Source organism: Lynx canadensis, chromosome A2 (genome assembly GCF_007474595.2).
Source record: "Lynx canadensis isolate LIC74 chromosome A2, mLynCan4.pri.v2, whole genome shotgun sequence".
Classification (NCBI taxonomy): Eukaryota; Metazoa; Chordata; class Mammalia; order Carnivora; family Felidae; genus Lynx; species Lynx canadensis.
The window spans coordinates 132,931,143-133,075,321 of NC_044304.2; the positions used below are offsets into that span (position 1 = coordinate 132,931,143).

At 38.5% G+C, this 144,179-nt stretch overlaps 1 protein-coding gene across 2 annotated transcripts; it reads left to right on the plus strand.

The window, feature by feature from the left end:
- The first annotated feature begins 9,005 nt into the window (after positions 1-9,005).
- Positions 9,006-96,842, plus strand: MDFIC (MyoD family inhibitor domain containing). 2 transcript variants are annotated; one of them, XM_030308269.2, is made up of 5 exons: positions 9,006-9,249; positions 9,627-9,812; positions 27,721-27,843; positions 62,034-62,312; positions 94,032-96,842. In XM_030308269.2, exons 2-5 carry the CDS (start codon positions 9,728-9,730, stop codon positions 94,277-94,279), a joined length of 735 nt encoding a protein of 244 aa, XP_030164129.1. In that variant the 5' UTR covers positions 9,006-9,249; positions 9,627-9,727; the 3' UTR covers positions 94,280-96,842. The 2 variants fall into 2 exon arrangements, with proteins under 2 accessions (XP_030164129.1, XP_030164128.1); XM_030308268.2 differs by having other exon boundaries at positions 9,106-9,344.
- Positions 96,843-144,179: the final 47,337 nt, after the last annotated feature.

A 144,179-nucleotide genomic window follows, 5' to 3' on the forward strand; every position in this document is an offset into this window, starting at 1 on the left:
TGAGGTCTTGTTTTGGATTAGACATATGTGTCATAAGAAATACAAAAAAAACAAAACGAAAAAAAAAAAAAAAAACAGGTGCAGGGTTTGGAATTCTCTAAATGTGCCCGCTTTACCTTCCTTCCCCTCTTCCTATGGTTGAATTCTTCTCATTCAGGCTCTTCTCCAAACCAGTATCATTCTTGAAATTCTTATCCCTCCAGACAGGCTTTGGTGCTGCCTCTTAGGCTCTGTCACAGGAGCCAGTTGCTACTTCCTAGTATGAATCCCATGTTTCATCTTTATTGATTCTTTCCCTGTTGTTAGGTTCTTTTAGAGCAAAGACTTCATTTCTAATTCCAGGACCCTTTACCCACTCTCACAGCACCCATTGTTTTCCTCACTAACCACTATCAGTCCTTCCATATTTATAGGTGTGCTTGTGTGATGAATGTCTACCTGCCCCAGGGCTCTACAGCTCTGTGAAGGCTTTACTTTCCTTTGCATCCCAGCAGGTAGCAGAGTACCTGACATCTTGCAGTTGAGAAAATAATTCTGTACTACCAGGATATAACTGGTACTCACATGTTCTTTATTTAACCTCTCTAAAGCTTTGTTTTCTTACAGAGGGGGAATTGTTAACAGGGCTGAACTTCCTCTGGAGGCTCAGGGATGGAATCTGTGCCATGCCTCTTTTGGTTTCTGGTAACTGCCAGCTTTCTTGGCTTGTGGCCACTTAACTCTAATCTCTGCATCCACCTTTATAGTGCCTTCTCTGCATACATACACACACATACATACACATACATATACATACATATATGTCTATATATAAAAATATTTATATGTTTATAATATATTTATAAGGAGGTTTGTTACAAAGTATTGGATGCAGGCTGAGAAGTCCCAGGGTTTGCTATCTGTAAGCTGGAGACCCTGGAAAGCCTGTGGTGTAGTTTGAAAGCCTGAGAGCCAGAAAGCCAATGACACAGATTCCGGTTGGAGTCTGAATGCTTGAGGACCAGGAGTGCTGAATACAGGAAAAGATCAGTGTTCTAGCTCAAACAGCAGTCAGCTAATTCAACGTTTCTCTGCCTTTCTCTTCGAGTTAGTGCCTCAGTGGATTGGGTTATGCCCACCTACATTGAAGAGGTTCACCTGTTTGACTCAGTCTACCAATTCAAATACTTACATTTCCCAAAAACTCGCTCACAGACACACCCAGAAATCATGTTTAATCAGCTGTCTGGGCACACCATGGCTCAGTCAAGTTGACGCTTAAAAATAACCATCATACTTGGCATTGAAATGAAGGCCTACCTGGATAATCTCCTCATTTCAAATACTTATTTATGTCTGCAAAGACCATTTAAACCAAACAATGAAACATTCACACGTTTGAGGATTCAGATGTAGAACTATCTTTTTAGAGGCCACCAATCAGCCGGCGACAACACTCCTTAGGGGAGTGAGAAAAGAAAACATGCCGTTGTATAGGTTGGCTGAAGTAGCCAAAGTATTGCGGTATTGCTGACCTTTAACACAGATAAATTAGGTAATTGTAATTGTAGTGATTTTAAGGATAATTTTAAGATACCCCTCCCCCAATATATATGCCACAACACCTTTGTTTCTTCTGGTCATTTTATTGCACTGATAATCCACCAAATACAAATTCAGGTAAGTCTATTATTATTAATACTATTAGTGGTAGTAGTTGTCATTGTTGTGAACCTCTGAACGAAGTGAGTTAATCAGTACCTTGATACATGGCACTTTATCATCACTGGTCTGCAAGTTCCTTTTCTTGTACATAACGCTTGTTTGGGAATATATGTTCTCTTTGATCCTTGTTCACTATTTTCCTCCCCACCCTCCATAGATTACCATTGTAAGGTGTTTTCCTAAGTCCCCTTGCTTATGTGTATGCTGTTTTGTGTGTGCATATTTTTAATTATTAGTTGGTGCTGTGCGAAAATTACATTCTGTTTCTTACTATTTTCACTACACAATGTTTGAAAGATTGATTTTTTCGCTAACTTGTGCATATAATCTGTTTCTTCTAAGGGTTACACAATCTCCCAGGCTCCACATCTACCCCATTAACTTCCTGCTTTCCCAGGGATGGCGGTAACAGGCAGACTCCCAACTCCCCGCCACCAAAATAATGTGGCAATAAGTAACCTGTCTCTGTCCCCTTATGGGCCTGGATACATTTTTGGGGTACTATTAACATAGGAACAGGACTGTTGGTCCTCATTCTATGAGTTATTTATATTTTTGTGTTTAATACATCAACTTGAATTCATTCCTTTAAATTTTGGCATGTTCTTTGTACAGAGTCTAAAGCTGGGAAACTGGGGTAGCAAGAAAATAGTTTGGGGCTCCAAGTGCTTGGGTGCCAGGGGCAGTAGGAGAGAGGAGAATAAGGGAGAGTGGGAGGATATTCAGGAAAACCTTGCCTTTTACCCACAGTTGATTGGAGGTCCCAGGATTGACTATCTTTTCATTGTCTTTGTCATAATCATCTTGCAATTATAGTTTCAGCGGATCAGTTATCATTTGCAAGGGCCTCTTGTGTTCATTACTTTTCCATAATACCTGGTATAGCCAGGTTTACTTTCTGTCTACCAAGAAAAAGTCTCCTTATTGTGTCCTGCGTACAATATGCCCATTTTCATTTCTGTCTTCACTCACACTGTTCTCATCTGACATGTGCCACTGTGTGGCTTAATATCTCCCTCCCTTCCTTCAAAACACAAGCAGAGAAGTACAGTGACAGCAAGGAAATACCCTGAAGGCCAGTGCCCCAGGCCAGAGCAGTCAACCAACTGAAAGGGACACTGAGGGCTTGGAGGGAAGGACAAGTCAAACTAATTCAGCAATAGGAGATCCTGTGCCCAGCTCTTTGGTCACATATTGACAACAGAAAATTTTTGGAATTCCTAAATATAAGATCAGGCATGCCCTTTCTTCACCATCCCTTAGAAATGATGAATTCATTTACATGACTTATCTAGATAACGGGAACAAGCCTGGATGTCAAGAAATGTAAGTTTTTAGTCCTAGCTCTGTCATGAACCCACTAAATGACCTTTGCCAAGTCAGTTAACTTCTGTGGGGCTTTCCCACTAGTGTGCCTTTGCATACATTACCCCTTTTATCTGGAATTACCTTAGCATTGGGACAGGGAAACTCTTACTCATCAGCAGTACTTAGCTTGGTGTCAGCTTTACTCTGAAACATCCCCTGAGTCTCCCCACCTACACCTCAGCAGTTAGGTGCCACTTTCTTCTTGACCCTGTACTACACTTCTTATTTATGTGACTGTCCCTTTCCTACTCTGCTCCCTACCCCTAGAGTTCCACTATGAGCTACTACTATTGCCTCTGTTGTTTTTTGTTTTTTGTTTTTTTTAAAGTTTAAGTATTTTGAGAGAGAGAGAGAGTACAAGTCCAAGCAGTCTCCACACTAACAGTACAGAGCTGGATGTGAGGCTTGAACTCAGGAACTATGAGATCACAACCTGAGCTGAAGTCGGACACTTCTGACTGAGCCATCCATGTGCCCATCCTCTGTTTTTGAATAGAGGAAGTGCCCAGCCTATGGTTTGACATATAGTGAATACTCAGTATGTGCTTGTTGAGCTTGATGAACTTTGTCTTTATATTTCTTTGCATGCTAAATGAAGGAGTTGGACAAGAGGGTGGTTTTCAAATGTTTAAAAACTAGAAGGACCGGTTTTCTCATTTAAAAAATTTTAAGGGGAGGACCAATGAGAATGTCATGGAGAAAAAGAGGAAAGTGCTCTATTTGAAGTAAGAATGGGATTCCAGAAACCTGTCCACTTGACCTCTCCTCTTCAAGAAAGCACTAGGAGGTGGAGAAACACAGTTAAAACAAATCGGCCTGGAATCGGGGTTGCTCATTTCCCTTGCAGCTATAAAAGTGTAATTCTGTGAAAGATACTCTTTCAAGTAGCAACATTTTCTCTTTCTTATGTGAACATTTTTTGGTGAAATTTTTCCTGAAATGTAAAAATACTGAACTGCTTCCCTAAGACAGAATGCAATACTAATGTAACTGAATCTTTTCTTAATGACCTAGGTACCTCATTAGGAACATTCACTGTTTCACTGGGCTGAATTCACAAAGGCACTGTTATGACGTGTTTATTTTCCTGTATCTTCCCTACCTGTCATCTGCCATTTCTTCTGCTGTCACTTTCTCTGACCTAATAGCTCCCTTAGCTAATGTCTTTTTCTCAAAGCCCCTGCGCCCTAAATTTTTTTGTGAGCTAACACAATAGAAAATAAAGTTTGTTTAGGAAGTCTATGTTCACACACACAAAGAGTCGGGTTTGAGAAAGTCGATGGCCATTGTGTTGGCCCTATGTGAACATCATGAAGGTTATTTTTGCTATTTAGAGGCTTAGGGGTATTTTTGCATCCCTGGGTTTGGGGATTGCTAGAGTCCCACATTGACATAAATTAGGTAGGTATATATGTTTTTTAGAAAAACTAACCTTGGAATAATCTGGGAATGACTGAATGAACGTACCTTGAATGATGTAAAGCATTTAAACCATTTTTTTTTTACAAAGCAAATGATAGAATATTTTTTAGTATGGACCCCTAATGTATGTTTATAAATGATACACAAGTGCTTTTGTACTAATGTGTTTTATACATTGTAAAACATACTCGAAAATCAAATTTACAAATAATAAAACAAAAATATAAATGTTCATATTAGAATATTTTCTCATATTCTCACACTCCAGAGAATCGTCTTGGGCACCCCCTGGGATGCATGCACAATTACATACCCCATTTGTGTGACTGTGTTTTAGATAACTGCATAAGGATATTGACTTTGACTTGAGCTATGCCACTATTCCTCTGCCCAAGTGAAAACTAATTTAGGTGCTTTTCAAGACCTCAAATAAAAATATTTAGCTCCCGAACTTGTGACACAGTACATAGCACAATAAATGTTTGATGAATGTTGAACGAATGATGGACATTGAGTAGTTCATAATGATGCTTTATAAACTCATTTAATTAGTTCATTTTATCGGTTTAGCTCGTGTCAGACTTTTTTCACAATGCGTTCACATTAGATCATCACTAGTGCATATCACTAGGCAGAAATGGGTATAAAACACATTGGGATTTTTAAAATATCTTTTTTAAAAGTTTTAATTATTTATTTTAAGAGAGAGTGAGAGAGCAAGAGCAGGGCAGGGGCAGATAGGGAGAGAAAGAGAATCCCAAGCAGGCTCTACACTGTCAGCACAGAGCCAGATGCAGGGATTGAACTCCTGAACCACAAGATTGTGACCTGATCTGAAATCAAGAGTCGGACTCTTAATCAACTGAGCCACGCAAGCATCCCACACATTGAGATTTAATGGTAGAGGGCTTTGAGCCAGAGCATTTACTTGCCCAGGGAAAGTTTCGACCCATCCAGATTACTATAGTAGGAGACATGGCAAAATCTGGCTTAACAAAGGCCATCATGTGATACCCATGGGCATCTGGGGTTGTGGGTCAGTGGTGGTAGTAGTGACTAAATAGTGGTGGTCTCAAGCCAGGGAGATAACAGTATTATGATGACATTGGGAAGGGTGTGGAGAAAGGGAGTGGGGCCAGTGAGGACACCTTTGTATTGAGTTTCAGCGCATAGCTGTGTCTTAAGCCTTTTGTTTTTACGCTACATATTCCTCTTGGGCACTCAGAGCTCCTAGTCAGTGGAGAACCATCTATGTGCTTACGTTCCAAATCCCTATCCAGCAACCTTCTGGATGATTCCAGTTAGGTGTGTTGCAGGCACCTCAGAGGCTATATCATCTACGTGATCAGTTCAGCAGCTTTCCCCAAACCTGCTTCTCCTAAATGTTTCCATCTTTGTGGGTGGTATTACCAGCCTCCACCCAGATGCAGAAACCTGGAAGTCACCTTGGATTCCTCTCCTCCCCGCCTCTTGCCTCTATTTGGCTTCATTCCCCTGCCATCTTAGTGGACTCCCTAGCTCCAATCTCGGTGCCTCCAAGTTGTTTCATACATTATTCCAGAGTGATTTTTATAAATGGAAATTTGGATAATATAGCCTCCTTGTTCAAGACTGTTAAGGCCCCTGATTTTCTCTTCAGCTCCATCTTTCTTACTGCCTCCCTTGTATTAGTTATCCCCTTACACTGAACTTCTTCAGTTCTTCAAGGATGCTTGGCTCCCTTCCATCCTCCAGGCCTCTTCCCACATGGCTCCTTCTACCTAGAGCAGTCTGTTCCTTTCCTTTTCACTTTCTTCTTCTGGTCTCAGCAGAGACATAATTTTTTCCAGGACCTTTCCCTTGATTCCTAGACCAGACTACATCTCCCTGTTAGCTTATTTATTATCCTAGCATCCCAGAACTTGTCTTGCCTTGCCACTCAGCAACTGTTGTTGTAAGTGGTTGTGTATCTCTATTTACTCCTCGGCTGTGAATCCATAAGGGCAGTGGCCACGTTGATCATCTTCACTGCTGCGTCCCCAGCACCCGCAACAGTGCCTTCCACCTCCAAACGTATTTGTTACATGAAAGAAGAGGGCATGGAGTGCCACTCGTCAGGAACCAAGCTAAGCGATTAATCAGACTGAACAAATACAGCAAGGGATAGGGTAAGTGGGCAGCTTGGGGAACACTTACGAGCCCACACTTAATTTCTGGCCTATCAGATGCCACCCTTACACCTTCCAGAGAGAAGACCTGAGTTTACCTAAAGAAGCAAGATAGCCTTGAAGACGGATAGATCTGAGTTCTAAATCCTAGCAGTGCAATCCTGGCAAGTTATTGGTAGGGCTGATCTAAGAACACAGAAAATTTATAAAGTGTATGTATGATGACTGATCTATATATTTTTAAAATGTTTATTTTAGAGCCAGAGAGGCAGAAAGAGGGAGACAGAATCCGAAGCAGGCCCCAGACTCCGAGCTATCAGCACAGAGCCCGATGCAGGGCTGGAACTCAAGAACCGTGAGATCTTGATCTGAGCCGAAGAGTGCTTAACCAACTGAGCCACCCACGAGCCCTGACACCTGGTATTTTGATGTGGCCCTTGTGATCTAGTCATCATGCCATGCTCAGTGTAATCCATCCAAATGCTTTCTGCTGTATAATGCTCAGGTATTGACCCCCTGTCCTCATACCTGACATTATTCCAAATGCTATAGGAGACTTATGTTTTTCACTTATATTTTTATTTTATAATTATTTTTTTATAGTAAGCTTATTATCCCTCATGGGGCCCTGTGAAGAGTTTCTCTTATCATCTTTATGAGGCAACAAAGGGATAGAGAGTTTGACTAAGTTGCCCAAAGTCACACAGCTGAGCAAGATACAACATTTGACCATCCTGGTGATTCTATAACACAGGCTCTCATTTATTCCTAATATTTTTATTTGAATTTTATTCCTTCCTCATTAAAAAGTAAAATGTTTAAATTCAAGAAGTATTTATTGAATCCCTTACCATGTGTGCAACATTAAGCACTCCGTGTGAAATTAATAAATATTTATTGTGCCTATGACTTTGTAGAAGAGTTGTAGAACGTCTTGATATTCATGGACTGTAACCTCTTTGTGAGGGGATTAGAAAAAAAAAGAAGTCAAGGAAATGTGCAAAAAAGGGATAACACAATCTTTCCGAGTGGCTACTTCCTACCCTGTTCCTTTGATTGCAGATAATGTTGTAGTAGACAGTGATGTTTCCTAAACGTTTGTTCTCTAAAGGAACTGCAGTCATCCTCAGAATTGATCTGCTTCTATCAAGCAGATTCTAGAGTCCAGGCCCCTGTACAAGTTTTCAGCAAAGTGAAGGCACTTTTATGCACACTGTTTCTGAAATGTCTAAACTAAAGACAGAAGAAAAAAAATTAGGCATAGGTCATTAGGGAAAATGTCATTTGTCTTTTGGGATGTAGAGTTTGACCTCACTGTCATCAGCAACTTCAAAGTCTGTGTTCTTCAGGTTTAACTGAAAGTAGGTTGGGTTGCACTGGCACTTTCAAGTTAAGAAATGGATTTTTTTTCAATCAGTTGAAATCAATTCCAGTGGGTTTTTTAAAGAAAGGAAATTCCTGGGATGTTATTGATACACCTAGAAAGCTGCATCCAGTGTACATTTTCTTCAAGGTTGACAACATGACTGATTTCCTCTCTTGGCCTAGAGATTTAAAGCATGAGTTGGTTCTACCTTTCTAGAAATGAATTCTGCATTTTGCTTGCAATGAAAGAACAAAAGTTACCTGAACATATTATTAAAGTACTTTGTACCTGCAAATTGCTTCGTACAAGTTATTCTAGGCTCATCAGGTTATGCTACAATCAGAACGCCTGATACTTAGTTGGCTTTTTACTTCCGACCACAGGTTTATCTTGCCACCAAAGCCATTCACTGTGCAAGGCCTGGCTTGGGGCCCTGGGCCAGGGCGTCCTCTGGGATGTCAACCTTGTCTGCCTGGATGCCTCCAGTTGATTTAAGCAAGTGCAACTGGTTTTACTGATCCACATTCCTGTTGGACCAGAATAAAGACCTGAAAAAGAGAATAAAGGTAACATCAGAGGCATAGAGTTTAAACACTGAGCTAAGGGTCAGGGTTTCAAAACCACACTTTTACTATCCTATCAGGAAAGTTCGATAAATATTTATATTTTTTGTTTTGCATTGTCCCCCCTAAAGGTTTCTCCTTCACTCAGGGAGTTCCCAGATCTTCAGTGGGTCTGGGACAGAATTGGGAAGAAAGGCTGGGAGAAGAGGGAATGGGGTAAGTCTGGGCAGGAAAACGCCTAGGCAGCCAAGGACCAGCCAACTCCCTCCTTTCTCTCGGCCCCTAGAGAAACCCCTTACCCGGAGCCAGCCCGTTCCGGCTTTGGCCTCCTGACCCAGACAGTGCAGGGCGAGGGAGCCCACGTTGCACCGCCCCCAGCCTTGGGCGGCCCGCCAAGAGTTCGAGGCCTCCTGATCCGGATGTGATGAAAAAGAGCAACAGACGGAGAAGTGTTTCAGGAGCGGAGGAGTGGTGGCAGGGGGACAGAGAGCCAGAAGGGGAACAGGCCCCCTTCCTGGGGAGCTGGCCGGACTGAGCTGGCTGGAAAGAGAGGGCGGAGAGCACGGAGTCAGAAGAGCGGCCACTGGCGCAGTTGCAGCCACTGCAGTGTCTGGGCTGAGCCTGAGGGAGGCGGGGAAGGACGCGCAGGGGCGGCCGCCACTGCTGCCAGGCCACTGGGGTGAGATGCCGAAGCTGCTGGATCCTCGCTAACTTTGCCGGGCGGAAGAGGAGAAGGAGGAAGGGGCTTTGAGAGAGTTGGGGGGGGATGCCGAGGTAGGTGGTGGTCTCCCCGGCCAGAAGGAGGAGGGCTTTGGTCCCCTTCCCCGCGCTTCCAAATCCAGTCTCCCTTCCCTGCCCCCTTTCAGTGCCTCCCTCCCACTGCCCTCCCCCGCCCCCCAACTCCACCACTGTCAACGTGCGGGATAGCAGTTTTCCTCCCGGGTTTCAAATCAAAACTTCTCTGGGGTGGGGTTTGGGGGAGGGAGGTGGAGGGGCAGGGAATGTCCTGCAGGGGTGGCGTGCTGGTCTCTGAAAACACTTTTTCCCCCCCACCAGAAGCAGTCAGTTCTCTGCACCCACCACCTAACAGCCCTTCGCGTCCGCCCCGGGGGCGGCGAGCTAGGCGGCAGCGCGGCGCGGGCTCGGTGGAGCGGCCCATGTCCGGCGCGGGCGAAGCCCTGGCTCCCGGGCCCCAGCGCGGGGCCGAGGCGGGCGGCGGCCGGCTGGGCGCCCCAGCCCAGGGTGAGTGCCTGCTCGCAAGTTGCGAGTCGCTTTGTCGTTGTTGCATTTTAAAATTTGTCCACACATTTACTGATTGAGGGCGGGGGGTGGAGGTCGGTGTGCAATGAGGACGGAGTCTCACCCCGTAGTTGTGAACTTTTGCACAGTTAGTGCTACTCAAGAAAGTTCTCCAGGACTCCAGCCCTAGATCAACAACCGGATAAGAGGGCGGGATCCGCTGGTCCTTCCACTCCCCCTTCCTTTGACTGCAGGGAAACTGGATGACATGATTGCTTCTTTCTTAAGCATATGCATTTTGGGGCCTAAGACTCCAATATGTGGGATCTGAAGCACTCTCGCCTCCTTCACTTCAGTTCTTGTGTCTTCCTCAGATCCAGGTCTGTTGCTGCTCTCTGAACAAGCTAAGCACTCTGGGCTCATCTTTGTTTCTTGTGAGCCACTCTGCAGCTCAGTTGATGATCTGGGGTTCTGTGACCAGTTCCTTTGGAATGGCTCACGCATACGTTTCAATAACTGTTTTGTTTTGAAATCAGCATGCTTTAAAAAGGAACACTTGGCAAGAATGAATTAGCTCCTTTGTGTTTTTCCAAAGTGTAAACACAGGCAGCCTATAAAGAATATGATCTTGTTTCTGGGAGACTTCCCTAACAAGCTTATAAACAAGTCAGGCAATATCTTTGCTCTCTTGAAGGTAACATCCTTGAGGTTTTCAGGGAGCAAGGGCCTTACTCTTCTGATGCAGTTTCCTCTAACGGTGGCTTTGATTTAGAAAGTTCTGATATTGATTTGGGCTAAATAATTTTCCAGGTCTTCAAAACCTACTTTATAGTCTTGATTTTAAGCATATCTGATAGCTTTTGTATTTCTTTGACGATAATGTAGTGAGCTTCTTGGGATTGGTGTGGTTTTTTTTTTTTGTTTGTTTGTGTTTTGTTCCTTTGTGTTTTTTTTTTTCTTTTTCCCCAAGCTGCAAAAATGGAAAGGAAGAAGTTAATGTTGAACTCAAAAGAGGTGAAAGCAGAAAACATCCATGGCTAAATTAAAATGTTCTGGCATTCAGGGCTGTTAAATTGAATTATGTTTATCATTGCTTTTTGCTTCTAAACAGTGAGTCATTTTTTTCTAAACAGAAAATAGAGCAAATCAGAGAAGTAGAATGATAAACATGTTTTCCCAGAAGCAGCCCATGCTCTGCACATTGTATTGCCAACAGTCATTTTCCCGTTGTTAGGCATGCCCTTCATAGTCTTATCGACTCATTGATGTTTCACACTTGAGCTGTTAATCACTATTGTTAAACAATGCTTATGTCAAAATCCACATCAAACACACTACAAAAACAATTGATTTGGACATAGTGATATCTACAGTGTCCAACTTACTTTAATAATACGCATCGTTAGAGTCAGCTAGAACTTGCAGTGGTGTGTAATGTAATGCAATGCAATGCTGTAAAATATCACATGATTCTGATTTTAGGAAGTGAGCATCTAGAATGGTCTGAAGTGCAGTTGACTGCATACAGGATTACCAGTGTGGAAACTCTTGGGGTTATATTGTACCTGAAAATCAGCTTACCCTCAGCAACATAGTTATATACCGCCTTTTTATTAGTTTATCTTCGACTCACATCCTTTAAGCATCAATTTAATTGCATGTGTAATATAAGGTAATGATTGTAATGATTTTTTAGGAAGAAAATCTTCAGATTCTTGCTAAAATATTATGCCTCATATAAGCAGATTTCATAAGGTATATTGAAAGAAAACAAATTTTGGAGTGAGTGGGTAGGGTACAAGTTTGCAGATGCAGCCTTCCATAGGTAGTTTGGTCCTCTTGGTAAAGGTGTTAGTGAAGAAAGAAGCTTTGCTCACAGAGTGCCCTACTCTCCAGCTCTTGAGTTCTTTCCTCTGTCCTTGGATTCTTTATCATCTTTTCAGAAGAATAGTTTAATAATTCTCTGGTCAGATGTGGCTGCTTAGTTAATTGAAACTTAATTAAAAATTTTTATATATTAAAATCTGTGAGAAAAATGGAGTGTTTTATGGCAATTAGCAGAAAATATCTTTTCATGAAGAGGAAATATAAGGTCAAGTCTTACCTTGTAGGCAAAGATAGATAGATGTCAAGATAAAACCTATGCATATATTACTATATCATGATGAGATTTCCACACTCCTAACTAAGGGCATGCAATGTTAAAGTTAAAAGAAATTATAGGGGGGTCTCTAGTGAACTCCCCATCAAATCTAAAATCCCTTTCTCCGTTCTTCCAGATGGTTAGTTAGAAAGCTACAGTGTAGCTGTAACGGCATTCAGGGTTAGGAAGGTTTCCTTATTAAGAGCATTGTTCTACCTCTTTAAAATTTCTGCTCTTTTCCTGTGATTCTGCAAGGAAAACTCTATTGGTTTGAAAGCATTAAAAACATTTTCTGTGTATTTTGAAAATTGTTGCAGAGCAAGGACATAAGCTCTTATGCTCCAGGCTGTAAGAGGGAACCAGGATGGGTGTGAGAAGCTTGTAGCAGCAGGGATCGTGGGCCCTAGGACAGCCCATGGGCCAGGAGGTGGTGATGCTCAGCTCCAGCTCATTGTTGCCATTTGGGCTAATATCTTCCAGTATTTCAAGAGACACTGGAAATACAGATTTTTATGTATCATCTCTCCCTTTTTAAAAGTTGGCAATTGATTAAATACAATTTTGCCCCGGCCAACAAAACAACCACACTTTCAGGCTGGATATGGCCTCTAGGCAGCTGATCTGTTATCTCTGTTCTAGAAATCAGAATGTAAACATGTGTTTATAACTGTTTCCCTATTTATGACTAACTTCTGAAAGATTGGTTTGATTTGCTGTCCCATGCAAAGTCCCTGTATGAAGGTCTTGATAGATGAAGGATAATTTGGGCCAAACTTAATTTTGTTTTAAGAGAGAATGGATCTTGTATACGTGATTCATCTAATTGTCATTTTTTTTTTCATTCTTGGATTAAACATCTTAAAATTCATTGTGTTATCACTGAAAATGTAGGTACTTACTTTTTTGCGCAAAAGTTACTAGAATCCATGTACTCGGAAGAGCTTTTTAATTAAGTACTTCATTCATACATTTGCAACCTGGGACTATGAGGATTTATAAAAATAACTTAGTCCAAATGGATCACTTTAAAAAAATTTTTTTAACATTTATTCATTTTTTGAGAGACAGAGGCAGTGCAAGTGGGGGAAGGACCAAGGGAGAGGGAGACAGAATCTGAAGCAGGCTCAAGGCTCTGAGCTGTCAGCACAGAGCCTGGTGTGGAGCTCGAACCTAGGAACAATGAGATCGTGACCTGAGCCAAAGTCAGATGCTTAACCGACGGAGCCACCCAGGTGCCCCCAACTGGCTCTCTTTTTAGAAAGGTTGTCCAAAGTGTTCAGGTGACTTGGCCAAGGTCTCATGCAGTCCATAGAAATCAGGGTAGAACCACAAACTGGGGAATATATGTCATTGTGATGAATGCGGTTGAAGTAAAGAATGAATATAAATCTTTCCTACGGATGGATGAATCGAAGATAATAGGCTTTGGATACTGTGAATCACTTGAGCCTGTTCCAGTCCCTGCATCTTCCCCCTCCCCCCGTCACTCCCTGCATTTGCCAAGACTTCGATTGTTGGACTGTGAGTGCTGGAATATACTTTAATGTGATAATGTGTGATTTAATGCACTCTTCTCTCTTGGGAGAGTCCTCTGAGACTATTAGGCAGACTTTTCATAGCAGGATGCAAAATGCCAGTGAAGTTAATTAAAAATAATTTAAAATAGAAGCTAGGGAGAAAATCTTCGAGTTGAAATTACATAAGAAGAGCTTTGACTTAGAAGCTTAGCTAAGTTGTCAGGAGTTTATAGTGGCTAATCAGATTTCCTTTATGGGAAGCCTGTTTATTTCAATTTATAGAATGTATGCTTGTAACACCCATATTCTTAGACACGTATCATATTGTTTTATCCTTCTGATTAAGGATGGAATTTCTCAAAGTGGATCCTCTTTGGATAGCTTCTCTCTCTGGTTCCAGTCCGGGGAGATTGTGCCCTCCAGGAGACATTTGGCAACATCTGGAGACATGTTTGGTAGACATACAGGGAGTGGAGTGGGTCCTCCTAGGATCTAGTGGGTAGAAGCCAGGGGTAATGCTAAATATCTTACAATGCATAGGACCAAACAGCCCCTCACAACACAGAATTATCTGGCCGAGAAGGTAAGATGCATTGAGATACTACCCTAATATTTCAAGGCTACTGGCATTTTTGGTCCCACTCTGGACTTTTAGAATCAGAATCTCTGGATATGGAAGGGTCAAGAAGCTGTATTGTTAACAGTCTCCAGGTGCTCTTTATCTCTAGTTGAAAATAATTGTTATATAGGCTTTTGTCTGCAGAAAGATATATTGATAGGTTTCTAGTAAGTCTCTCATTTTTAGTTAGAAAGGCCTCAGAAAGCTTTAAAAACAGTCTCTCTTTCAAGTTTCAAATTTTAAATCCTATCACTCTGTGTATCTTCTACATTACTACTCGTCAGCATGTTTATCACATACCCCAATTAATAAAAATAATCCTGAGTGTATTCTTCCTCAAAGAACTTTCTAACATTTTGTGGACTGTAACACAAATGTATTGTGAACTTTAAAAAGGAAATACAGAGATGAAAATTGTAAGTGGATGTAAGTACATGAAAATGTAAGTGAAATAGGTATTTTAGTACTTTCTTCTACCAGCTCAGTAGATATTCGTGTCCTGCCACCGTACACTTCTCTTTGGAGATCCCAGCATTATGGAATAATAAGGAAAAGAGTGCATAATTTGCACATGGGTTGTGTTCATTTGTAAGTTGGAGTTTTGGAACCTAAGTTACCCTTTCTCATAGAAACAGTGATAAATTATATTTAGTTCCCTAATCTCAAAAAATTAGAATCAACTTATATTAAATATTTATTACTAATTTTCATTTCTACCATAGCCTTTTTTTTTCCTCTTTGCATTATTTCTGCTTTATTCAAATGCTTCATAAATATTCAATCCCCCCCCCACACACACACGAATATATATATATACACATATATATGTATATATATATATGTATCTTGAACCTTGCTGTGTGACAAGTACAGAGAGGAATACACTGAATGAAATTCGGGTCTTGCTGAATGATGGGAAAACACCTACATTCACCCATAACTGTAATACAAAGTAGACTGATAGGTGCTATGATAGACGTAAAAAGAATGTGTGATGGCAGAACATGGGAGACAGAAAGTATCTCTAGCTGGGGCATTTGGAAGAACCGCAAGGAAAACTTTTGATTTGAGCTGGACAAAGAAGCACGATCATAGAACTCAGCTCTGTGAAGATGGATAATGGAGAGCAAAACTTAGAGGTGATTATTACAAAATGTTGAATGCTTCACTAAGCCCTTTGTATGGGCCGTATCAAAGAACAAAGAGTGAGGTAAAGTTGTAAAGATAAACTGAAGTAATTTTGAGGATGGCTCTAATTCTCCACTAAGGCGTTTGTATATCCTTTTTGTAGGCAGTGGTGAGCCATTGAAAGTTCTTGAGAAGGGGAAGGACAGGACCAAATTGGTGTTTTTTAGGAGAATAAATCTGGTGGCAGTGCAAAGGATGATGTTAGTACGAGGGGCAAGAGTGAAGGCAGTGATTATCCGGGAAGCTATGACAGGCACTTGACAAAAAGGACATAGGGCAGCCCCACTAGGAATTTGATCGAGGAAATGGGTTTAAGAACAATAGCAAAAGTAGGATAGAGTTCTGCCTAGCTGTGAGAGCCCCTTGAGGGCCTTAAGTTTTACTTACTCAGCTGTGAATCTCCTAAACCATAGTGTCCAAATTTTGTTGTATCTGATTGATATGGTTGAGCGATGTATTTTATACGGGAGGTAGTGTGAAGGTAGAAATTCAAGGTAATCCAGGGGTTTGATTTTTTAGCCTGAGTGGAAACATGGGAGGAGCTGTTGAGTCTTCTTTGGATCATCTTCATTCCTGGAGCTTATCCCTTGCCATGATAAGCCAGTAAGCCACCAAGAACTAGAACTTGTACCTAGGAGAGTGGTGAGGGTCAAGCTCACAGGGTCAGAGTTCACCACCAGATAGTTGATGGCTGGACACAAGAGTGAGGGAAAGGACTGAGGAGAAGCTTTGGGGGCATGGCCACACTTGAGGAAGGAGAAGGAAAAGAATACAGAAAGAGAGTCCATAAGGATTGGTCACAGAAGCCTTAGAGGTTTAGTGGTCATGGAAGATGAAAAAAAGTTGTGATTTGTTAAGGGAGAAACCAGGTGTAGAGAGGATTTCAGTTGGGTGGATTTTGAGCTTGCTCACCACGTACTAATGAAAAGAAATCCAGGGGAGAGAGGGAGATGGAAGTTGAAAGGGTATGGGGTACAGTGGTGGTGTGGTGGGTGTGTGTAATTGAAAGTAAAATTCCGGGACAGAATTGGACAGAGACCAGTCATAGGAAAATAGACCACGTTCCCTTTACAGATGGGCATGGGAGAAAATAATAAATGATAATCTAGACACAGTTTGATGAGAAAGAGAGATCTTGGAAGGCCTAGATCTTCTTAGCAAAGTAGATGGTAACATTTGCTGAGAGCAAGAGTGGGGGGCGGTTAGGATGAGTCAAGAAATTTGAGATGTGTGGAAAAGATTTCAAAGAATGAAGTATTCAAGAGGGATTCAATCTGGGGCAAACAAAAGGGCTGCTCTGTAGCACTGAGGGCTTAACTGAGAATGAATGGCATGAATTTTTAGTGGACACGGTCAGCATGGTTGATTGCCTTTCTCAGCAAGGAGCATGTGGGAGCTTGGGAATAGAGCTGATAGAATGAGTTTTTGGAATTAGCATAGGGTTGGAGGTTGGCAGGGTAGAAGCAGTGGGGGACAAAGGAGGAGGATTACCCATGTGTGAGAAGAGTGTATTTGTTCTAATGAATCTTGTGTTCTAGGGTGTATGGGGAGCCAGAGAGCCCAGCAGTGTAATTGGCAGGCTAAGGTTTCTGGCCAGCAAGAACCATGCCTGTTGGCCTTGTTTGGTCAGTTAACATGTAAGGATTTATACGTTTATACATTTATATATATATATATATATATATATATATATATATATATGTATTTGAGTGACCTTTATAGGGCTAGTTGGGGGGGAAACTGGAATTTTTGGGTGTGTAAGAGCCTTTCCTGTTTCTTTGAACCTTATTTCCTGGATCTTGTTGAGGTGATATCATGGAAAATTCTAATAGCTGTGTGCAATTATTTTAGTATCATTATATTTTTATAATAATAAAAGATTTGGGGAAAATAAGGAAACCTAAATTGACATAATCTGAAGTTAAGCCATTTGCAAATGGGAAATTAGAATGATACAATAACCAACAAAGGAGAGAAATGATTCAACCAAATAAATGGTCTTTCTGAGGTAACATGATTATTCTACCCTATATAAAGTTAGGGGATGTGATTTTCATGTTTCTTTTTCTAAAAGTCTTTCTTCAGTTTTTACTAAGGAAAGATTGATCCTGCACTGTCTAGATAGTAGATGTTTGGATAGTTGGATGTTGGTGATTGGAGCAGATGAAGGACGCCGTGGTTTCTCCCATTGTCTTAATCATACATGTGTTTGTGCACCAGTGTTTTGGATGCTTCTCTCTCTTTTCCTTATCTCTGTGTCTGTGTCTCTTTTTCCCTTTCCTCCTCTCCTTTTGCCATTGACACTTTCCTGAAGTTACTTAAACTTTTCGTATCTGCTTTCACATTCGCATACATCTTCTCCAGAAGGAAAGCTTTTAACCTTGAGTTTGAAAGCCAGTTATGTTTTAAAAAGATTCTAATTTAATCAGTTAGGGTTCACTAAGTAGGAGCTATGAACAGAGTTATTTTAACATTAATTTCGTTTGTGGTTTCTACTTGCAGTCCACTTCTGTTTTCAGATTCACACCCACATGATCTGAAGTAAGATGATTCATATGCATGTGCTTTTATGCCTGATTTTTTTTTTTTTACTAGTTTCAGGAGTAAAATCTGAAGTTAATTTTCCTGCCAGCACATAGCTTTCATTATTGATACGTTTGAAGAGAAACCGTGTCAAGAAATCGTTTTTGTGTGCCTACTGCGTGCGAAGTCTTGTGCAGATTAAGAATCTGTAATGCGTAGTTTGCCCACAAGGAATTTGTAAAGTTAATTCCTTGTCTAAATATCAATTCAAGATTACAACAAGAAGCAGGTGACAGATTAGTTTATGGCCAGTTGCCAGCTGACTGGTGCAGTTCTGGAGCATACAAATTCAGAGGTTGAATGAGAAACCCAGAGTGGCAAGAAGTCTGTTCCTTCTGGGTTGGGCTGCTAGTGATCCCATCTGAAGAAGACATAGTTTGCAAGTCTTTTGGTTTGAATTATGCAGAATTGAGCACCAAAAATAAAGCAATTTGTGGTTGAGTAGGTGACAGACTCTCTGAAGGCAGCTGGAACACACAAAGGAACCAGCCTCTTCTCTAGGATCAGGTCCTCCTACTCTTTTCCCTGGATCAGCCCTTGATCTCCTGGGCTCTATGAACGTGGACCTACTCTGTTGTTTGTTTTTCCATCGCTCATGCAGCTTGCATTTTCTGAGGGGTATTACTCTATTTCTCACTGAAATACAAGATGAAATTTTGGAGCATGGGAAAGGTGTAGGAGCTTCCATTAAAATATGTACAACATGACAATATACCGATTTGTCATCACTATGCAAAATGAATTATTACTTGAGCTAAGGAGTAACATATTCAGTCTTTGTGTTGAAATAATTTCAAGAAAAAGGTGGCATTGGTAGTGGGCATAGGAAAATATACATTTGAGAGAGATTGGGAAGTTATAATTAGCTGGATCTCATAGTTGACTCTGTTAGGGCGGAGAAAAATAGAGAATTGAAAGATGATTCTGTGAACACCGCTGACCAAGATATAGACTATAGTTGGAGAAACAGGGCCAGAAGAGAAGTGGTGATGAATTCCTAAAATTTTAGGAAATGTTGAGTTTGAGTTGCCAAAGATATATTCATGTAGAGGTGAGACTTCAAATCTGTAGGTCAGGACAGGGAGCAAGTCTAGAGGAATGGATTTACAAGTTCTCCTCCTGGAGGCCATCAGCCATTTGTGAGATTACAAAGATTGTGGGGCCAGAATGGGTTTGTTGTCTTAGAGGAGAATCCAAAGAAAGCAATGTCTCAAAGAAATGATCCTGAAGGCAAGAAGCCACGTCAGTTTTGGACTGAAGTCCAAAAAATAAATGGCAATATGGTTCTGCTTCTCTTATCATTATCTTATTTGTGTTTTCACTACTATGTGAAATGCTCTTCTCCATCCTCTCTCACTTATATCAGGAGTGGACTCAAATCATAGCTTTGAAAAAGGCTTTACAGATGAAACAACCCCCTTTGGTTCACTTTTGATTTCCATTGGCCTTCATTCTTGTAACAGTGCCAAATTAAGGTTCATCCCCACCCGATATAACTGAGAAGTAACAGAAAACTTTTCGAATTGTGGCACTTACAGCAGTGATCATGACAAAAGACTGAAGATGGGTGTGTGACATCATTTTAAAAAAAGAGGAAGATGTCAGAGTCCTCAATTCCTTTTTGTAATGGGCTTAGTCAATTGCTAAGTAAGAAAACTGCTGCAGATATGGCCTCTCTGGATTTCCACAGTAAGACAAACTGTTTGATGATGGCTTTCTAGACAAGATGAAGAAGACTATCCTGTCTATAAGGGTGAACAGAATGTTAAAAAAGGTCCCGAAAAATGATTGAAGGAATTGAGGGTGTTTAGCACGGAGAAAATAGACACAAGGGCGTGAGATATTTTCTAATATGAGACGGTCACAGAGGGAACATTAGACTTTGATTGCAAAGAGCAAAATATGATGAATCAGCGAAAAATGTAAGGAAGTAGATTTTAACCAATTGTGAGGAAAGCCTGTGAATGATTAAAACAGTCCCAAACTGGAGTCAATGGTGTGCTGAGGCTATTTCCCTGCCCCAGAAGTAGTCATGCCTATACTCCTTGGCTTGTTCTTGGGGATATTGGATGGTGAAGGTATTCATCTGAATTCAAGTTAGCAGGTTGGGCTGAGACCTCTAAAAGCTCATCTAACTCCAAATTCCATTAGCCTGTGAGTGTTTGGTTTTAGCATGAGTATACTTGGTTGAAAGAACACAAATGAGCATATATTTGAAGTGGAAGGAGTTTACTATGCCTCAGGGTAGGTCATCCTGAAAATATATTTTTAGGAGAAAGAACTGTAGGTTTGGATGTCAAAGGGCAGGAGATAAAGATGACAGAGGTAATGTGCCCTGGTTGCCAGTATCAGCTTTCTGTCATCTAACCTCTCCCTACTCCTTCTGCCATTTATTTAGAACCCAGATTTATTGAGACATTATTATATTTTGTACCTATTCATTTGCATGGTTCTATTTAATTGTATATTTATCTAACTTTGGAATTGTTTTCCGCTTTGCTGTGTGTATAACCCACTCTACCTACCCCCAAATTTTAAACCAGTGGAGTCAATGTCATTTTTATCACTCTTGAATATAAATGCACCCTAAGCTTTTAAATGCATATGGAGCCCTTTGAATGAATGCACACTAGATTTTGCTCAGTCTTATTTTTTAAAATATTGATAACAGTGAATTGATTAAATTAAATTGATTCAGGCATTTAGTTAGTTCTATAAACACTTATAATGATTTGTGCTTATATAATAATTCTTGTATTTACAAAATTATGAAATTTTATGCATATGCTCATTCATGTGTTAAAATACTTTGGTTATCTTAACTTTTTTTGGACAATGAGATTTTAATCCAATTTATTTTTTGTTCTTTAACATTTTTGAGAGAGCACACGTGTGTGTGTGTGTGTGTGTGTGTGTGTGTGTGTGTGCAAGCAAGGGAGGGACAGAGGGAGAGAGAGAATCCTAAACATGCTCTGTGCTGTCAATGCAGAGCCCACTGTGGGGCTCAATCTCATGACTGTGAGATGATGACCTGAGCTGAGATCAGGAGTTCAACTGACTGACATTCAACTGACTGAGCCACCCAGGTGCCCCGATTTTAACCCATTTTAGAGCATTAGGCAAAGCAGGTTGGTTTTGCAATGTTTCTTGAAGGTCATTAGGCTTGAGGGTTTTGTTTGTTTGTGTTATTTTGATGAGTGAAGAAGTAAAATTCCAGAACCTTAGGTCTTCCTGGAAACTGCTTTATCTTTGATTTTTAAAGGTTACATATGGGAAGCATTTGTAGATTTCCACATTGTTCTGAGCCTCTGGGAAAACCAGACCCAGATTTTTTACTTTGCCCAGAGATTTTAGTCTTGGATTACTTGAGATTTCATAAACCAGAACACACATAGACCATCTGAAACGATGCTGATATTTTAAAGGAAGAGTAAGAATTGTTTAAAACAATTGCTTTGTTTTCAGAAAAAGGAGGTATGAATATAGATTGCACAGCAGTAAGAATATCCATAATATATAGATTGTAAATAATCTGACATAGATTATTATCAAATATTAAATTGAATTGGATGAGATCTAACATGCAAAAGTCCCCAAATTTAAGTACAAAGAATGGTACTTGTATTCCTTTTATATATGAATATATGTGTGTTTTACACTAAGTTTTTGAGGTTTTGTAAAGATTTCTGCCAAGCACCATCATTTATATTAGCCTTCCATGAAGTAAGCAAATAAAGTATGGTTAACGAGTAGAAAATATATTTGATGGTTGGTTTGTACATTTACATATACCTCTGCCTAGTTCAGTAGAATATTTTGAGGTGGCTTATAAGAGTACATTTTAAAAGAATATTAAAACCTAATAATGGAAAGTACAGGTACCTAGGAGATCCAAACATGAGGGAAAATCAAAATGTATATAGAGACCGTAGGGTCAGACTCACTCAATTTTGTTTGTAAATTTGGGTCAAAAAGAAAACTTTTTCTTAAATACGATGTTCCTTGTGCATCAGGAAAAATGTATAGCTTCTCAGAGAAAGCAATAGTTTTCCTCATACTAAGTCTGGAAATAGATTTCTTGCCTGCTTTTTCACAAAGGGATTACTGACTAGATAGTTCCTTCAACATCTTCCATATGATAGCTTTATATCAGGGTTTTAAAAGATACTTATTGTAATAACAGTTAATGAAATAATAATAGCAAATGTGGATGAGCCCTTACTATATAACAGAAACTCTGCTTTCCAGGCATGATTCCGTTTATTTCCACAGCCAGTTTATGAGATAGATACTATTGCTATTCCTATTTTAAAGATTAAACATGTGACAGTTAATTTGCTCAGGATCCATAGCATTCGTGGTTGACCCAGGCACCCTGATTTGAGATCCTGTGCCGTTAACCACTTCCAGCGCAAAGTACAATTTAGAGATGGTCTTTCTGTCCCAGAGAACCAAAGAGAGTCTTTGTTCATCAGGAAAGATTCAGATATCTGCACTTGTACATGACAGGATTATCTCCATTTCTTGGAAAACCCTGGCACATACAGAACTCTGTGTTTAAAAGCTCATTAGTAATTTTCACAAACTAATCATCCTCATGCAGCATGGCTAGATTCTTTTACTATTGTGTGCTAAAAGCATTTAACTCTTGAGATGGTATATTTGCTTGATTACAAACTGATGGAAAGACTATCCCTTTTCAGTGGTTGACACTGTTACCTTTTAGAAAGGCTTAAGTTTACTATGTCTACCTTCAATGGGCAGAACTGAGACTAGTTATAAATTACCTGATAGCAAATTTGTGTTCAAAAAAAGAACAACTTACTAATAGACCTAACTGACCAGGAATAGGGTTGTTTCCTTGTGTGAGGGATCATTCCTTGGAGGTTTGAAGGGCTGAGGGGTGTGGTGGGTCTTTCTACACTTGGTACAGTATCAAATGAGCTGCAAGATGCTTTCCACTTCTGGCTTTTCTCCTATTTTTGCCTGAATGTCTGTCTCTGACTCTCATTCTGCATTCTCATCAGTAAAATGAAGCCAACGTGTTCTTACGATATCATTGATGGTTCCGAAGATCAAATAAATATTAAAGCCCTTTGAAAATTGCTAATACTGTAATTGCAAAAGTTAATTAATTTACTCTTTCAACGAAAGGAAGTGTTTTATTTTTAAAAACTTGTTTAACAACCATATACCAGCTAAGTGGGTGTTCTGTGGCATAGAACGTAATATAATGTTGTACGTATATTATTATCCAGTTTACTTATATGTAATGCTTTTAGATTTTTCTCTTGTTAATCACCATTCAACTGGGTTATTCCCTAACTCTCAGAGGTCAGTAAACTTCTCATTCTCAAGGTTTCAAATTTGGACAATGTCAACTAGGTAAAATATTATGGAATTTTAAATGAAATGGAAATTCTGTTTACCTGAATCTCATTCTTCTTCAGCAGGAACGATTGAGATTGGAGAGAGATTACTTTTCACCACTCATACCCTTGTTTAGAAAAATAACAAAAAATAAAGAGTATTGATCCTGTGAGAGAGTCATTTCTGAGTAGGACATATTGTATTTAAATCGATCATTTAGAATTCTTACTATTTTCTTTTGATTCTTTTGAATCAGCCACATAGCTGGTCAGTTTTTGAGTCAGAATTACAACCCAGTGCAGTTTCCATTACCTTCTGTTTGGTAATTGCTTGATTGTTTTGTGTGTATGTTTGGTCTCTCAAGCTAGAGGATTTTTTTTGTCAGAGACCAAGGTGACTTTATTTTCCTCCCTCAGCCAAAGATTTCTTCCGTACTTCTGTGATTCCTGGGAGGCTAGCCTTATGGAAGCAGATGCCAGTAGTATGCAGCTGTCCTCTGGTCTAGTGCTGTTTTTAAAGTGTCTTCAAGTGTATTTTAATTTCTAAAACAATGCTTATGTATTCGTCTATTAGTAGAGCTTGTTAATGTCCTATATAACTCATGATTTGTATTTTCATAGTTGTCCTGACCTGGAGACCAAACTGAATACCTCTGTATTAGTGATTAGGTAAAATTGTATTTTCTGATTACTTGGAATACGGTGACGAGGTGATGTGAAGTGAGGTCTGTATTGCAGTATTGAATAGGCTTTTCTAAGTGTTCTCGAAATTGTGTAGTACAGAAGAGCTTGCTTAGAACAGTGTCTCTCAAACCTGGCCATATATGATGATGACATCCCTCCCCCCATCCTACCCCATACCACCTGAATTGGAACCTATGCCTCTTTATGTTTAAGGGGCTCAACAGTGAAGACCCACTAGCATAGAAGAACAGCATTATTGAGATGACCACGGTCCCCTTTTAAGAGAAAACTGTTAAGTTAGAGAGCAGTGCTGCTTGGTTGTATACGCAGAATTCTTACAGAAATGTATGGGCTGAGCTCATGCATCACGAAGTTACTTGATTGCCTATGGGATGTGCCTTTTGGGACCATATACTAGTTTAACAGCATCTACAAACCTTCATAAACCCAGGAAGGAATTGATTAAACCAGGACTGTCGCCCTGCTTCTGCAGTTCAGAAGTGACACACACACAGTAAACCTCCATTGATAACAGAAATGTATTAGAAATGGCCTGTTTGTCATCTTACCTAGTAGTGGCTGACCCAAAGTACTGAAAGTTGTAGTAAGGTTGGTTCTGCGGCTGGGCATCATGATTCCCGCCTTACCATTGTCTATCAATTAAGTCTTAGTCTGCCTCCATGCGTTTCTTCAGTGTTAGATGTAACGGCGCCCCATTTATGAGACTGTTATATAGGTATTCCATTAAATATTACAAACATGCCAATAAAATAATATACACATGTTAAAAAGTTATAGAACATTCAAATGGTCACAGAAATTTAATTTTTAAAAGTGGAGAATTGGCAAAAGTCAACTGAATTTTTATGCTTAGAACCTTTTCTGAGCCTTGTTTTGGGCTGGGTGCTGTGTGGGTCATAGCAAAAAGCTGAGGCCAACTTTTGGGCTAAGACATTTACTTTTCAAATGAGGCAAAGTTGGATTGACTGATGATTATGATTTGATAGTAATTACATTTTGTTTCTTATTTCTTGAATATAAAGGGACAAAGAATGATAATTTTTCTTTTTTAACTTGAGAAGGACTCTAACTCTAGAATTTCACAGATAAGGAAACTTAAAAAAAAATAAGTGATAAACTGTTCCTTAATAAATACTTAAAGCAGAAGAACTTTATTTTCCTCTTAGTGGTGGGTCACTAGTAAATCAGCGTGTATGTGGACCACATGACATTTTCATTTATTCAGTGGAGAGTTTAGAGGGCCTGTGTTGAGCACTTGAATATTGGACATGATTCAAATGTGAGTCAAGTGTGTCTAGAGGCTTTATTCATACCTATTTTCTTTTAGTCAGCAATGCTTCATAATGCCCTGGTTTCATGAATTAATTTTAATGGAATTAAACTTGAACAGCTCAAAATTATATAATTAATTTCATTCAGCTTCAATTAAAGTTGCTAATTGAATCAAGCCTACTAGCATGACACCTGGCGGCAGTTAGCTTCATAACAGTAGCGGCAAGTGTGTGGGACTCTGCTGATGAGCTAGTTTGTGTATACTAGTGACTTTTTATAAAAAGCTCTTCTGTTGATAATCTCAGAAAGGCCTTGAGTTGACTGTAACAGTGGAAAGATTTCTGGAGTTGTTTAAAAAAGTAAAGATTTTAATTGAAACGAACACCTCTCAGGAAGATTACATTTTCTCTAGGATAATGCTGAGTAAATGTTACATAAATCTTCTAGAACATATTGGTTTAGCATGCTTCTGATTTATATTTTACTGCTATCTGAATATGGTTTTGCTTTCTGAAAATACTTAGCATTGAAGACCTTGCTTTTTTTCAGAGATTTTTAGCCTCTGGACTTAGTCCTAAGCGGTGTCCATCTATTTTCATGTGTTGAAATGTGTTTCATGGCAGAACTTTTCAATTGTTGTGAAATCCCCATGGTACATGAGAAACTTTTGCATGTGCAGAAAATTTTTCCTTCCACTGGAAATGTTAACAGAGTTGACTAACAACTTCTGTTTGAATCTCTTTCCTTTCCTTGCTTCCATGGCTTGACATCATCCAGTTTCTCGTCCTTCTCTGACTCCTAATTGTACAGACCCCTCTTGGTACTCTTATTTTAATGTGCTCACTCTTTTGATGGGCCCATTCATTTAAATGGCTTTAGCAGTCAAGTTTAGGAAGATCACTTTTCCCAGCTATAACTTTATTTATGATTTGCACTTTCAAATGGGCAACCTAAAGTCCTCCTCTACTAAACTGTAAAGTTCATGAAGGCCTGAGCTGTGTCTCAGAATTCATTGAGCCTTCATTGCCTGACATGATGCCTAAAACATCTATGTACAAATAGATATTTTTAACTAATAAATTGTTCTCCTCCTCTCCAGGTTTTCCCCTTCAAATCCTTGATCAAGAGAGCTCCATCATCTCCAATCCCATCTTCCCTGATCATCTGTGCAAATCTCTAGTTATGTTCTCACATCTACCCCCTTTCCCATCTTGTTGTTCAGTTGATTAAGCTCTGATTAAACTGGACTATTCTAAGCCTCTCTTATACTCTGTTCTCCCTCTTAGATACATCCATACTCCAGTGATTGTCAAGGATGTGAGTGCAGTAAAATTACCTAAGTGCCCCATCCCTAAATTGAAATAGAATCTTTAGTGGTGGAGTCCAGGAATCTGCTTTTTAAAAAGCCCCCCCAAGTGAGTTAAAATGCAGACGGGATTGAGACACTGCTGTGCACAAATGAATTAATCTTCCTAATGCACAGCTCTGATAAAGCAATTCATAAAGCTTCAATGGCTACTTTGACTTACTTATCTTGCCTTGAAATTCTGTCTAGATTTCTCACCTTCACATTCAGATACCCATGCTGTGTCCCTAATCAAACCTTTATAGTCTTATCTCCTAATGTCCCCCTTAAAGTATTTCACACTCCAGAGAGTTGGAACCTTTGCTGGAGTTTATGCTTGTGGAGTTTGGCCAGGCCATGCTTCCACCTGGAATGACCTTTCTCCCATCTCTGTTTGCAGAATTCCTGCTAGTGTTTTGAAGACTATCCAACACGCACCTTTCTCTGGGGTGCTTTTCTTGAGGTCTGAATCTGGATGACTTTGTTTTTCTTCCTTTGAACCTCTTTATTGCTCTGGACCTCTTCTAACATGGATTTTACCTTGTGTTGTAGTTAGCTTTTTGTTTGAGTTGTTATGTTCCTGATCAGATGTTACTTTTCCTTACTGGCTTTCCCCCTAAGAGCCCATAAACCCCTGTATAAATCTCCCATCCTAAACATCTCCCTTTGTGAGAATACATAACACAGCCCTTGCCTCTTTCCCAAGTTTCTGCAGAGAGAACTCTGCTTGTTTCTGTACTTTCTCACTTCTCGGTTGCTCCCACTGAGCTTCAGCCTGATTTTTAATCCCCACCGTTCATTGGGATCTCTTCTCCTTTGTTGCTTTCTCTGCTGCACCTGCCCTCTGCATGTATGGACTCACTTTCATCTTTTATGTGACCTTTCCACATTTCTCTGTCATGGCACACCACTTGTGTTATGATGACTTATTTACGGTAACAGGTTAGTTTTACTGTAAACACGTTTGTTTCTTCGATGCTTGTCACATAGTAGGTGCTCAGTAAATCTGTTACTGCTTCAATACCTATGCGACAGTCAATAGAGGTACTGCTCCCATTTCCTTAAATTATGGCAGACTTGGAAGCATTTGGAAAAAAAAACACCATAAACTGAAAAAAATAGAGAACAATATGTAACATTTAATGGTAATAGATCTTTTGTTTTATTTAGAAAAATGTGATAAAGAAAATACTGAGAGAAATATAACTCAAGCTGCCGATAGCTGCTTCGCACATGGAATGATGCAAGACCAGTCCATTTGGGGAAATTGTTCAGATGACGAACTCATCCGAAGTAAGTATTTTTAGAGAAAATCAGAGTGATTTGGGTATATGCCTATGATAATAGGCTTTTAGTTAATTGTCCCATATAATTTTCCTGGAAATCTATAAACCAACAGAGTTTATCTGAAAGTATGTTCATGAGTATTTTAAAAAACAGAGCTAAAACTAGAATATAGGTAATCCTGTTTGTCCATTTTCATCCTTTGTTTTTTTTTCTTAGAAAAGGAAGAATTGACCTGTAAACGTTGGATTTTATTCTCATAGAGCTAGAGATAAAACTTAATTCCTTCTTGAGCAGTGACTGAGAAGTAGTCAGACAATTCTAAATGGACTGTGAAACTAAAAAGATAATGAAAGAACAAAAGGGCAATGAACAGTATTTTGGTAATGCCATTCTGGTCTCTGTTCTTGTAGCCAAATGACTCCAAATGTTTTTTTTTTTTTTACAATTCCCATCATTGGCATTACTTGGCTTTTCTTTTTCTTCTCTTCCTCTCCCTGAACTTGCTCTGTAGACTGTATACAAAAGCTGTGGTTTATTTCCATTTCATGGTGGGAATCCCCGGAAACACCAGTATCTTTTGGGTACTATGTAGAATACTCATGATGTGTCAGGTTCTCCTAAGACCTGAGGCTTTCCCCCCACCCCCACCCCCACCCCGGTAGGTTCAAAATGAATTTGCTATATAATGAAATATTCTTTGTAGCAAACAGGTAAGTATAAAGAATATTGTTATGCTATTTGGTGATAGAAAAAAATACTGTCAATTGCATGAAATAGTTTCTTTGTTGAGATAATGATGATTCAGCCTGTATGATGGGACGCTGGCACTCTGGGAGCAACTCTCTAGTTGTTTTACTAATATGCCCTGAAGAAATGCAGAGACAGGGCGCTTTGTGCACCGCCCCCAACCCTGGGAAAATGGACAGATGAATGCATACACAAAAGATAAAGTCCGAGGACAGCAACGCCACTCCTGCCTGAAAAATAGCTGGTGAGAATTTCCAAATATTTGCGGGTGACCTTGGACTCTGAATTCTGATTTACAAATTTCAGAAACTGTATTTTCGTTCTCGTCCTGGTCACGCTTTTCTAACTAAGGCAAAGGCGACTTTGTTGGGTCCAGAGAAAAATCTGATGTCTGGATTTGCCAAAACGGAATGTTTTATGTCATATTTAAACTCAACTCAAGCCTGGATAGCACTTCAAAGTTTGCTATTGTGATAGCTTCTGCTGTTCCAACTCCCTGACACTGAACTCTACAAAGCTGCCTGGATTTCCTTCTTTGGCCCCATAGGGTAGTTGGCCATCTCTGAATAATTTAATGTCTGTCTCTCTTAACCCCACAGCTAGGGAGATGTGTGTTTTCCTCTCAGCATCCAGCACATTTTGGGGGGCCCAGTGAAATCTTTTGTAATAACAGTAAGCCCTGGAAAGAAGGCCCTGGCTCAGAGTTGCACGGGGGAGGAGGGGAACATCTGTGGTGAGTCAGGACCGGGCTGGCTCCCGTTCCAGGAGTCCTGTGTGGCTCCCTGAGCACTGTGGAAGAGGAGGACAGCTGGCTCTCATGGAACTGATTTTAGTGTTCCCACTGTAGTGTGAGCTTGGCTGGATGCAGGGATCATCAGAAAAATGAGGCCGGCTGGGGTGTGGGAACGTTTTCAAATGCACAACCCACTCTTTTTCCAAGCTTCCATGGGATAGCTCAGCTGCATAAGCAAGAAGTAGAGGAGAGTGAGTCTGTTTAATACGACTTCTTTTTCTCTATCTGTTCTTGAGAGTGTTTAGAAGGGCTGGCAGCTAACATCTACGTTGTCCGGATGCCTGCTGCTTTCTTTGTTGGACATTTAAGGCGTAATTTATAGGGGACTGTTAGCTGTCAGTGTGATGAGGCTGTTTTTACTTTTCTGAGAATAACTGAGCTCTGGAAAGTCAAGGGAGTGGTTGCTTTGGAAATTGTATTCTAATTAAAGGGTGTATTCTCAGGCCTCATAAACGAGATCCAAGCTGAGAATAATTTCCAAATTATTCTCTGAACTTTAACCCTGACCTCAGTGGACCACCCACTTGTGGCTCACACTTGGTTCATACTCCACACAGAAGTTCATGAGCTTTGTGTGTCTTCCCTGGTCCTTCTAGAAAACATTGCAGGTGACAGACCTCAGGTACAGTGCTCTCAGGGCCTGGATTTCACATTGGTTGCCCTTGAGTTGCTAACTTATTACTGAGAATCCTTTCTGGAAGTTATAAATAAAAGAGAAGAAATCCATATGGAATCAAACATTTCGAATAAATAGGCCACACGCAATCTGGTCAGGGAATGTGCATTGTGATTCTCTTTCTTATGAAATTTAAATTAAAAAGACAATTCTAACGACTCAAGTTTTTTTTTTTTTTTAACCTAAATCAAATCAGTAAAGAATTAAAAATGTAAGGAAGGTAATTTGAGGAAATTTTATGTTTGGAAAGTTTTATTTTTTCACCTTATGAGTTTCCTTTTTACAGTTTACAATGGGTTCATGTTATGAGAAAATATTTTTGGTTTATAATTGCTGGAAAAGGGCTTAAGTCTAAAGTTTAGAGTTTATAAGAGTATATTTTTATGACAACACCAGTAAAGACTTTGGCTTTCCCCCTCAGTTTAGCGTATATGATTCAGTATATAATTTGGAGCTATGCCTTGTTTTTATAATCACTATTCCTCTGAATTGGTAAAATAAATGTGGCAGGGAAGTGACACCCTCAATTAATATTAATTTTTCTATTTAACCCATAATGCACATAAACTGGTAACAGGCAATAGGCAACATTTCATGTTTTAATTAGACTAGAAAAGGAACAGAAGTAACATTTTGATCTTAGTCTTTGGGGGAATTTCTAAGGTAGGAAGGAGTGTGTGTGTGTGTGTATGTGTGTGTGTGTGTGTGTGTGTTCCTGTGTTACTGTGCTTACATTCAGATACATGTAGTATTTTCCTTTAATTTAGGTCAAATTCTATTTTAATTATTTCTTATAGAGAGCTCACATTTTTCTTTGTTCTTCTTTCTAAAGTGCCTTAGGTCTCTATCTCTGATTTTCTAGGTCTTTCTGAAAAATTCTTATCACTTAACTTTATCCTTGGCCATTGCTTTTACATACATGTCTCCTAATTCTAAATGCCATTACTTAACTCCAGAAATTTTCCTTAGCTCCTCTTCTGAAATAAATGTCCCATTAAATTAAACTATTTTGTTCAGCTAATTCTCTCCTTTGTGATTTTGTAGAATTCCCATGATCTGAAGCAAAGTTCGAATGCTCTACTTAAATGGCAATCCTCATTCTATTTAACCCATTTATTCATTCTGAAGAGTTTCTCGCTCTCGTAATAGTAAGCACTCAATTGGCAGTAGGTTGCAAGCCTGTTGCCCAAGTCACTCTTGCCTCCTCTTCATGGAGCTAATGCATCAGGCTTTTTCACTCGGCTTGCTGCTTGACATCTTCCTCTTGGTGTCCTCTGAGCTTCCTCTCAACATCAGCGGGCTCGGTTATGAGGATCTCTATTCTTTCTTTCCCAAGACTTGGCCAATGTATCTCTGATCGCTCCTTAGTGAATATTATTTTATCACTTTAGGGGCCTCCTCTATGTCTAATACTGAAAATGGCAGATACTCAGGTGTACTGTTTATATACAGAGAACATTTGTTACTTGGTGATAAGGAAAGATCAGGAGAGATTGGGATTTAAATTTCTTTTGCAGGTCTCATGTTTGAATGCACATTATAGTAGTAGTATTAATATTCTCCGAGAATTCATATAAAAGAGGATGTAAACAAACCCCTGAAATAAATACCACCCAATAAGACTGGGAGAGGCAGCTTTCGTGTTACGGTTCTCAGTGGACCTGGAATTCTTTCCTAATACTGCATGCTCATTCATTGTGGGATCCCATATCGGGAGCAAGTCATTGTGACTTCATTTTGCTCAATATCTTTGCCTCCATTTGTCTCTCAGAAAAATTCTCTTTAAAAAAAAAAAAAATACACTGACCAAATGGTTATGTGGCTGCAGTTAAAATGCTTTGGTCTGAAGAGAAGAATCTTCAAAAAAAATTTTTTTTAACGTTTTTTTATTTTTGAGACAGAGAGAGACAAAGCACGAACGGGGGAGGGGCAGAGAGAGAGGGAGACACAGAACCGGAAGCAGGCTCCAGGCTCTGAGCCATCAGCCCAGAGCCCGACCCGGGGCTCGAACTCACGGACCGCGAGATCGTGACCTGAGCTGAAGTCGGACGCTTAACCGACTGAGCCACCCAGGCACCCCATGAAGAGAAGAATCTTTAACCATTTGTTATTCCAAAATCGAACTCCTGGTTTAGTTTAGGGTTGGGTGGACAAATCATAAGCTGTTTTTTATTTTATTTTTTTTAACATTTATTCACCTTTGAGAGACAGAGCACGAGGGTGAGCAGAGGAGGGGTAGAGAGAGAAGGAGACACAGAATCTGAAGAAGGCTCCAGGCTCTGAGCCGTCAGCACAGAGCCCGACACGGGGCTCAAACCCACGAACCATGAGATCATGGCCTGAGCCGAAGTTGGACGCTTAACTGATTAAGCCACCCAGGTGCCCGAACATAAGCTGTTTTTGATGGTTACTTATAATGATCTCATTGTTCAATGACCATCACTAGGCTGCATTCTAGAATGGAACTCAAGTTTACTGACACACTTCTCCATTAGGGTGCATTATTCCAAGCTCATCTAGGTTTTGACCAAGAAGTTAGGGAGAACCATTGCCGTCTTTTGCTTTGGGCATCTTAAGTTCAGTTCCTGGAGGCCAGTGGGAATTGATGGTCAGGTTCAGATCCTGGATACATGATTCCTGCTGGTGTTGGGCAAGTTATTTAAACTCTATGATCAAAATTCTCATTTTGTAAATGGAGGTCCTGGGGTGCCTGGGTGGCTCAGTCAGTTAAGCATCCAACTCTTGGTTTTGTCTCAGGTCATGATCTCCTGGTGTGTGGCATTGATCCTTGTGTTAGGCTTCACATTCTAAACGTGGAGCCTGCTTTGGATTCTTTCTTCCTCTCTCTCTCTGCCCCTCCCCTGCTCTCTCTCTCTCAAAATAAATAAACTGTAAAAACAAAATAAAATGGGGGTACTAATTCTGTATACCTTATTGTGTTATTTTAAGGATTATAGGAGAAAAATATTTTTTTATGCCTAATTATCACAGAAATATGTGTCTAAACATTGAATCGATTTATTGATTTTCATTATCTTTGGACACAAGTATCAGTTTCAAAGCTTTGTTTTTTGCTTTTGTTCTTGCTCGGTTTCGTTCTTTCATTGTTTCTTTCGTTCTTTCTGGATCCATGGTTCGAATGGGTTACGTGTCCAGACACCTGATATGCTGGGTATTAGACCATGTCTTCCTGAGAACATTGGTAATTATGTCATAATAGAGCATTGGATATTACATGGTTTGTGCTTAATAAATCCTTAAGAAGTACATGGAATTAATGAGATTCTTAAAAATACATCTTGCTTGTATTATTTCATACTTGAAGTTCCTAATATGAGCATTCTAAATCAATACATTCTTTCTTTTTTGCCTTCTAACCCCCTTCTTACTCTCAAGCCATACCTGATTCATTCACGTCGAGTTCCAAATATTCATAGATGACTCCTAAAGATATTAAAACAGTCAAGGCATAGGTTTGACTGCTCTTCACTTTGAAGCTAGTCTGAAGAGTTCTCAGTGAACGGTGGCAGTGCTCTGAATAATGTTCATTGTCTGTGGAGGTGGGTAGGAATGGCACTTTATGTAAGACCTATTTTCGTTCCCTAGTTCATATTTTTCTTGCCTTGCTAGAAGAGTCTGAGACTCCTTTAGTTCCGTTGTTCATTGCTCTTTCCCTTGCTTACTGCCTATCTCCCCAGCTTCCTTCCTTTCTTCTTCCTTCTCCTATCTTTCTCAACCTTTTTAAATTAGTTTTAAAATGCTTCGCGTTCTATAAAGTATACAATGTATATAGCTGATGTTGTTGTCCTTACTATTCCTATTAATATTCTAATTTATTACTTACCCTTCACCCTTATCTTATACCATGACTCATTTCATTTCCAGTCTATCTCTTGCTGCCCTTTTGTCAAAGATTTTCAGGCTCTTTCTGATATCCCTAAAATCTCTTGGTCTTTATTGGGAGAGATGAGATGATATTGAAATACAGGTGGCAGGTGGGGCTCAGTGAGGGAACCAGATATATTCCTTTCCCATCTGGGAGTTTCTTCAAGTCTCAGGGAGGAGCTGAGGCCTGGAAATTACCACAGAGATTACCCTGAAAATGCTAACCACTGAAGAAATAACATGTAATGATCAAGACCATAAATGCTGTGGTCTAGATAATTTTAGTTCTCAAACCTCCAACTTCCTGGAGTTGAATACTGTGTGAATTTACACGTAAATTATTTTTTGTAGAATATGTTATTCATGGGTACCTTTCAGGATTAGGAGTCAAAATATAACTTTTAAAGCTGAATAAAAAATCAGTTCTTTTAAGATGGAGTGTTACAGTGTGCTGACCCTGTGTTATGTTTGTGATGCAGTGATGAACACTACAGGTGTGGCCTCTGTGTTCAGAGTTTATAGTCTTGAAATAATGTGTGTTATGAAAGCTTTGATGGGAAGGAGCAGGCTGTTACATTTTCACATTTGAGAAACACAAATTCTCATGTTAGGGAGAGGTCAAAATGGGCTTTCCAGAGGGAGCGATGTATTTGGTAAAGCCAAAAGGAGCTAGCCAACTCTGGCAGAGCATGGGAGTGGGTGGAGCCAGTGTTCCAAGCCAATAGGATGGTTTACAGGTCTAGAGGTAAGAGGTCAGCTTGAAGAGAGTTGGAGAAGTTTTGCCTAAGCTGAGATGGAAAATATTGGATGAGAGCTGGAGGGAGGTGGGAGGCAAAGAATCTGTGAACAAAGGGTTAAGGGAAGATGGAAGGTATTGAAGAGAGTAGTGACTTAAGCAGGTTTAGTATTTTGTTTGCCTATATTTTAGGGCATTAACTGTTGGGGTAGCTGGAAAATATAAGTAAGAATGAGAAACGGAAAATATTAGGATACCGACTGGGAGATTGTTGTATTAATCCAACTGAGAAAGATCGGTCTTGGATGGGGTAATGGCAGGTGGGATTCAGCTTTTTGGGGTGTACAATCAGTAAGACATATGGGGTAGGGGAATGGCAGGTGCTGGGGATGAGGCCAGGGTTTTTAGTTTGGACAAATGATAGTTATGATGAAAAGACAGTGGGGCAAAGGACTTAAGGACGTTGTCCAAAGAGAGTTTATAGCACTGGGCTGAGGATATCAGATGGGTTGAGAAGGAAGTAAAAACAGGAAAGATCTAACAAATAAGAAAACTAGCCAGAGAGGCTGACAGTCCCTAAAGGTTTCTATTCCTGAAGAAACAAAACAAGTATCAATGCAGTAAATGAACAGGAGAAGTAGAAAGAGTAGATGAATTATGAGATTGGGAAATAAGAATTTAGGATTTCTGAGGTAGGACAACACCCAAGGTGTAGTTGTGAGGCTGGATATCTGAAAGAGTGTCTTCCAAATCCAGAGTGCTAGATTTGGAAGAAATTTTGGAGGCTTCATAAAAATTGCCCTGTTTAGTAGATGGGGAAACAAATCCAGAGGTTCATTTCAATCAGCATGGCCAGTAAGAGGCAGAGCTGGGGCTTATCTATGTTTTTTGTTTGTTTTGAGTCTCAATCATCTGAATTCTTCATCAAAACATAATAGTTGAGAAGAAGGCAGCCAGTTGGTTATCTCTGGTTCTTTCTGCTTTGCCCTAAGATTAGTCACCTGTTGGGGAAGAATGGAAAAGTAGTTTGATATTCTTTAAGCTGAAGACCCTGAAATGAATGAAAAATAATGCACACTGTGTGGAGCTGCTGGTTTGCTTCATTGAAAGATTCAAAGGGGTCTTCTCCATCTAGTTCAGTAACATACAAAATTGGGATTTTTAAAAAAAGATATATATATATATATATATCCATCTATATGTATATATCTATATGTATGTGGGGGGTTATATATATAATTGTGTGTGTATGTATATGATTTTTATCAAATTAGATGTGTATTTTTCTTTTTTTTCGTAATGAAAGCTATCTCTTTGCAATAGTTACTTTCAGGGAATTATGTCAAATTAAGTGTGGGGGGGTGCATTTGTGAAGAAGACTTCAACTTAATATTGTGTATACCTTCCTCTGAATCATTGATTTTTCCCCACAGGGTAAATTCTCTTATTATATTAAAAGCAATAATATTTTAAAAAGAAAATTCTCCCAGATAGCAAAAAATACCAGGGCAAGGGGCCAGCTTCCCAAAGCTACATTAGAGCCCCAGTCACTTGTAAGAAATGCTTCTCAAGTGACAGATAAGCCAGGAGATTCAGATTCCTTCAGGTTCTGTGGAAGACAGGACCAGCTAAGTAAATTGGTGGGTGTGTGTGTGGAGAATAGTGCGAAACGAGAATTCAGGTCCCCTTATTCAAAAATTGTGAATTTTAAGATGGCAGCAGCTGAGCTTTGCACAGGTCACAGGTCCATGAAGCTGGGCCTGGCTGGAGGCTTCAAGAGAGTGGCCATTCAGTTCTGGTAAGCAAAAGAGAATATACCCGTTTTATAATTTGGTTTTTCAGTAAGGCACTAAAGTTCTAGAATGAGGAAGTTTTTCTTTGCTTGGCAGATCCTGCGTTTGTCACAAGCACAAATGACTTGTACGGGTACTTGGGAGCTGCCATGCAGCAGACTCTGGAAGACAGTGGTTCCGAGCTTTTCTCCAGCCACAGGAGTGAGACCTGCTTCCAGCTTTATCCATGGCTCAGTAGTAGAGAATGAGGTGTGTTAGAATGAGGAGGCTTGGTAGAAATTCCTCTCCATTCCTTCCAGGAAGTCCATTTCCCCTCTGCCTTAGCATAGCTGAGAGTCAATACAGTGACTTGCCTGTGTTTCTTTCAGTGAGTCTTTCAGGACTCAGTGGTAAATCCATGCTCCACAGTTTTCCACTGGAAGCTGGATTCTTCCCAAGTCCTTGGGTTCTGCAGTAAAACACATAAAAGGGAAATTTCTTTTAAAACCCTCTGATGCTGGTCTTAGAGGGTGAAATTGTATTATGTGAGCTAGAGAAGGAGTGGGTGGAGAAATTTGTTCTGCATTGGAATATAATCTAATTCAATACGTTTCCCATGGTTCTTGAGAACTTGGATTGGGAAATTTTAGAAAAAGCAAAAGATTTCCACCATCTCAAATTGTCATAAATAATTGATTCATGCCTGTGATCTAATAAGACCATTCATGTCCTCTTTGGATGCTGCCCATCATTGCTCCTCGTAATGGAAAAGGTACTAATGTATCATCCACAAAGAGGCCCGTCTCTGCAGGTGGTCTTCTGCATATTTGTTCAGCACTGCAAAGGTGCTGTAGTCATCACAAAGGTGAGTGAAATGTAGGCAGCAGCAGTGAGAACATCGCGTCCAGAGGATGATGTGATCATGCGCAATTAGCATTTTTCTCCTCTTCCTTATGAGTTAGTTTCTTCTTTTTGCACTTCTCCCGTATCCAGTAAATTTTTGAAAGTCCTATCAAATAGCTCTGAATATGAATAATTACTGGAAATGTCAAATGAAACCCATATTCTTACATATTTAGGTTTCTAATATTTTTCATTTTAGCAAGTTTCAGGTGGTTGATTTTTGGTCTGGCTTTACCTGTTGAAACAAACAGAACAAATGCCTTTTAGTACTTCTTAGGTAGATAGGTATAATTTGCCTTTTTTTTTTTTAATAAGAGGAATCCCTTTTGATTTCTATAGATTATACCCCAGTGGAATATATGTGTGTAATATAAAATGTGTGTGTGTGTGTGTGTATTAATTTGAGAGAGGGAGGGAGGGAGGGAGGGAGGGAGGGAGGGAGAGAGAGAGAGAGAGAGAGAGAGAGAGAGAGAGAGAAAATCTTAAGCAGTCTCCACGCTCAGCATGGAGCCCGACATGAGGCTTGATGTCACAACCCAGGGTTCATGATGTGAGCTGAAATCAAGAGTTGGGTGGTCAATCAACTGAGCCACCCAGGCACCCCCCTTTTTAATATATCATTTTAAATGTATATCATAAGATCTTTCTTATAGGAGGTTGAATAAAACTGACTTTTTCTATAAAGTCCAAATTTGTTTGGACTGATCCAAATCAGGGTAAAATATTTCAGGCTACAAGATCTTCTGATAATTTAAACATTAAATTTGAGAGGCGCCTGGGTGGCTCAGTCAGTTGAGCCTCCGACTTAGGTTCGGGTCATGATCTCACAGTTTGTGAGTTCGAGCCCCGCGTTAGGCTCTGTGCTGACAGCTTGGAGCCTCGAGCCTGCTTTGGATTCTGTGTCTCCCTCTCTTTCTGACCCTCCCCCGTTCATGCTCTGTCTGTCTCTGTCTCAAAAATAAATAAACATTAAAAAATAATAATACTAAAATAAAGATTAAATTGGAGCCTAGCTGCTAGTCTGATACGTGGAAAGTTGATGTGAAGGGGGTGTTGGTAGTAGCTGACACTGGAAGTCAAATGGCAGAGTCTTAAATTACTCATTGTGTGGAGGAGTATTGAGTGTGTTGTTGCTCTGATTATTCTCACATTCTCTTCCACCTTCTAGCCTAAACTATTTGATCCCTAACTAGTATCCAATTTGTTCTCGAACTCAAAGCTTCTTTTAGTTTCTTTATAAAGCTTCTTTTAATTTCTTTGAAATCACACTGATTCTTGACGACTTTAGCTCAAAGGCCCTAATGTCTATTTCACTTCAGCCACCTTACAAATATAGACCCACCTTGGACCTTGTTACTGCAAAATCTCTAAGATTTCGAAATCAGAAATTGACTTTCTCATTTCTGCCTGTTTTTGACTTTAATTAGGCCTAATCTGTGAACTATGTTCTTTTGCCTCATGGTAACTCATCTGCTTCTTCACTTCATGTGCCTTTGTTTTCATGGCCTGCTAGCACCTGCAAATGATCTGTCATTATCCCCCTCAATTCTATGACCTTGTATCCTATTTGCCGTGATAATAAAGTAAAAGACAACATCATCAGTATTCTCAGTTCAGATTCCAGGGGCTGGGGATCATAGATAAAAGATGTTATATCGCAGTAAGATTAGCTGTGGTATAAATACATATTCTCTAATCTCAATTGAGACCTCTCTGATACTCAGCTATACTTTAATTTCTAGTTGGTTTTCACTTATGATCTATTTTTGCCTTTTGATTTTATGACACTTCTGTTTGCTGAAGACTCACATTGTATTCTGATACATCTGTCTCCATCACTGAGATATTCTAGGCTCTATTTTAATACTAGCTCCTGGTATTCAAACCCAGTTTGGTCCACATGGCTGATACTTAGTCTCCTGGAAGGTTAAATACAACTAAAATAGTCTTTTTTTTTTTTTTTTTACCATTTATTTATTTTTGAGAGAGGGAGAGAGAGACAGAGTGTGACTGGGGGAGGGGCAGAGAGAGAGAAGGAGACACAGAATCCGAAGCAGTCTCCAGGCTCCAAGCTGTCAGCACAGAGCCCAACGTGGGGCTCGAACCCACGGGCTGTGAGATCATGACCTGAGCCGAAGTCGGACGCTCAACCGACTGAGCCACCCCGGCGCCCCTGAAATAGTCTTTTAATACTGATAGGTCAGTTATCGCAGTGGTCTCTTCTCAGACTTCTGTGTGTCGTGTTTGACGTGACGTGTTTCCTGCTGGAAATTCCTGCCCCTGCCTGTGTAGCTATAAGGGGTTCCTTTTCGGATCCTCCAGATGCTCTGAGTTCCTTTCTGTCTCTGAGCTTTTGCACTCTGGGTCTGCCCACCAGACTTAATTGTCAGTTCCCAAGAGAGGCTTCCCAGACTTCTCAGTCTAAACTGGGCTTTCCTATTTCTCCAGGCATCCTTGCTTTCTGTCGTTGTCACAATTTGTAACTTGTTTCTGCTGTTACATGTCTACAGGTCTCCTGGCTTTAGGTTGCACCCCCAGCAATTAGCATTGATCCAGGAGTACATTGGACCTTCCCTAAGCTATTAGGAATGACTGTGGGAATAAAAGAAATTTTGGTTTTTTTCCTCCACTACTTCCTTTCATGAAGTTTTGCCGTAGCCCAAATGCATTCCTTTTTCTTCCCTCTCCGGGTCCAGTATTTTCCTTCTCCCATGCTTCACTCATGTTACCTGTCTCCCCACATCTCCAGCTGTACAGGCGAGCCATGCTGTGATTTCTGCAAGCAGAGTGGCTTTATCTTCATCTCTCCTAAAGGGCTCGTTAATTTTGAAATCGTCCTGTGTGGATGGCCCTCTTCCTCATCACTGAACTGAAGGCTCCTTAAAGGCAGAATTGGCGGCTCATTCAGCTTTGTAGCCCTCACAGCATATAGCCCAGGGCCATGCACAGAGTTTGTTCCCAATACTGTCATGTTAATTGTTGAATAAATGAAAATCTGTACCTTTTGACTACATTTAGCTTCTCTGTAGGAGACTGACAGCTTTGAATTGGTTAAGCTGTAGTAATTTGTCTTAAAATGTGGATTGACTATCTTTGCCTCTCTTAAGGAGCTAATTTTCTCAGTCTACAGTTCATGCATATCAAAGGATGCTTTTTATTAGTAATATTAACAATGTTATTACTTAGAGCTTTTTACAGTTAATGAAATTTTTCATATTGATGATCTCACTTGGCCTATCAGCAACTTTATCAGGCAGGTGGAATAAGTATTATTATCTGTAGATGGGACTGAGCTCAGAAAAGTCAAGCAGTTTACCTAGGGCCACACAGCTAATCTCCCAGTGATGTAGCCCTGACTCTCAGATGGGGAAAGAGTAGGGAAAGAGTCAGGACTCTGTGGTGTTCATGGTCCCCTAAAGATTACATTAAAATCATAGGGGAGATGATAGTTTTCTTAAATTAATAGTTTATTCCAAGCTGAAAATTCTAATCCATTTCCCTGGTTGGAAATTATTGCCCTTGTTCACTATTAATGATGTGACCGTATCCTGCCTTTGTGTTGGGCCATAAAAAAAAGTTAGGAAAATTTTAATATACTATATTCTTTTGGAATTTTATCTTTGTTGTGATAAATTCAAGTCTATTCCTGGGCTTACAATATACTTGACGTTTTCGAAAAAGGGCTTCTTTGTTTTCAGAACTATTGTCTCATTGCCTCTATGAGAACTTACTTGGTCTCATTCAGAGAGATAGGCAGAGAATCTTGACATCTGCTGTTCTTTTTTTTGTGGTCTGAAGATAGGCATTTTCTTTTGGCACCAAGAAGAAATCAGAAACTGAAGCTGAAGATACAGGGGCCAGAATATGCTGCTGTAGTCCTATGCCATTGTTGAAAGCAAGGGTTCTCCACTCTTTGCATTAGCTTCAATACATATTGATGTCCAGACCAGTCCACACCAGTGAACGTAGATCATATGTGGGCATGGTCTGGACAAGCTTAATTTTTCAGAGCTTCTTAGTTAATTCTGAGGTATAGCTCAGACTTAGAACTAATACGGTTTTCAATTGAATATATTGCCCAAACAGAGTTTTTTCTTTGAACATTTAGAGACTGTTTGTTTGTTTTTTAGAAAGTGGTTTCTTAACAGTTGTGTTTAATGACCCCTAGGGACTGATAGCCATGGCTGCCTTTTTGGGAGAACCCAGGTACTGGCTCCTTGATTGAGACTAAGCTTGTTTTGAAGTTTTCTAGAGAGATGTTTACATCGTTCGCAAAGTGTTTCTTACTTTTAGTTTCACTGTGCAGCACTTTGTGTTCTATAATACTGGAAAAGAACTATTACAGTTGGTACTTGTGGCCTCGTTAAATGGCATGATGGGGTTGGATAGCGCAATGAAAAGACTTTAAAATCGAAAACTTGATGTCGCCATAAGGGATTATTTGATTATCTTAGGAATCTTGATTTATTAACCCAAGATCAAGGTTTATGTTCCAGAAGAGTCAGATTTCTTAAGGTTGAAAACTCTTTTGCCTGTTTTTCTGAGGAATTACAAATGCCTGCTTTCATCTTCTCTTGACACTCTGTCCCGAATGGGAATAAGCTATCTCTTTCAGTTAAAAATGTCTGCAATAAGCAGCCTTCCAATCAAGTGTGTGTAGATATAGTGGAAAGAATATCTCCTTACCTATTACAGCAAGAGTTTGTTCTCGAAGTAAAGCAAAGTCCCTTATAATAGAGATACAGTTTACCTAAGAGTCAGATTAATAAGTAAAAAAAGATCAGCTTTTTGAATAATATATGAATTCATATGATATCAGTGGTATCTAGGCATTTGGGACAATACATAATTAGTTTCAGTGCCTTTAGAGAGGGAGATGTGGATGTTAAAATAAATTGCTGATGAAGCACATACTTTGGAGAACAGTGTATTTCAAAACTTTGTGCAGTATCAGCTATTTCTTTCAATGGTATGGAAATATAGCATAAGACGGAGAAGATTTATTAGGGGCAGTTGTACACCATTCTTACTGTATAAAAGTTCATAGTTTGCTCATTTGGAACTAGCTACTAAAAGAAGAATAATGGCAAATATTTACAGGGCTGCTGGGAAAACATTAGTTCTGTACAACTTCTGGCACCATTTTTTGTCGCCAGTAAACCAGGAATAAGCATTTGCTTCCATAAGAATCATCACTATCGCAATATTTAAGCATTTAAAAGAGCTTGGTCATTTAGTTATTAAGAGTGACTGTTTTTACAAAACTCTGTAGAATGGACCTACCCCAGAAGATTCAGTACTCGTGGAGTAAGAAGACCTAGAATTGCGGAATAAATATATTCTGAGAGAAGAAGGGAGGAACAGAGTTTGGAATAAATTGATTTTATTAATTTGTTAATTAGTTAAAAAGTGAAACTGACTCTATGGAAGGAACTGTTTTGCCATGAGGAATGAATATTCCAAACTCAACTGTTCTTGGGCAGTAGCCTGTCTCCTCATTCTTACCTTGAGGGAGTTCTTCAAAGGTTTCAGTTTTACCAGGAAAACTAATTAGGCTCCAACCTACACACTAGATGTAGTTGAACGTTCTCTGCGAGCACAATTTACCATCGGCTCCTGAGTGTGTGAGACTCATAAACGAAATACTGTATCTTTTGCACAACTCTTTGAAGTTTGTGCTCTGATGTTGGTGCATTGACACTATCATTATCTTAAATGGTTTCACAAGTTTTTTCCTGCGAAGTGGGGCCCTTTACCTAGCCAAGGATTCAACGCCCTGCTCATCACTTTTCTCAGGGTCGCTTATTTTGATAAACATGACGTTGATGAGCAATTCCTTGTCTCCATTAAGCCTAAAGAAAATGAGGGGTTTGTTAGAACACTCACTGGGAAGAAGTCTTTAATTGAGTTTGTTTTTCTGGTGACATCTACGGCGTTAAAGTAAAAATATTTAAATGGAACAGTTCACCGAGTACGTACTTAATGTGTAAAAAGAATGAATGTGTGGGAGTGGTCATTTTCTGCATTTAATTTTTTTTCTTTTTTACTAAAAACAAACAAAAGCCCAACCACTACTTCTTCGACCTAAAAACAAAACAGGGTAACTAAGCTCGCAGAGTCAGAGTCTACAGCGCTGGCAGGCTGAAGAAGGGCGATTATAGCTTGGTCAGTAATAATGACAGATTTTAGTGTCCATTTTAGTGTATGAAACACTAAATTACAATGAAGTGAAAAGATGGGTAGTTTATAAACCTAGAATAGCATATCTTGGGGGATAAGGATGACGTTAAATCGTTTGAGGATGGTTTTGGTCTTTTCTCTCAATTGTAGGTACAGTGTTATTTTCACGTCTTTGCATATTAATACAAATGTGGAATTATTTGTGGATAGCCTTTTTTGGAGAGAGGCTCATTATTATGCGTCTCCCACCCTTTAACGTATCCCTATTTTTTGTTTTGTTTTTGGCACAAATATTAGAACTCAGTCCCTTGAAAAATGTCATGTAGAAGTTTCATTATTCAGATAACTTAATTTTTATGAGTCTGCATGAGTGCTGTTTCAACTTAGTTTCCAGGCAGTAGGGCCTGATGCAATCCACTCTAGTATGCCTTGCGAACTAAGCGCTGAAATCTCTCCTACTGTTACTGATGATGTATGAAGACCTGGGAAGAACTGGAGGTGTCACCGACGACAGGTACAAACATAGCATGGTGCTTTTTTTTAAATTTTTTTTAACGTTTATTTATTATTGAGAAACAGAGAGAGACAGAATATGAGCAGGGAGGGGCAGAGAGAGGGGGAGACACAGAATGAGAAGCAGGCTCCAGGCTCTGAGCTGTCAGCACAGAGCCCGATGCAGGCTGGAACTCACGAACCGTCAGATCATGACCTGAGCCGAAGTCAGACGTTCAACCGACTGAGCCAGCCAGGCTCCCCACATGGTGCTTTTTTAAAGCAGAGGAAGGTGCACATGTGGCAAGCCAATTAGATTGACTCCCATATTCTTAATAGACAAAGGTAAATGTAGGAAAAGTGAAAATGAAATTATGGGCAAAAGCTTGACTTGTCAGCTAGCTCTAGGTTTGACTGGAGTGATGCTCCTGGTCAGACATTATAAAAGGGGCTTTGTGTATGCAGAGAAGGTCAGATGTGAAGTCCTGTGATTTGGATTCTAATCCTGACCAAAACTCCTTAGCTTGGGATCACTGGGCAAAGTCACTTCATGCTCTCCACCTTCAGAATGTGGACGGAAGGGAGGTACTCTCTTCTCTCACTACCTCTTGAGGTTAGTGAAGAGGCAAACATGAAAACCTAAGTGGAAATGCATTGTTACCTCTAAGTTTCTAGATGCACATTTGTAATACATAACAGTGACAGTAACTGGTACCCGGATTAGACTAAGAAGTGCAGGGCCATTTTGAGTTCGGCATTGGAAAGAATGGCACCTCTTCTTAATCCCGCTTTCAGGCTGATCCCGAGATACTGAGCAAAGACCCAGGAAAGAAAGTGGAGTTGTCTGGATTCCCCCATTGGTTAGCCAGGAGTTCGCAGGGGAGAGTCAAGCACACACAGCATGGCCTGTTGGTATGATCCTAAAACAAAAACAAAAACAACCTAAAACACATCATCAGAGTTGCCTGTAAAACCATGAGAAAATGAGACTCGGCACTGAAGAGGCCTCTCTTTATGTTAAAATGAATTTTCAGTTTTAAATACAATGAAATATCTCAGTCATAAACAAAAGATTACTTTTCTAGGAAAAGGATACTAATTTGCCCTTGATCCTGGTAATATCCCACTCTATTAGTGTTTTCAGGATAAAACAATATTCCTACCTAAGTTACCAATCAACTTATACGCTTAATAAATAGAACTCTGATTTTTCTTAACATTAAAGTAGCTCCTTTAGAAATGGGGAAAAATGAATATTGAAAACACCCATGAATGAACCGGGCTCAGCTTTAACAAGTGTTAACATTTTGCCACATTTTCTTAAAGTGTGTGTGTGTGTGTGTGTGTGATTGTTTTTTAAAAATCATGTTTAACATGGCAGATTGGACATACATATTCCATTCCCTTTGGAAATCCCACTTAAATGATTGTAAATTAAAAATAATTTTACAGAGACAGAAATTTAAGGAAAGCAAGAACAGACCAGGAAATGACAGATCAGAGATGTTAAGAGTTTTCTGTAAGATGGAAAGTAGATGAGGAAATAACTGACTTTGTAGCACTGAGTAGCCAAAACCTAAGTGTCAGTATGACACAATCTGGCACTACCCCCAAAAGGCTCCAGATCTTGAGTCACCGAGGCTCTTGGGCTCTGGGGTGAACTTTGACGCCCAGAAGTGTGCTGGTTGGAAGTTTGCATACAGAAGGCTTAGACCATCAGATCTCTTCCCCTGCTTGAGTCCGAGTACCATTTTATTCCCACTCTGACTCTCATAAGACACAAGAGAGGGATGCTCTGGGCAATATAAACCAGGGAGGCTCCAGATCATAGGCCCCTATGCACAGCACAGCACGGGAGTGAGCGGCATAGTGATCACAGGGTGCTCAGTGAAAATCAGCTGCCGGAAGGATGAGTCACAGTTACTGTCCCAGCCTCCTTTCCTCCTAAGCATTGATGGACATGAACCAGATAGCACATACTATATAGAGAAAATACTTATTTTCATATTCTGTTTTGTTCACTGGTTTTCCACTTTTGAAAAAAACCAGCCTTAATTTTACCCCTACTGGTTACCATTGCTACAGCCCTGAGCTCCTGACATCTGGCCAAGAGCAGAGGGTTTGTGAACCTTGTGAAATTAGTAATTGTTGGCTGGAGGTGGACAGCTCAATCACTACTGTCACTCCCCCTGGTTAACCTGGCTCCCAATCAATGGTCCTATTTAAGTGTCATACCTTCCACCCTCTCAGACTCCTTTCTCTAGAAAAAGATGACATTTGAATACTTACCTTAATAGATATTATCTAGATGACATAGATTCCGAATTATAAGGCCCTAACAACATGGGTGCTTACGCTGGTATTTTCCAGTTTGTTTTATGTATATATTATATGCCATGTTTACATTGTTTCTCTACATGTGGAAAATGAATCCTGGGCCTATATTCTTGTAATATTAAAGTTAAGGAATGTCCCTTAGAGATCAGTGTGTTCAACCTCTGTGGGTTCTGTGTTTTGTTTGTTTCAGCTGGCAAATTGAAGCATAAAGAGGTAAACAGTTTATCTAGCGAGACTCAGGTAGTTGGTGGCAGAAATGGGCTAAAATTTTTGAGAATGGTCTTTGATTATCAATGAGAATATATAGTTAGCTCTTGCAGTTTGTAAACTACAGTGTGGGATTTGCAACGCTAAATTTTTCCTCAAGTTTTCATTTAAATTCTACTTAGTTAACATACAGTGCAATATTAGTTTCTGGTGTACAATATTGTGATTCATTGCTTCCGTACAACGCCCAGTGCTCATTACAAGTGCCCTCCTTAATCCCCATCACCTCTTGAACCCACTCCCCTCCCTCCTCCCTTCTGGTTACCATCAGTTGGTTCTCTAAAGTTATAAGTCTGTTTCTTGGTTTGCCTCCCTCTCTTTTTTCCCCCCTTTGCTTATTTCTTTCCTTAAATTCCACATATGAGTGAAATCCTATGGCATTTGTCTTTTAAATGCTATATTAATTGAAAATAATTGCTAGAAATTAATGGGGATTTTAAAGACCCCAGGTAGATAAACTTATTCAACTGACTGTCCATTTGCCCATTTTGTTCTCCCTTAAGAGTTTGAAATCATGATAAAAATTGCTCTTGGTAAGCTCTCTACTGATCTGTGACTCCTGTATTAGAGTTAGGATTCTCCAGTGTGGTGCACAAGGCAACAGCTATGAGACTCGCTGGAGGAGTTTGTTTTTGAAACCACACAAGATATTCCTGAAGGGTATATGTTGCTCAAATAAACTTCTGTGGAGTTGGAAAAAGGTTGAGAAATACTGCTAGAGAATTATATTTTGAGTAAAGGAATCAGAGTTTGAAAATTGGAATAAAATAGGAAGAGGACTACAAAATCGGAATGACAGTCTCCTTTCTAAAATCTGAGCAGATTCCTAAGAACAGTAGCAAGATTCTCCCACAACCATTCATTTCACTATCCGAGAACATGGAATAATTCCTGCTAGTCTCTCCAGCCCCAGAACAATTTTCATCCACTTTAAATATAAATAGATTTGTACATTTCAGAGAAATGGATGTATGTGTTTCTTTCTTAGAAAGTAATTAGAGGATAAGATTTCTATAAATGTTTCCTAATATTCCAAATTGTAGTTGTATATATACAGTTGATGGCCCCTTTTTGTAACTTCCTCAGAAGTCTTTTCCTGGGGGTATCTTGATTCACAGTAAAGTATCTAAGTCAACTTCTGGTCAGTTTTATGGAGAGTGGTCTTATAAGTGAATAATTTACTATTGTAATGGCTTATATGGCAAAGAAGCAGAATATCTGGAAGAATATTGCCAGGAATTGTTGATGGAAGCATTCTATGATTTTTCTGATGTATTTGTTAATGTTTATCCTTTGAATGAGGCAATACATGTTTTGTCCAAAGGACTGTGTGAGTGTCCTCTAGCCACACTGGCTTCCCAGCAGGTCAGCAGATGTGCTGAGCCCTGTTCTGTTGCGGAGCTTTGCACGTGTCGTTAGGTTGGCCAAGAACCCTGGAACTCTCCGCGAGGCCTTCTTCCCCTTCAGGCCTTTGGTGAAATGTCATCCTAGCTATCCTAAGCAAAACAGTTTCACTTGTTATTCTAATAGTAGTATTTTTCCTTCATAGCAAGTACCATGATTTCAAGTTGTATATTTTGTTTATTATGTACATGTCTCATGTCTTTTTATTCAGCTCTACTTGACTAGTCTTAGCACTGTGCCTGATACATAGATGTTCCATAAGTATTTGGACACATAAAGAAAACAGAATTCTGTATATCATGGGCACTTCACCCACTCTTAGTCTTCAGGTGCTAAGATCTGTCGTTGTTTTTTACTGTTTGTGGGTTTTTATCTACTGCTGGAAGACGGAGCAACATTCTTCGGAATGTTAACGAAATTAATATGAGGTCTATGGTGATGAATAAATTTGACATTCTCATTTTCCCATTTCATTTGAATGATAGCTCATAACTGGCCTTGTAAATAACACGGTGTGTGTGGGCTGTTACAGGGTGTTAGGGTTGTTATCTGGGTTAAGTAGAACTCAAATTATATCAGAGAGGTATGGGGAAAGGCAAACATGCTTGTTTTCCTTGTTTACTTTTCTAGGTAAGAAATGCGTACTTAAGGTTTTATTTTAATGGATTGAAATTGGGAGCTGTGGAATGAATATTATTGTCTGTCATTCCTTCGTTCATTTTTCTAAGTGACCACTATTTGAGGTACTGTAACACACCTTCAGAAGCGCTGGGCACTTGAATGTAGCATTTAGTAAATGCTCATTGAGTGACTGAATGAATGATATGTCTCTTGCTACGGAGGAGCGTATCTACAGTCTGGGGGAAAGGGCAGACCTTTAAACAGATGTTGGTCTGCAGGGAGAGAAAAAGGGAGCTTTACTTTTAGTTTGTGGCCCAGTGTCCACCAATGAAACCCGAGGGACATCTCCTGGAAGGAAGGGTTTTTTTTTTTAATATATTCTTAAAGAGATGGTAAGAAAGAGCACTTCTTCTTTCAAGGGCTGTCATCATCTCGAGATGTGATGTTTGGAGCTGTTTCAGAGAGTCTTGTAACTCTGAGGAGAAGAGTCGGATGGGAAAGTTGGCATGCCGAGGATGGCAGTGAAAATACAGAAACTGTGAAATTAGTATTAATTAGAGCCACCCTGTCTTCAGATTTCTTGTTATGCAAGATAATAAATATCTCTTAGCTTTGTGAGGGCAAGGCATTTGCAAATTTTGTAAAATCTCTTCTGCCTGGGGGCACCTGGGTGGCGCAGTCGGTTAAGCGTCCGACTTCAGCCAGGTCACGATCTCGCGGTCCGGGAGTTCGAGCCCCGCGTCGGGCTCTGGGCTGATGGCTCAGAGCCTGGAGCCTGTTTCCGATTCTGTGTCTCCCTCTCTCTCTGCCCCTCCCCCGTTCATGCTCTGTCTCTCTCTGTCCCAAAAATAAATAAATGTTGAAAAAAAAAATTAAAAAAAAAAAAATCTCTTCTGCCTGGAACAGTGGCTGGCACTGTAGTATGTACTTGCCAAGTATTTTATAATATATTTAAGTTAGTTTGTCGCCAAAGGTACCCTGAAGGATTTAGTGGATTTTAATGGTAAAATCCAAGGAAGAAATGGTCTCGATCTTGTTAATCTTTAAACGTGGTTAATGAGTTTGTTCCTCTGTGCTCATGTTGGGGTAACATTTCATTCCCATAGAGGTTAAAATAGTCTTGATACATTGGTGAAGACAAGAATCTAAAATTCACATTCCTCAAATCCGGCTCCAAAAATTTAAAGTAGCCCTGTAACGGGGTGGGGAAGGGGGGCGAAATTTCATCTTAGGAGAAGACAAGTTGAGAATGAGGAAATAGTGTTATTTTTTACCTAGTCCTTTCCATATTGAAACCTTTCTATTATGTTTAACCTGTGATCTGTTGATCATGTGTAAAAAAGAATTTAAAATTCGTATGTGTGAATCTGCCTCCACAGGTTTGGAAAACTTCACTGCACTGTTTTTTTTGAAAATTGTTTTCAGTTACGTGGGATAAGCAGCTAGTGTATTACTTCCCTATGGAGGAAGCTCTCCAGGACCTCCCCTAGGAGTTGGACATGATCGTTAGGGCCATTCCAGTCTTAGAGTCAATTCTGAGACCTTTGGAGTCCTAAATCTTCAAATTAGATCAGAGAGAGCATCACCTGTAATGAGAACTGTTCTTAGAATGAAAGCACAGAGGTTTCCTTGTCTCGGACCCTATCTTCAAGGAATTTATTGAAGAGTGGAAAGCTATCCCAATAACAAATACTCACCAGTGAACTTTGAGGGTTATGACCTATATTAAAGCTCTGGGGAATAACAGTGGAATTTACTTTTTTTCTGATTTACCTTGTATAAGCTACCAGAAATAAATTTCTTTTTAAATGTTCAGTTAGCAGTGCATCGTTTCCTCTACCTGATTCCCTGTCTTCTAACTGGAACTTCACTTGCAATTCTGCTGCTCCAACCTCAAAGAGATACGAGTTTTACTTGTACATTAAGTTGGATTTACTTTTATTAAAGGGCAGGGAGAAAACTTTCAGATATATAATTTGGTACTGACTTTTTAATGCTGTTGATTTCAGGAAGGTCACTTAACTAGTATTTTTGATGCATTTCCCTACACATTGTATGATATCTGTAACTGAATCTTTAATTCCCTTGTTATAACGGAGAATTTCTTGAATCCTTGCTATAGCTCCACCATCCTTATATTATGCTTTTACAGCAATTCCCTAGACTCGTGAAGGTGAAGGATGAAGTTTATAATGGTATTGAATACCAAACTGTTGCTTGATTTATTCAGGAAGGTTGTTACATACTGGGATCAAGTGACAGCTTAAAAGCTAGTATAATTCATCATCATCAGTTAATTTTCACTGGGTGTCCACTGGGTGCTGAACACTGTACATGGCTCTTTGTCAGCAGGTATGTGCCTGATAAGGTTGATGGAACTCTAAGAAGACGGAACCTTGTCTTTAAGGCACTTGCTGTATAATCAAAGGCAAGTCAGCAAATGCCCAGTGTTAAGCTCTGTATACAAAATGTGTGTAACCAAAAGTACTTTATTTTTTGAACGGTTCTTGTCAGTAAATTGAGGTCCTGCTCTCATTAATAGCCATACTGGCACCAGAAGAAAGTGGGTGATGTTGGACAGATCAAGATTAGGTGTCGGTTATGGTCCAGTCTTTGCTTGACCCGCACATATTTCTGTGTGTGTCTACATACAGATACTTTTTGTTTCCGTGCATATGGATTCAGGATATTCTTAATGAGATCCAATTATCCTTTCAACAAACACATGTGGACTCCACCTGTCCCTAATGAGAGATGAATCAAAGTCACATTCAGATGATGCATCTAGAGCTAGCATCATACGGTCATTGTTCTGCACACCTCTGGGTGATATTTATTCCTCCTTTGACATGGTTCAGAAATGTGATCTCAAATCAAATTTGGATTTAGCTCCTCATGGTCTTGCGACTTATGTTTGAAAACAAATGTAACTGTATGATGGTTAAAGAAGTACAGGGCAGCTGTAGTGTAAACTCTCAAGTACAGTACTGATCTGGGGAATGTCCCTGTCAGTCTGGTGAGGGATAGTACAGAAGCATCTCTTTATTGAATGTTTCCCTTGACCTTGGCCTGGGTTCTGTAGGCAGTAGATGTGCTTACTCCAGGATCATCTGCTAAGATTTCCCTTGTTGGGTGTCCCTCATGGCCCTTTCCTCAAGGAAGGGCTTCCAGGAGGATTCCTTTGTTAGGGATTTTAGCAGTTCTCTTCTTGTTAACAAGGACTTAGATTCAGGGATTGCCTTTTGGTGGAACTGTCACAAGCCTTTATTTTCTAAGCCAGAGATTTTTCTAGCAATGTAATTTCTTTAACATCTTTGTTATTTGTTTATCAATATCCTTTTGGGGGAGGTGATGGGGTAAGACTTCATTTTCTGGTAACTGGCATCAAAGGTTGGTTGAATAATCTTTGACTCTGGTCCCTTGACCTGCCATCTGTGTTTTTGAGCTCTGATCTCCTCCTGTCTCTGCATACTGGCTTGCCGTCACTAGCTCTTTCTGTGGTTGGTGAGGCTTGACCCCGTGGTCGCTCCTTCCTCAGGCTGTATCCCTCGTGAATGAGTTATGTGAACTACTGAGAGGCAGTGAGTGCAGGAGGCACTGGAGCTGGGAGTCTCAAGCCTTTCTTGAGATCAGCACACTGAATTTTGACTGAATACATAATTTGGTTGCTGAAATCCAGTTACCATGTATGACTCTCTGAACTCTAGTGGTCCCTCCTCACTGGCTACTAAGGCTCTTGCTTAGGGTTGTATGTCTGTGAATTGCACCAAGGCAAGTAGAGGCCAAAGCCTACTCTTCGTCTACTCATTCAGGTATGCAATCAGGCAAGGAAGGCTTTTGAAATTTGTGCAGAGGGGAGCACCCGTTTGGATTCCCCACAATAGCAAATTTATATGTGTGTTGCTGGCTTTGTTTGTGTTGCTTGAAGGTAAAAGGAGCTCCCTTGAATGAAGCTGCCTGCTTTCTCCAGGTGGCTGTTACCATGGCCAGTTAGAATGGAGTTTGTTGTTTTATTGCAGCAGCTACTGAAGGCCATAAGAAGTCCGATATACCAATTTGTGAGTTTTCTGCAGAGTACTCCAAAGCTCCAGCCTCAGTATGCACATGATTTCTGTTCTAAGAACTGACGGCTACTCACTTCAATGCACTACTTTGCTACTGGTTCACAGTGACTACTGGTTTTCTAGGGTAGGATGTATTGATTCTCATCTTCCCCATTCTTGGCTTTACTTAACTAGTTTCACACTTTAATAGCCTACTCTTGATGCAGTTTTTTATACTGGATCAGAGTTCTTGGTTTCAAGGTTTTTTTGACTTGTATCCTTGCCTTACTGGAGAGCCCTCATCCCATGGAGGAGGGCTAAAGTCACTTGAAGGCAGGGTGATCCAGGACCTATGTCAGAAAGCAATTCTGCATCTACCCAAGTGTGTCAATGTGTATCTTCAGTTGAAGCCTAAGAGTGCTGCATGCTTCTTAACGGGAGGTGTTCTTACATGCTTTGTGGTCCTTGAAATCTGTAATTAGTATATAAAACCTCAGGATGGATTCTGGAGTGTCAGATATGTGGGGTTTTCAGTGTGTACTTCCCTTAGTTGTTACCAACACTAATTTTACTGCAGTGTATGTTGTTTGAAGTTTGTAGATGCTGCATGTGGTTAAATAAGGTATTTCTGATATGTTAAAGATATGTGAATGTGTCCTATTCCATTGTGACAGATAATCAGGTGCTGTTATTAATTTTTATTTTTTTAATGTTTATTTTTGAGAGAGACAGAACAGAGACAGAGTCTGAGTATAAGCTGGGGAAGGGCAGAGAAAGGGAGACACAGAATCCCAAGCAGGCTCCAGGCTCTGAGGTGTCAGCACAGAGCCCCACATAGGGCTTGAACTCACAAACCGTGAATCATGACCTGAGGTGAAGCTGGATGCTCAACCGACTGAGCCACCCAGGTGCCTCAATAATCAGGTGCTTTTAAAATGATTACTTATAAACATGGTATTAATAATGTTTTTAAAAAATCTTTTTCCTTAAACCTATGGTGAAACACCAACAAGGTCAAAGAAAATATTTAACTTACGGTCTGAAGGTTGAAGTATGAGTAGTTGTTCTCTGATACTTGTCTTCCTACTGTTTTCAGAATTCCAAGGAGAGATTCTGTTTGTTAAGACATAACACAATTATAGGATTTTTCAAACTTCTGCTTGCCCAATAGTTGTTTTTTTTTTTCTTAAACCAAAGAAGTGCCTTTTATAACTTAAAAAACAAAAAACAATAAAATTTTAGGATGTAAAATAGGTTTCTGGAAGAGTGTGACTTTGTGTTGCCTTTTTATTAGTATGTTTTCTCTCCTACAAGAAAAGGCTGCTTAGGCGATATATATATATATATTTTTTAAATGTAAGTAATATATTTTATTTTAAATGTAAGTATATATATTTTTTAGATATGTATCATATAGTTGCAAATAATTATAAGTTATTATAATTATAATAATTATAATTATCTATTTTTTAAATGTAAGTAATATATTTATTTTAAATGTAATTAAGTATATATTTTTTTAGATATGTATCATATAGTTGCAAATAATTATAAGTAGAGGATATTCTATCAGTTGAATCAAATGGGGGAAATACCTGAAAACATAGGGATACCTACCGTAGCAGAACGACCCCATCTTCCCTATGGGATTATATAAGAAGACCGTGTGATCTGTTAGTACATAAATAAAGCTTGTAGGTAACAATCCATAATGAAACTTGCTAACTTAAACTGAAAAGTATTCTGTTCTCAAATGTACGAGTGGTGGGCTCATGTTATCCACATAAGGTAGCTAGAATCCATGATGTATAAGAGCTGGCATAAAGTAAGGCCAAATATGTCATTCATTTGGGGATGGAAACAAGCATTCAAGAAAAGCTACACTTGGAGGGAATACAATAAAAATTGTTTGTTCCTTGGCTTACTGCTGGGGACTTTTCAGTAAAACATGTAAATCTTAAAATGCCAATGATTTTCCTTATTTTTTAATATATTTTTCAATCAAGTCATTATTCTTTCTGAACAATGAAAGATACTGTGTATTTTTTGAAACCTGTTATTTCATAAAAAGGTCTTGCATTGATTTATAGGGGGAAAAACCCCTACTAACAGAATTAAAAAAAAAAGCCTAATAGTAAATCAGAAAGAAATGATAGGAAAATTATGTAGGGAAGAGTAATGAAAGAGAGTAACTGTGGTACGAAACTGGAAAGTGCTAATAAAGTGTCCATACCCATGAGGACCTGTCACTTTATCTCATTTTGCTAGTGAAGGGCCTCATACCCAGGGAGATGAAGTACCTTTCTCAAGCTTACAGAACTGGGAAATACTGACTCTAGAATTCAACCCCTCGTGAGTCTCGCTGAAAGCCTATCTTCCCACCATCTGCTAAAGCCAGTGTCTCATTTGAAGAAAACAGTAGCAATTGTGTACAAATTGCTCCTGATGTAAAGGTGACCAATTTGTCCCGGTTCACCTGTCTTGTTTTAAAACTAAGAGTTCTGCATCCCAGCACCTCCCTTAGTCCTGACCAAATGGGATGGTGGTCACCTCTACTGGATTTCCTACCAGCCATGGTGAGGGCTAAAAATTGTCTTGAGCAGCAGAGTAATGCTGGGAGACTTTCCTGCAGAACTGCATGATGCACGACTATCCCTCAGTAATAACTGGCTTCTGCATGGTAAAGCTAGCTCATCTACTGTCTTCTAAGATAAACCCCAGGCTGTGGGTTTGACAGTGGTCTTTCTACTGCTACTAATGTACTGTTTCTTTCTAGTGAAATGTGGTATCTTTTAAGTCATTTGGGCTCGGGGCAGTTCATATATATGTATTTAGAATTTGCGTCGTTGTTAATAGGATTTGATAGAAGCTGTAATGTTTGGTAACATTGTTTATAACAGCGAGTCCCAGCATTAATCCCATGACTGAATAAAAGTTTATTTCTTATGGAACGGTATAAGATGAGCATACTAGGTCAGTGAGAGGCAGATTCCTTCTGTTTGTTTTCTCCAAAATGCCTTAGATATTTCCCACTGCTGTGGTCAAAGCTGGGTTGCTGGCTAGTGCAAGAAAGAAAAGTATAGAGGACACACCCCGGGCTTAGGCCCAGGCCTGGAAGTGGCGGAAATAATTTCTGCTCTCATTCTTTCAGAGTGAACATGGATATATGGCTGAACTGAACTGCAAGGAAGACTGGGAAATGGGTTAGCCAAGAACCCGGGACAATGGGGAGCATGGAATTGGGGAAAAGCTAGCAGTCCTCCCTCCTTTGAGCTCTTCTTCATTATGGTTAAGGACTTTCTTAATGATTGATTCTCCAAACAACTTGTCAAGTTTTATCCTTTTGTTTGGGAAGTATTTGCAACCCCTACCACTGATAAGTGATGAATTACTGTTAAAAATGCTTTCATCATAAGAGAGTCTCTTCCATCTTGTACATTTCAAATTGTGTAGAGAGAATTTGATCGGGCTTCTCAAACCGATCAATGTTCCAAAAAGGACACAATTGCAAAATATATTTCACTATGTTAATATATACATTAAATAAAATGAAGATGGAAAATATAACACGTGATGAAAAAGTTCAGAGGCTCAAGAGATAAGTCAAAATTTTCAGAAAGACCTTGGGTGGGGAGGGGGCGCAGAGAACTAAGGAAACAGGTAGAAAATGCCAGGAGCTTTCAGACTGTGTAAGGGCTAAGATGCTGGGTCTATCTAGGGTACACTGAGAAAGGCTTGTATCAAGCTGAGGAACAGAGTTAGCCATTATTTTAACTTTTATTTTAGTTGATTTTAGCCTAAATCTTACATTATAACAAAGATAATTTTATCACATTAGTGCATCTCAAAGAGATTTTTTAAGCTATTGGGTATTGACGCGTATTACATGTATATACAATAAAACACCACTTTATTTATATATAATCTCTACTATTTTAGTATGTGTGCACATGTGCATGTTTGTCTCTGTCTCATAGTGACCATGGAGTTACATAATATTGGGCATCCAGAAAAGCTTTGTCACCTATCTCTGGGAAGAGTAAATTCAGTTTATACCAAGTCACCCCCTAACAATATTCTATTTTGGTAATTTTGTTACAATTTTAAATTCTAAGCACTTAACTTTTTTTCATATGCATACAACCACCATTTAAAGTGGGCAAGTGGTATGAGAATTCTTTTGTAATTTTATTAAATCTGATTTGTGCAAGAGACCAGTGACTGAAGAGGTCTTGCACATGCTAATAGATTATATGCTACAACAAAATGTTGCTTTATATTGCCGCTCAGGCAGCTACAGTTGCAAGTGTAGTTATTACTTGCTGCAATATCACCCAGTTTAAAAAAAATTATCAAAAGAAATTCATGCTATTGACTCATTACTCCCATATTTATTATTCTTATTGAAAATCACTAGATTTAATTCTATTGGTTTCCTCCCTGATTGAAAACATTTGAACCTAGAAAGCACAGTATTTCTTAAGACATTTGTAGCTATTCATCACGGATATTAAAATTACAATCATGTGGCATTGTGTGAGCACTGGTAAAAAAAAAAATTCTTTACACATATGGTAAGCGGGTGACCAATGCTATCCAGGTTTGAAGATGCTGAATGTTCATATAACTGGTATTTGAAATTTTGATGTGTATTGCATTAGTTACTGAATGTCAAGAATACATTTTTTTGCTCATATAGAGTAAGTTTAAAATGGGGTCTTTTGTAGAAGCACCCATCCTGTTTAGAATGATATAACAGATGCTGAATGTTCACATATCAAACAAAATGCCAGCTTTCTGTAGAAAAGAGGTGTCAAAAAGTTTCTTTGTACCTTTAACGCATGTGATTATGTAGTACAAAATGCAGAGTTTGTAAAATTTCTTGAATATACAGGCAAAAAAATGAATAATTCAAAACAACTCATAAGTTCTACATTCTATTGTCCCTTTATAACGCAGGCAGAAGATAGCAGTGCGCTCCCAATAGAGCTGAATTTGCACAAGTTACACCTCGGAAAATGCCAGATGGTCTATGGTCTACTTTTGAGAGCTGTCACATATGTAAAGATTTGAAAAAAGAAAGACAGCTGAATGAGAGCAGTGGATCATTAAAGGGAGAGTGAGGGTCCCTAGGCATCACTTGTGTTTTAAGAAGCATTGTGTCGTTCCCATATTACTGTGTTTTTTTTTTTTTTTAAAGCCATACACAACTTTTACACAATAAGGAAAAGAAATCTATTTAAAGCCAAGTAGTTAGGGTTTAATCAATCAGATGTTTTTGTTCTTTGAGAATAAAATCCTGTTTCTGACTTGGTTTTGCTTAGAATTTGACTCTAAGATTCAAGTCACACCCATGAAAAATTAGCAGTGAACTTAAAATAAATGTTAATATAGCTAATATACCTAGGGTTTATCCATTTTTAATTTGACTTACATACTGTATGTATCTGCCCAAATCCTAAAACTAAGAAATTATTTTAATAAAAAAAAACTATTACTATTAAAAAAACCAAACTGGCATAAAGAGATAATATTTGGTTACCTGACCATAATACAAACCATAGTTAAAATAATTAGAGGACAGTGAAACAAAAATGAATGTACTTTGATTTATCTGCCAACAGAAATAGATATCATTTTGAAGATTGAAATGTAGATAAATCATTAAGGATATGTTTGAATACCACTTGAGCCATATCTGGTAATTTGCAAATAGTCAATTTCGATAGTAGAAAAAGGTCAGATCTGTCAGTTTGAGAATTTGGTGGCAAGACATAGTTGTCTTTTACCACCTTTTTTAAAAAAAATTTACTTATTGGAATGTTTTAACTACTACATAGTAGTTTTAAATTTATCTTGGATTATGGACTGTGACAGGATATTTTTGGTTGATAAGAAGTCTCCTTAATATTGGTCAATTGGATATTTCAATTTAACCAAGCTCTCGGATTGCTTTTGAAATATTCTTTTCAGAGAAAACGTGGCCCAAACATTCCATTTATTTGGTGAAATTACTGGTAAGTGCTCTGAAAAGAACACCACATTACGTTTGACTATCTTCTCTGGCATCCCTTTAAATACATATGCATAACTATGTGTGTTCAATAGCAGTCATTAGGGTGTCCTTCTAGTTGATGCAAGTTACAGGAGCTGCAGATTAATCTCTAGATCAAATGATTGCACACTCATAAGAAATAGATCTACCTTTGCAGATGCCTTGTCGATATTTCTTAACAGAAGGGCATATATAGCTGCTAAACAGAGAAGTAAGGTTTTTTTCATCAAGAGTAAGAAAAACAAAATACTTTGATATATTTTACCACCATTACTTTACTTTTTAGACAGTCATTTTCCTTTATCACTGAAGAACTGAAAAACTTTAAGGGCGCTCATAGGTTAGTTTAATAAATCAGGTATTAATGTTAACAGATTTGACGAAAGCATGCTTTTGTTAAGTAAAAAAAATGTCTTTTTTCTTAAAATATGCACATTCATGAGTTAGCATGTTTTGATATGTTAAGATGTTTTTCTTCAAGAGACAGAGGATATGTGAACAGGAACGGAGGTAAACAATGTGTGCTAGAGATTGACTCAAATGCAAACTGTCTTTGTCAAAAATATATACCAAGTCTTAGCTAATCCCCAGAACACAGATAATCAGACATGGTCAATGCCACATATAATTGTGACTGCTTTGCATGCAATACTTTTCTCAAGTGAAGAGTTCTTAGTATTCAGATGTAATATACATTTCATAACTGCTCATATTCATAAGTGGAAAAGATTAATTAAAACAGCACTTTTAGATTTGAAATTGCAGGAAATTATAAAATAGTAAAATTTTGGGAACAAATTGTTTTTGTTGGTGGTTTTTGCTGAAGTGCGATGATGGATAGCTTTGCTTAGGGGCTACTCAATCAAGGTGAATGTTGATTTTAATAATTTCATTTTGTAACCAATGTAAAATAACACTGGGGGTGGGGGGAGTTAGGGCTCTTTAGCTACAAACAGTAGATTCCATTTTGGCTAATTTAAATAGAAAATAAATTTATTAGCATACAGGCCCTCCCAAGAGTTACACAGCCACAGATCATTCCCATCTATTCAATGGGGCTTCTTTGTTGAAAACCCCACTGCTAGACTATCGGTTCATTGGTCTGATAGGAAGTGGACATCAGACACTGCACCCCACTGCCGAGACCAATAAACGCTTTCTACATGGTCTGTGCTGAGGGTTTCCACCTCTCTGGTAGAGGTGGCTGCCTTCTTGCATTGGCCATTCTGCATGTAAGTCATACTTGTGCTTAGTAGAACTTAGGTCACATGCCTGCCCTTTAGCTGCACAGGGGTCTAGGAATGGAATAGAGGAATTTACCAAAAATCCATGAGGGTGTTCAGAAATGCCAGGCAACACCAATGATGAATAGTCATCCTGCTTTTTTTTATGATTCATTGTCCAAACAACCAATTAGTTTGTCCCTCCTTAGTGTCATGATGTTAAAATAGTCTTATATTTTTTCAATCTGAAAGGTTTTGCTTTTCATAGGTAGGCATTTAATACACCCGTAATTTATTTGGTTAAGGAATACATGCACTTAAATGTGTGCACACATTTATATTGGGAACTCTCTCTGCTTATCCCCTGGTTTATGTGTCTGCGTCTGAACCATCAGCTCACTGCTTTAGCTCCTGTTGGTTTTTTTTTTTTCTTTTTAATTTTTTTTTTCAACGTTTATTTATTTTTGGGACAGAGAGAGACAGAGCATGAACGGGGGAGGGGCAGAGAGAGAGGGAGACACAGAATCAGAAACAGGCTCCAGGCTCTGAGCCATCCACCCAGAGCCTGACGCGGGGCTCGAACTCACGGACCGTGAGATCGTGACCTGGCTGAAGTCGGACGCTTAACCGACTGCGCCACCCAGGCGCCCCTCCTGTTGGTTTTTTGATAAGACTATATATGTAGTAAGTCAAATGCTGCAACCCTCGTTTTCTTTCTGAAAATTTCTTTAGTGATTGTTGATTACTCTTCCTCATAAATTCTTGAATCAGCTTGTCAAGTTCCTTCAACAAGCCTGTTTTTTTATGGGAATTACACTAAATAAATGGGGAGAATTAACATTTATATGCTCTACAGTTAGTAGTATATTTTTTAATGTCCTGCAGTATTGTTTTAAAATTTTTGCCAGAAAATCGCTGCCCATTTTGTCCTTGCTTAATTCTTAACAGTGTTTTTCTTGGCTTTGTTTTTTGTTTGTTTGTTTGCTTGTTTGTGTTTTATGATACTGTGAAGAGTTCATTTTTTCTTGTATATTTGCTATTTGGTTTCTGTTGGCCTAGAGGAACTTTTTTTTATTTTAATATGGTTGATCTTGTATATACCTTGTTAAATTCTTTGTGTTGCAAGATTTATAGTCTCCTAAATTTCCCCTAGAACATTCAAATTAGGTATACGTCTCAAAAACATTTTTTTTCAGACCTGTTACTTCTTTTTCATATTTATTGTTTTCGCCAGGACCTCTAGTGTAATGTCGAACAAGAGGGGTGAAGCTGGGCTGCCTTTTCTTGGTCTTGACCTAAATGGGAGTGTTTCTATAGTGCTGACATTTAACTCTGGCAGATGTGTTTTATCAGATTAAGGAAACTGTCTTCTATTCCTAACTTTTCATAAATGGTTTATTTTTATATCAAATTGATGGATACATATAGAAAAGGTTTTCTTCTCCAGGATTTAAAATAAGATTGAAGGGCTGCCTGGCTGGCTCAGTCGGAAAAGCATGTGATTCTTGATCTCGGGTCCTGAGTTCAAGTGCCGCATTGGGTGTAGAGATTACTTAAATAAATAACCTTTAAAAAAAGTGAAATTGAAAAGAAAAACAACTATATTTCCTTCTCTATTGTCCAGCTTTGACACTTGAATTCATTGTTCTTTCCCTTTTATCTCAAAAGACAATTAATTAGCCCATTATCAGAGATATTGAGATAATATTGCTGTTTCTAGCACCCTAAAGAGGGGCCTAGTACATAGAAGACAAACATTTGCTGTTGATTGGGTGTGGAATAACTTTTTCAGATTTCCAACTTAAATTTTCTTAAACAAAAGTCTTTCCTGCTATTTTCCTATTCCTGTGTCAAGTCACTTCTGATGACCCTGTTCCCACTTTGCCTTTTGTACTAATTGTTTTCTCTGTGTCCATGTTAATTAATATTTCCTTTTTCTCCACCTTCCATTTTTTAGTACCACGGGTGAAACCCAGGGGAAAAAGAAAAAGTCTGTTACTGAATATATTTTGATGATTTTTCAAATATTCTTTTAACTGGAAAAACTTTTCCTGTTCTTTAGCCCAACCTCAGCGCCTGCCTCAGCTTCAAGCGTCCCTACAGGAGCCAAGTGAGGAGGAAGGCGGCAAGATAAAGAACGGCCCCACTAGTCTCAGCAACGGAAATGGAATTCACCACCACGGGGCCAAAAACGTATCTGCGGATAATCGAAGACTTTCAGCACCTGTTTCTAACAAAATGCATAGAAAAATTCAGTCCAGCTTGTCCGTCAACAGTGATATCAGTAAGAAGAGTAAAGTTAATGCTGTCTTTTCCCAAAAGACAGGCTCTTCACCTGAAGGTACGTTTGAGATACATGCTTATTTTATTTGACCAGATGTAAAATCATATTCACCAATAACTACTTGATCAAGCAAACATGAATGAAGAATCCTGCTTATCTTTCAAACAGGAGTTTTGGTAAAACGCAACATCTGCCTAGGGAAACACAGGCTTGGAAAGGAAGTGTTAGCAACTGACATCCTGCTTTAGATTATTGTCTTCTAGAGTGAACAGTCAGGACTTTAAATAGAACTCATATACCTGTTTTTTTTAATAACACATCTGAACATACGAATGCAGCATTCTGGTGGTGTGTGCATGTGTTCTCTCTGTCCCTGATTCATTATGATGTCCTGTGGTTCAGAAATGACTTGCTTGTATTTTTGTCTTGCAAATCAGTTCTTAAATACGCACAAGTAAAATGAGGAAAGGATTAGGTAATTTCCATCCTCTCACCAGGGATGGGCCCGGTGATCTGTTGCTTCACTGAGGAGCATCTTCCAGCCCCCGGTGTCGTCACCCCTCCAGGCCCACCTCATTGCCCATTCACTTTGGTCTGGTTGTGGCCTCTCCTCCCGAGGTACATGGGTGTTCTTTGACCTCTGGGGAATTACTGATTAGGTCTTCAGTGTGCTTCATCCTGTCCTTGGCCAGGTTCAAGTCAGGTTAAATACTATGAACATGAGAAAGCTTTTATTAGAACACAAACCCATCCGATGATGGGTTTACAGCCCACAGACTCCTTTCATAAAAATGGCTTGCTGTGTTATATTTTGTTAGAGAAGAATAGCCTCCCTACCATGTGTAAGGTCCCAGATTTCGCCCAGCCTATCCATGTTGTTCTATTCTTCCTCTTTCCTCTCCTTTTAGCAGTTCTTGGGGATCAAAAACCTCACATCTGCATTTTAGATACAGATACAGGTATATATTTCCTCCTCTGGTTCAGATCTATATGTGATTCTTTTTTTCTAATTCCCCTTACCTTTCAATTTTAATTACCATGAAATTTTAAATAAGGCAAATTCTGTAGATGCCTCTGTGAAGTTGGCCATGCTTATTCATAGAGATAAATTGAGTTGTAAATAGGAAATTGTATAGAGAGTTACCAGTAAGGAGCGGGAGAAAGGATATTACATTTTGGCTACAGGTGTCCTAGACTCAACTGAGGTAAAGTGTTAGGTTGATCAAATGATATGATAATAAGTGGTCTGCATAGTTCCAGGTCAGTGACACTACTTTCCAAACTAATTAGATTGAAAGGGACATGATTGACACTTTAAAATGAGTTTGACATGCAAGCTGTATGGTCATCTCGGAAGCAGAGGTAGGCTGTTAACTAAACTGGCTCTCCAAGGAGTTGGGAAGGCAATGCAATTTTCTTTAGAGTATCTTTGCTTCCCAGTGATTGGGTGAAATAATTGAAATCTACTTGTTTTATACATTTGAATTTACTTATTACAGCCTTAACCTCTTCTTTTCCATTTGATATTTACTTATTGTAAAGAATGGTGTATCAGTCCTACCTGAATTGTATCAATCCAACCTGAAATAGCTTATGGAACTTTTAGATTGTCCTTGTTTATTTTTAATTCTGTGTCTGAAGTTATTTCTAATGGAAGAATGCAGCTTCCTAAGTAACATAGGAAGGAAGAGGAAAATCGATAGTGTTGAAATGAAATAGAGTTGTGTTCTCCCCCTTTCTCTCCCAGGCCTGTGAGTGTATGAGGGAGATAAGGATAAGGGAAATCCCTTGTCATCCTCCTCTTTATCACCACATCTTTTCCAGGTTGGATTGGGGAGTGAGGAATGTGAAACACAAATGAAGATGTCTAAATATATTGTACGTCATTCTATCCAGAACGTTGCTGTGAGGGTATAAGATTTAGCTGATTGTATGTTGTTGTGATTGCTCAAATCTAGATGAACATGTCCCAGTTTCTTGTGTTCTCCAGCTTGGGCATCCTCATGCTTTTTGATGCTGTTTAAAGTTGACTCCTGATTTTCAGTTTTGAAGTTCAGTTTATTCTCTGGCAATGTAGTTGTAGGGAAACAAAAAGTACAGACCTGGTAGATGGCAAATGAAATGACAAAGTGCCAGCCACCAGCTAGCTGGGCAACTTGTATTTCTCAGGGGGCTGCTTTTTCTATGAAATGGTTTGGAGTAGGAATCTTCCAAGTTAGGTTGAGTTCAGGATTCTGTGATGCCATCCCCACAGCAAAACTGCTTCACTTCAGCGCAGGTTTCTTGCTCTGCAGAATGTGATTCCTGGTTGAGCAGAAATTTAATACTTGCTGAGTAGGCCGGGGCAATGGCAGGAATGGTTCTGATGAACAGGGAGAGCATCTGGATTTCAGGAGGTATGTCACAACAGTAGGTCTTGAACAGGCTTGATTCAGGACACTGATAAAAGTGGATACAAATTATTTTTTTAAAAATGAGAGATTTAATTGTTTTCTCACTTTCTTTTTGTTACATTTTCTTAAGTCTTTATTGTCTATGCCTGTTCCTCCTACAGTAACAGGAGCAAATGAATAGCAAAATAATATTCACTCAATTCAGCTCAAAGACAGCTAACCACAGTTTGACAGTGTGATTTCTAGACAAACGGTGCCTGTGGTTATTTTTGTGTTACACATAAATAATACTGACAGGGGCGTTTTTCTGGTTCAGAAGATGGAATTAAATATGAAACTATTTTATTTCGCTTCATTAAAAAAAGTAAGGGCCTCTTTGCAGACCAAATTTTGAAAAACCCTTAAGGTGTGGGCCCCCTTGGGGTGCCGGGGTGGTTCAGTTGGTTGACTGTCTAGCTTCAGCTAAGGTCGTGATCTCACAGTTTGTGAGTTCAAGCCCCACATCAGGATCTGTGCTAACAGCTCAGAGCCTGGAGCCTGTTTCAGATTCTGTGTCTCCCTCTCTCTCTGCCATCTCTGTCTCAAAATTAAACATTAAAAAGTTTTTGAATAAAAATATATTTAAAAAAAAGATGTTGGCCCCCTTGCTCACGCAGAGCTTAGGACTTACCCAGCCCCGTAATTGAGTCAGTGTGTTGGCAACATCTTGTAAGATGCAACTGTAGGTTATCTATGGACTGAGCTCAAGTAGTAGTGTGTATTGTTGATTCTCTTTTAAACTAGGCTAGCATGATTTCATTGTACCCTCCCAACAGCACTTTAAGTTATTCAGCTCTATGTAATTGTCTTATTATAAATGAGCCAACTGAGGCACAGATGGGTCAGGTGAACCCACTGAAGTCAATTGACAGGTGGTAGAAATAAGATGAAACCCCAGACCTTCTGGCTCCACAATCTATGACCCTAACCACTGATACTTTGCCTTACTGAAAGTCTTTATGAGAAAGGTCGTTACTGGTCATTCCCGCATCTGATGTTGATGGTGTTATCTGTGGATGAGGCAAGGATCTTAGTATACATTTGCCTTCTTGAAGTCTAAAACTATAAAAACAATTCTCACACTTTTGCCCTAGGCTTGTTTCCCTTTCCTGCCAGACTAAAGTGCCAAAGAGGTTGGACGGAGGTGACTCAAATTTTTTTCTTTATGAAGCTTTAGTGCTGGGCACCATTATAAATTAGAGTTTCCCACCAGTTAATAAGTCATACAGTGTTTTATTCCACACACTTTTATCCTACTCTTCCTTGAAACCAGCACTGGAAAATAAAATAGGTGCTCATATTCATTAAAAAATGTTATTTTAAAAATTTCCTTTTTTGCAATAGAGGAAAAAAAAATACCCGTGTTGGAAAATATTGTACCTTTTAAAGTTTATTAAGTAGATTTCTACTTGTTTTGTGTAAAAATATTTTCATACATCCTTAAATTTTCTGATTGCATCACCCGTGTGGAGAGTTTTAAGACTAAATGTTTAAGATTCTTGACCTCTCAAATAATTATAGGATAATTTAGCATCATATAATATTCAAATTGCCAAGGGTTTTCATTAGACTCTAAGACACTTTTCTTATCCTAAGAATGGTAAATCTAACACATTTGAGGTATGCCAGTTACAGCTATATATTTGTGTGAAAATTAAGTTTCAGCAAAGGTGTTTTTAGAATAGACTTTATACCTTTCGGGTTAATATGCCATCTTATATACTTCTCCAACCCCAAAGCTCATTGAACTTAAATTGAACAAGACAGCCAAGAGCCTTGTGTATATAGCAGTACCTAGGATCTGTCCCATTTTTAATCATACACACAGGCTGTGTGGCCTAGGGATTAGACCACAGACTCTGAAACTAGTCGGCTTAGGTTCAACTATTGGCTTTACCACTGACCTGTGATGTGTCCTGGGGTAGGCTTTGTACCTCAGTGTCTTAAGTGTAAAATGGGGCTATTATTAGTACCTACCTCATAGAATTGTCATAAAGAGGAGTTGAGTTGATGCCAAATTCATTTGAGTTAGAACGGCAGTCTGGCCCAGATGAAGCATCTGATAAGTATCACTGTTGTCATTGTCATCATTAAGTAGCTCACAAGTGTTAAGAATGTTAACTTCCTGAAGAAGGCAATGCCTGGGTGGACGCTCAATAGATAGATGAGAGAGACATTCAAGGCTGTTAGGAATTAATGTGGTTTGTTCAGATAATCATAAACAGTTTACTGTGATAGAAGCTAAATTAGCCATGAGAGTGGAAATGTGACAAAGGGAAAGTCCACAGGACCCCTGGGATGTCCTGTTCCTCTGAAGCTTTAAAGCAGTCTCTTTGAAGGACACCATTTTATATCCAGTATACATTTCTTTGAAAAAAATTTTCTCTCCATAATGCAGAAATTCCATGGTTGCAGTTATTCAAACCAGATGCCTTCTTACCTGTTCAATATTGCTATCTATTAAGCACCTGCACGCATAGTGCCTTCACAACTTTTAGTATGTTAGAAATAAACTATTGCCATACCTGACATGATGAGTTACTCTGGACTTGTTGAGCTGGGATGCTACCAACCTCTAGGAAGCTTTTGGGACTATGGATGGACTTGAGCCCAGTCTTCCAATTTTACTGGTTCTCTCTGCTTCCTTTTCTTCAAACTATTTTCTTGGTTTCCTTCCTCTCTGACCTATCATTTTAGATTCTTCTTCCTCCCCCTTTTCCATGTATTTCCCCTTGTATTTGTAGTATAGCAGTTTTTCACGGTATACCAGAGGGACAGGGCACCTTAGCGTGAGTAGGAGCAGGTGGGGCACACAGCCTTCAAAGTGGATGTGGCACTATTGAGCATGAAAGTGTGAAAAGCTCAGGAGGTGATCAGATATGTCCTGCCCCGCCTTTCTTGAGAATTGCTGGTGAAATGGCAAAAATGTCTTTCCTTGACCGCATCACTTCCCCTACCCTCCTCACCATCTGCAAACCTTGGCACAAGTCCACGTGTTTCAAAGCATGCCTTTACTCCATTGGTTAGAGGTCCCTGTACATGTGGTTAAGGGGTACAAGTAAATGCCCTTCCTTCTTGTCTCCCCTCAATGTGGAATGCTCTCGTAATTTTCCTTGCCTTTTTCACCTGTGTACATTTTTTTTCAGAACTCAACTTAGGCATCATCTCCTGATGCCCAGTTTTGAGCTAATTGCCCCTCTTTTGTGTCCCCATAGCACCTTCCACATACCCAATGATACTGAAGTTTGTCTTCCTGCCTGCACTAAAATGTAATTTCACTGAAGGCCAAGACTCTGTCTCATTCTTTTTATTTCCAGCACAGTCTAGAGTCTGGCTTGTAATAAGTGTTGAAGCAAGTAAGGAGTATAAACCTGAGAACACAGGTACTTGTTCTTTAACATTCCATAGACATTGTGGTTGAAACCTCAGAAAAGCTGAAATCCTCAAGGGAGAGAGTGTGGAAAGATAAGAGTGCAAATATCAGAGGTCAGAGACAAAAATTCTACTGGGGTAGGACTGGAACTCAGAACTTCTGCCTCTTACCCCCATTGTTTCTTCATTATTCCTTGTGATTTTCAGTCAACAACATGCTGCCAAATCCTAAAAACAAGGGGGGAAAAAAGTAAAATTCAAATTGAATTGTTCATTCTTAGTTACATAATACTATAAAATCTTACATTCATTTTCCCCCATAAAACGTCAGGTTTGCCTGTAATTGTAGAAATACAAGTATTTTAGTGGAAGGATAATAGGATTTTATGAGAGGACTATAGTGTTATAATTTGAGCTTCCAGAAACACACCTCCTCTGACTTTGGCAAGATAGGTTTCTGCTTTCCTCAAAATACTTAGTTTGCTTGGATGATGTTTTGTTTTGTTCTGTTTTCTCAGGCACAGTGCCTTCCATTCCATGTCAAAATGGTTGTGTGGGAGAAAGGTTTAGAACTCTGCTTTCTGAGGCAGTATTTGCCAGTCCATTGGAAAACAGGCTTTTAGTAAATTTCATTGCTCAACCAACAAACTAAATGGAACAAGAGTCATACAGTAGATGGGTACGCGAGGAAAGAAGACATGATCAAAGTTGATCTCAAAGTAGAAATCATTCTTTTATTTACTTGAGATATTTTATTTATTTGAGATATTTAATCAGCTTTTTTTAAAAAAAATTGAAACAATTATCTATCCAAAGTGCTTATAAAATGTGAGTTTTTCTTTTTTTTTTAATAAATGATGTTTCTAGATACTTGAATACACTGTGGATTTTAGGCAAATAGGTTAACTATATAATTGATGTTCTATAGTAAATTATTCTCTTACCCATCCCTTTAATGATCAAAGAAAAGATTTTATAAGGTTCTGAAATACATATAATTTAACATTTGGAACAGAGATGCCTCAGATAGCTTCATTTGAAATAGCTTACAGTTTTGCAGGCCAGGTTAAGAAGAAAAGCCATCAGCTATGTATGGATTTTACTTCCTTCACCTTTGGCTTTTTGGTTTTGTAGACAAGTTGCTTAGGCCACTGTTCTAATGATCTAAATTAGTTTAGCATTCACTCAGGAGATGGGTGGGGAGGAAATAAAACAATGAAGATAGAGATAGATTGGCCAGGAAGCTCTGGGGTGTGGGGTGGCAGGGTGAACAGACCATTTAGAAACCCAGCTTCAGAATAATAGGCTAAATGGAAAGGATTGAACAGATCTTGTGACCCTATTCATACACCATGGTTTTAATTTTTTCTTTGATGATGAGAATTTTAGGTGGTGTTTTTATGTGTGTGTGTGTGTGTGTGTGTGTACGTGAAACAGCACTAGGGGATACAGTAGCCAGGCTTCTCTAGAGCAAACTTTGTTTTCTACCCTGTGAGTTGGACTGAATGTGATAACTGAGAAGCACAGGTTTTCTTTAGGGTTTCAGGATTAAGGGCTGGGTTAAAACTGAGTAGAACTGAACAGCCGTCAGACCTGCATCTGAATCAGGACTGTCATTAATTTTCTAGTTCAATTAGTTGGAAAAGGGAAAAGAAATGAGGAAATCATGAATAGCTCAGTGTAGTTTAAGGATGACCATGAGTTGAGTTTTAGAACTGTTCGATTTCAAATGATGATACACAATTCAAGAGCATTTGGGAATATGTAGTTGGAACTTGGGAGGAGTTAAACCCAAGTATGCTAATTGATATTCTCATGGAGGGAATATTTGAAACTAAATCTGGTTGAGTTTTCTTAAGAAGAGATTTATGAGAAACAGTCAGATGGCGGAAAACTGACTGACTCAGAGATCACTGGAGGCCAGCCAGCTTGGTGGGAGGGGAATGTGGGTTCAGCTTGCGCACTTGGGAGACAATCGCATGGAAAAGTTCAGATTTTTCTCCACAGGTGATGTTAAATAGAGTCAGAGTGAGGCCATGATACTGACAAGATAGCCCTCGGGAGACCTCAGAGGCAAAGAAGAGGATTATCTTGCTGAGAAAAACAATTGGAAAGGATAGTGCCACGGAGGCCAGGGAAAGAATGTAGGAAGGGGACTGTGCCAGATCAGTGACAAGTTCAGCGGGATGAATACTGAAATATTTTATGGGTTTCATTGTGGACATCATTTGGTGACGTAATTTAGAACCATTTGCATGGAGAAACCAGAATGATGTAGGCTATGGAACACTGAGGAAACACATGGGCAACAGTAGTTCTAGAAAGGCTCAAGTCCAGGGTGGAAGTGTGGGTCCAGCGAGTTTGTTTGTTTTTCATTTTAAGATGGGAAAGCTTTGAATGTGTTTACTTTTCGATGGAAGGGATCAAGGAGAGAGGAAAAGTTTGAATACATAAAAAGGTAGTAACATTAACTTCTTGACAAGCCAGCATACATGGGTTCTTTAGAGTTTAGCTCTTTATGTGGTTGGATATCCATTAACAAGGCAAGAGAATTGAGCAACCAGAAAAGCATTTACTGAATTGTTAACCTAGATGACTCCACTCTGTTTGTGGTGTGGTTGATTAATCTTAGAAGACTTCTGAATAACCTCTGTGGAATGACTGGGTATGAGGAAATGTAACTTAAAGTGATTAAAAAGCCTATCTCAAGCCCTCACTCCGACCTCATTCCAGGAGCACCTACTGCCATTTGAATGGGAGGCTTTCACAGGGCGGGCATTTGTGATTCTGAGTTCCAAACTTCTGACTGTTGTCTTTTGGATCACAAGTTCACAAGTGGATGTAAGTTGATAGCTTCTTATACTTTAGTTTGGCAAGACCCTTAATTGAATTTAAATCCTAGCCTCTATATATGTATAGTATAAGAAAGGAAATACATGAACACAAAAACAGGTAAAGAATTAGAAGAGGGGCGCCTGGGTGGCTCAGTTCGGCAGCCAACTTCAGCTCATGAACTCATTACTGGTGAGTTTGAGCCCTGTGTCAGGCTCTGTGCTGACAGCTCAGAGCCTGGATCCTACTTTGGATTCTGTGTCTCCCTCTCTCTCTACCCCTCCTCCACTTGCACTCTGTCTCAAAGGTAAATAAACATTAGAAGAAGAAGAAAAGTGTAGGAAAGATGAATAAAGAAACCACTGCATCATCCAGGAAAATAGAAGACAGGTGAATTTTAAAATATATATAAAGTAAATTTATCTTGTAATGTGGCTTACTCTTTTTCTTTTTTTTAAGTGTATTTATTTATTTTGAGAGAGACAGAATCCCAGGCAGGCTCAAAAGTGCTATCAGCATAGAGCCGGACACAGGGCTGAAATTCACACACTCTGAGATCTTGACCTGAAATCAAGAGTCAGACACTCAACTGACTGAGCCACCCAGGCACTCCTCACGTGGCCTTTGACTGAATTACTATTGTAAGTAAAAGCTTGCAAAGGTTAAAACCTAACCTGTAATAAATTGAAATATTATGATAGTCTCTTACAAAGTAATTCTGATCATTTTTGGCTCACGGGCTTCTTTGAGAATCTGACAAAAATTGTGATCCTTTTCCTCAAGCTTTTAAGAAAGATGGTAAGAAAATCCTGTCAGTTCTTGTGTTGTTCCTGGAAGTAAATTAAGACACTTAACAGTGAAGGTGGTACAGATAATGGGGAGCCTGAAGAACCTTCAAAGATTTTGAACAAATGAATGACATGGTCTAACTTAGCATTTTTAAGCATCACCTGCCTCTGTGCTGATAATCCACTGCAGGTACAGAAGGACCAAAGAGGCCTACTGTGTGCCTTTTGCAGTAATTCAGGTGGGAGATAGCTGTGTTGGATCCGGGTGGCAGTAGAAGTGGTGAGATGTTTTTGCATAAGGAGGTATTTGGAAGGCGGAGTAAGATTTACTGAACAGTGAGATTTCAGAGAAAGATAGAACTTAAGGATGACTCCTGAGGTGTTTTTTGTTAGTTTTTTGTTTTTTTGTTTTGTTTTGTTTTGTTTTTTGCCTGAGCAATCTAAAGTAACAAGTTGCCGTTAATAGAAATGAGAAGGCTACAGGAAGAACAGGGTTTTGTTGGTAGAGGAAGATAAGGATTTTGGTCATGGATTTGAGATACTCTTTATTTAACTGGTGATATGAAATAGTTGTTTGAATAGAGGTGTCTGGGAATTCAGAGGAATGGTCTGCAGCCTAAGATACATTTATGAATCATTAAGATACAGAATGTTCGACGAATGGGATCTCCGAGGACTGGGGTTCTCAACCTGGGGACCTGGAGGAAGAGCTTCTGGGCAAAGCAAGTAGGAAGTAAATCACCACTCTCTGGACTTTGCCCCCAGAGATTCTGATTCATTTGGAATTGGAGGGAGGCTGGTGGCTAAGGTATCAGTAGCCTCTACCTGCTTCCCACCAGATTTTAATATGCATGTAGAGTTAGGAACTATTGCTCGGGATGAAGATAAATTTAGGTATTCCAAAAACTGAGCCACTGGACTAGTCCAATATACAGAGGTCAGAAAATGAAGAGGAACTTTAAAAGAAAGAAAAAAGAAGAGGAGGAGGATGAGTAGCCAGTGATGGGGGAGAAGGAACCACTAAAGAGAGACAGCTTGGAAACCAAATGGAGGAAGTGTTTCAGTATGAACGAATGAATGATCATGGGTCAAATGAAACTGAGAAGTCCAAACAGGTGCATGGGAGGTGACCGTTGACATTGTCCTGTGAAGGTCATTGGTGACCTCATACTTTTGGTATCGTTAGGGGGATAAGAGTATGGTTAAAGTGGGTTCTGGAGAGAATGAAGAGAGGAATTGAAGATTGGAAGTCTAGGATACTGTATTCAAGGAATTTTGCTGAAGGGAGATGTTTTTAGAAATAAGATATATTGGGGGCAATTAGGTGGCTCAGTTGGTTAAGTGTCTGACTTTGGCTCACGTGATGATCTCCTGGTTCATGAGTTTGAGCCCCGCATTGGGCTCTGTGCTGATAGCTCAGAGCCTGAAGCCCGCTTTGGATTCTGTGTCTCCCTCAATCTGTCCCCCCGCCTGAACCACCACTCACATTCTTTCTCTCTTAAAAGTAAATAAACAAAAAAATATTTAAAAAATAAAAAGAAATGAGATATATTGGTTGATTGTTATTGGTGATGATGCAGGAGAAGGATGTCCTGGAGTGTAGGAGAGAGGGGAGGAGATCCATTACAAAGCGCTCTATCTATATCTTATCCTTCTCAGGTTTTAGACCATTAAAAGCAGCTATGGTTTCAGATGATCTTTATAGTGTCCACTATAGTAGTGCTTATAGTAGGAGACACTTTCTATTTCTTTAGCTGGATATCTTTCAAATAACCAGTAGGATTTGGCATAGGTTTACTGTTTTGGAAACCATCCATTTAAGAAAATACTTTATCATTTGGCATGCTGTTAATTATGATAAAAGTTTCCATTCGTTTTAGAAGGATTTCAAAAAATTATTTCATAGTTACAATAATAGCACTAGACACTGCGTAATAACTACAATTCTCAAAGGAGGAAGTTTTTGGGAAAAGATACAGAATGTGCAGGATGTTTTGAATCTTCTGACAAAAACTGGCTGATGACTCATGAGTCTCTTGTAGTTTATGAAGTATACACAGGGAAAATAGTATCAAAGTATTATTCATTGAATATAATTTTTATCTTCAAATATTTGAGATGACCACTCACAGTAAAACTTGCTCTCTGCTGGTCACAATAAATCAAAATTCTTTGTTTTGTGTCTCACTTTAACCTAAAATTTACCGCCATAGCTACAGTATTTACCTTGTTAAAAAAAAAATTAGTTCAATTTCTGAGGTTTGAAGGATAAAAATCTTTAAATGAGCTAATGACTTGAGGAAAATACTGATGTGTAATCCATACCTTAACTTGTGTCCAAATGCCAGATGGTCTGCCCACTGACAATCTGGAAGAAAGAAGAAATTCAAAGTTTTAAGCCTAACTGGGTTATGTTCATGCTACTTTGACTTCAACTAAAGCCATTTTTGATAATGCTATATTCTGTATTTTTTGACTTGGCACCTTAATAAATTTCCTGGTGTTTTTGTTTGTTTGTTTGTTTGTTTTTGCTTTTGTTTTTGTTTTTTGCCCTATGTTTTTCTATGTTCTTTCCATTCCTTGTGTGCCCCACTGTCATCTCTGTATGCTCAAAAGATCTATTGTTTTACTGGTGAAATAGACACTAAAATATTTAACAATAGAGAATTGCAATACTGGGGGGAAACCCATTTGGAACTGTTTGGATTAGGCCTTCAAGCTGAGTTTGGGCTCCTTTGGTTTGTAACTCCAAAGTATACTTTGTGTAGTCCATCTGTCTTTCTCGCCCACTGCCCCTCCATCCCTTCGTTTTTCTCTTTTTCTTACTTTCTCTCCCTCCTGACTCAGACATTTTGCATGATTTAAGTGAACAACTTATTGCAATTTATAGGAACCCAAATGACAGTGATTCATGACATTTTCAATGTTTTAATATTAGTGTCCAATGGTTTTATTTTTAGCTTTTGTGTTTGTGAGTATGGGTATGAGAATTTTGAACAATGGTTATCTTCTTCTAGATTGAATTAGATTCTCATGGTATTTGAGTTGATTTCTTTCAGAATACATAGTTGCTCACTGTTTGGAGTTAGGCAGGGTCATTTGAGAATGTAATTTTAAAAAAATGAAATAACATAGAAATGTGTACAGTTCATCTTAGAACTCTTCACTAATTTTAATACTAATACATAGTGCTAAATTAGTGTAGTTTTTGAGGACTTTTTCAAATTAATTTGTATAACTCTCAGATAGAGGGGAACTCAAGGTACAAATTTGCCTTATTTCTGAAAATTTCTCACAAGGTAAAATATTTTCTTAAAAGAAGGCTTAGGTTGAATATACTTAAATGAATAAATATACTTAAGTGAAGCTCTTTGAAAGATTCACTTACGATCCACCAGTTCAGGGGTCTTAGCTTCGGGAGGGGTCCATGACTTTGAGAGGGAAAAAAAAAATCAATTTCATTAGTTTCTGTACTTGAAATTTAGCATTTCTCTCAGTTATAAATGGAAACAATAAACTTTAGTAGCATTAGTAGTACTTGTAACTTTTGTCACTGATATTTTCTTTTTATTAATTTTATTTTAGAGAGAGCATGCATGTGAGTAGGGGGGGGCAGAGAGAGAGAATCTTAAGCAGGCTCCCCTCTTGGCTTGGTGCCTGATTCGGGGCTCAATCTCATGATTGACTGTGAGATTGTGACCTGAGTTGAAATCAAGAGTCAGACACTCAACTGACTGAGCCACCAGGCACCCCAATCACTGTTATTTTCATATCCTATTACCATTGCTGCAGAAATCGTGAAATAATTGTTTATGCTAATCACTACTTTAAAATTATAGCAGTTACAAGGTCAGTGGATCTTGTCATTGATGTGTTAGAAAAAGCACATACTTACTTTTATTCTACCTCAACTTTTAATATTGTAACTATTTCAACATAATTGGTTTCCTTTGAAATCGTTTTTATTTGACACATTTGAAACTATATTTTATGTCAGTGGCAGACACAAAAAAACAAGAATACCTGCTCTATCCTGCTTTGCTGCATCCTAAGCATTCTTTGTAGTATAATTTCCTTTGCAACCTTACATATCTGTGTGCAATTTTCATAATACAGAGAACACAGATTTTTTAACAGCTTTTCTTGCTCGTATGAAATTGAAATAAGCATAAAAGACATACCCAAATTTCCACGTCAAAAAACAATATTAAATAGTAAATTCCCAAGAAACTGTTGTTCTCACGTTTACATCTTCATGCATACTTTTGTAAAAAAATTTATTTTTTACCCACGTCATACTCAGCAATATCAGGATATAGAGGAATGGAGAAAATTATTTCCGTGGTTTTGCATGCCACGGTTTGGGTAATCTTAATTTAACTGTCCATAAATAAATACAAGACAAAACAGAGGAAATGTATCAAAAGTCAACAACCTGGTGAAAACTTTGTTTCCAGGCTCTCAGGCAAATCTTGCAAAGGGATTTGAATTGACCTGTAACATAGCGTGGCGTCATGGCCCTCTTCCCGGCACTGGACCTTGGTAGTTGGTCCTTACTTTGCGTCTGCCTGGCTGAAGGGAAAATGGAAGGTGGTAGGTAGAGGAGGCAATTAGAAGAATAAAAGTGAGTAATTATAAAACAGTTTACTCAGGGGAAATTAATTGTATTCTTTATCTTGAAAGGGAAATATTCATACACATAAATAATAGTGGTCTTCTCAAAGATTGAGAAATCCAGGATTTGGGGGGAAATGTGAAGATAATTGAAAGAAAAGAGCAAAATGGATGAATATACTAGTTTTCCAAAGACATATTAAACCTGCCTAAATTTCCACTCTGAATTCTCTTGGGAAATCAGACTGGAAGAACTGGACCTCTTGGGGAATAATATCCCCATAACATAACATAATTTAAAGTTGACACTAGAAGCTGAAGTTTATTTTTTTTTTCTAATTATGCTCAGTGAGGGATGCAGAAATTGCATCTTGGAATGACAGAAGAGTAGTTATTTTAGAAAGAACTGTTCAACATCTGTGGTAGATATCTCCTGGAAAATGTGTTCTGTAGAGTGACAGGAGAAGATGAAGTAAAACCAAAAGTAATCTTCGCCTGAGGCCATACAAATGAATTTCATGATGTCAACAGGTATTTAAGGATCTGCCAGGTGCCCAGGCCTGTGTACTAGATTCTATAGAGCAGTCCCATGTTATTTTCTAATCTAGTGCCTTTGAGTATTATTCTTTTTTAAAAATTACACTTTTAGTCAGAAATAACTATGAATATGCTGGCTCTTGAACTCCACTTGACCCTTATTATATGTACCTGGCCTCCCAGATGTTGTCTTCCTTATTGATATTTGGATCCCTCGATGAATCTCCCCACTCGAGACCCTGTCCTTCAGGCATGCCTGCCTTTCAGAACCAAAACCTAGACCCCTTTTCTTTTTCAACTTCTGTCTGTACCAAGACGCTGAGCACTACTGAGGAAACCTTGACCTCCATAAAAATCACCATCACCACCGATGTATGGTCTCAGATCTCAACTGGATTTTCAGAATCCCTCAGCGAACCTTCTGTATGTCCCTGACTCATTCAACAAATCATTATCAAGCTTGCTCTGGGGCAGGCACCCTTTAGGGGACGAGGACATTGCAATGAACTACGCAGATAAGCAGACCTGCCCTCTCCATTTTCCACAATGGCTATTATATTTTGTTGCCACTCTCATTACATGAAGCTCTCTGAAACTTTCTCTCCCTCTCCATGGGGAGAAGATGCTTTCCCTGTACAGATTTCTTGAAAGGTATCTGCATTTGCGGTCTCTACTTCCTCATTTTTCAATTACCCCTCCTCCCACTGCTATTCACTTTCATCCCTATCACATCACTGAAATTTCTCTGGCTAAGCATACTATTTGACACAATCTCCTTGAAATATTTTACTCTCTTGCTTCCACGGCACCTCCCTTTCTTGGAGTTTCTTTGCCCTTGTTAAGTCCCCAGTTTGCCCTGCCTACCCCCTCTTCCTCAGTCCTTTTCTCAAATGCTGTTTGTCCCCTTCCGTCTCTTCTCCTTTTGCTCAGGACATTCTCCCTGGGCAGCTTAATAATTGTATTTGCCGTAAGCATTTCAGCGACTCTGGCTCCCTAGCCCAGACCTGACCCTTAAGCTCTTAGGCCAGTGTCTCCAACCACCTCTTGGACAACTCCATCTGAGTTTCTTCAGAATTATCCTATGATGCTTTCAGAGTATCTTTAACTAAACTATTTGTCTATGTTTCTTGCTTTGTGAATGGCTCCAGAATCCAGGGAGTCATACTTGACTATTCTGTTCCCATCATTGCCTCATCCAGTGTCTTAGCAACTCGTGCTGATCTGACCACTTCCATTATATTCCCCAATAATACAGTGTCAGGGGGGGTCAGGTAGGTATATATTATCACTGATGCTGCTCTTGCCTCCTCCTTTCTGAAATGGAAAGTTGAAGGCTTTCTCCTTGGTTTTCCCTGCCCCAACAACACTGAGCCACTTGGATCTCTAAAACTATCATATTCTTGCCTGTGTGCCTTTACATTTCCTCCTCACTACCTGGAACCACCTTGGCTTTCTCTTCACCTAACACATGTCATCTGACCATCTGTTGAATATGTGTTGACGCTAAGTTGGTTGAGACCCAGGAGCATCTGTGAACTTGCCACTGTACTTCGAATATCGTGTTAAGCCAAGTAATTGTTCTGTTCAAAGCCAAGAAAAGACCCTGAGCTATGCTTTGATAGAAACTTAGTGCCTGGAAAGAACTTGGAGATTATTTTGTTCTTTACTGTAAGAAGTTAGACACTGAAATCATTTGCTCAAGGTCACAGAGCCAGTTAGTGACAGAGTCAAGACTAGGAAATAGGTTTTCCAGATCCTGATAAATGGGATATAATACTTGGCTGTCTGTGCCACTCACGAAGATGGCAGAGTGATCATAAATTGTAACATTTTTGTGCCCTCAAAAATGTCATTTCCCTGTTGCTAGAAGCCTCACCAAAACCAAACAGAGAGACAACCACCACGGACACTTGGGGCATCTGTTTCAGTAATTCTGGCATTTGCTGGCTGGAATTGCCCCAGTAGGTAATGAGCTGTGACTCAGGGAACCCGCCATTGGGGGGTGGCCCTGACGAAGTGCACAGCATCGAGAGGCAGCTAAGTGTTTTTATTTTTTTTACCTTCTTTTCTACAATTTAAAGTAATATAACAAGGCTCCAAAATTTTTATTATATGAGAAAACCAGGTTTGTCAGTTTTAGAGTACTTGCAAACGACATGTTCATAGATTTTCTTGGCTGTGGAATTGTTTGTACACTAAATTAAGGTGGAGGTATTTATACCTTATAATTTCAGTGTCATGCTGTCCTGTTCATCGGGGGCTTAAACAAACAAACAAAAAAAATGGTATTAATAGATAACATGGGTGGAGAGGGAGGGATATGGAAAGAGTAACAATGCCATCACTGATTCACAAATTAATTCCATAAATAACAGGATTTACCTCCTGTGCACTCCTTTGAAATACGCTTTGGTGTCTCATTTCGCTCGGCTTGTTCCTCTTCATCTTGCCTGGAGTGTCTGTCAGACTGCTGTGCCTCTTTGGTTGGGGCCTGGCTTTTGTACCAGGACTGGGGTGCACAGCCTGGGCCTTCTCAAGGCAAGGCTGCTCTTGCCTGTGTGAGGCCTGTCCCCCCTGCTGGAGATGCGGTCCCTGCCTTTATAGGAGCTTACAGGAACAGTCACCACCAGGGCCTCTCAGCCTTTTTCCATGGTACAGGTGCAAGTGCCTGGAGAATTATTGTTCCAGATCCCAGCCCTTCGAATACTGTCAGCTTCCTCTCCTTGTGTTTGTTTATTCCCACCCTGTCTTAAAGACCTCATGACACAAGTGATCTAGCCAATTCTGGGGGCCAAGGAAGAGTCTAGTAGCATCTGATAATAGGGAGTTCTTGTTCAAGATGGCACAGTAGGATCCTGAACTCACCTCCTCCCACAAACACCCCAAATCTACAGCTACATATGGAATAATTTCTTCTGAAAAGAATCTGAAAACTAGCTAAGTGAATCCTTCACATACGGCAGAGAAGGAAAAAAAAAAAAAAAAAACAACAACCACATCTAAAGCAAGCAGGAGAGGCTGAGATTAAAGCTCACACCGGCACAATGACAGGATGGAACTCAAAACCTAGAGCCTCTCCCTGAAGAGCAAAGAGTTTGAACCCCACATTCAGCACCCTGACTTTTAAGACTGTATCTGATAGAAGAACCCCCAAACATCTAGCTTTGTAAACCAGTGCAGCTTATATCCCGAAGACCCAAAAGACTGTGTCGAACCGGGAAGTGGCTAGTAATGGGCTTGTGCGTGCGGACCCACATGCCCTGGGCCCAGTAGAGAGGCAGCGGATTGAGGGGTGCCCAGACCGTAGGTCAAGCAGATACTCTTTAAAATAAAGTGTCAGTGTGAGGGGCAAGCACCTGACTTAACACACGTCTAGGAAATCGCCAGGATACTCAGATCTGAAGCTGGCGGGCTCTATCTCAGGGAGGTTGTTCTGACTAACTCACTGTAATCTGGGTTCACCTTGGAAGGTGAACACTAGCTTTGTCCTGCAGAATGCCAGTATCTCTGGGAGAAGATGAGCTTATACACATCTGGTGCCCAGGGACACCATTCGATCGCCTAGCTGTGGTGGATAGCAGGGCCTGTGTTCCTGGGTCCCACAGACTAACACAGGAGAGACTGCTCTTGGCCAGCTGCCACTCCAGAGGCACTGCACAGATAGCAGACTGAGACATACCCCCAGTCTCTGCAAGGGAGTCAGTCCTATTTGCTTAACATGACCTTTGGCTTTGGGCAGGCTTCAGGTTGGGCACATATGTAGGGGCCTACTTGTATGCACTTCCAGAGAAACGGCCTGTGAGTGCCGTCTTTAAGCTCTCCCTTTGCCTTGCTCCAGATAACCAGTATCCTCCCAAAAGAAACTTGTATACCCAGCTAGTGCCCTGATTTTTGTGACTGCCACCAGTGGACACCTCTAGATCACCTGGCCTTGGAAACCAGTGGGATTTATAGTTTTAGTGCCACAAGATTATATATGTTTGCGTACTTTACAAACCACTGCTGCGGGGGAGGGGGGTCATTTTCCAAATAGCCTTAATCTAGGTGCTGACTGATTTCTTCCCCTTTGGGACACCAGTAAGTCTTAGCGCATCCTCAACCACTGGGAGCCAAAAATAAATAAATAAATAAAACACTTTGGACAATCACAAAGGTTTGAGAGACAACCACAAGCTAGGACATGGTTGAACAAGATGTACCAGCTACACAAAGCCATTTCTTCAGACCGGGCAAGGTGGCTGTTTTATCTAATGCACAGAAGCCAACACAGAGAGTCAATAAAAGTGAAAAAGAGGAATATGTTTAAAAAGGAAGAAGATAAACCCTAAGAAAAAGTTCTTAATTAAATGGAGATAAGTGGTTTACCTGCCAAAGAGTTCAAAATAATGGTTTCAAACATGTTCACCAAACTTGGGAGATGAATGAGTGGACACAGAACACAGAGATATAAGACATTACCAGATGGAAGTCACACAGCTCAAGAATACAAAACCAAACTGAAAAATATACTGGAAGAATTCAACAGCAAACTATGAAGCAGAGGAAAAGATCAGGGAGTTTCAAAACAGGGCAGCAGAGCTCACCTCATCAGTGCATAGAAAAAAGGAATGGAAAAGTTAAGATAGCTTAAGAGAGTTATGTGACAACACTGAGTGGGCCAACAGTGACATTAAAGGGATCACAGAGAGAGAAGAAAGGGGCAGAAAAATTATTCCAAGAAGTAGTGGCTGAGAATTTCCCTAACATCTTGAAGAAAACAGGTACCCAGATAGGGAAGCTGAGAGATTGCCAAATAAGATGAACTCAAGGAGACTCACACCAAGACACATCATAATTAATATGTCGAAAGTTGAAGGAGGTAATCTTAAAAGCAGCAAAAGAAAAGTATATGTATAAGGGAACCCCTATAGACTATCCTCAGATTTTTCAGCAGAAACTTTGCCAGAGAGAAAGGAGTGGCATCATTTATTTCAAGTGCTGAAAGAAAAAAACTTGTAACCAAGAACACTCTCCAGCAAAGTTGTCATTCTGGATTTCAGGAAAGAATTTTCTAGACAGATAAAAGCTAAGCCTGGTTTACAGTAAATGTTAAAGGAACTCTTTAAGCTGGAGAAAAAGGGCACTAATTACTAACAGGAAAACATGAAAGTATAAATCTCAGTGGTAAACGTAAATGTGAAGTTCAAAATAATCTAATGTAAACATGGCAGATCACTTGTAAAGCTAGTATGAGGGTTAAAAGACAAAAGTAGTAAAACTCACTATAACCACAATAAGTAGTTAAGATAAAAAGATGTAAAATGTGACATCAAAAAAGAGGGGGAAAGTAAAAATGTAGAGCTTTAGAATGCATTAATGCTTAAGTTATAAACTTAAAATAGGCTGTTGGATATGTTCATTATATGTAAGCCTCTTAATAACACAAAGCAAAAACCTGTAGTAGACACACAGCAAAATATGAAAAACATGAAGCATATCTAAGAATAATCTAAGCATAACCACCTACAGAAAATCATCAAGTTACAAAGGAAAAGACCAAGTGAAAGAAAGAAACAGAACTACAAAACAGATTAAAAAAAAAAAAAAAAAAAACAATTAACAAATGGCAGGGGCAGCTAGGTGGCTAAGTAAATAAATAAATTGTAAAAAATGGCAGTAAGTACATACCTATCAATAATTATTTTAAATATAAATGGACTAAATTCTTCAATTAAAAGAATGGTGGTACGAAAACACAAGACTCATCAGTATGCTGACTACAAAAGACTCACTTCAGATGTAAAGTTACATAGACTTAAAAGTGAAGAGATGGATAAAGATCTTCCATGCAAATTGAATCCAAAAGAAAGATGGAGTAACTGTATATATATCAGACAAAACAGACTTTAAAACAAGGACTGTAAAAAAAGATAAGATAATCATATGATAAAAAAGGTAGTCCAACAAAAGAATATAGCATATGTAAATATTTAAGCACCCACACAGGAACACCTAATATATAAAACAAATATTTATAGACCCAAGTGGAGAAATAACAATAATAGTACAGGCTTTTAATACCTCTTTCAATAGATAGATCATCCAGACACAAAATCAATAAGGAAACATTGTCCTTAAGCAGCTCATTAGACCAGATAGACTCAGCAGATATACACACGGCATTACACACAAAAGTAACAAGAGTATACATTCTTTACAAGTACCCATAGAATATTCTTCATGATAGAGCCTATTAGGCCCCAGAATAATTCTAAATGAGTTCAAGAAGATTGAAATCATATTAAGCAACTTTTCAAACCACAGTGGTATGAAATTAGAAATCATTTACAAGAAAAATGGAAAATTCGCAAATATATGGAAATTAAATAACATTCTACCGTACAGCCAGTGGGTCAAAGGAGAAATTAAAAAATACCCCAAGACAATGAAAATAGAAGTACAACACAGCAACACTAATGGATGCAGCAAAAATAGTTTTACAAGGGAAGTTCATAATGATAAATGTCTACCTCAAGAAATAAAAATTCAAACAGTGTAACTTTACACCTCAAAGCATTAGAAAAACACATGAAGAACAAAGTTGGTAGAAGGAAGAAATAACAAAGATCAGGTGGAAGTAAATGAAATAGAGGTTACAAAAACAATAAAATGACCAATGAAAGCAAGAGCTAGTTCTTTGAAAAGATAAGCAAAATTGATGAACCTTTAAATTCACCAAAAAAAAAAAACCTCAAAAAATCCTCTTCAATAGATGAAACAGGAGACATTACAACTGATATCATAGAAATACAAAAGATTGTAAGAGACTACTATGAACAATTACATGCCAACAAATTTGAGCATCTAGAAGAAATGGATAAATTCTCAGAAACATAAATTTACCAGGTTTATTTATTATTACTGTAACTAATAAACCTATTTATTTTATCACAATAAAATAGAAAACCTGAATAGACTGATTACTACTAAGGAGATTGAATCAGTAATCAAAGATCTCCCACCAAACAAAAGTCGGGACCAGATGGGTTCACCGGTGATTTCTACCAGATATTTAAAGAATTAACACCAATCCTTCTCAAACTCTCCCAAAATAATAGAACTCATTTTTTATATGACTAGCATTACCCTGATACAAAACAACACAAGGATGCCACAAAAAAAGAAAAAATATTACAAGCCAGTATCCCTGGTAAACATACATGGGAAAATCTTAACAAAAAAACAACAAACAAAATTCACAGTACAGTTGAAAGATCAGAGATTATGATCAGATAGGATTTACTCCGGAGATGCAAGGACAGTTCAGTTTCTGCAAATCAATGTGTATACCATGTTAATAAAATGAAGGATAATAAAATAAAGTATATACCATTTTAATAAAATGTCATCTATAGGTACATAAAACCTCTGACAAAATTCAAAATAAATTTATGATAAAAAATCTCAACAATTGTGTACAGAGGGTATGTATCTCAACACAGTAAAAGCCATATATGACCAGTCCACAGCTAACATCATACTCAATGGTGAAAAACTTGAAAGTTTTTCCTCTAAGACCAACAATAAAACAAGGATGCCCACTCTCACAACTTTTATTCAACATGGTAAATTCCAACCAGAGCAATTAAGCAGGAAAAAGAAACAGGAGACATACAAATTGGAAAGTAAGAAGTAAAACTATTGCCATTTGCAGATGACACAGATATGTGTGGAAAACCGTAAAGTCTCCTTCAGAAAACTTAGACCTAATCAGCAAATTGAGTAAAGTTGCAGGATCCAAAATCAGTATGAAAAATCTGTGGCATTTCTATACATTAATAACAAACTATCAGAAAGAGAAATTAAGAAAATAATGTTATTTAAAAATGCATCAGAGAATAACATACACAGGAATAAATTTAACCAAGGAGGTAAAAGACTTATACACTGAAAACCTACCAGACATGGTGAAAGAAACCTAAGATAATTTAAATCTGTATGAAAATATTCTGTGCTCATGGATTGGAAGAATATTGTTAAAATGTCCTTACTACCCAAAACAATCTACAGTTTCAATGAAATCCCTATCAAAATGGCAAGGACATTAATAGTAGAAATAATCCTAATGTTTGTTTGGAACTACAAAAGACTCTGAATAGCCAAAGCAATCTTGAGAAAGAACAACAAAGCTGAAGGCATCACACTCTCTGATTTCAGTCTATATTACAAAACTATGGTAATCAGAACATGATGGTATTGGCATAAAAACAGACACATGGATCAGTGGAACAGAGAGCCCAGAAATAAACCCATGTATATATGGTCAGTTAATTTTTGACAGCAAGCCAAGAATATGCAATGAGTAGAAGTCTCTTCAGTAAATGGTACTGGAAAAACTAGACAGCCGTATGCACAAGAATGAAACTGGATCACTATTGTGTACCATACACAAGCGTTAACTCCAAATAGATGAAAGACTATAAGATCTGAAACCATAAAATTCCTAGAAGAACACATACTCAGGAAGCTACTCCTTGACTTCTATTTTTGTGCTAAGATTTTAGACTTGACACCAAAAACAAGCCTAAAATAAACAAGTGGGACTACATCAAACTAAAAGGCTTCCGCCCCGCAAAGGAATCCAACAAAACAAAATCATAACCTATCGAATGGGAGAAAATATTTCCAAAACCTATATAATGAGGAGTTAATATCCAAAATATAGACAGAATTCTTACAATACAAAAGCAAAAAAAATCCCAACAATCTGATTAACAATGGGCAGAAGATCTCAATAGATATTTTTCCAAAGATGATATACAAGTGGCCAACAGGTACAAGAAAAGGCTCTCAACATCACTAATCGTCAGGGAAATATAATTAAAACCATAATGAAATACCACCTCGACCTTGTCAGATTGGCTATTAGCAACAAGAAATATCAAGTATTGTTGAGGTTATGGGAAAAAGTGCACTATTGGTGGGAATGTAAATTTGTTTAGCCACAATTGAAAAGAGTATGGAGGTTGCTCAGCGATTAGAAACAGAACCACCATATGAGCTACTAATTCTAGTTCTGGGTATTTATCCAAAAGAAATGAAAAGACTCATTCAGAAAGATATATCCACCCCCATGTTCACTGCAGCATTATTTATAATAGTCAAGATATAGAAACAATGTTTCTCAATGGATGAGTGGGTAAAGAAGATGTGATGGATATATATAGGATATATTTGTGTGTGTGTGTGTGCGCACACACACACACCCACACACACAACTGAACGTTATTCGGCCATAAAAAAAGGAAAGAAATCTTACCTTTCCAACAATATGGATGGACCTTGAGGGCATTATGCTAAGTGTGTAAGTCAGAAAAAGACAAATACCATATGATCTCAGTCATATGTGGCATCTAAAACAAAAACCATGAGTTCGTAAAGAACAGATTGGTGGTGGCCTGAGGCAGGGGGTGCACATGGTAAAATGAATGAAGGAGTCCAAAAGTCACAAACTTCACTTATAAAATAAATCAGCCATGGGGATGTAATGTACACCATGCTGACTATAGTTAATATATTGCATATCTAACAGTTGCTTAGAGAGTAGATACGAAAAAGCTCTCCTAAGGAAAAAAACTAGAGTGGCAGATATTAACTAGACATCGTGGTGATCATTTCACAGTGCAGATATATTGAGTCATTATGTTGTACACCTGAAACTAATAGGTTATATGGTTTTTTTTCATTTCAAATGTTTATTTAAATTCTAGTTAACATACAGTGCAATATTGGTTTCAGGAGAATTTAGTCTGTCAATTATACCTCAATAAATATAAATACATAAAAAGCATGTGATACAGTAAGGTGTTATTTTACTGTTCTTATCATCACCACCAGCACCTTTTGCAGGATCACCCTATTAGGTACTATTTGACTTAAACAGATTTCTTTTCATAACAGTACCTTGTGCAGTATTTAGGCATGCACAGATCAGAGGGGAAACTGAAATGGTAATTGTGAAATAGTCACAGTTGTGAAAAATGGGAAAAACATTAAGGTTTGTGGAGACATTCCTTAGATCATTTTTACACAGTCATAAGAACGTAAATCCTCTAGTATTAATGAAAAAGTGTATTTTTTTCCTAGTCATAGATGCCATTGTGACCAATTTTAGGAGACACTGTCAGACATATTCTTTCTAGGAAAATGCTTTTAAGGTCTAAAGTGGATTTGGTTCTCTAAGAGTTATATTCAACTTCTTTATTGAACTTTTTGGATTAGAGATACTCCAACTGGCTGGCTGAATAAAATCAGCATTGAATAGGTTCAGATAAAGTGTAGTCTTACTGTGTTTATGCCTTCTAACTTCCTGAGAAAATAAATGGATCATTTAAATATGGGAAAAGATGATTATTTTAAGTCTTCTGCTGTAGTCAAACACAAGATTTACTAATTTTTTTCTGGGCAGATTTCTGCTTCACTCCCGCAGATTCTGTCTCTTAAAGTTGCCATTTTGGGTCTCTGTTTTCAAGTGTTTCAACTATGAACTAAGCCTTTTATAAAACCTCCTTAGTTTAAAATGGAATGGCCCAATTTTGGTGTAGTAATCAGAGTGAATGAAGTCTATTGGTAGGTAGAGACGTGGGGCCTCCCTAAAATAAATATTTTTCTATTATCTTCATAGCTATCACAGTAACAACATTTAATAAGAATTACATGATAAATCCCTTCTTGAGTACTTTTTAAGTTTATTTTGAGAGAGGGAGAGAGAGAGGGGGAGGGACGGGGGGGGGGGCGGGGAGGGAGGGAGTAAGGAAGGGAGGAGCAGCAAAGGGGAGAAAGAAAATCCCAAGCAGGCTTTGCACTGCTAGGGCTGAGCCTGGTGATGTGGGGCTCAACCTCACAAACTGTGAGATCATGACCTGAGTGGTAACCAAGATTCAGATGCTTAATCAATAATCTTCACTGTAACCCTCTGAGGACAGTATTGTTATTACCAGCTATCAAATTTGTGATCTTAGCGTTGTAGGGATTCGGTAAGTTAATGTACATGTTATGTGCACCACCTATATTTTTTAGCTTTTGTTTACCCTCTTCTCTTCCCATATTTTAACTACATGTAATGGCATGTAGACAACAACAGAAAATGTTTTAAACATGTAAAATGCTTTACATAAACACGTCTACTAACTGAGCTTTTAGTCCTCTTCAGATTTCTGTGTACAGCTCCTGAGGTGGAGGGGAAGGTGTTCAGGTGTATATGTTATGTTCCTAGACTTTGTAAGATGCGACTCTTTACAAAGGACTACTTGACTCAGTCCTACAGTTAAGTAATGACTGACGATTACTGGATCAAATCTCTTAGAGAGTTTGGAATGTTCAATGAATCAACCATGGAGCATGCCGCAGAATAAACGGATAAGAGAAGCAAAAAAATCTGTACCTTCCACCTACTGTAATGTAAAATGCAAATGCACCTCTCATAGGTACAGGATGGAATCCAGAATTTGGACGTGTGCTAGGAAAATTATCAAGGAGTCCCTTTCTGGGGTGTGGGAGAACGGTGCTCTTTTTTTTCCCCAAGGTTCTTTGGAGTTTGCCGAAAGGAAAGATAATAGTAAAGAGAATTGTTCGGTTTTCCTAAGTGTGGTCTTCTTTGTACTGCAGTGGAAAATATCGCTCTTCTCTTTCCTTTACCTCCTGACCTAACTCCCTTTCTTCCCCACTAGGAAAATGTTGACTGTGTTCTGGCTAAGATGCATGGCCTCACGGGGACAGCAGTGCGCCAGAGAGTTCTGTGTAGGAGGTACGCTTCAGGCCAATTTATGCAGGCAGCGGGTCATTCTAGGGCTGTAGGCCAGAACGCTGTGCGTCCTCTGGCTGGGAGACTCAGAGCTACTTGGAGCTGAGCTACCGTGCTGTATTAGTAAATATCTCCTGCCCCTATGAACACTTGAGGAGCACAACTCCCTGGAGATGTCTGTGTCTCATCCCTCACAGCTAACTTTTCACATAGGCCAGATACTAACTTAGCCATCCTGGCTGCAATTCAGGATTACTAACCCCCACTTCTAGCCTGGTTTCTGGTTTTGCCTTGAGAAACAACAGTTGCAGTCAAGCAGTGTCTGGGAAGAAGAATGCCACCAACCAATCAGGCATCCTCTGTACGGGGAGCCCCTTTGCACGCCCCCTTAGTTGTGAGCCTTAGCAGGTCAAGACATGGGAACACCTGGGGGTTCTCTGTAGCTTTGGGTGTGAAGTCAGGTTTGGTCTCTGTGCAGTTATCAAATGACTAATTATGCATAATTGACTGCTCATGTTCTAATCTGCAATTGCTTTTTGGCATCCTGTTAGCCTGTTAACAATGTTAACAAACTTCTGTTTCTCAGTATATAGTTTACTTGTTGGGGACTTGGTTAAGTAAGAAAGTCGTTTCAAGCATTGAAGACATAGGAAACGTTATTAGAGATTAGTCGAGATAAACCACATACAAATCTGTTTTGTGGGTTGTTCTCAGAATTCACTGCTCTGCGCTTCCCAGTACTCTGCTGTTTGGGGTCTTTGTTCCAAGAAATTCAGAGCATCTGTCATACCACATCTTAAAAAAAGAAAACTCAAGAAATGTAATAGACTCATTTATAACAGAGCTGAATGTACTGTGCAGAGAGTTTTCTGATGGCTCTCCCCCCTATTTTCTGAGCATTTGGGGCCACCTATGATTAGGGAAATCAATCTGGGATCATTTCATTATTAAATTAACATGTTCTTAGCAAAATGAGTCTTTGGTGTCGTTTTAAACAGACCAAAGCCCCTTGGGCCAGTCACGGCCATTTCCATAGTCACCTAAGATGCTGTTGAAGTAGGTTTCTGTTGTTGCCTTCAAGGCCTGGGGCAGCCAGATGTTTTCCAGCTAGACCAGCTGCAGGGGTTTAACACTGATGAACCTTTATAGGATTCAGATTTTGTTTGGGTTTGTGTCTGCAGTCATTCATAACAGTTTTGGTTTTCTTAAATCAAATGTTGCACTAAACTTTTCCTTTTATGCTTTCTTGCAAGATACTTGGCTGCTGGTATGTGCCTTTGTGTTCCTCAATTTACAGTAGCTGTCAGTCTTGCGCTGAGTTCCCCTCTCACTAGCACATTGAATTGTGCAATTCTCGCTTGGCCCAGTTTGGGACAGGCATCCTTCCCAGAACCTAGTTGGCTTCTCAGAGGTTAAATGCTTTTGGCAAAAACTGCAAGTATGACTGAATAAAACCATAAAAATGAAAAACCTCAAGAACAGGGGGGAGAAATTATTTCTGACTGTGAACTATCATCGATGCAGACAACTCTTCTTTTTCAAAGTGTCTCTATTGAAGTCTTCTTAGTTTGCTAATTCTTAGAATCTTCTCTTTGCTTCAGATAAAACCAACATTGTAATGCCTCTTATGATTCTTGATTCCTCTGGGGGTGGTGGGGGTGACAATGGAAGAAACTCTGTCAGCTATTTTGTCTCAGTTTAACCTTTTCATTGCCCCAGTCACAAACTGCTCTTTCTAGAACCCAACGAAAAGAAATGTTTTGGACAAGGAATAAAAATTAGATTATGAAATTGATTTGATAGGATCCAGGGATCCTTTTGTTTCTTTTGTTGTTTTCATACCTCGGAAGTTCTTGTCAAGTACAGGTAAGGACTGTGTTTGTGGTACACGCCCCTGTAAATGCACCATATTTAACATCACTTTAATCTCTAAGGTGCAGTTTGGTTTGTGGCTTTTTTCAAGGTGCCCTTTAATAGATTGGTTTTTCAGAGTAGCTCAAAATGGTTTTCTAGTGAATTATGTAGGACCTATGTTCTAAGAGGATGTCTTTTTTTATTTTTATTTTTTTAGTTTTAGTATTTACCTAAAGAATTGATTCTTTTAAAACCTGTGTCATTACCATGTTGTACCAGAATCCCTACATAATCTGTTCACTGCTTTTGTTCCTGTAACTGTGGACTTTAATGTTTACGTTTTACATGTACAGATTTGTGTCTTTTGAGACCTGCTCTCTTGGCTGCCCACCTTCTGATGTCTGTCTCCACAGTGTTACTGGCAGTGTATCAGTTCTCCAGCTCATAAACTTTGCTCTTAGTTGTTGAAGGTTAACCTCTACTATCAACTCTTCATTCAAGGTGAAATTCAGAATCATCTTTAGAAAGGAAAGGGACATGAATCAAGGCTAAAAACAGATCAAGACAAATCAGGAAGGTGGGGGTTTATAACTGATCTTCCCCCAAGGAAGATGAACCAAGCGGTCCACCCCTGCGGTCAACACAGCATGCTGGATTAGAGCAGGGCCTTTCCCTGCGAACCATGTGGTTCTCACCCCGACTCTGTTCCTTACAGCCTGTATGACTCTGGGCAAATGTTCTCAATTTTCTCTACGTCTATATTGGTAAAACATGGATAATACCAAGGCTGCCTCTTGAGAGTATTATTAAAGTTAAGTGAAGTAATATTTGGAAAAAGCCTTAAATAGAGATCAGTACAAAGTATCTAAAATAGTTTTTTAAAAAATAATCAAAACATTTTCTCTAAGTACCATATTTCTTAATATGAAAATAAATAATTTTCCTTTATTTATGCTAGGCTTCCCATTCTATGAAAGACAACCACTCATACCTATTAGTTACAGAAATCACATTTGGTTGTAGAAGATAGGCTAGAAAGGAGTATTTGATCTATTTACAGCTAAGAACTTTCGTTTTTTCATTTTGTTTACTAAAAATACAAAGGGGGTTTAACAGACTTAAATTGATCTGTGAATCTTGTTGGCTAAAATAGGAATTTGGACAGATCCTATTTTGGACTTAGGGCTTATTTCTGTATGACAACTGTCATCATCTAAAATCAGGAAGGGATTTTCATTCGCCAACGAATAGAGACATTCTGTGAGTAGCAATGAGCTGTTTAGTTTGGAATTATTCTGAAGGCTGTTGATTTCTTACTCATCACATTCAGTCTCTCCCTCCTGATTGTTGCCTTCTTCTCCCTCTCTCTTTCTCCCTCCCTATCGGCAGGGCTGGACTCCCCTTCTTTTGAATCAGCCATTAAAACTTTTTATTTCATTCTGTTACCAGATCTTGTTAATGCCTCCTTAGCCATATAATCAATCCCATATCTCTAGCTAACAACAAGATTTGATTTGGATTTCTCTTTATTTAACTCTCAAGGTCTGAAAATTCACTCATCTGTCTCTTATTTTACTTTAACCTAAGAAAAGCCACATAACCTAAGAAAAGCCACAGTCATTTTTGAGAAAGGATTGGTATCTTGAACCTATGGAGAACTTCTCCAAATCAGTAAAAGCACAACTTAATAGAAAAATGAGGGGAAAACATGAACATCCTGAACACGTGTTTCCAAGAAGAGACCGCATGAATGGCCAAACATGAAAAGATGTCCCAACTTACTAGTAAGTAAGTAAATACAAAGTAAAACCACCATGAGATGCCATTTCGCACTCACCTGATGGGCATATATGAAAGTATGACAGTTCCCAAGATTGGTGAGGATGCAGACAGTGAGCATTCTCAAACTTGGTTTGTGCGAGTAAACTCTGGAGCAATCGCTTTGGACAACCCGTTTGCATATCCCATGAGCCAGCAGTTCTGCTAGTTATATATCATGTATGTTCTCAGACACTTGCACAAAACCATTCCCAACAGTAATGTTTGGAGTAGCAGAAACACTGGAAATGACAAAGATATTCATAAATAGTACAGATAAATAAATTATGGCATATTAAACCAGTTGGGATACTCAACACCTGGAAAATAAGTGAACTATAGTGACATGAATCAGTGAGGGGAAATCTGAAACAAAGTGTTGAGCAAAAAATGCTACTCCCAGGAATTCATAAGGTATCATTTCCCTTCTGATCGGCTATGTAGGGATGTTTACACATTCACTGTTGCAAAAAGTACAATGGTAAGTAAGGGAAAGATTGAGTCAAAACTCAAGACATTGATCATATCTCAGGAGAGGAAAATACAGTTATTAGAAAGGGACTAAAGGAGGCTTCAAAGATATAACCCTCTACTTCTGAGTCTAGGTGGGATGACCATTCTTTCCCCCCTTTAAAATCGATAGATCCATTACAGATAGTTTGATATATGGTGTAGTTTATGATTAATACATAAATAATCTAATGATCAGTAATATTCTTAGGGTATTCAGAATACTCAGTTAAAGGTTCTTCAATGTCAAGTGAGTTTTGTAGGTTCCACTTTCAGCTTTGAAATACAAGCTTTCCCCAGCAGAATAGAAAGTTAAGGGCAGGGGGCGCCTGGGTGGCGCAGTCGGTTAAGCGTCCAACTTCAGCCAGGTCACGATCTCGCGGTCCGTGAGTTCGAGCCCCGCGTCAGGCTCTGGGCTGATGGCTCAGAGCCTGGAGCCTGTTTCCGATTCTGTGTCTCCCTCTCTCTCTGCCCCTCCCCCGTTCATGCTCTGTCTCTCTGTCCCAAAAATAAATAAACGTTGAAAAAAAAAATTAAAAAAAAAAAAAAAAAAGAAAGTTAAGGGCAGAAATGTTACGAGTGGTTAAATAGGAGTATTTGTTTGAAGGCATACTGAATAGAACTGGCTTAGTGCCAGTTAAACACTAGTTTCTTAATATCATGATAATCTAGCTCGTTAGCTCTTTAGAACATTTCAAGTACCTTATACATCATGATGTACTCAATAATATACTGAATGTATCCTATTGAATTTTTTTTTTCCTTCCGATTTTGGAGCAGGTGGGTGGAGCAGTCAAATTTCTATTTCTAAAGGACTTTACTGTTGCAGAATTGTTTGAGCCTCTGTTATAGAGAGCAGTAGCATATAGGGACGATGGGTGAGAGACACAGAGAAGCGGAACCTAGGACCAGGACCACGGCACAATGTATAAAAGTGACATGAAATCTAACCTGTGAGCACGCAGCAGTATACACAACAATGATCTATTTGTTTTTTTTGTTTGTTTGTTTGTTTTTCCCCCTGAATGCAATACCTACGTCTCAAGATTCCTCCTCGAAAATTTAACTTAAGTTTCTTTGTGAGCTTCCAGCCCCCGGAAAGACTTCTAGGAGTGCCTGTCACTGCGTTCCGGATTCCTTATTTTGATCAATTCTTATTAATTCCGTCCGTTGCTGACTTATGTAATTGTGTTCATTCTCTCTCTCATATGTGGTCCCTTCCCAACTGAAAATGAAGATTGCTGTGTCCACTGTATCCTGGCCTGCTTGTTCTGTGAATTCCTGACCCTCTGCAATATTGTCCTGGGCCAAGCTTCGTGTGGCATCTGCACCTCAGAAGCCTGCTGCTGTTGCTGTGGAGATGAAATGGGAGATGACTGTAACTGCCCTTGTGACATGGATTGTGGCATCATGGATGCCTGTTGTGAATCATCAGACTGTTTGGAAATCTGTATGGAATGCTGTGGAATTTGTTTTCCTTCATAGATATTTATCTTCTGTTGTGTTAAAACTGGAGAGTTTTAAGATTTTTCTTTTAAGGGGGCAGAAAAGCCCATGGTAAGATTCTCATGAAGCAAGCCAGTATTTGCACTGTTAACTCATTAAGTAATCTCTGAAAGCCTTCTCTAACCAAATCTACGTGGTTTAATATGTGAAATTTTAACTACTTGTAAACTTCATAGGTTACAATGACTGAGGGACATTTTGACCAAAAAAAAAAATAAATAAAAAAATAAAGCTAAATGTCTCCTCCTTTTATACACATTTCTATTTCTTTTAACAATTCCTAGGAGCCTCTTGCTCCAAATGTATTATTTCTCTGTGGGTATTTAAACCAGACAGTTTATTTTTGATGTTTATCTCTCCATGGTTCAAAGTAAGCGTTTCTTTCCTTTCAAGTGAACTTTGGGAAACAAACCCACACCGTAGTTGGGCACCCCGTGCTAATCTCCGTGCTCTGTTCTCACTTTCTCCACTTGTTCAACAGACATTGAGCTCCTCCTGTGTATAATCGCCTGCTCAGATGCAGAGACGGATGCCATTCAACTCTCATCTAGAGGAGTGTACAGTTTAACAGAGCAAAGAGACCTGTACAGTATGAACCATTCCTCAAGGCATGCTGAAGTGAGGATTATGCAAGAGAAAGACTGAAAAGGCCCTAGGAATACACAGAGAACAGCTCTTGTCTACTGGAATATGCACAAGGCCTCAAGGAAAAGATGGTATTTCAAGAGGCCTTTTAGGATGAGTGATCCATCTATGGCTGGAATGAATTAGATTTAGGACCAAGTTTTAGGTGGGGAGCCTGAACTGTGTCTGTCCTGAAGCAGTTGAAAGAAAAATGCCTTAAGTATGTATTTTCTTTAGTTGCAGGAATACAGCTTTTTTTTTAAGACTATCAAATTCAACTAAAATTACACAATAACTTTTTACACATAATTTAACTGTGATAAAGTTTTTGGTAAGAACATAATGATTTATTAAAATAGCTCTATTTTATGAAGAACGTGGAATGCTTTTGACAAATTGCATTTAAATTAGGTGATTTTTTTAATACTAAAATCCCAGTATTCTGATTTTGACTTATTCAGAAATGTTTGTTTTCTTTTTTTTAATTTTTTAAGAGCTTTAAGTCTCTTTATAGGGAAGGAAGGTTGTTTGTTTTGCTTCATAACCAATGTTATATTTTATAAACACAGCTCATCTTAAATGTAAACCATTCCTTCCAAAGCAGTGGGAAACTTGACGTCCACTACTGTGACCAAATTTCACTATTGCAATTTTATGTTAAATTAAACCAACAGGACAGGTTATGAAGATGCTGCAAGAGTAACGAAATAAGTCAGTTATGAGACTAAGTACATAGTAAGACGTAGAAACTTCATGTAGCCCAGATGAAAGGGGGAGTACATTTCCATACCATGTACTTTCCTACTAAATCTGATCTCCCCAAAATTGTAGTTTGGTTTGAGTTAATGTAATTCCTCGTAGAAATTCTGAAAGCGCACTTTTGGATTAATAGTTATTTTCAGTTCTTCTAGTTGAAATTCAAACTCATGATAAAAACAAATGCATTTTTTTAGGAAGACTTTAACAAACCTACCCTTTTCAGAAAGGTTTTATTTTTTTTTAATTGTTTTAACGTTTATTTATTTTTGAGACAGAGAGAGACAGAGCATGAACAGGGGAGGGGCAGAGAGAGAGGGAGACACAGAATCTGAAATGGGCACCAGGCTCTGAGCTGTCAGCACAGAGCCCGACGCGGGGCTCAAACTCACAGACCGTGAGATCATGACCTGAGCCGAAGTCAGATGCTTAACCGACTGAGCCACTCAGGTGCCCCGAGAAAGGTTTTAAACCTCAAGCATAGGAATGTCACCTACAGTTTTTCCTTTGAGATAAAACCTAGTTCTACTTCTATCATTACTGAAAGGACTTAAAAAGTCGGCAAACTCTTGAATCCCCTTTTCAGTGCTATGTGCGTGTATACACACACACACAACCTTTAAATTGTCAGGTTTAAATAGAATTCTAGGAAACAGCTGTCTTTCTCTTGTCTCAAGAGTGTCTTTCATTTGTTACATTAAATATAAGAACATCTTTGTACTATTTCATAGTAACCAGAATCTGAATATTTACATATACCCAATGTTAACTTATGCATATATATTAGGATATAAGAATATCATCTGTGTATTGATATGTAAAGCCTTCTAATGACCTAGAATTGTTAAAATGTCACTTTTCATCATGCAAAATTTTTCAACCAAGTGGTTTATCTAATATTTAAGTATATTCTGCCCCTATTTGCAATGAAAATATTAGCACTTTTAAAGTAATGTTTTTCCTTAACAGAGAACATTAATTGATAGCAGAATTTTATTTTCCTATTTATGTTCACAGGACTTTTCCTCTATTGTCTACTCCAGTCATGCCATAAAGTGTCTTGTATGATTTTTAAAAATGAAAAAAAAAAACAAAAGTAGGAAAATGTGAAAATAGTTTTCAATATATGTTAGAATTTCTGTATGTAAAATGTTTTGTTGAATTACATGGCTGTCATGACTAAGTGCTACAGTGTACAGTTATAGATTTGGTCTCTTTTCAGATGTGGAAACTTAACCTGAAATATTTTTAAACTGGACCTGTATTATCCTGAATACATTATTTTGAAATAAAAAAAAAATTCTCTATTGGGCTTTAGCATATTTCCTATCTGATTGTTATACTGATATTTGAATTAATTCAACTATAGTTTAAACCTTGAGACTTTTCTTTGTTACTTCCCTTTCTGAAGATTTCATATTTCCTTATGTAAATCACATGACTCACGCTCATAAATGAACTATGAAAGATTCAGATCAGTTTATACCACAAATCATAGTTAATACGGTATTTTAAAACACAGTCTTAGGTAAATGGTTTTTATAAGTTGGGAAATAATTCCGAAGTAAATAAGTGGAAAAAAAGGTCATTTTATTTTTAATGTATATACTGAGATTACACACACACACACAAAATCTATGAAATTGGATATTAGATTTAATGAATTTTACCCAAAAGTTAAATGAGCAGAAGTATTTTCATCTAGGGTTTTTAGTGGTATAATTTTTAAGTAGTAGGAAAGGCTTTATAGTATTTCACCCCCCCCCAAATCATTTATTTAGAAGGCTATTTAGGAATATTTAATTTTTATATTCTTCATCTATTAACTACATCCGTTTTTCTCACCTAAAGTAGTCAGTATTTTTCTGAACAGTTCAAGGAGTAACCAAGGCAACCTTATGTAATAACTTTCCATTCTTTATCCATACAAACTCTATCAGTGCCCTAGATTCTAATGTTATAAATGTCAAAGTCACTGCCTAACATAAATAAGACTGGAGTCCTGAGTCTGTGGCTTGCCTTCTTGCCTTTCAGTTTAAATGCTTAGATTTACCCAACCACCTAAAGAATAAGTTTATTTATTAATGAGATTATTTTTCAAATTATTCAAGACCTTTATGCCCTTTCCAATTACTTGTGATTTGTTGGCCTGTAGGTTTATTACATCTAATCTGACAGGCAGGATGAAATTTCATCAAATACTATAATATCCATTTTTATTTTCCCTTTACACTAATGTAGTGAAGCACACCATTTTTATTTTAAACAGTAGTTAATATATTAATAGAGTTTATTCCACACTTACTATTTATATCTTTTAATCAAGAATTTTTACAAGGGTGTCCCTTTAACCCTTCATCTCCATTTCCCACTATAACCAATACATTTACAAGTGCCTATTTTTAATTTTTTCAATGTTTGATGACTTTTGAGAGACAGAGACAGGGCGTGAGCAAGTGTGGGGCCGAGGAAGAGGGAGACACAGAATCCGAAGCAGGCTCCAGGCTCGGGGCTGTCAGCACAAAGCCCGATTCAGGACTCGAACTCATGAACCGTGAGATCATGATCTGAGCCAAAGTCGGACACTTAACCGACTGAGCCACCGGGCGCCCCTACTTTCTCTAGATACCCAATGGGGTCAGAACCCTCACGTAGTTTCAACCTAAGTAAGAAGTTTGGCACCTCCCAGGAGAAAACCGTATTTCCTTGCTCATTTTCTATTAGAGATTCTGTAGAAGAGCTCATAGAAAGGTGATAGCATGATGCAGCCCTAAAGTGGAGGGTGTTTTTACAAAAACCGTCAGTGGTGACTAAATCCACCATGTTTTTTCACATCTCAAAATTTCCAACGATGCCTGCTCCCTTGACCTTAAAGGACTGTGAATGAAAACACCATATAAATGATCAAATTTTAATGAAATCAATAGGCAGTCTGGATCGCAAAGGAGTCTGAGCACAGCCACAGCCGAGCCCCACCCTGTAGAACACAGGATCTCTAGGCAAGCAGAAGCCTGCACCACCCCGTGCTTCATCAAACTGGGACAATAGCGTGACGGTTTCCACGGGGACTACACCGATAGCTCCCAAGCTGCCAAACGTCCTCATGAGTAGTTTCCTGCCTTCCCACTGAACTGTGGCTACTAGTTCCAGTTCCACCGTTTGTCTGTTATTTATGCCCTCCATCTGTTGCCTCAGTGCTCGCTAAAACAGAGCCCTGCATTTACTTGTGAGGTGACCGTGAAGAAATCACGTTAGATAACCATCCTTTGACACATTACCAACATGGGGTATAGATAACACATGTTAAAGACAAAGTAGAGCTTTGCAATTAAGTGCTCACTTCCAGGCAGGTCTTTGTGCGAGGTTCGGTTGAGAATGTAATTATTAGGAAAATAGTAAAAAGCAAATTCAAACCAATTCTAAGTTTAGCTTGAAAAATTGAAAAGGTTCTTAAGTTCTGTCTGATGCATAAAGGGGTAGAAGCAAAAGAATTACGTTCCAAAGCCAAGAAAGAGGGTGTACAAAAGCAGCTGATCCACTTGACATAGTTCATAGCCTTTTGCAAAGGAATAAAAGCCTGTTGAGCAGGGAACCAAAAGATCTCATTATAGGATGAAGCCAAGCCATATTAAAGCTTGTGCACTAGTAACTATGTCTAAAAACAGCCTGCTGTTTTATATTGAACCAATACATTTCTTAACTTGGTAGGTTGCAGTGTAAAGATGTACAGAGCCTGTCTGCTGGATGCTCTGCCAATTACAGATGTGGCGGAGCGGTGTCAAACACCTACAAATAGTTAGGATCTCGAGCAATCTTCGAGTGAAACAAAAGAAGTGTTCAAATGTCATCTCAAAACCTAGAAAGCACAGTTCATCATGTGCGTCTGACTCTTAGAGTCTTGAGATCACCTTTATTATATAATTTAATGTGGACGTCATATGATCCCTCAATCAGAATGCACAGTTCTTTCAAGGACATGAATAGTGCCTGAGAGATAAGGAGAGTATCTTTTAAAAGTAACACCTTCAGATGACAAGGCATCTGTGATCAGCTCTGCAGGAAGGGCGTTTTATTGGTGTTGAGGCGGAGGAGGAGGGAAATACCCACGAATACATATTCTATTAGATTTTCTTAGATCATCAGAAAGAATAATTGGGCATATTTACACAATTACATTTTAGTAAACTATTATGCCAACTTAACGAGAATACATATTCTGGTAAAAATACATTAAATTGCAATCCAAAGGCAATTTGCTGCTGAGGACATTATTTTTTTTATCTAATTATTCACAAATTAATGAATAAAATTAAATTCCAATCACTGAAGAAAATGAAGCAATGGTAAGAATCAGAACTACAGATTAGTTAAAGCAAAGATATGCAATGCATAACAGAATTAAAGCATTTCTTTTACTCAAACTCAGTGCTTAAAAAAGAACAAATCCATCATCTTGAAATTTGACTTGTAGCTTGACATTAAAAATAATCTGAGTAGAATTTTCAGTGGGGTAAGCACAAAACTAGTTCAAGTTGTGTCACTCTCAATTACTGTACTCAGGTGGTGTGCCCATTAAAATTCCCACTTGTGGGTTCCGCTCGCTATGCAAATGGGGTCATTACCTGGAGAATTTAATTGGTTATGACACTGGGAGTAGGACTTTTCCTTTCAAAATAAACCTACTTACACACATTTTCACTAGAAATGTGATTGTTATATATACTTTGGATTGTTTTGCTCTATCAATATTTACTAAAAATAGATGGTCTTTGCTTACTTATTTCTTACGAATAATTCAAAGTAGATCCAAATTACTTTGTGGATATGGTTTTGTCTGTAAGACTACTTAGAATGACTCTTTGGTAAATCAAATTGCTTATCAAAACATCAGGAAAGTCTTTATATCTTTCATACCACCCATCACATGTGGGTACACTTCCAGAAAAGATTTTTATCTTTTCATAATATACATTTTCTCTCTCATGCATGTCTGAATATTTGATTTGAGGGGATCCTTCCTTTTTTTTTTTTGTCACTTTAAAGAAATGGACAGTTAAAAACTTAACCTGCCCTCTTGGACGTATAATACATATTTTGGATATAAATATGTAATGTATAATCACTTATATGGCTGAGGAGCCAGGTGTGTAACACTAGGAAGGCCTTTATGTTCACTGATAAGTCTGGGTGAGGACCTAAGTTGTTTGTCAGAACTAGTTTCACCGACACTTCCACCAAGAGCCATCAGACAACTGAATTTAAGGAGAACGAACAACAAATTGGTGTGAGAAGTGCAGCTCTTCATACACCCACCATCTGTTCTCCTTGACTGTGGTGATTTCAACTGGAGAAAACCTGAGTTTATAGTTACCTAACAAGAATATTAATAATGGCCTGAGTTCACAACGAACACTGAAATTACAGTGTGGCTCAGTGGATGTAATATGAAACTGGGCATCCAGGAATTTAGTTCCTAGACACTGACTCCCCCAGCAGTTCCCAGAACGAACTTGAAGTAGGAACAGGATTGCTGTAAGTATTAATGATACAATCTCAGAGAAGCACTAACAGTTCCTTGAAAGAGAGGGGCTACGCGGTCCAAATTTTTATCCTGGTACCAAGTTGTACAAGCCAAGATTTTATCACTGGCTTATCTATACCTACAGAGAATTATATTTCCTTTAATGCAAAAAAGAATATTCTAAAATGAGAGAAAAAAATAATTCCAAGGATGAAAGAAGAAGAAATACTACACATTCCTAACTGGACATTGGGCAGGATTTTTAACATCTGTAACTATGGGAAGTTTCCTATAGAATATCAAATATGGATCCAAGTCTCTGACATTCATTTTTCTATGATATTTCTAATTGTGCCCGGAGGATAAGAAGGAGTTGGCGCATCCAATAAATATAATCATTTACATGCACGGAGCTCCCTTTGAAGTTAATAGGACCTATGGAAAGGAGAGTTATGCACCACGAAAACGGAGTTCAACGTGAATCTAGTTCTCTCTTGTTAACATGCAGCGGTATTGCCAACACATTTGGATTTTCTTACTGCTTATCTTTTCTTTGTATGTGATGTTTAAGTTGGAGTTGAGTGAAGTGCTCCATGTGTAGGGGAAAGATAGTCAAAAAGAGAGGATGATGATTACAAGCGCATACTCAGGGACTGGCTTTATGAGATCATACCCAAAAGCGATAGAGCCTGACATTTGTAGAGCTTGTTTAACTTCTCAGAAGAAAACCATTTCCACTTTCCCATTTGATCTTTACAACCCTACAATTCATCTAGGATGTGCATTTTTCCCTCCATTTTACAGATGAAACAATGGGGACAGATGGCTTAAGTTCACTTCCCAAAGTAACACAGTTCCCTTAGACCTCGGAAACCTGATTTCTCTTCCCAGATCTTGCTATTACAACCCTATGTTTCTTAAGAAATCTTACATATAGGGGCGCCTGGGTGGCTTAGTCGGTTGAGTGGCCGACTTCAGCTCATGTCATGATTTCCCGGTTCGTGGGTTCAAGCCCTGCATTGGGCTCTGTGCTGACAGAGTCTGCTTTGGATTCTGTGTCTCCCTCTCTCTTTGCCCCTTTCCAGTTCGTGCTCTGTCTCTCTTGGTCTCTCAAAAATGAATAAACATTTAAAAATTAAAAAAAAAAAAAGAAATCTTACATATAATGTAATATAATAGATTCAATCACAACTGCTCTGCTTGAAGCTGGCATGAGGACATGGGGATCTGAATTCTCGCCAGCCTTATTTCCTGTCTCTCATCTCTCCCACCTTGAGTGGGTATCCTGGCACCAGCTCCCAGGAAGACTGAAAATCGTAGCCACTATACTACTTAAATCTCATTACATGTGCTGACCCCAAATCAATCAATCCACAATATTTCACTATCGTATGCCTACTTAACACTATCCCTCTTTGTCCCCCTCCCCCCCCCCTGCCCCCGATGGATAAGGGATCAAGAGTTATGTGTTCATTATAAATTGTTTCTGGTCAATTCTCCATTTGTCCCTCTAGGTCTACTCTCGGTCTCTGCCTGCTTTGTTCAGGCTCCCTTGCTTTCTGGTTTCCAGTTGATTTTAGCTGATGGCAGTCATGAGAAATCAGAAGGTGGGAGGAGAGAGGTCAAGGTGTTAATTCCCACCCTACTTCCTGGCCCCCTTCCTGCCAGGTAATGAAATGACCTTTAACAACTCCATTCCCCACCATAAAGTGCTGCTGTGTCGTCACCCTTGTCTAGAGCTACAGCTCTCTTGCTTTTGCCCCTTCAGACATAGAGATGTAACATCTCCCACTGTTGCTAGTTTCTGGCACTCCAAATGCCCTTGTTGGCTACCTTACAACTGATTCTTTCTCTGTAAATGGTCCATTTTATTAAATGCTCTTCAATTAAGCTCTTTGAGTGAGCTGTTTCCTGTCAGTACTCCAATGAGATAGTGAGGAAGAATGAGCTTGTGTGTGCAAATGCGCATGTCGTCTGAATCCAATCAAGTTATCATGTGCTTCTAAGATTTATCAAAATAATGTTAACTCTGGTGGTTTCTTAGATGTTTTTCTCTTTAGCATGGACAGTTAGTCAAATCTAATATTGCAAGAAATACACTAGACACTCCAGAAATTAACTTAGCAATTTCAGGTTCAATGATTACACATCTTGATGCTAACATTTGACACTATAACAAGCTGGCAGTGGAAGAGGGAAGGAAAGAGAGTATCATTATCAGGAGTTATCCAAAGTTTACAACTGAGTTTATACAGCTTTAAGATTCCTAGAGATGACAAGGTTTAACCTTGTTCCACACAACCTGGAATGATGCAACATCATTATCAATGTAAGCAGACCCACAATAGAAATATTAGCCTGGAAATTAGTCTTTCCAGAAATGTCCTATTTAGAGACTCCATATGAATGTAAACAAAGGTAATACAATAACTTAAGTGGGCATCTGTATGCCTTGAGAGTCAAATACTTTTAAGCAAAAGTAGGTCCAACATCAACCTTAGGTTTCCAAGTTCAACCTGTAGGCTCTGACCTATAGACAATGGGAAGCTTGGTAAGGATTTTAATCAAGGAGATGATGAGATCAAATTTATATTTTGATATAGTTTTATTGGGGCAGCTGTATGAGTGACAGACTAGAGGGGCTGAAGATGAACTGAGGCAGGCTAAAAGATTGTGCGTTCATTTACACCAAAGATGGTGAGGGTGTGAACTAAGGACCGACTGTAGGAACACAGGGGGGTGGGGAGGGACGTGAATTAAATGCATTTCTGGAAGAGAACTGAAAGACTATCCTAGGTGAATTGAAGTATTAAATGTGCCTGGTGCCTACAAACAAAACCAACTGCATGAATATTAGATAAAAGTCAAGTTCACAAAAGTTTTAAAGCCCATTAATGTTTCAGGCCACCGATATCGCGTTTTCACTAGTCAGAAATGGATCTGAAAATGCTTGTAAACAGTGTCACCAATATTCGGAAACTTCTTCAGAATTCCATTTAGGGTTTACATGGTGGGAATGGTGGTATATTGGTGTTCTGGTGGTGAACTAGTGAGAAAATACCAGAGTAAAATCTTCCAGTTCCCGAAGATGCTGGAGATGGATGTTAATGTGTGTAGCTAGGGGTTGTGGGGGAGGAAGTACAAGGAAAACAGGAGTAAGGAGACACGGACAAAGGATCTCCAGAGTTCCTGGCACGTAGGACGTGTTCCTGTGTATATTTGTTAAATTAATATGTGAATTCATGAGTATGTATGTATATGTGTAGATGTGTGTGTGTGTGTGTATAATATATATATATATACACACACACACACACATATGTGGCATGAATAACTGCACAGAATCAGATGTGTGTTGCTACAACACGCTGAATGACAATTATAAGCATAATAACTGAGAGAGGACAATTTCCACTGGACTATACACACTATTGTTTGATCATTTTTAGCTAAACAGATTGCTAACCAGTTACTGATTACTAACTGTTGGCTAAATGAGTCATTCTTTAATTGGCTTAATGAGTAAGTCTACTTCCCATCATAAGTCTTAGGTAATGTATGACCCAAATCTCTTTGGTGCGCCTCCAGCAGTTCGAAAATTAGGGAGTAAATCTTCCAAAGTTATAGTGTTGCCAGCCTTTGTCTTTTTGCACAACCTGATTCAAATTTTCAACTGGACACGTTCCAAGTTTTGTGTTAGTCTGGGAGGGTGTTTACTGGCCCCGAGAGATTGCCTAATTTGTCTTAAGTTCTGTGCATCACATATTATGTTTCCCTTAGTTCAGAAAGAAAAAAAAATGACCCCAAACCTGCTTTTACTATTTTATTCTTTACTCGCACACACAAAATTTGCAAAAGGATCATAGAATTAGACTGTTTTCTTAAAAAATAATTACGTTTAAAGGTAAATATTTAAATTCACATTGCAAATACTAATTAAATTTCAAGGGGTCTTTAAAATATAGGTGCTTCCTAAAAATAATAAGGGAGGAGGGGAGGCACCAGGGCAAAAGGGAGTCCCTTGGGCTCTTTTTGTCCCCAGTGATGGAGGCTGGTACTTGAAGGGAATAACAATGCAGCTTCCCGGGAAGTAGTTTGATTTACATCTGGCAACTAGATCATAAAATATGAACTGAGGGATTTTATCTGTTCATTAAAATATTTAATAATTGTTGACAGTACGGAGGACAAGGCAGTGGGAATCCACACCAAAATACAAAAACTTACAGTTGCCAGATTCTTAAAATATTGTATGTCACAATTCCTTGGGTGTTCCTGTTTTCAGAGATCATGTCATAGAATAAAAAATGTCATGTGCTGAGGCTTCTCGTGTATTATGAGAGTCAAAAAAGTTGTCTTTCTTTTGAATTACATTTTCCTTGAAACAAAACTTTAAGGTTCTCTGATCTAAAATATGATAAATTATAATGAAGTATATATGGGGTACATATAATTAGGCAGAGTCTATCCCGAAACTTACCTATTTTTAAAGTATCTCAATACATAATAGTGACATCATAATCATTTCTTCTTTAAAGAAGAGCATGTGCCCGGGACAAATGACTACTTCCATGGAGAGAAAAGTTAATATGTAATAAGGGAAAACACTTTACTTTTATGCTTTCTTAAATTTCAGAAAGTATGACTTTCAACACATATGATCCTATCAAAGCATCACAATACGTATAGATGCACATCTTTGTGATGAGAAAGTTCTACTTTTTCTATATGCGCTCAATTATTTCCATTATTTGGAAGTTGGCAGACTGTCTTCAAAAAGGTTTTCTACATGAAAAAAAATATGGAGGGATAACACATTGCATAATGACACCCCAAGTTTGCCTTAATAAAGTATTCCACTTGTAAGTTTCACAACTAAAGTAGCCCTGTGGTTGTCATAGATTACAGTACACACAATTTGATTGTTCCAGTGTAGACATCTGCCAGAAACATTTCAGTTTAGCAAGATGAATTTACCTTAGCCCTGTCAAGAATCACATTACAATGCCAAAGTATTGCTTTGAATATATGTTGAAAAACAGCAATAAATTTATCGAGGTAGGGTTTCAAATCCCCTCAGAATCCTGTCATTACTGGTGCTGTGGCTAGGCACGTGTGAGCTCAGGTTACTCCATGGGGGATTTGCCAATAGTAAATGCCACTCGCTCAGTCGGAACAGCTCAAGAAAAGGTATTGTTGACTGTGAGTGATACAAGGAGTTTATCAGCATCACAGCAAGGATTCCAGCATACTTATTTTAGAAAAAAAATATAAGGATATTTAAAACAGAATCCCTCTCTAAGCCATTTAAGCACACTCACATGGCAAGTTGTTTATCTGTAGCCCTTTTCCTTCTTAATGGCAAACTTCTGTGAACGATTGGACTAAAAACTCTAATAGAAACCACATTTGCCTCAAAATACCTAATATTAGCCATCGTTCATTTGAATAGTGGAGTCTGCACTTCCCTTGTGTGTAAAGTACGGGATAGGAAGACAGCAGGAGATGCCAACAATTGGTCATTATTCTAAAGCTATACAAGAACTATTGGTAAGTTCACATCTAGTGTCTTTGGGAGCCAAGGTAGACCACACTCTCCTCTACAGCCTGCTTCACAAATGCCAGGTGAAATTTTACTCTAATTTCTTGAAAGGCTTATGAACTCTACCAAGAATTTGCTGCGCACTTTGGGAAAATTTTACGGTGTAGACATGGCCACATGATAGACTTCTTATATCCATAGCAACTTTGAAAGTCTAAGATGCACAATAAAGACTACTGCCTTAATAATACCATGGGCCACATCCATATAGGCAAGATTGTGTGCAAGGTTCACAGTTTAACTACCATAAAATTTAGCTGCTGCTTTCATTTGAGAAATGTGGCAGATAAAAGCAGTTTCAATATTGCACTATTGCATTAATGTAGATGTAGCACAGATATATTAAATTTTTTCCTCTCAACACCATGCTCTAAGAAAGTAGTAAAAGTATTATGTTTGCATGATACTGATTTGACATGTAGTCTGAGAAATATATGAAATGTTGTATTTTTAAAGGACTTGGCTTATGAAAAGTCATATTTGAGGGAGTGTGGAATCAATTCGCAGGGATAGTTTATGGTCTAGGAACTCCTATAAGCTATTGGAAGAAACTAGTGTGTGTGCGTGCATGTGTGTATATATGTAAAATCGGACAGAAGTAGTATTAATAACTTATATTGAACTTCATCAAGGGAGAATAAAATCTTACAATCTCTAAGTTTATAGTTGCAATACATCTATGGTATTTACTTAGTCTAGAAATTGTATTTATATCATTTTCCAGTTTTTTGTACCTTCTAATTGCTTTCAGTTCAGCTAGAAATACAAATTTCTATCGCATTCAGGTAAGCCAAACTTAAAAACATAAGATCTAAGCATAAAAAGATCCCAGAAAAGAATGAACTTTTTAGTGTGTGCGTATCCTTGTTTGATGTAACCACTTATATATCCTGGAAGAATGTCCAGAACTACTGATTTGAAGAAGGTTTACGGATATTTCTGTAGGAAAATCGAACTATGATATAGATACTGGAAGAGAGGAGAAACCCATGGTGAAATAACCCAGAAAAACAAAAACATAATAGAGAACAGATATATACAAGTGTACCCTACTAAAAAAAAAAAAATCAAGACACTATTGGCAGTATATCAAAAAAAAAAAAAAAAAAAGCATTCATAGACTATCAAATTGTGGCACAACAGAATATCCTATCACTACAGAAAAGTGAAAAACAACACTGCACTCATAAGGAAACATTCCTTTTATTGAAACTGTGGGAAATCCTTTTTTCATATGAATTCAGAAACTTTGGACATGATTACAGGTCTGGTATCTCTCCAATATATCCTCTATATTAAAATTAAAAAAAAAATAAGCTTTCTCATCTTTTCTACTTGCCTGCTACGGTCTAGTAAGGAGAATTAACACTATAAATCAAATCTATTTCCTCTGAAGTTACTTGCATGGTGAAGCATGTCAAGCTTTTTATTTTTGAGAGTTTCTAAGTGTTTGGCAGCCAGATACCACTGCTCCCGGGGCTCCCTCTCTGGCTTTTAGATCAGGTAAAAATAGGAAATATTCAGAAACTGATGCTCCACATTCTTTCTGAGATAGAAGCCTGGAGCATCAAGATTCTCAAAAGGCAAATTCCAATTTGTAGAATAGTTTCAAAATAGAAATTATCACTTAAATCACTTAACATTATCTTGTACATTGTGGTGCGTGTATATGTACATATTCATTTTTAAGGAATAATTCGTAATGTTAAATTAATCCTGAGAGTATAGCAGTTTATAGAAATAACAGCACTTAGGAAACTGAGCACTAAAAACCTGTGGGATATATCTATTTTTTAAACTAGAGTTAACACCCCTGAACCTGAACATCGGTCTGTGTCACTTGTGTCTTTGTCCTCTTTGCATTCTACCCGCACACATTTTTTTCTTCTCATGATGCTGGCTTTCCTGTAACATTCCAACTCCACTTTCAGTCATCACTCTTCACCTTCTTTCCCCCAGTTGCCTGTTGATAAACATCCCCTCCTAAGTCCACCATCCCCTTTTCCCTGTGCTTTTCTTCAACATAGAATTCTCTCTTGACGTTCTCAGTACCATTCAGTCAAGTTTGGCCCATGTGAAGTGGCCACTTTTTCTAAGCACTAGGAAGACAAGATAAATCAGAGTTGGCTCCCGCATTTCTGGAGCACATAGCAGACTGAGGAAAATAAAGACGTGAACAAATTATGAAAGTGCATGGTCAGAAGTCAGAGAGAAACGTGAAAGTTCGTTGGGATTGCACAAGTCTAAGGCTTGGCAGGAACAAGAATTATGATGAAGTATTCTTTTGAGCCAGTTCTTGAAGGATGATTTCGAGTTTCCCAAGCAGACAAGGAGAGGAGGATGGACAGTCAAGCACAAGGTGCGGCATCCACAAATACATGGAGCGTGAAGAGCGTGGCATATCCTAACACCAGAGAATGTTCGGTGTGGCTAAGAAACCACTTCAGCAGGACGGACAGAGTAGAAAGATGAGACAGAATAGAAGTTGTGGTCAAGATGAGCTTTTATGCCATGCCACATAATTCAAAATTTTTTTTCTATGTGCTACAACTTAAAGCAGGAAGATAGTTTCAGATTTGTGTTTAGACCAGATCATTCATGCAAAAAAAATGGAAGACACTGGAAAGGAGGAAGACTCAAGGGAGAAAGTGAAAACCAGATATAGGTGGTTGTTATAGTGAGGTCCACGAGTGGCCCTACCTAAGGCTACGGCTTAGGTCTTTCTTGGACCTCCAAGAAGAGGTCCAGAGAAGAAAAGTAAATTTCAGAGTTTTTTAGTTTGTATAGGATTGCCTTGAGGGCAGAGTCTGAAGCAAGAAGGTATATTTAGTTTATCTGGGAGGTGATTCCAAGAGCAGGATTGAGGGATCAGGGACAGGGAAGCAGTGAAGAGGAAAAGTCCATTTAAAGGTGTTCTGAGGTTGTCATTTGGGCAATGGGCTCATTTCTGCAGTACCAGCTGAGAAGGGCACAGAATAGTTTTCAGAAATGTGTACCTAAAGGAGAAGAGGCAGTGACATTAATCTATAAGCTCCTACTCCATCGGTCTCCATTGTCCCTGAGAGTATCCACACCTCATACTTCCAGGTTGTACTTTCTCTGGCCAGTCTAGCTTCCATGAGGTCTGAACTAGAAAGCCTGATACAGAAAGCGAGTAAGGGGCAACCTGTTGCCAGATTTGGTTAGCATGTGGGTAGAAGTCCACAAGGAATCATCTGCCCGATTCACATCTGAAAACAGAGGTACTCACACACGCGTGCGCACACACGCACGCGCACACACACACACAGGAATATTACTCAGTGATCAAAAAGAATGGAATCTTGGGGTGTCTGGGAGGCTCAGTTGATTAAGTGTCCAACTTCAGCTCAAGTCATGATCTCACAGTTCATGAGTTCAAGCCCCGCGTTGGGCTCTATACTGGCAGCTCAGAGCCTGGAGCCTGCTTCGGATTCTGTGTCTCCTTATCTCTCTCTGTCCCTCCCTTGCTCACATGCTCTCTGTCTCTCTCAAAAATAAACATTTAAAAAAAATTTTAAAGGAGTGAAATCTTACCATTTGTAACAATGTGGATGGAACTAGAGTGTATTATGCTAAGCAAAATAAGTCAGTCAGGGAAAGATAAATATACAATCTCACTCCTATGTGGGATTTAAGAAACAAACAGATGAACATAGGGGAAGGAAAGGACAAATAAGATAAAAACAGAGAAGGAGACAAACCATAAGAGACTCTTAAACACAGAAAACAAACAGCACTGCTGGAGGGGTGTTGGGTGGGGGGAGGGGCTAAATGGATGATGGGCATTAAGGAGGGCATTCATTGGGATAAGTACTGGGTGTTATATTATTAAGTGATGAATCACTAAATTCTACTCCTTAAACCATTGTTAAACTATATATTGGCTAACTTGGATTTAAATACAATTAAAAAAAATAATGGTAACCACAAATAGATACTAGTTGAAGCTACTTAACCTGAAGAGATCACTAGAGTAAACATGTAGACTGGCATCTCTTGACATGGTCAGACTATAGGGTAAACCCACAGAAATCAGGAAATATGTTTGTATTTATTGCTGTATGCACTTTTCTGAGAAGTCCAGAGATTTACCACATTCTCAAAGTGATTCTTGATCCACAAAAATTTAAGAAACACAAAGTTGGAGCAAGAATGCAAGTACAAGAAAAGAAACCAGAAAAACAACATTTGAGAGTCAGAGAGGAGAAGATGGGAAGAGAAGTGTTCATGCCCAGGCTTTAGAATCAGAAAACCCTGAGTTTGATCAAGGCTGTATTTGAATTTGAGCAGATTATTGCATTCTTCGAGCCTCATGATGCTCCTCTGTAAAACAGCGATAGTAACACTTAGATCTCAGGGGTATTTTAAGTATGAAATGGAAAACATGTGCCAAGTATCTAGAATTAAGTAAATTCTCATTAAACGAGTTGTCAGAAAAGTGGGAAAATGCCAGGAAGAAACTGTATAATAGAACCTGAGGGGAAAAAAAAAGACAAAAAGAAGTAAATAATAGTTTTCATTAGGCAAGTATAGAAGAGGAGGTTGAAAAGAGTTCATGGAGTTTTTGATGAATTTCAAGAATAATCAAAATACAATTGTTGGGTAGAGAAGCTACCTTGAGGAGTAAAGTACTGGATTGTCAGAGCAGACTCGTACAAATCAGGTATCTCACCCAGTAGTGAGCTTTACAAATCATTTAAGGATATCCTCAATCAAGAAACATAGACCAAATAGAGAGCCCTGGAAATTCCACACAGCTTTCCAGGTCCTTCCTCCCACATTAGACATGCTTTTCCTGGCCCAGAATAATATATGGAATCTCCAAATAAGGTTTTGCAGGGTTACCTGACAAGTCAAGAACATTAAAGTTATGAAACATCTGCATTTTATACCCAAAGGAGTTCTATAATTTATGAGACATTCTCTAAGGAGTCATGCCTTATAAACCATAGATTCTGAGTTTATTTACTACAGTAAACCTTTAGTCAGGGGCTTCCTACTATAAGAATTCTATGGAAAGTTCTCTTTCTCCTACCAAATATTATTAGTGTCTCTCTCTGAGAGAGAGAGAGAGTCCAATTGATGAGGAGATAAGAATAGTTCATTTTTCCTTACTTTTTTCCCCAGGGGTGCTACCCACCCCCAGGGAGACTGAATGGATCACGAGGCAACTGCCTGAACACTTCTCCTCAGTACCATATTCATTGTGCCACCCACTTCTAACTCAAGTACCCAATCAGTCTTCTCTTCCAATAGAGAAGTTATCATTTTTTTTATCATTTGGTATATATCCTTCCAGAACTTTCTTTAAATATTTATTTGTGTATGTTGGATTCAAATATGTGTGTGCCATATATGTGTATATAATACATTATTGATTTTTTCCCCCCTAACAGTATGTCTTGGCTATCTTTCCATATACTTCAATTTTTTTAACAATTTTAACAGCTGTGAAGGGTCTGAGATTTTACTGTTTGCGGGTTGAAAGCTAGCTTGCCACAGTTTCATGGATGCTGGCAGATGACATGAGACTCTTGGGTCAGAGATAAAGAACTTTTCTCCCAACAGCAATAGCAATATCAGGAGTATCAGCATTTATACCAATCCCCTAAGCTCCAATTCCCATAGGGTAACACGAAGAAGGATAGGCAATGTCTGTATATGCGGTTGAATGACCCAAACTTAGAGAATGCCAAATCTTCATTAATTGGCAGTCAGAAGAACAGCTTTATGTTGATGCTAGAGGAAGACACTGTATTTGTTATACTGAAGAGTAAACAAACATAGCCTATACTCCAGAGGGAGATAATATCTCTATCTTCCAAGGCTATTCAGTATACATTCTTGTAAGACATGCAGAAATGTAAGAGGTGCCATGGAGGATTGTCTCCCAACAAACAAGTGTATACAATTTCATAGTATTAACATTATTTAACCATTCTCCTATTAATGGTCATTAACAGTTAATGTAGAACAAGTTCTGCTTTCTCAATTATTTTCCCAGGGTCATTTGCTGAATGAAATTAACTTTTATTTCTTTTCCTTTTTTTTTTTTTTTTTTTTTTGAGACAGAGCATGAGTAGGGGAGGGGCGGGGGGGAGGGGGTAGAGAAAGAGAGAGAAAAAACTCAAACAGGCTCCATGCTCAGGGCAAAGTCTGATGCGGGGCTCAATCCTACAACCCTGGGATCATGACCTGAACCAATATCAAGAGTCAGACACTCAACTGACTGAGCCACCCAGGTGCCCCTGAATGAACCGAACTTTTAAAGTCAGTGACAAACTGTTCATTTATTTTTATTTTATTTTATTTTATGTGAATTCATTTTCTGAAGTAGGATTTTGTTGGTTATCTCCCATAATGGTAGTTTTTCTCATATGTTTTGAATGCTTATTCTGCCACTTCCTCTTGAATGCATTGTTATTTGTTTTTCCTCTCTCAATTCCAGGTTTCCCTTTCTACTGTCTTGGAATTCTTGAGTTGTTCCATCTGGCCTCATAGAGCCATCTTGTCAGAATCAGGTCTTAGGTTGATGACTAGTGGCTCTGGACTAGGGACATTTCAAATTGATTCACTGAGCCAGTATCTGGGTTGGGTTCAGGCTAGGCTTCAAATCTGAGTCTCCTCCATCCTGTCTCTCAAGGTATATGCTGTCCTTGGCCACTGTCCTCAGGGATCCAAAGCAACTATTTTTATCCTCCTTTGAGGGCAGTGGAAACATGGGGCAAGGAGTCAGAAAAGAATATCTGAGAACTTTGTGTTAAGAATTGAGGCTGATGTAATATTCATTACATCACAGTAAATGAACTTCTTGCTACCTTGACCTAATCGGGGTCTAAAGCCCAGAGAGCTCACACTTGTAGCTTCACACACTTACCACTTTGTGCACCTGCTGCAGAAATATACTCCACAGAGGCATTAAGCTTGTTTTGGGCTAATATATGTAAACACACACACACACACACACACACACACACACACAATTTAGATATATATTGCTTCTTTTTCTAAAAAAAATATATATTTTGTTTTCCACACTGCTATGTGTTTCAAAGGACGACCTCAAAAGATGAACTTAAATTGCGACCTCCACTGGCGGCAAATATAACATAAGCTCATTTATACAACTCAAATAGCATAAAAACAAGCAATCTGATTAAAAAATGGGCAGAGAATTTGAATACACATTTTTCCAAAGAAGACCTACAGATGGCCACAGGTCCATAAAAAGATGCACAATGTCACTATTTATCAGAGAAATGAAAGTCAGAACCACAATAAGATATCAGCCCACACCAGTCAAAATGGCTAGCATGAAAAGACAAAAATAACAAGTATTAGCAAGAATGTGGAGAAAACGGAGCGCTTGTGCACTGTTAGTGGGAATGTAAATTGGTGCAGCCACTATGAAAAGCAGTATGGAGGTTCCTCAAAAAATTAATAATAAGACCCCCATATGATCCTGCAATTCCACTTCTGAGTATTTATCTACCTGAAAGAAATGGGAACACCGACTCAAAAAGATATCTACACATCCATGTTCATTTCAGCATTATTTACATTAGCTAAGACATGGAGACAACCAAAGTATTCACTGATAAAAGAATGGACAAAAAAACATGGGACACACACATACACAGCAATATTAATTAGCCATAAAAAAGAAGGAAATTCTGCCATTTGTAACAACACAGATGGACCTTGAGGGCATTATGCTAAGTGAAATAAGCCACAGAGAAAGACAAATACCGTATGATCTCACTTACATGTGAAATTGAAAAACACAAAATCTCAAAACCCAAAAAGCAAACCAGAACTCAAAGATACAGAGAGCAGATTGTGGTGGCCTGAGGCAAAGGGCTGGGGGTAGGCAAAACAGGTGAGCGTGGTCAAAAGGGACAAACTCCTAGTTAGAAACGAAAATGGCTAATTTACACAGAATTGTGGCAATGCGTATGATGTAATTCTTTCACAAGGTTATAAATTGACACCTAATGTTTAAGATTAGTTTTGAGCTGGGTTTAAATCAGTGGAATTCTTCTATTAGAAGAGCAACTATGGAAATCATTTCCAACTTCAGAACTTTCTTCCATGCCCTAATAATTTGATGACCTTATAAACGTATTTTCTTGCCATATGTAAAATATTACCGTCAGGTCTATCAAGTCCCAATTAGCCCAGACTCTAGACCCAACTTTTTGGGAGGCGGGACAGTGGAGGCAGGTGGGATGGGAAACCAGTATGCTTAGTTTTTGAAATAGATGAGTTCTATAAATATTAAAATTGAACACAGTCTTTTTCTTCAGTTCAATCATAACCATCTGTGGTTCCCAAATATAAACAATAAAAAAATAGTATTTCAATAAAGCTCAGAATCCAGTGAGAGCTTTTCATCACTCAGAATTCTGAAAAATGGATAAAGAAAGTAATTTGTCTTTTAAGAAATATGGTAACTCAAAATACGGTAACACAGCCTTTAATTTTCTATTATTATTTATAAATGGTGGAAAGTCTTTTTTCAAAAAAGAAAAACGTTTCAAATTTTGAATAAATTGTTAGACACAATTAGTGAAGGACAATGCAATCAGACCTTGAAGGGCTTTTCCTCTAATATTGTGTACTTTTTACTTAGATTGTCACTTATCTAGTGCCAGTGTGAATTAAACTAAGGAATATATATATAAAAACAGCAGACCTACATATTCATATGGGTAAAAATTAGATAAACTTAAAAAATACCTCCTTTGACTGAAACTTTATCTTTGCAAACAGACCTAGAATCTATTCCTAGCCTGGTTTTTGTTGTTGTTGTTCTACAGATAGATAATAAATAGTGATCTTTGAGAAGATTTATTGAGAATTTTTTTCCTCACCTGATTCTGGGGATATTCTAAGAATATCTGGGGATTTCTAAGAATATCTAGGGATTTCTAAGAATATAGAACTTGTGTTGCTATTTCACATCAGTAATATTTACATGAATGAATCTGTCTCTTGAAATGAACTTCTACACTGATATCTAGCATATTTTCTCTAGAACCTTGTAGTATATAGAAGTTTAAAATCAAACTTTGAGATTTCTTACACCAACAAAATTTCCCTAACCGGTTTTGAGAACATAAGATTTTGATTATTTTGTTTTGCTAAGCAAAGACACTTTTTAAAATCTGGTAGTTGATGTCATTGAAATATTTTAACACACACAATTAATCAAGGGGATAATGTCAGAATAAATTACTGGTTTTCCCAAGAAATAATGGTTGTCAGCTTTATAGCAAAACAGTATTTCTTACTTACATTTCTGGTTTTCAAGTGAACCCATGAAAACCTTAGTGTTGACTTATTCAAAAAGTATTGAGACCTGGCTATACACTAGGTTCTGTTCTAAATGTTAAAGGAAAGCGGTTAACAAAATTAAGTCCCTACTTTCAAAAAGATTGTGTTCCAGGAGAAGAAATAATAAACAAATGGACAAGTAAATATGTCAACTGGTGATGTTATATCAGATGGAGAAAAATAAAGCAGAGTAAATGGAATAAGGAGTGCCAGAGTGGGACAGATGATGATTATTTTATAGAAAACATTCAAAGAAGACCTCTTTACAAGGGAGAAATGCGTTCAGCGATCTGAAGGCAGTCTAGGAATAAATCATGCTGCTATCTGGCAGAAGAGAAAGCAGGCGCAAAGGCCCTGAGGCAGATGCATGCTTAATGTGTTAGAGGAATAGCACAGAGTCCTGCATGACTGGAACAAAGTGAGGTGTGGAAAGACTACTTAGGGAAAGATATTAAAAAGTTTATGGGTGGACAGATTACACAAGGACTGTTAAAACACTTTAACTTTGAGTGAGATGAGTAGCAAATGGAGAATTTTGAGAAAAGGAGTAAAATGATCTGTCTCAATTTTTTTTTTTTAATTTTGGAATAGTCTTGGATTTACTGAGACATTGCAGAGACAGCAATAAGAGTTCCCATATGTGTGTCACTCAGTTTCCCCATTGTAAACACCTTCCATGACATCTTTGTCAAAAGTAAATAACCAGCATTGGTGCATTACTATTAACCACCTTCCAGACTTATTTGGATTTCATCAGTTTCTCCATCAATGCACTTCATCTGTTCCATGACCTAGGCCATGATTTGAGCTACTTTACATTGTCATGGCTTCACAGTCTCCTCTGGTCTATGACTGTTTCTCCATCTTTCCTTGTCTTACACACCTTGGCAATTTTAAGGAGTAGTGGCCAAGTTATCCTGTACCATGTCCCTCACTCTGGGTGTGTCTGATGTGTAGCTCAAGGTTAGATTGAAGTTTTGGGTTTGGGCAAGAACCACAGGGATGAAGTAGCTATCTGGTCATGTCATAGCGGAGGGCTTAGGATATCCACATGATATTAACCATCATTTGGTGAAGGTAGAGTTTGCCACATTTCCCCACTTAAAGTTACCCTTTTTTCCATCCTATATTCTGTGCTTTGGAAGAACAATTTGACATTTTTAAAGGGTCATTTGATTACTATTTTGAGAATAGAGTAGATTCAAGCCGACAGTTGGGAGGCTGATGCTCTTAATGAAAGATGCTGCTTGCAGTACACTTTTCCGGAATGAACCGCCACGTAAATTTAGAAGAAGGTGCCCCTTTCACTTGAGGATATCTTTCATGAAGCAGCAATAATTATTAATATTGAATCTCAACCCTTAGGCACAAGCTTTTAAAACAAACTATTTGACAAAATTGGGCAAACTTCTGCATGTAGCAATGATAGTTTTGAGGAAAAACATGTGTATGATTGGCTGAACAAGCCACTCAGTTTCCTGGTACATTTTTTCTTTCTTTCTTTTTTTCACATGAAGGAATTACTAATAGACAAAGTAGTTATTCAGACTTGGGTCCCTGGCAGGCATTATCTTGAAAATTACAAACCACCTCCACCAACAACAAAAAAACAGTTCAGATTAGATCATATCTTTTATATAAATCTTTAGTGATTTTTAATTTAAAAGCAATGGAAGAAATCAGTAGAAGGGCAACTGATGTGAATTCACAAAAAATTGAATGACTACTACTCAGAAACACAAAAACCTATTAGGCAAAATGGCTAATTGGGAAAATTGTTACAAGCAATACTTATAAGCCAAGTACTGGTATCTTTTATATAAGAGCATTTTGCTTTTCCTTTTTCTTTTTTTCCAGGCAATATTATATTATGTATTATTATATAATATTATTAAATTAATAAAATAAAATATTATAATATAATATTATAAAATATTCTGTTTCTCACTTCTTTCTTCCCTCCCTCAGGAAGATACACTAATGCTTAACAGTGGTTGTCCCTAATTAGTGATATTAGGAACCTTTTAATAGTTCTCTTTTTTAATAATCGGTATTTCCCAAATCTCCACTTTTTACGCCAGGGAGGAAAAAGTGCTAACGATGTTTAAAGGCCCGATATTTTACTTTTTTTTTTCTTTTAGAGTTTATATATTTATTTGAGAGAGAGAGAGAGAGAGTATGAGAAAGGGAGAGAGAGAGAGAGAGAGAGAGAGAGAGAGAGAGAGAGAGAGAATGAATATCCCAAGCAGTCTCCTTGTTGTCAGGGGGGCTTGAACCATGAACCCTGAGATCATGACCTGAGCTGAAACCAAGAATCAGATGTTTAACAGAGTCACCCAGGAACCCCTAAGGCCAGTTATTTTAAAATCATTTTAAACCAATAATTCATTTATATTGACATTCTTTACTATGCAAAACCCAAAAATCATCCTGAATCTTTAAAATTTGAATGAAACAGTTAAGATTGCATGAATGCGTTAGTACCTGGTCTCCTTATGGGAATCAATATAGAGGTTTTGATGTTTCCTTCAAGCATGAAGCACTTTTTCAAGAATTAAATATATAACTGTCCACAATAGAGTTTTAGTTGATAGTGAATTTACAACTGTGTTTGATTATTAGCAGTTCTAATTTGAAAAATATATTTGATAAAAAAAATGAGACATTGGTTTAAATATTTTTGGGTAATAAATATTGATTTAAAGTTTTCTTGGCTCGCCCAGTCCCTCCTTATGAACACAAATGCAGAACAGTTACTATCTGCACATGATCTGAAGGATCGGCCCAGTACTTTGAATTGTATAAGAATGTAAGTTCAGCTGATTATGTTTTCATTCCAGTCACTTTTATTTCAGTACAAGATGATACATAACAAAGAACATTTTGAATTCATTTTTAAATTTTAACTTCTTTTTTTTTTTAATTTTTTTTTTCAACGTTTATTTATTTTTGGGACAGAGAGACAGAGCATGAACGGGGGAGGGGCAGAGAGAGAGGGAGACACACAATCGGAAACAGGCTCCAGGCTCTGAGCCATCAGCCCAGAGCCTGACGCGGGGCTCGAACTCACGGACGGCGAGATCGTGACCTGGCTGAAGTCGGACGCTTAACCGACTGCGCCACCCAGGCGCCCCATTTAAATTTTAACTTCTTATTGACACGTTAGCATCACAACGTTTCCATAATTTTTAACAGTTTAAAATTTAAAAGTTAAAAACGCAAAAAAACGTAAAACCTCCTACTTTATGTCTTCCCTGCAATGGAGTCAGATCGTCACATCTTTGCTCCTCAACCCCTCCAATCTGCCAGAATTTCTGTGTAGTGGCTTAGAAATGTTGGTTTGTGTACAGTTTCCATTCCTTTTATTTCTCCTAGAGAAAGGACAGCTAACTAAATTCAACCAAGCTTAACCAACTTCTCCTTCTCTTTTCCATGAGAATGTATGAGTGTTTGAAAAACTGTGCATTTGGAGAACTTAATGTAAATGCTTTGGCAGTGTTCACTGACATGTCTAAGCTGGCACTCTCTGAGAAATTAAAGGGTAAGTTTACCAACAATACCCTCAATTCTGAATTTCTCTGGTCTTCTCCAAAACCTGAAAAGCATTGCTACTTCTAGTGATTACAGCTGTAGAATCACCTTGTGAGATGTGTCTCCAGAAGTTTTAGGTTACACTCCATAGCCAACAGAATACTGTTAGGTGTATATTTCTAACAATTACAATAGCTTTTTCTTGTTACTTACCCACTAACTCATGCTTCCGTATTTCCATTATTACTAGGCAGCAGAGATTCCAATTTTTATTGTAGCTTTCTATAGATATAAGCCAGGAGAAATTCTTATCCATTAGATCTTCTCTTAATGCTGAAAATCTAACCTCAGTCTCTCCTTTTTATTTCCCATTGTTCTTCCATTTCACTCTTGCTTTTTTTTAAATCTTTTTCACTTGTTTGCACAGTGTCCATCTCTTCGCCTGTGAAGGCTGCCTCCAAATGGACCGCCATTAAGTCAGAGGTCACAAGCTTCCTTCAGTTTGCTCTTCCATTTTCTTACCTAGGCCCATTGAGCAGATGTTCATATTTGTGGTTGAGCAAATTAGGCAACACCTTGGAAGAGAATTACTTAGGGGTAGGTCAACCCTCTGTGGTTATGCTCCCCAGCTAAAAATCTTGAGGCCGTGGAAGCAAAGTTGTTGTTTCTCCTTTTACCGGACTGTTTTCATAAGCTTGTCTACCCTTGCAGAGTATTGAAGAGGCCTCATTTTCATGTTTGTTTCTTCCAAATGGAATAAAACTTTTTGTGTGCTTTCGTTCAACTTTGCTCCTACATACATTTTGATTTTAATCAAAAGCTTTCTTGGAGTGAGTGAAGGCCACCTACAGAGCTAGTTTATGTGTTTAAAAGCTTTGTTTATCACCCAGAGTGATACAGCCTATCATAGGGGATTCATTTTGGTTCAAGGACACATTATTGTCTTGATTGGGCTTAGACATCAAAGGCAAGAATTAAAGGGTTCTGATGAAAACTTTCCACCTGACACACAGGTGGCTAAAAGTATGTGCTAGCCTTTCTTGGGTCCTTTTGTCACCTTTCTTAGCTTTCTTGTTTTGAAACATGATAATAGTAGTATTTGAGTTTTCTGGGGATTTTTGTTCTATATTGCATGCTGTGAAAGGATTTTTCTAGGTTCTGCTTCTGGGCTCCCTCTGATCTTGTGATGTTAAACACACTGCTGTCTTCCCTCGGCATTACTCTCATCATTTTCTTCTCCTCTTGTCCCACTTCTGTCCTGTGTGTGTGGGAGGGGGCTGTACGGCAGATGTGAGAGGAAATTGAGGAGAATGGCAGAGTCGGGGGATGTCAGGGAATCACACTGCTGAAAAAAAGAACCTCCACAACTTCTAAAAGAAAAAAGGATAGGCTGTACTGGTCTTTGCATTTTTTTTTTCCAGCATAACCACAAAAGTTAAACTTTTTTTCCAATGAAGCCTTTCAAACAGAAACACTGTCCCTTATCTTTGAATTTTGATATCATCTAGCTCCTAGAGCTATGTCCCCAATTCATGAAAATTCATGGTTTGTTTTCTAAACTGTAGAGAATGACTTATGCAACACAAATCCTATATTTTCTAGTAAGACCAGTGTCATTCTGACCTTGAAGAACTGTGTGAATTGTAATGAAAATAAATACTTCAATAAAGCATGACATCATATCTTGATTCATTTTGCATTGTGTGTATTTAAGGGAAATACTAGAACTTCCTTCTGATAGTTTTAATACCTCGGGAAATATGTTGACTTTTGCTTTCTCTCTTGCCCCAGGGTCATGTTTGGAAATTCCACTCAGTATTAAAACCAGATTTAGTCAGTCAACAACAACAAAGAGAGAGAATGTTGAGGTTTTTTTTTTTTTTGGACTAGTTGTCACTTTTTAAATATCTTCCTTATGCCAGTCATTTTGGTGAGAAAGATGTACACACATGCACACAAAGGGAAGCAAAATGTTGACAAACATATTGAAGAATAATTTAATATGGATCAAATTTCTTGCACATAAGATCTTTCTAGTATCACATTCTGCTATTCAGGGCTGAAGTTTAATCTTTCTTTGATATTATTTCCTGGAATGACTGGCTGGGATTATATAATTAAAACAATCTGCATGTGCTAGCATAAATTTGATTGTTCTAGACATTACAACTAAATTTAATAGGACACGTGATAAGCTTTGATGGTAAGGAAAATAATTCAGGCTTTGGGAGGCTATCTACTTCATGCTTCATGATCATCAGAAGTACTTTACATTCATTAAGAAACTTAGCATGGTTTCTGGCACATAGTAGGAGATAGATGTAGATATCCATATGATTCTGTTGAGTCTAATACATGAAGAAATATACCAAACAAATTAAATACCTAACAACTCTCTTTAGAAATTTTTATCCTCAGAGAAACAACGTGTAAGGATAATCATGCAGATACCTGGAAAAAGCCAGCAAACAAACCATAAAATGACAACATTAACTGCTCTTTCAGCTCTGTAATGAAACATACATGCATTTGTGAGTAATAATGGGGATGCTGCCAAAATATCAACTTTTGGCACTGAGTGCTTTTTTTTAGTGATGCACACAGCATGATAGGCTTTTATTTTAAAACTAGAGGGCAATTAACAATTGTTCTTATTAACGTATTCCTTTTTTTTTAAATATGAACTTTATTGTCAAATTGGTTTCCATACAACACCCAGTGCTCATCCCAACAGGTGCCTTCCTCAATGCCCATCACCCACTTTCTCCTCCCTCTCACCCCCCATCAACCCTCAGTTTATTCTCAGTTTCTAACAATCTCTTATGGTCTGGCTCCCTCCCTAACTTTTTTTTCCCCTCCCCCCCCCCCCCCATGGGCTTCTGTTAAGTTTCTCAGGATCCACATTCTGATACTAACACTCTATATAAAAGAAACCTATTGATAGAACACATTGTTTTTTTCTCTCATTCTCTCCTCCCCTCTCTCCAGGTCCTGCTGACATATTATAATTGGCTCCAACAAGACCCTTCTTCAGTTTCGTTCGTTTGTTCATTAATTCATTCATTCACCCATCTATCCATTAATTTTCTTTTGTCCATGTTCCCCACTACCACCTGCCCCACTCATTCATCTTAATACACGCATGCATGTATACACATGTATGTATGTAGTGTGTGTGTATATGTTCTGTTAAATGTGTCAAGTCTTTTGCATATAGTTTTTAATTTTAGTAAATGATATTGCACATTGGATTATTTTTTTCTTTTTAGTCAGATCAAGTTTTTGGGATCCATCCATACTGCTTCTGCATATCTCACCCATTGCTCTGGCATACAGTTCCTGCTATCATACTCATTACTGGTTATATAGTAATGGGTAAATTACTCAACCTAAGCTTTAATTTCTTCTGTGAAATGGAAAGGATACATTCTACCTCATTAAATTGTGTTACAAATTAAATGAAAAAATGTGACAAGTATCTAGCACATACATTCTCAGTGAATGGAAACACTCAGTATCTATCAAGTAGCTCACTATGGCTTGGCAAAATAGGGTAGAGGACAGTGGGAAAATGTGGAGTGATATGTAAGATGATACTGTAGAGTTGGAAGGACCAGATCATGAGCATTTTTTCTACAATATGGTAAGAAATTTGTACTTCTGTGCTTTAAATTTTTGCCCAGAACTTCCATTAGAATCACCTGAGATTGAGAATTCATATTTACAAGACCTACCCACAGAGATTTGTTCTGTCCATGTGGCTTAAATAAATTTTTCTAATGCAACAGAGTTGATAATATGTTTTTACTATGTGCGATGTTGACTTCTGCCCTTGAAATTAGTGGTAAGGAAGGGACATCGTTCCTAGATCTGAGTTTTAAAATCTTAAAACTTTGGAGCAGGAAAGTACTCAAAGCCCTTTGCTTAAAGTATAAGGTGAATAAACCTTTGAATTTGGGGGTGATGGAAGTTGGGTCTGCCCTGTATCAACCATTTGTCCGAGCCTAGGCCAAGGCTATTACTGTCCTCTGTTGGATCTCTCCATCTCTAAAGAAGAAGAAAAAAGACAAACTCATCTAGCCCCTCACCTTCAGTCTCTGGGGAAAAATGACTACAGTCCAGTAGGCCTGTGGCCCCTTTCTTCTACAAACAAACAAACAAAAACAAAATAAAACCTCGCCATCTACTTTCCTAACAAGCTGTTCAGAGGATCTTGCCTTTTCAGGCACGTTAACATTTGAAAACGTTTTGGCATTAGGAGTCATCAAAAGGTACATGTATTTTGGAACTATGATGTCCAATACTTTAGCCACCAGCCACATACAGCTATTTGACTCTAACTTAATAAGTATAACTAAAAATTCATTTCTTCTCTTGCACTAGCTACACAATATCTGATGTGTCTAAGCTGCTACTATATGGGACAGTCCAGAATAGAACTTTCCCATCATTGCAGCAAGTATCACTGAGAACAATGCTTCAGAAAGCTCATTCTAGTGGCAAGCATGTAGGATGAATTAGAAGGGAACAAGACTACATTCCAGTGAAAACGACATGGGTGAAGTCCTGACAATGGCCCCCGGGAACAGAAATAGTAAAGATAGAGAAAACTGGATGGATATGAAAGGCCTTGTTTTTGTAACTTATGCTTTGAACATTTATTTAGAAACATTTTTTTCTGAAATTCTCAAGAAAATAAATAGAATTTTAATTATATTGCTAATGGGACTTACAAAAATTATCAGTAGGTATTGCCTGATTGCTTTATAGAAACACTGTATCCATTTAACCTCCTACCAACATCCTAATGACAACAAAGTCATCACTGAAAACAACTTTTCCAATTGGATTACACCAACATGGAGTCTCATTTGTAACAACTAACTTTTCCTGGTTTGTCTATCTTTCCAATCATTACATTTTTGATATACCATTATATTAATCATCATACAGTCAAAACTATTGACTTCGTTTGTTCTTCCTAACAATATTTGTACATTTACTGATCCTTCTTTAGATGCTAGATTATACATCGTACACATTTGAAGTGTTCTGCAGGTCAATACAAATAGTGTTTATGATATTCTTAGGTAGGATCTGGTAAGGAACTCTTGGGAAATTTATAGTAATATAAAGATGTGATGTGGTTTGTTTTAGGTGACAGATGTAGGAAAAAGAAGCAACACTTTATACAAGAAATATTTTGAAAGAATCATTAATACCTTTCAAAGATTGCCTACATATATGGGAGAAGGAACCATGAATTAGAAAGAATGGTGTTAAGACAGAATGACCAACAGACTTCAAGATTCATGATTAAGGAAATTAAATTGGGTGGTGACAAACTAAGTTTTAGAAACACTGATTTGGGGGAAGTGGACACATGACCAAGCGGCAACTAGCAGTTATTTAGAGGCAAAGAATTAGGTCCTAGGCAGGAGGAAGGAACCAGAAATGTGACTTTAGATTCAGAAGACAATGTAAGTACTTGAACTATGAAAATGGAGGGAGGAGATATTTAGAGAGAAAAGGAGTGAACTCTCCATGTTTGGGCACTTTTCTTTCTGACTTCTATTTTATGTGCACTTGGCCATGAGTCAGACTGGGGAAGCAGATACGGGTAATATACCACAAAACTCTTTCCCTTTATAGGTAATCAGCTAGGAGCACATTTCATGAAAGTTATGCTGCCCCTTTTTCTATACCGCCCTTGCCTCCGAGCAGGTTACCTTGCCCCACTCCGAGTCTAAACACAGAAGTCCTACCTCCTCTGTGCCAATAATGTAATCCCTCTGCCTAAAACCCCGCATAAAATCCAACATTCTTCCCAAGATTGCCTCCAGGCCCAATCTGATCGCACAGTCAGTCTGCTCACCTCACTTGCTCTCTGCTTTCCTTTGGTTACCTAGAGCTCCCCCACTCGTTTTTGCCTTTTGAGCCACATCAACTCAACTCCTTGTTTTTTCTCAATATGCCATGCATGCTCACATCTCAGGACTTTGGCTCTGTTCTTTCTTCCTGGACGAAGGAATACATCTCCCTGTCAACCCTCCCCGCCCCAATGCTCTCAGAGTTTTCAAGTCTTTGCTTACATTTCAATGAATCCTACCCTGACTACTCTGTCTATATCCTCCTCAAGGAAGCCCAAAAATTCAGTCCCTTACACTATTTTTCTTCTTTTTATCCAGGGCATATCACCTTCGAACATACTATCTAATTTACTATGGTTACTTCCTGTTTTTCTTTCTCTAGAATGTAAACTCCACCAACGCCTCTGAAGTACCTAAGCTTTACATCTGGCACATAGGTCTTCAATAAATAAATCCTCAAAAATGACTAATTTCAGTACTTTCTACATTTCCTGTTAAGTCAACTTTGTCATTTATATCAGATCTCAGTACCATACTCTTAAGAATTCTATTTTTAACTTTTCCCCCCCTCAAAGTAATCTTATTGAAGCAGTGGTCCCAATGCTAGATATTATCATTTCGCATTTGCATTTTATATAATCCTCTGGCCTGCTTGTCTAAATGACATGTGTCAGGGAAATGGTGCTTACCAGCCACTCACACCTGTCTTGTTGATGTTTGATGGCTTGGCTTATTTTGTCTCGTTCACTTCATAATTTCTTGAGAAATTTGGCAGAGCCTTTCCCAATGGTGTGAAAGCATTTTCTATGGGCTTGCTGATGGTGTGACTATCTCCCTCTGGTGTTATAGCTTTCAAGTGGCTTAAAATAAAAGACTGAATTATTCCTGTACCTGGCAGTCTTTATTGCTGCACTTCATCAACTCAATCCTACTAAATCATTAATTTATTTTACTTACATGCCTACACAAGCATGGTGAAAAGGAATCTGCAAAAATGCCACAAAATAAAGTGCCTTCTTTATTGCATTCCTGGCATTTGTATAGAGCAGAAGACTTCTTTTGCAAATTCTCTTAAATTTCCCCATTAAAAGAAGCCCGTCTCCCTAAATTTTAAAATGGCAACAATAGCACTTCTATTAGAAAAAAATTCAAAAATATTATAGAAAGACCTTGCATTGTCATCACCTGCCTCTGAGACTTTCATACAATCATGGATGAAGGAAGTCTCAAGAACAATCCTAGGACTCCTCTTTTCTTCTTAGACCCAGACCACTGTGCTTCCCTGTCTTTCTAGAAATTCATTATGCTAGCTTTCCCTGATTATCTTGCTATACTCATCCTCCTTTAAGTAGTATTTTCCATGATATTGAATTTTGGATTTTAGAGCTCAAAAGAAGTGATTATTTGTCTAATTCTTGCATCATTTGAAATGAAGATACTTGATCACAAAACATTAGATTCCTTATTTAGTGCCCTCTCCATACTATATCAACCTCCATAGCTTTAAAAAAAAAAAACTTTTTAAGACCTCCAGTAAATGGAAAAATCTGGCTCAGACTGTTGCTGTCAGGTGGACAAAAAATTATTTTCGTCAGGTTACAGATAAGGCAACTGAGATGTAGAGAGTTTGTAAAACTCTTCCAATGTCACAGTTAAATTGTTACTGGAATTCATGCTGCTCAATTCTTCAAGCTCTCCAATTTATAATGACATAAACAAAACTACTTAACATTAAGCATAATTGCAACTCATCTCAATTAACCTTCTACTCAAATGAATTGTTATTTATAAATATTTACAGAATTTTGGCACTGGTGAGAGCCCGAAGTTTCTATTTCATATTTTGGAGGAATACCTATTCTTCAAAGTATAGGCACTGTAATTTTTGGTTGCTCATGAAATATTTATTAATGCTAATGCTAATAAAAATAATGCCATGGTGATTATGCTCTTCAGTCATTAATGCCCTGAAAGAAGTAATTTGCAAATTGGTACACTGTCACTCAAAGTATTAATTTACCACATGTGGGTAACAAATTACTTCTGGAATCAGGCTAGGCACAATTGTCAAGGCTCTCTGAAGTTCCTCGCCTCCACCCCCCGTAGCGCTCACATTCATTCAGTTGCCAAATCTCATAGAGCTATTTCCACAATGTCTCACATATATTCCCTACTCCCTCCAATGTATTGCTACTATTACCACCTGAGTTCAGGTCTTTCCTACTCTTGTTTAGAGAACTTCGTTAGTATAGGAATTGGTTATTCTGCTGTCATTCTACCTCTACCCCAAACTGGCCTATGTAGTAGTCATATAAGCCTTCCCAAGACATGGGGACTTGAAAAATCACCCAGGGAGGAAACAAACAATACAGGCAACCAACAGTTGGGATTCAGACGTCATCAAGAGACAGGTGGAGCTTTTCTTAAATTGAACCAAAGTTCCAAATGCAACCTTATATAGGTGCATGCTAAATTAAATACATTGGGCAATGCTTGTATAACCCTTCACTGGCTCCTACATGAAATCCCAACTCTGAGCCTGCCCTTGCACATCTGTGTGCACAGATTCTCAACTTGAATGCTCATTGGACCCTTCCACAGAGCTTCAAACATACTGACTCTAAGTAATTGGTGAGGAGTGGTGTGTGGGCTTTGAGATTTTATAAAGCTCCCTAGGTGATTATATTATGTACTTTGGGACTAAGAACTTGTTTTTTTTTTTTAAACGTACGAAAAGAGGCAACTTGTTGTAAAAGGGAAAATAACTCCTAAGAATCAACAGACTGGTGCTCACTTCTGGATTTTGCCTTGAACAAAAGATCTCCAATGTATCAAATGCATTCTACTAAATTTCATTTCCTTATCTGTAAATGCAACATGAAGGAGTAAGGCCAGGTTAATATATTTAACATGAACATGGCACTTGTGTACTTGACTCTATTTGAAACTGAGAATTTAGCAGTGAACAAGAAAAACAAAGTCTCCGTTCTAACCAACTTCATAAAGCCTAAGAGATAGTTAAAAAATAATCAGAAATTACCATAAAAGCTATGAAAGAAATCACTGATAAAATGAAAAAAAAAATTGAGGAAGGGATGGGCACTATAATAAAAACAATAGTCTTGGGGCGCCTGGGTGGCTCAGTTGGTTGAGTGTCCAACTTCAGCTCAGGTCATGATCTTGCAGTCTGTTGAGTTCGAGCCCCACGTCAGGCTCTGTGCTGACAGCTCGGAGCCTGGAGCCTGCTTCAGATTCTGTGTCTCCCTCTCTCTCTGCCCCTTCCCCGCTCATGCTCTGTCTCTCTCTGTCTCAAAAAATAAATTAAAAAAACATTTAAAAAATAAAAAATAAATCAGACTTTCTGTTAAAAAAAATAAAAGTAAAAAAATAAAAACAATAGTCAGAAGTTACATTTGTCAGATATTAGATAATCCCAATCTCAATTTTGTAAAGAATCAACAAAGTAGACCACACCAATAAAAGCAAACAGCAGACTCCTGAGGGCTTCATATCTAATGTGTAGCATTGTAGAGACTGAAATTTTTTGATTGGCAGCATTCTGCTTCATTGCTTCCCCCACTTTAAACATCCATGTTTTGATGAAATAGGTAAAATCTACTCTTTGGACTCTCTGAAGGTAACAAAAAATTGGTTTGGGATGATCGAACTCAATTGTTTTACTGTACAGTGGGGCTATAATAAAATTACTCCTTTCCTGGGGATTGAGAAAAACTGAGTCCATTGTTCCTGGAACAAAGTATCTGAGCAAACATGAAATTTCAAACTTGTAAGTTGTCCAGATATTAGTAATCAGTTGTTTGCCTACACTGACATTGCTGAGATGCCACTTTCTTTTCCTGGGGCCATCTTTTCTGAACCCTTATGGTGGGAATCCTAAGGACCCTACTTAGGGCTGAGAGAGGCAATAGTGGGGACAATTCTTAGTGTTAGGGTATCTTGTACTTTATAAGCTATCCATGAATTAGACAATCTGGATCCTTGTTAACAAGTCCAAATGGAATAAGAAACATGAGCCAAGATTCTGAGCCAAGTGAGTCTGGAACCATGATTTGCTTGCCATCTGGAAGAATCCCACAAGTCAAGGAGCAAGCAGATTGAGGCTGAAAGTGGAGATGCTTCTCAGAGTCTAAGGCAATGCCTAGGCAGTGAACATTTTTACTTTTATCTAAAGTGGTCCAATTTCACTGCAGTGGTCCAATTCACTTTAAGTACTAACTTTTTTCGATGCTATTGTTAAGATTTGATTTCTCCAAAGCTCTCACAATTTTTCCCTCTGGTTAATTTCTCTGTCCTTGTAAATGGTCACCCTATCTCTTCAGCCACAATAATAGCATAGTAATCAACTGCAACTAGCATTTATACAAGACTTGTCACCTGTCTGGCACTAGGCTAAGACCTTAATCCTCTGGCCTCTGCTCTGCCTGTCTCTAACCTGAAGGCTAAGTGCAACTGTGACTTTAAAAAAAGCTCTTTAAAACCAATTGCTTTGGCAGGGAAGTAATATCTAAAGAGAGCAGGTGCATTCTTCAATGCGTTCTCTGTGTGTTTTTGGAAGACTAACAGCCCTCCTGCTCTCAGGGTTTCGCCTGAAGAATTTCATGTCTCTGATTATGCGGCAGGCCTTATGGGGGTTACACAGTCTCAGCGTTGTCAAACATTATGGGCAGGAAAACAGCAAGCCTAGGCTGATTAGTTCTGCTACCCTGAAGCCAGATAGCAGGGTCAGGGCCTGGCACTGAGGGGATGAGGCAGCAGAGTTCTGGGATGTGGCCTCGGAGAAGTCAGGAGAGAACAGCCCTCAAGGTACTTGTGCTGAAAGCCCTGTAGAGGGTGTGTGGCTCCGACACGGAGCAGAAACTGAGGTCCACCTGCTCTACCAGACTGGTACCGCATGGGTTACTGCGTCCTCATTCCTTCTTCCTGCTGTTTCTTGGGGGTCGCCTCCTCCAGCTGGACAAGTCTGTGGAGACCTCATCTATGGGGGAACCAGGCATCAAATCTCTGAGCCTCTCCTGCTGCCAAGTCACAGAAACCCTACCACCTGTTTGTTTTTTTGATTCACCATGTCAATGTCCCTTTAAGTTCACAAGCGTCAACGCTTCAAATACCTAGGCATTATTCATCACAACTGTATAGGGGCCCAAAACAAGAGACAAAGGCAAAGGACATGTGTGGGCAGCCCCACTAAAACAGAAATGCAAATAGTAGCTCTTTCTCTAGAGCAGTCACTGTTGGAAGAGCTTTTGATATAATAACTCATTCGATCCTTTTAATAAGCTTATGAAGTAGGTTTCTATTAGTCTAATTTTACAAATGTGGAAACTGAGGCATCAAGAGATGAAGTATTTAAGGTCACAGAGCCACTTAAGGCAGAAACAAAACTTGAACCCAAGAAATTTGGCTCTACCGGCTCTGTTTGTAAGCACTATACGAGAAGTCATATTTAAATGTAATTTATGAATTTCACTTCGTGTTTCTTTTACATACAGTATTTCATGAGGTGGATGAGGCAGGGTCTTTCACACAGCCTGCCACTAAGATCCAAGATTAATGTGTTGAAGCATCGTCAGGGTCAACTACCATGCTGTTTTGTAAATTAACCTTGGTTGTGCTCTAGTCAGACTGCATTGGGAAGTGAAAGGTTTTTCATCTTGGATCTTCCTCATTTACTCACAGGCAATGCCATCTGGGCCCTCAGTGGCTGGCTTCTTGACTATAATTTAACAAACACTCATCTAAAACATTTTATTCCTGAGACTGAAATGTGGTTGTATAGACTGTGGGGTACAAAAATACAACAGGATCTAGTGATGTTTGACAGCATAATTTAAAGAAACTGCTCAAAAAATATTCAGTGAGAAATGGGTCAGGGGTATTTAGCAAGTGTAGGTCTATAAAGCTTTTGCGTGGTTATTTCCCTGAAAATATATGTTGTCTCAGACACAAAAGGCTTCATCATTGTTAGTTAAATGCCTGAGTAAAAGATTTAGAACTGCTTCACTTCATTATGTCTCATCCAAGCCCAGGGTGGCTCATCTTAATATTAAACAATTTATTATTTTCTAAGGAGTAGCAAAAAGGTAGTTAGCACCGGTCAATTAAAGAAGTTCCATAACTAACACAAGGGCTGATATACTAGTGTGGAACTCGAGTTTATAAAATGGACATTAATAGCTTAATGTACATTTCCATAAATAATTCCCATTAGACTCATTGTGGTCTGCCCTTATTGCAATGAAGAAACTTTATATATATCTATTATACCCCTTTGTCTTACTTTGTAGCTATCTCCTGCTGTGCCAAAAAGGCCCTCGATTCCCGACTGTACCTATCACCTTTAGAGAGGCTCCAAATTGACTCCCTTCAGATGCCACTTTTTTTTTTTACATGCATCATCTTTCACAGGAAACTAATATCCTTCTACTTGAATATGATGAAATCCTTGTTCATTGGTATCATTGTGCCATGTGACAATTGGAAATTTCTCAGCAAGGAGAAGTTGAATTGGCGTAAATAAGATCCTCAGATTTCTGCACTACTGAATCCATTCTTTAAAACTATTCAGTTTTCATGCTTTTGCCCAACTGGTTTTACCTTAACTTAAATAAATAGCCAATTCATAGTATTCAAATCAGGAAGTTAGAAAGACACCAAGAAATTAAAAGAAAGCAGATGGAAACGATTATTAGGGTACAGGTAGAGATTTGCTTTTTAGAAAACAGTTTTTCAAGTAAATCCAGGCATATACTCTTTGAAAAACCAGTAACACAGACAAGCCATCAATCCAGTTTTAAAAAAAAATAAGTAAAACACACACAGAGAGAGACAATGTTATAGCGACTATTTGTAATTTACCTCAACACTTCCTTCTGGCATTAGCCTTTTCACTTAATGAGCTTCCTTCCCCACTTCAGTTCATTAGGTACTATTGGACCAGAGGAGAAGTCAGTATCGTGGACCCAAGCCAATCAGCATTGCCTACAGTACCTAGATACTTTATGTCCACATGGCCAGTGTTGGTCCCAGGAGAATGACTTAAGGATATTTGCTGGTGCAAAAGCACTTGTTCTTTTGTGCCTTATTAGAAACTGGAAATATCCAATCTTGGGAGATACTGGCTACCATTTCGTAATATAAGGAAGAGCTTATCTGAGACTGTCAAAACAGAGGCAGTACATAGGAAAGGGGAATTTTTTTTTTTTTGGAAAATATTTTGAGCCTCTGTATTTAGTAATCCTGGAATAAGATCTAAATGAATATTTAGCAAAGCAAATCAATGAATTGCCACTTGTGCTAAAGCCAATTTGAGTTAAGTTTTTCATCTCTTGAAACAAAAAGCAGTCTAAACCAAATACACATTAAATTAGCCACACACACTGTAAGGATGAGATGGGGATAAAATCACAAATTTAGAAGTCTGTTCTATACGAAGAAGGTATATGTTTGCTGCCAAGTGAAAAGGACACTCTTCGATACTGGGTTGAGTATGTATATAGAAGCCCTCTCATTCCAAATGTGGAGTGTATATCCATCCATACTTTTCTGAAGGACAATTGAAAACACTAGACTGAGCCCAGAAAAAAAGTCTTCTTTTGAAATTATTCCCCCAAAATATTCAGAGTTGCACATAAATCTTACAGAGAGAAGGATGCATATCACGGGATTAGTTACATTCATGATAAATGTACAGCAGCCAAAAGTTCAAGAGTAGGGGACTGGTTAAGTAAATCATTTCAATTTAAAAAAATGCAACACTGTGTATCTTAAGTTGTTGATATTTAAAAATACCTTTTAGCAAGGGAAATATTTTTTTAATTTTTTTAACATTTATTCATTTTTTTTTGACAGAGACAGAGCACAAGTAGGGGAGGGGCAGACACACACACACACACACACACACACACACACACACACACAGAATCCAAAGCAGGCTCCAGGCTCTGAGCTGTCAGCATAGAGCTTGATGCAGGGCTTAAACTCCCAAACTGTGAGATCATGACCTGAGCTGAAGTTGGCCATTTAACCAACTGAGCCACCCAGGCACCCCAAGGAAAAATGCTTTTAAAACCCAGGTCACTAAAATATAGAAAAACAAACACCAAAATGTAAATGAAAAAACAAGAGAATTAACATTTACTTTTCCGTGTTTTCTTCTTTTGGCTATACTTTTTCTATGTAGTATGCTTTAAAAAATACATGTTAAAATTTAAATTTTTGATTTTGCTTGCTTTCTTATTTTCCAGCATTTAAGGGTAACAGCTAATAACTGGAGTATCTCTTTGTAAAATGAACTGAGGTGTGAAAATATTTCATCTAATAGCAAAGTATTCCAAACTGTGAGCACCTAGACTCTCCCAGTCCCTGGAGGGAGATCACTGCAACTAACATTGTTGACTATTAGCCCCAAAACACCAATTTATCCCTGAAGGGGTTTTAGTGTCTATCACATGGACAGAGAGCTTTAAAATAAAAATTGGCTCTATTTAGACATTTATTGCTCCAGGTAAACTTCTGTTTATCCCATGTTTTGCTTCATTCCTTTTTCTTCCCATTTCATTCCAAGACCCAAAAATGAAAAAGAAAAAAAATAAGCTCCATATGACAAGATTTGTCTTTCTTCCTAGAGAATAAAGCTGCAGGTTTTTCATAGTGATCTTAACCAAGAACAACTCAACTCAACATGTATTTCTTGGAGAGGTTTAGAAGACTTTCCTGATCCTGTGACTCAACTTTTACCCTGCCTTCAACTGCTAAGCTTTCCTCTGATGCTTATTTTTTGTTGCTGTTGTTACTGTTGAGGGATATTTTTTGTTGTATTATTTTTTTGAGAGAGAGAGAAAGAACACAAGAGGGGGGAGGGACAGATAGAGGGAGACACGGAATCTGAAGTAGGTTCTGAGATGTTAGTGCACAACCCTATTTGGGGCTTGAACCCACAGAGCTTGAGGTCATGACCAGAGCCAAAATCTGACACTAAACCAACTGAGCCACCCTGGTGCCCCAATTGTGTGCAATGCCCACCTTCCATCCTTGGTCTTAGTGCAAGAAACACAAATCTTTCCAATGTAATAATGTATTAAGGGTCCAGAAATACACAGCGTGCTCTGGGAGCCCAGAAAAGGGGCACTTAAATTAGTCTGGAAATTCTGATAAAGTTTCCTAGAGGAAAATACTTGAGCTGAATCTTCCAAGTGACAAAAGAACTCATTACTTGAAAAAGACAATGGTGGGCACCAGAGTGCAAACCCCATTGCTAAGGGAGACAGGCAGGTTATAGATCGGAATGAGGGGCTACATCCAGCTACCTCATGTGCAGGGTCCAGAGGAAGCACAGAGGCTGAAAGCCCAAGATTTCCCTGGCAAAGGGGGATACATACAAATTCACACACACACACACATACACACACACACACACACACACAGGTTAGGAGGCAGGGACTGGGGGCAACCTGGAGAAGCCAGAAGCATGTGAAGGGAGAACACAGTCCAGCCTCAGTGGGAAAGCAGGCCCATGCTGTGAGTACTTCTGATTCTCCAAGAGAAACTAAAAACTAAATGGTTCAACTTCAAATACAGTTTACACATGGTCAGTTCAACTAAAACAATTAAAATACACTGTGCAAGCTTCAACAGCAAGGCTGCAGGCCCCACCTAGCATCAGGACCACCTGTTTGTCTCTCTGACCCCACAGTATTCTTCCAGCTATGAATTACTGACAAACTCTGTAGAGAATATTGTCCAGGAGCATCCTTTTCAGGCTTATTTGGAAGAATTAGTCAATTTTAGAAATAAAGTTTCAGTATAGTATTTAGAATGATCTTGCATGTTCCCATTATAGAACTCTTAGCGATGTTCACAGTACTTAAAAAGATGCTTCCTGTTTAAAACAGTCCAAAGGCTCTCAAACAGTGATGATGCTACATAGAATCACCTATGAAACAGATAGAGGTATCAGAGAACCATCCCAAGCCTATTGTCCAGGAATATGGACCTGAAATTTGCGCTTACAAAACATCCATGCACACAGCTGAAAATCACTGTATTAGACTTGGGGACACTTCCATTGTGTTTTGCTGCTAAAATTGTTTCTGTTAAACTTCTAAGTAATGTAGTGATATTATCTACATTTTGTAGTTAATAAAATTTTCACACATACTGAAGAAATACCAAACTAAGGAATTTAAGACTAGAATCCTTTTGGAAACAGAATGAACTTGTTGACAAATATTGACACACAATCTCATATATATTACGTGATCATTACATTTTATACATGAAAATCATGTATTTATAACCAAGTAGTCAGTAAAGAATAAAAATCATCTGAAATATTGATATTTCCCTCCATTCAAAACCCAATTAATAGCTGTAAGTATGGCTGATAAATAATTTATAGACTTCTGCCTAGCTATAGGTGATGCATACTTTTAGTCAATATAAAAGTTTCTAGATATGCATAAATTACAGGAAAATAGATTTAAATATACTAGACCCAGTGAAATGTTTGGAATAATTTTCTTAATAAAGTAATAAATAGTTGGCTTGTTAATTTTTTAAAAGGCTTTGAGGAGGTAATTCTTCCAGAAATTCTTTGGAACATCCTGGGGACAATTATAATCAGGTAATAATGAGTGCATTTCAAACAAATGCCATTGTTCATGCATGATTACCAAGTTATAGCAACTTTTGAAGAACCAGCCTTCTCTTAAATGTTTTGCAACTTTGGTTGCCATAACAACGTAATATTGGTTCTTTACTCCTAAAGAGAAAAACTGCTTTATTTTTCTTTTCCCTGAAGAAAACTTAAAGCATGATAGGCGAAATGTTACATTTAGTAATACCAAGTTTGGTGCAATACAGAGACAGAGAGTGGGGGGAAAATAGACTTATTAATCACGTTAATTCCTGGGGCGCCTGGGTGGCTCAGTCAGTTAGGCACCCAACTTTTTATCTTGGTTCATGTCATGATCTTGCAGTTCCTGGGTTTGGGCCCCACATTGGGCTCTACACTAAAGGTTTAGAACCTGCTTGGGATTCTCTCTCCCTCGCTTTCTGCCCCTCCCCCACTCATGTGCATGCATGTACTCTTCCTCTGTCCCCAAATAAATAAATTTTAAAAAGCTGAAAAAAAAGTCAGGCTAATTCCCATTCCCCCTTTCTTCTTCAGGTACTTCAACATATTTTGCCAAAATTGCATCTTATTCGGAACTTGCAAGGCTATTTTGCTTACTAGGAACCCTATATTTCTAACACTATGTTCTTAAATCCAAGCAATTGTTATGTTGAAATTTTCTTAGGAAAGAGATGAATGTGAAAACTGAACTAGAAAAGCTATGATGAAATAAGGACAAAAGGAACACTGGAATAAATAGATACTATGATCTATACCCAGATCCCTTTATGGGAGGGCCTCTATTAGCCCCTCTTGAAAAGGTTACTTCTTGTAAGGAATCCTGCCATCCGTATTCATATTATCATTCATGTAATCAGTTTCCTTGATGCCAGGACTACGAAGAGAGTTGTCATGTATGTTTTTATGGGTTAATGACTACCACTGAATGGTGATCTAGAGTAAGGTACACCGGCCACTCTGGGCATTCCCCTTCCAGACCAGTACACCACTGAGAGTTCCCTGGAAGTTAACTAGATTCCCAAGTCACCATCCAGTGTCTCCAAGAAAACACCACCACACACCAAGTTATTTTTGACTCTTCCATTTTCCTACCTCTGACATGTAATTCATTGACAAATCTTGGAAAACCTATTTAAGGTTGTTCTATTTCTTCCACTCATGCCACCAGAAGCATTGTACAAACCACACTATCTCAAGAGCTTCTGAACTGACCTTCCTACATTCATTCTTATTCCTCTCCAATCCATTACCTACACGGCTATCAGAATAATTTTCTTAAGTGAGATCATGTCATTCCCTGGCTTTCAACTTTTCAATGATTTCACATTACTTTGAAAATAAAATACAAAACCTTTAAGGTTAACATCATCGAGACAGAAGGCAAGGATACACCTGATTCTTCCAGGGCCCAGAGAGAGAAGCCAGGCCAAGGAGCAACACTAAGTATGTAGTTTCAGTCTATTTTATAATGGAGGAACCCTGTTTCCTCTCTTCCTTTTAACAGGTCAGGCATTAGAGCAACATTATTAATGAAGGACATCACCCTTCCTGGATGCCAGAGAGTCTGGATATGAGAGGTGAAGTGTTATGGGAATTAAAATTGTTCATGGACTTCAGCTGACAGCATATGGAGACCCTGGGGCCCAGGTGGAGAAAAACACTTCATTTCTCCCAGAGGTGGGAGTAGGGCTGGTCCCAACTATTTTGTCCAAAGCCAGGCAATTCAGATTGAACATCCAGGTCATTTCCAGCGGGTCCTGCCCTTTGTATATCATCTGAATACTCTCCTCGTATAATTTCATTTTCTTCAAAGCATTTATCAAGATCAATCATATCTTGTTTATTTTGGAAACAATTAAAAAGCATTTATTCATGCCTACCATGCATCATTCTAGGTATTTGTTTACTTATTAATATCTATGTTTTTCACAAAAGGTCAACTCCATGGACAGGGAGCTTTTCTGTCTTGTTCAAAGATTTATCCTCAAAACAGCCACTACATAAACATTTGTTAAATGAACTAGTCAATTAATTACTGGTTGTTAACAGGTGTTTAAACCTAAAACATTTTTTTTAATTTTTTTTAACGTTTATTTATTTTTGAGACAGAGAGAGACAGAGCATGAACAGGGGAGGGGCAGAGAGAGAGGGAGACACAGAATCTGAAACAGGCTCCAGGCTCTGAGCTGTCAGCACAGAGCCCGACGCGGGGCTCGAACTCACGGACCATGAGATCATGACCTGAGCCGAAGTCGGACGCTTAACCGACCAAGCCACCCAGGCGCCCCTAAAACATTTTATTTCAACTCATCAGTCAACATTAATTTACAAAAAAAAATATGTTTTAGTTCTAATCTTAACCATGTCCTTCCAGTGATGCATTTTTTTGCCTTAATTATAAAGTATTCTTAACATTTATCATCCAAACTGGTTTACCTGTGAGAGTCAAAGAGACACATTAGAACTGAACAGACATTTTTCCAAGTAAGACATCCAAATAGCCAACATGTACATGAAAATATGCTCAACATCACTAATCAAGGGAAATGCAAATCAAAACTGCAAGGAGATCATCATATCACACCTGTTAGAAAGGCTATTATCAAGAAAACAGGAGATAACAAGTATTCTTGGGGATGAGGAGAAAAGAGAACCCTCCAATGTTGTTGGTGGGGATGTATATTGGTGCAGCCACTATGGAAAACAGTATGGAGTTTCCTCAAAAAATTCAAAATAGAACTGACCTATTATCCAGTAATCATACATCTGAGTATATGACTAAATAAAATGAAAACAGAGTATTGAGAATACATCTGTACTCCCATCTCCATTGCAGCTTTGTTCACAATTGCCAACATACTGAAACAACATAAGGGTCTGTCAATATATAAAAGAATAGAGAAGAGACGGCGAGTATATATACAGTGGAATATTATTCAGCCACAAGAAAGATGGAAATCCGGCCATTTGTGACAACATGGATGGGGCCTGAGGGCATTATGCGAAGTGAGGTAAGTCAGAGAAACACAAATACTGTGTATCACTTTTATGTGGAAACTAAAAAAGTTGAACTCATAGAAACAAAAAGTAGAATGGTGGTTACCAAGGAGTGGCATGTGAGGGAATTGGGGAGATGTTTAGGGGGCTAAACTTGCAACTAGTAGATAAGTAAGTTCTGGAGATTTAACACACAGCATAGTGATTATAGTCACCAATACTATATTATCAACTTCAAAGTTACTAAGAAACCAGATATTAATTGTTCTCATCTCAAAAAAGAAATAATTATGTGATAGAGGTGTTAGCTAATACTATGGTGATAGTCATATTGCAATATATATTTGTTTAAGTTTATTTACTTATTTTTGAGAGAGAGAGCACAAGCAGGGGAGGGGCATAGAGAGAGAGAGGGAGACACAGAATCTGTACCATACTCCAGGCTCTGAGCTGTCAGCACAGAGCGCGACTTGGGGCTCAAACCCACAAACTGCAAGGTCATGACCTGAGCCAAAGTCGGTCACTCAACCAACTGAACCACCCAGGCATGGCTCATCTTGCAATATATAAATGTATCAAATCGACATGTGGTACACCTTAAACTTACACCCTGCTATTTATCAGTTCTATCTCAAAAAAAAAAAAAAAAATGTATGCCAGGACAACGAGCATTAACTAAGATTGCCCTAGGTAATGCAAATTGTATGGTCAGCCTACTGAATTTTTTTCTACAAAGCCTGTTTCAATATTTTAAAGTAATTTTTATATTAACACATGGTATTTCTAATAATCTTATTTGTCATGTATGCACTCAGATCTTAAAAAGAATAATTTATAGTTGGATATTTGTTATCAAGATAAAAGCTAACACATCATGTTTACTACGTACCAAGAAATACCTAAATGTTTGACTTATTTTAACTTCTTTAATCCTCACAACAACCTATAACATAGGCACTTTTATTGTTCTCATTATAGAGGTGAGAAGACTGAGGGATATAATTAAATAATTATCTCAAGGTCACACCGCTGATGAGTAAGGGAGCCAGGGTTCAAACTCATCCAGCTTCCCTCCACAGTCCATGATCTTCTTGTCTAATTGTTCTTCACACGGTAATTGGTACGGGGGAGACTGTGCAATGGTTTGAGGAATGTTTAAGAACTTGACATAGACAGGGTGCCTGGTGGCTCAGTAGGCTGAGTGGCCAACTCTTGATTTCACATCAGGTCATGATCTCATAGTCACGGGTTTGAGCCCCTCATTGGGCTCTGTGTTCACAGAGCGCAGAGCCTGCTTCAGATCCTGTCTCCCTCTCTCTGCCCCTCCCCTGCTTGCTCACACACACATTCTCGCTTTCTCAAAAATAAATAGATGTTTAAAAAAGTGAACTTGACACAGGCAAAGTAATAATAGGGAATTTCAGGCACATTGCAAAGCATAGTTTAACTGCCAAGAACATCCTTATTCTGGGTAAGTCTTGGTCAAAAAAGAAAGAAAGAAGGAAAAAAAGATACTATTCTTTAAACAAATTTTTAAACATTTATTTTTGAGAGACAAACAGAACACAAGCAGGGAGGGCAGAGAGAGAGAGAGAGAGAGAGAGAGAGAATCTGAAGCAGTCTCTAGGCTCTGAGCTGTCAGCACAGAGCCTGATGCAGGGCTTGAACCCATAAACTGTGAGGTCATGACCTGAGCCGAAGTCAGACTCTTAACCAAGTAAGCCACTCAGGCACCCCTAAGAAGATACTATTCTTATGTTAGAAACATCATTTGTTAATTTTTCAATTGCCAGGCTGAAAATAGGAAATTTCAGGTCAATATGAAGTGATGAGAATAGTCTTGAATAAATTAATGCAGTAAGAATTTGGTGTCAGGCAAGTGAAATTAATGTCTGAAAGACTTTTAAATATGATACTTTGGACTCAAATATCAAATTTTATTCCTGATTGAGATCTTAAAATCCTAGGTATAAGTGGCAACTTGTAGGAAACCAAAAATGTCTCAATGTAGACATTTTAAGAATACAAGTGTAACCATTTGCAAGGAAAAATTTTTTATAGATTAAAAATTATGGCCTTGTACACTATGGTATTAATTATAATGTTATCCACTTATATTTTAATCTTCACTGGTTTTTACTTTGTTTCAAAATTACTTTTTAAAATAATATTGATTTTCATTTCTGCATGCAAAGAGCTTGGAAGTTGCCACTTCATTCTAACAAGTAAAAACATGAACAAAGTAGCCGGGGGGTGGGGAGGGGAAGTGTACAAGATCCTCAAAAAACTAAAAATAGAATTACCCTATGACCCACCAATAGCACTACTAGGAATTTATCCAACGGATACAGGAGTGTTGATTGATAGGAGCACATGTACCCCAATGTTTACAGCAGTGCCATCAACAACAACCAAATTACGGAAAGAATCCAAATGTCCATTCATTGATGAATGGATAAAGATGTGTATACACACACACGCGCGTGCGCGCACACACACAATGAAGTACTACTCGGCAATGAAAAAGAATGATATCTTGCCATTTGCAACAACGTGGATGGAACTGGAGGGTATTATGCTAAGCAAACTAAGTCTGTCAGAGAAAGATAACATGTTTTCACTCATATGTGCAATTTGAGAAACTTAACAGAAGACCATGGGGGAAGAGAAGGGAAAAAAAATAGTTACAGAGATGGAGGCAAACTGTAAGAGACTCTTAAATACAGAGAACAAACTGAGGGTTGATGAGGGTGGGGTGGGGGCTTGGGGGCGGGGAAAATGGGTGATAAGCATTGAGGAGGGCACTTGTTAGGATAAGCACAAGGTGTTGCATATAAGTGATGAATCACAGGAATTTACTCCTGAAGCCAAGAGTACACCGTATACGCTGCATGTTAGCTAACTTGACAATAAACTATATAAAAATAAAAATAAAATAAATAAAATAAAATAAAATAATTAGCCGAAATTAAAAAATAATAGAAAGCTGAGAAGTCAACAACTGTTCTCAAGCTTGTAAGAGAAGGGAGGACACAAGGCAAATGACTGCCCCCAAGACTGGAGAGACACCTTATCAATTCAGGGAGTCACGACTTACCTGAGCAGAGACTCAAGAGCCGACACCTCCACAGGAATGAGTGCCAGGGTAGGAAGACCTGAAATGTATTTGAGAAATGGCTGATGGCTCAGCGTGGGCAAGCATAGGAGTTAAAAACTCCAGGGCCACCCAGTCATAGAGGGGGACCACCACTATGTTAATGAGATTTACCTCCAAAAGCTTGACTTGGCTCCCACAGTAAATATGGAGAAAAAATTGTCTCCTGCTTCCAGCAAGGGGAGGAGAAAAGCAACCATTTTGAAGTAGACCAGAGCATAGCTGTTCTTTATAAAGCCTTCTCTCAGGGGAACCTAATAAACCAGGGCCTAACCAGCTGGGCATTATCAGAGCATAACTGACTTGGGGTAGGGAAATACCTCATTCAAGCCAGCTTTAGCCTTCCACAAGGGAGAAGGGAAATAGCCAAGTCCAGCCAACACTAGCCATATGGTCCCACCAAAAGAGAGAGAAAAAAACAAAACAAACAAACAAACAAACAAAAACCCTGAGAAACACTTCAGTTAATAGTCCAGAGGCATAGGCTCACTGAAAGACGGAGATCTACTCATAAGACTAAACAACACTTCCCCTCCCCCTACACCACACCACCACATTACTAAAGGCCTATTTACAGCTGTTCCTTTTACTAGGCACATCATGTATGGCTATCAAGGAAAAATTACAAGTCGTGCCAAAAGGCAAAAAACACGATTTTAAAAGAAAGAGCAAACACCAGAACCCGACACGGCAGAGATGTTGGAATGATCATACTGGGAATTTAAAACAACTATATTTACTATGGCAAGGGCCCTAATGGATAAATAAGACTGCATGCCAGAACTGATAGGGAATGTAAGCAGAAATATGGAAATCCTAAGAAGAAACCAAAAGGAGATATTTGAGATAAAAAATATTGTAACAGAAATGAAGAATGCTTTTGATGGGCTCATTAATAGATTGAATGGTGCTGAGGAAAAAAAACCTCTGGGCTTGAGGACATATCAGTAGAGCCCTGGAAAATCAAAAAGCAAAGAGAACAAAATCTAAAAAAAAACCCAAAAACAAAAACCCATAAAACAAAACCAGAATATCCAAGAACTGTGGAATAGTTTTACAAAAGGTGTAAAATATGCTTAATAGGAAAAATAGATGGTGAGAGAAGAGAAAGGAACAGAAGAAATATTTGAAACAAAATGGTGGAGAATTCCCCCCCCCCATTAATTTCAGACACCAAATCACATATCCAGGAAGTTCAGAGAACATCTAGCAGGATAAATGCAAGAAAAAAAGAAAAAAAAAAGCCCACAGCAATGAAAACAAACAAAAAATACCTAGGCATACATTTTCAAACTATAGAACACTGAAGATACAGAAAAATTCCTGAAAGAAGCCAGGGGGAAAAATACCTTAACTATAGAGGCACAAAGATAACAGGCATATCCAGCTTCTCAGAAACCATGCAAGCGAGAAAACTGGAGTGAAATATTTCAAATGTTGAGAGAAAAAGACCACCAACCTAGAACCTAACACCCTGCAAAATTTTCCTTCAAAAATGAAAGACTGTCTCAAGCTATGAAAAGACATTGATGAAACTTAAACGTATTTACTAAGTGAAGGAAACGAATCTGAAAAGGCTACATACTGTATTATTGCTATTATATGACATTCTGGGAAAGGCAAAATTATATAGACAGTAAAAAGATTGGTGGTGGCCAGGGGTTGGGGAGGGGGACGGAATCAATATGCAGAACATTGAGGATTTTTAGGACAGTGGAAATACTCTGTATAATATCCTACTAAGAAATACGCATCATTATACATTTGTCCAAACACATAGAATGTACAAAACCAAGAGCGAACTGTGATGTAA

Bases quoted from the DNA above. Each gene is read 5' to 3' on its own strand.
- MDFIC (XM_030308269.2), top strand. From the start codon at position 9,728: ATGTCCGGCGCGGGCGAAGCCCTGGCTCCCGGGCCCCAGCGCGGGGCC. The intron at 9,813-27,720 runs GTGAGTGCCTGC...TGTTTTATTTAG, and splicing joins GCTGGGCGCCCCAGCCCAGG to AAAAATGTGATAAAGAAAAT. The intron at 62,313-94,031 runs GTACGTTTGAGA...CTGAAAATGAAG, and splicing joins GACAGGCTCTTCACCTGAAG to ATTGCTGTGTCCACTGTATC.